This window comes from Vitis riparia, chromosome 2, assembly GCF_004353265.1.
Source record: "Vitis riparia cultivar Riparia Gloire de Montpellier isolate 1030 chromosome 2, EGFV_Vit.rip_1.0, whole genome shotgun sequence".
NCBI classification, from domain to species: domain Eukaryota; kingdom Viridiplantae; phylum Streptophyta; class Magnoliopsida; order Vitales; family Vitaceae; genus Vitis; species Vitis riparia.
This window is the reverse complement of record NC_048432.1, coordinates 13,308,967-13,452,549: the sequence shown is the minus strand read 5'-3', so window position 1 is coordinate 13,452,549 and position 143,583 is coordinate 13,308,967. Positions and strand designations below refer to the sequence as shown.

The window sequence follows — 143,583 nt, the reverse complement described above, 5'->3', positions numbered from 1 at the left end:
GATGTGACAAATCATACAAGGTGTGGTCTATGCTAAAGGTAAGACTGAATTGACAAAATGAATGACCGATCGATATAGGTGCGGTCCCAAAAACTGAACTAACATGGAAATGACCGATAAATATAGGTGCGGCTAAAAAAAACTCAAACTGAACACAAATTGAAAGGAAAATGACTGATTGATATAGGTGCGGTCCCAGAAAACTCAAAATCAAACTGACTTGATAGAAAGATGGCCGATCGATATAGGTGTGACCCTAAAACTCAAACTCAAACTGACAAGACAAATGAATGATCGATTGATATAGGTGCGACCCTAAAACTTAAACTGACATGAAAATGATCTAATCAAGTGGCCCAAAGCTAAATGATAACTAAGATAATGATGCAAGCAAACTCGGTCGGAGGGGATATGCCCCAGTATGACAACTCATAGGGATCGACAACTAGGTCAAAAGATGATGAAGTATGTGGAAAGTTCGATGATCCCAAGGAAGGAGGGTATGCCCCAGTGTGCAACTCGTAAGGGTCAACAATTAGGTTGAAAAATAATGAAGCCTGTAAAAGGTCTGATGATCCTAGGGAAGGAGGGTATGTCTTAGTATGCAAACCGCGGGAGTCAAAGACTATATCAAAGATGAATGAAAGTCTACTGAAAGGGCTGGTGCTCTCGGAGAAAGGGGGATGCCCTAATATGTAACGATGAACAAACTGAGATACAAAATGCCTCAAAACTACTGTGCTTTGAAATATGCTCATCCATCATGCAATGAAAATGTCCAACCTTAAATAGGTAATGCCAAAAAGGACCATGTATTGTGATACCATGCTGACAAAACAAAACTGACCGATGAATAAAACAATGATGACCAATGCTCAAAATGCAAAGAATAAGCAAATCAACACTCAACATGCCTACTATCAAAATGAAAATCATCGTCACTACTAAATCAACAATCTATCAGGCCCTGCCATCATGGAAGATGTTGAACCTAAAGTCCAAAAGATGTATGAAAGCACAACCAAAGTGATCGAGACTGATCTACATCTCATCCTAATCGAGAGAGATGTGTGATGTCATGTGTCATGGTGAGATGTGTGGGATAGAAGAAGGTAATTATCAAGCTCTAGTAAGATGGAAGGCATGAGAGTATCAAGAGTGAAATGTTTGAGTATGAAATTAAAGGTATGTAGGTATCTAAGATCATCCCAGTATGCCGAGAATGCTAAACCCAAGGTATCAATAGCTCCACAATCCATCAAAAGCAACAATCATAAACAGAAAGTCAAATCTCAATGTCAAAACATCCAAGTAGGTGGCTATGCCCCAGTATGCAATGAAGACAACATGAAACAATCCAATGATCTCCATATCACTCGTCAGATGCTCTAACGTAAAGAATCAATTTGATCTCCCTCCAAAAGATGGATATGCCTTAGTGTAAAGGATCCAATAGGGTGGCTATGCTCCAATGAAAAATGCTTTCCATCCTGACTATGCCCCAGTATAAAATAGTGTATCTGAGTCAACAACTGCTGGGGAGGACCATGCCTAGTATACGTCAACAAATCAATCAATCTCTACTCTTGGTACTAAAAATGGAAACATCTCAACATAATCCATATGAATCAGAATCCCCGAGCTCTTTGAGTACGAATGAATTGGCTATGCCCCGGTATAAACCATCTGAAGTGACTATGCTCCAAGATAAATCAAAGTCCATCATCGATGAAAGGGTTATGTCTCAAAATAAATCGTCATCTCAAAAATCAACCATCGGTGAGAGGAATGTGTCCTAATGTAGAATATCGAGTAGAGTGACTGTATCTCCAATAAAAGTGCTCTCTAAAATGGCTATGCCCTAGTGTAGGTCATCCCATAACTCCTAATCCATCATAATCCAAGTGAAGAAATGAACTAATTATGCCTCAAAGCAAGACATCATCCCGAAAGAAAATGTCATCGATGAGCAGGGTATGCCCCAGTGTAGATCACGTCACCTTTGAAAATCCATCACTGATAAGAGGGGTATGCCCCAATGTAAATCATATCATAGCTCCTCATCCATCATGCTCTAAGAAATAATCTCCAACCAATCTCGAGTATTGCCCATGTGTGAGCTGTCAAGTATAATGTGTGAAGTCATGACCTTAGGGTGGTCTTAAGACACGGGACGTAACGTAGGCTAAGGTATTAGGGTGAAAGAAATGAAAGGAAACTAGGCTCAAAGATCCCAATGATATAATCCCCATACCCCTCATGCATGAGATGCAATGCATAGAAAACGTCATGAGTCGCGGACCTAAGGATTCTCACATGAAAAGTGATGATAAAAGAGTGGACACATCGAATAAGCAATAATATAGTGTAGATGTTGAACCTAGGTCAAACATCAAGCAAAATGAGAAAAGAAAGACATTAGATGAGGTAGAGTAAAATAGAGGAATAAGATAACGATAGGAGAAGACAAAAAGATAGGAAAGTGAGTGATGGTCAACCTGCATCAAAACATGGAGAAAAGTCACATGAAAATGGATGTAATGGTGAATAGGACAAGGATCTAGAGATCCTAAAGAAAGGTCACTTGCCTCTCTCACAAAAATCGAATATTTGTAGACCCCTCTTGGACCAATGTTTTTTTTCTCAAACCCGGGAGGAGTTGGCGGCGTGTTGTTGGAATGAATGGAGGCTGACTTCTTCAAGTGCTGGGAGTTGCATGCTGGGACATGTGGTAAACATCACCATCTTATCAAGGTGGTGGTTGAAGATGGAATATTCTGAGCGGATGACAGAGGTTGAACTAAGAGTAGGAGAGCAGGTGAAGACTTATGGGAAAAGAAAAATCGAGAAAAAAGAAAAAGAAAATCTAGAGAGTGGGTTCTGGGAGCAGCTAAACTGAGGAGGTCGCAGCTGGAGAAGAAGAAAAACGGAGCAAAACAAAGGAAAAATGCTTTTGTTGAGTTTGGGAAAGCTACAGAATCAAGTGCTTGAAACCGAGCAATCCTTGTTCGAGTTGGAGTTATTCAGGTGCAGTCATTACATGCGTTGTTTTCCCATTTTTGCACCATTTTGCTTTATTTCTTACTGATACTTGGGTTTATTTATGATGATTGAATATGGACGTTAGGAAACATGCATATTTGAGAACATCTGCAAACATTTTTGGGTTTCTTTGTTTTTATATAATTTGAAATTATACTATGACCTTGCTCTGTTTTGGTTTCGTTGTAAGACGCCTTCAATCTTGTTTTTTATTTATTTATATTTAAAGTCTATTTTGGCCTCTCCCACCAGTTAGCAAACTCGCTGATGACCCATGAAAGTGAGTTTCATCTGATGTTTTCCTTGCTCATTTCTATGCTTCATCTTCATGGCCTCCTTTCCATTTTTGGTCTTTCTCTGTTATTGGCAAATTTCTTGGTAATAATTGGGTTTGCTCTGCCGGCGTGCCATAAGTTATGTTTAAGACTCGGAGTGGGGCTCGAAAGGCGTTGAAGCAGCTGTAGAAAAGGATTGGGAACCGAATGACAACGTGCCAACTTGCTTTGTTTGGTCCGGTGTCATCTTCGGCAGTGAGACAAACTACCATGTCTGTATTGGCAGCCCAATCGGTGTAGGAGCATACACAGAGGAAGATGTATGTGAGTAATGTGGAAACGGGGCTCAAGAGGTGGGAGTTTGGAGAGCTTGCATTTCAGACTGCACAACTTTATTTTGGGCAGTATATGCGGACGAGTGGGGCAGGTTTTTGATGGTGTGTTTTGGTTTTGAATGGAAGAGAAATGGTGGTTGATGAGTGTAAGTAGACATTCTAGGAAGGAGACTTTAAAAAATGGGTTTGTGGTGCCTTTTTTTTCCATTTGTTTATTCCTCATATTGTGCCTGTACACGTTATGATGCTAAGGTCATTTCTTTTATTATTATTATTATTATTATTATTATTATTATTATTATTATTATTATTTTCTTAGTTTTCTTCAACTTTTGATGCCCAAAAATTTCATTTTCAAAATTTTAATCTTAAGATAATATACCAAAAACTCCGGTTTTAATTTAAATTTTCAAAGCTCCAATTTTAATTTAATTTTTCGAAACTCCCATTTTTAAAATTTTAATTTTCAAAACCTTGACTTCCCATACTTTAATTATTTTCAAATATATTTTAAAAAAATTAATCTTTAATTAACTTTTCTGCATTCCGATTTCCAAATTTAATTCTCAATTTCCAAAATTTCAATTTTCACATTTATTTATTTAATCATTTTTATTTTCATTATTATTATAATTCTATTTATTTATTTATTTTTAAAATTCCATCCTTAAACATTTTTTTTTTAAATTCCGATTTCCAAATTTAATTTCCAATTTCCAAAATTCCAATTTTCACATTTATTTATTTAATCATTATTATTTTCGTTATTATTATAATTTTATTTATTTGTTTATTTTTAAAATTCCATCTTTAAATAATTCTTCAAAATTCCGATTTCCAAATTTAGTTCTCAATTTCTGAAATTCCAATTTTCCAATTTCCGAACTTAATTTTCAATTTTCAAAATTCCAATTTTCACATTTATTTATTTATTTATTATTATTATTATTATTATTATTATCATTTTATTTATTTATTTTTAAAAAATTCCATCTTCGAATAATTTTCAAGATTCCAATTATTATACTTTAATGTTCATAGTTTCTACTTCTCAAACAATTTTCAAAATCCTAATTTCTTTCAAATTTATTTTCTAAAATTCCAATTCTTAAATTTAATTCCCAAGACTCTGATTTTCAAGTAATCTTCGAGACTCCGATTTTCAAATAAATTTTAAAAATCTAGTTTTCTCTCAAACAGTTTAAATTCCACTTTGGTTTTCAAATAATCTTTTGTTTCTCTTGATTTTACATAAGCAAAAATGTTTTTTTTTTTTCTCATAATTCTAAAACAATGGAATTTATGATACCAATTCATGCAAAATCATTTGGGTTTTGGTGGGGGCCCTACATATGAGTTTTCTCTTCTGATCGTCGATGGTTATGCTTAATGAATATTGTCCGATATTTGTCTTGCTCTTTGATATGCATGTGATATATTTTGTATTCATTATTGCGCACTAACCTTGTTTCTTGATAGCGCTTTATTGTCTATTGTCAATGTACGATCTCACTCTCACTTTGCTTATTCTTATGCATGATCCGTTTTAGTATTTGATCATTTTCATTGGTATCCATTGATTTCCTTATCAATTGTCACACTTGCTTCACCTTATTTAGTAGAGACCTTATTATAGGGCTTAGAGGGGTGCTATGGCTCACTACTGTACCTTCCCAATAGGTAACCTGACCCCCAGACTCGACTTTGGTTTTTTATAGATATGTTTTTCCTTCATGAGTCATACTTAGGGTTTTATTTCTTATTTTATGTTTCCCTTTAAAAATAAAATAAAAATAAGTGGCGACTCCAAGTATTTTTCTAAAAATCAATGTTTTCACCGAAATAATAAAAAACAAGTTGCGCCATCAAGTGGGAATGCATCGAGCGAAAATGTGGCGTCCACAAAATGGTGACTTCGAGTCTTTTTCTAAAAATCAATGTTTTCACTGAAATAATAAAAAACTACTTGCATCATAGAGTGGGAACGCATCAAGCGAAAATACGGGGTTCGCACCTGGTAAAGCTGATAATATGATTATAACTCATTAATACTATTATTACCCATTTAACCTATTTTAAATATTAAATTTATAAATATATTATTTTAAAATATTTTTTAGTTTCTTTAACTTGTGTTATTTTTTAATCTTAATTAATCTTAATTATAATATTTTTATAATATAGAAAACAAATTAAAATTAAAATTTTATATTTATTTATTACTTTAGTTAATGCTTTAATTATAAAATATTTTTAATCTTTCTAATGAAATATATAAAATTTTAATTAGTTATTTATTTTTTATCATATATATTATTATGTTGATGATGCTTGTGATTTATGAAACAACTTTTTTTTTTAATGTTTTGCACATTTTCGACTTGTGTTTTGATTGTGATAATTGAGTAAAGGTTCTTTTGAATTATCTCATTGTTAGGATAGAACCCTTAAAAACATGATATGATGTAATAAGATTCTATTGTCCTATTTCTATCTATCTTGTCCCATGCATTATATCTATAAACATTCTAACTTGACATCTTTTGCATTGTACATAATTTGGGGTACATTAGGTGTTACACTAAACACCAAAGTCATGGGTTCCTTGAAAGCAAATGACTTGTTCATAACTAATTTATAGGCTTAAATAATTTATTTGAGGTTGTAGTGCATTATCTCCTAATTTGAGGAATGACTAATTTTAGTCATGGAGATGAGTTTTCCATGGTTAGTACACTAGTGTGTATGAAGTATTTATTGGATCATGACTTCACCAAGTTGTTATACCATATGGTCTTTCAATTTCGAGATAATACTGAGCTTGTGTCAAAGTTTGTAGTGGTTTTGATTTATGATTGAGACTCTAAAATGGTCATATATTTCTTATGGATTTTCATTTTTTTTTTTCAATATTTGCTTTTGTTTTTTGATAAAATGGAGGTTTAAAGAAGGATAATCAACTTACATTTGACCTTTGAAATTTTTTATCTTGATTGAGAAGAATTGAGAAAATAAAAGAAACTCAAAAAACAAGAACATAACATGAATCTTGGATTGTTAAATCAAAGAAGCGACAAATGTGATTGATAATTTGAATGAAGAAAAAAATCTCTTCTTGATAAACATGTTGTCTTAGAAAAAAGAAAAAAAAAAGTCCATGATTGTCAAGATTGTTCAAACTGTATTAGTTTTGTAGTTTCTACGGAGGCAGTAGAGTTTACGTCATAAGAATAAAATTTTTAGTGATAGGGATGAAGAAGAATTTGATGACTAACAAGATACTTATAATGTTTAATACGAGGAAAGCTTCAACATCAAAAGTGAGAATGTTGAACTTAGGAGAAATTTTTCAAAAGAGAAATCTTATATTGATTCTTTGAATGTTGAGAACCATGATTATCATATGGAATTTGAGACATTGTGTCATCTTGAGTGATTATAAGGAAGTGTGTTTAAGAAATCTATGGGTATGGTAATTCCTTTATGGGAACTTGACATATGCTTTTTATGTGTTAAGGTATATCGGTTGATTACACAATAGAAAGATTTGTAACTCAAAGATGGTAGAAGTAATTTTGAGAGGTTGATAATATTCACTTTGTTAAATTACAAACACCAGTACATGAGATAACTATATATAGTGGATAGTAGGTCATAAACCCAAACACTTATGTCTCATTGTAATATACGTAGGGTATTAAAGTGCAACTGATTCTTTATAATGGGATGTAAGTCAATTTTAAAATTGGATAATGAGGGAGTCGACATTTCTTTATAGGTCCCACTGGTCCTCACTCAAGCTTATATTATGTAATGATGCAGTTTATGATGGTTGTATTCTTAATTCACTTGTGTGCATAAGAGTGTTTCGATAAAATGCAAGGTTGGATAGGAGCTCGTGAATGATCTTTTTGGATTGAGCTAATTGATTAATTGAGTCTAATTAGGTTAATTAATCAATTAAAACCTTTTTTGGGTTAGATTAAGTAACCTAAGCCCAAAGTGAGCTCAAGTCACTTAAGCCTATGGGAAGCCTCTAAATATCCCCTTAGGGGTTAAGACTTTAGACTTCTTACTTTCTATCCACTTAAATAGAAAAAGAAAGAAAGAGAGAGAGAGAGAGATAGAGAGAGAGAGAGAAAGAGAGAGAGAGAGAGAGAGAGAGAACCCTAACCTTTACCCTTTATAAGATTTCCACTATTTGTGTGTTTGGATTTAAGGAGGAGACATCGAGTGAAAGACTATGTTTATGAGATCTTGTATGAATTTGCCATTTTTGACACTGACAAGAATCGATATGGAAACATCTAGATCTAGGTAAACATTTACAAAACATTAATCTCTAGATCATGTAAAGTTTTTATTGCTTGCATGCTTCTATTGCTAGCTAGGATCGAGAAAGCTTTAAGAAGATTACATACGCCTACTTGATCTAGGGTTAGGGAACAAAGTGATTGGGTATTCCCTACACACTAATATCATAACATTTATATAAAAATTAATGTTCAAGGTGGACACTTAAGTGGGTGTTTGGTAAACTAATTAAATAACTTAATTTAAATCATTAATTAAATTAAGTATGTATGGTAAAAGAACTTAATGGTATGACTTAAAGTAAAAAAAAAACTTTAAGTAATAAGTAAAAACAATTAACTTATTTTTAAGTCCATATTTTCATTATACATTTTTTTACTATCATTTGCTTTAGTTACCTTCACAATTTCTTTTGTTACTTCATAGCCTCCATTGTTACTTTTACCTCTTTTGCCATAATTATAATTTATGAGGATGAATATGTCAATTTGATGATTTAAAATAAATTTTAAGTTAAGTTAATAAGAATTAAGAAATAAGTTTTAAGTTAATAACTTAAGTATAATTTAACTTAAAGTCAACTTAAGTTATTAAGTAATAGGTATTAAGTTTTACCAAACACCTCTTAAGTTAGATAAGATCTTTTTGTAGAGCACTTTCACTTAACTTACATGAAAAAAAACTAATAAATACCCTAACTTAGATCTTCATTTTGAGTCTTCTTTCTAAAAATCATCTCCATTATAAATTGTGTTTTTCTTGCTTCTTTAGAGATGTGAGGATCACTCGAACTTTGGCATATAGAATGATGTGATTTTTTTAAGCTTATATACTTGGACAATAAAAATAATAGTGTCATTTTCTTTTGCTTTGTTTTCATCAAAATTTTTATTATCCAATCCTTAGGCTAACATCTGATTCCCTACATTTTTCAAGATCATCATTAAAAGTTGATTGCTTCAATTTGAGGGGTTACTTACAATAACCGTACCCGAATATGTTATGCAAACATCCATGATTAAGTTTTTAGCATTCAACTATGAGTTTTGATGCATGGTCTCTCTATCATGACCATTCCAAGACTTATTTTTCAACTTCTTGGATTTTGTCCCTATTAGGGCATTGCTCCACCCATGACCCTAATGTTCTTGCCTTGTCATTTTCGGAGTGCAAGGATATCATAAAAACACTTCATGGCGAGGTATGACCTCTAATCGTTTATATTTCTTTTATTGATGTGTCTAAGCCATCTTAACTTCTTAGTACATTTGGTACTAGTGTGTTCTACCTTATCTCTCATTGCACTCAAATTTGTCGATTGACAATCCATTTTATTCATTACATTTTGACTAGTAAAGACATCGATATGGGGTGATCCATTTTGAGCATCATGGATGTCTATACATCTTATTCCACTTTAAAGATCTTTTTTCTAATTATTATTTTGCTTATTATTTGGAGGTGGGATAGGAGTTTCAACATAAGCTTCATATTTTTCAATGGTTTGCTCTAATTGATAGGACCTCTAAATTCAAACATGCCAACCATGCCTCTACAAGTCCCAAGGCTAAGGAGGTAGAGGATTCTAAGATCTGTGACTTGGAATAAGGATCTAATAAAGATAAACCTTTTTGTAGCCAATTTAGAGGAGGATTTGGTTGCACTTCTTCATTCAAATCTTGTGTTCCTAGTGCTCTTATTGTTGCTCGTACTCTTGCTATTGATAATATGTTAGTTCAAGATGTATTTCAATAATTGAATCGTTTTGTTAGGGAGCTACCAAATGAGCTTGTAATTGGTACTTCTACTAAGATCACTATGTGCTACATTGAGGACGTGAAAGAAGAGTGTAAAGGTGTATTTGCTTTGGAAAAGGTAAAATTGTGTATGTTTGATTCATTTTTAATAAATTTTATCTGTGATAATTTGATTTATGGTTTTTACATCTGTAAAGCTTTTTCTCGATCTATGTTGGTTTTTTTCCTATGTATATCCTATGTCACTCATTGTGGATTAATTCACTTAATATTCTTAATTATTCTTGATTTGATTAATTGGATCTTAAATTAATTGGAATACAAAATAAGTTAAAATAGATTTTAAATCAAATATTAAAACAATTGTACTAGTCATTCACACCTTCTTGATAGTTTCATGACTCTGACTCACTCCATGATGACTTAGCTATATTTAATTTTAGAACCATAGTAATTTATAAAGGCAGATATAAGAGAACTCCGTCATTTTGTTTTGACAAATCTTTGAAAAGATTGAATTTGTTTTATTAATCATGTGTACGGAGAAGGTAATAAGTTTGCAAATGTCATTGCAATCATTAGCATTCAATGTGGGAAAGAGATTGTTATTCATAGGAATCTTTATATTGAATTTAGTGTGTTTTAAGGATACAATATAATAAGGTTTTTTGGGTTCATATCTCTAATAAGACAAGTTTAAGATAAATATAAATAAGTTTAGGATGGGTTTAAAATCTTTTTAAAAACGCAAGACAGGTTTGAATATAACTTTATCTCATCATCTCTTGTCCCAATTATATATAATATTAAATAATAGATTAACTTTAATTGATTTTTATTTTTATTTTATTTTTTAACATATATAAAATATTAGTTTCATAACATAAATTCTAAATATTTATTTATTTATAAATTCTATTTATTTTCAATAACTTAAAATTTTAAAACTACAAAAAAAAAAAAAAAAAGTGGGAATGGGGATAGGGATAGATATAAATATATGAGACAGGGTGGGGTGAAGGTTACCCATCCACGAACCCGCCCATGACCCACCCATATGCTTGCTTTGTTTAGGGATAGGGTCAGATTGCGCGCGTGTTTTTAATTGAAAGATCATTGGTGAAAGGAGGGGGACAATCCAAGCACAGAAAGAGAATACACGGAGGATTGGGCTGAACTGTGTAGAAAGGGGCACGCAAAGATGCTTTTGAGTGTTGCTTGGCCTTGCCCTTTGACCGACTTTCTACTTGCTTTATCCCTGGCCATAATATATCCAAATGGGTTATTACAAGGACTCCACCAAAACCCACTAAGACGGCAACTACTAGTCTCAGAATGTAAGGATCTGTTTGATACTCATTCTTAAAATGAGAAACATTTTTCTAATTTGGAAACATGTTTTATTATCAAAATAAGTTATTCTTCACAATGAGAGAGAGGGAGAGGGAGAGAGGGGTGGGGAGGAGGAGGGAGAGTGACACGATCCAATAGTACACACCCCAGTAGGAAAATTACATTCATTGCTTAAGATTGATTCTGAACTTCACTTTATTTCTCATAGGTAGTTAAATAGTGCTGCTGCCTTGATCATATCCTTCTTTAACAGCTTCAGCTGCTCTTCCCACCTCCGGGTCAACCCTCTCCAGCCTCTGGTTCTTGCAGTTGTGTAAGTAAACCACAAAAACCAGCCATTTCATTGTATTCCCCAAACAGACCAAGCCAACATATGCAGATGTGATTCTAATCCCATTTCCTCCTCCACTCCACCCCATATAGAGGCATGATCCTCTTAGCGCAAAGCTCCAAACAAAGAAAACGAGCATGAAGAGAGAACCAAATTGCCTGCTACCTCTGCTATGATACGACGACAACACTAGTGCTACATCCCCATGTTTCTCTTCCAACACTGAGATCACAATGCTCATGTTCCATATAGCACTCCATTCCACTGATTTTATTAATAAAGCTATAAAGAGTACCGCAAATAATATAAAAAAGAACACCTCGTTTGAGAAAATAAATACATGCGTTGCCAGAGAAATCAGACCAAGGAAAACGAAAGAAGCCAGTATAAAAGTGTAGATGGATGTGATCAGAGGCCCTTTAAACCTTATTTCTTTCATGGGTCTGCATAACATATCCATAAGATTCATGGGTGTCTCTCCCTTGTGGATGACTGATGCTGAATCCACAATTGCCACTGTGTTGAGGAAGTCTAAGAAATGGACGACTCCAAGATAAATGAAACCCAGGAGGACTTTGTGAGAAACCTCCTCGATTGCTCTTTCTATTAGCCCCAGCGGCGTCTCATCAAAGTCAAAGAACTCGTTGGGATGAAGAGTTTGTGTCAAGATTTTTGCTGTTTGAATGAGGGTCTGCTGAATGATGAAATCATTTATGAGCATGAAAGTGAACAAAGGGAGGGATGTGAGGAAGGAAAAGACAACGAGGTTGGGGTTTCTGAAGGGGATTTTCAGAGCTTCCTTGAGCATCCCAAAGAAAAACCGCATCTCTTTCATCATCATCTGGGTGTTCTCCAAGTCTTCCTTTGAATTTCAGTCTATAACCTCATCTGAGAGAACGCCCTTTTTTGTGTATTGTGGTGACGGTAGACTTTCTGTAACAGTTGACCGGTTTTGGTCCCCCTATCCTCAAGGCTATGAAGACCATAATGAGGAGAGAAATCTGTCCATTGGTTTGTTCGACCATAACCTTTGATAGTTCTACTCTTTACGTCTTGATTACATCATGGCATATCAAACGGTTCTGACCGACATCTCTCGATCTGTTCCCTTGGAGAAGACAACAGCATATATATATCAGCATGAAATATGTAGATGCTGGGGAGACTTGGTCGTAAAACCTTTCAAGGACCAGTGGAGTCCAAACTCCATGGTACTAGGCAAAGATCCATGGCCAAGAGAACCCATTTACCTAGCTCATCGGTTAGCTTCCTTATCCTCCCTGGTGAAAGCTTGGATCTTCTTCCTGGCTTAAGCTCCTTTATCTGCATGTAGACCCTGGATCTTCTCTTCACGGGAAGAGTCTGTCAAGCAACATAGATAAGCTACAAGGCAATGGTGGTAAAAGGGGTATAAAGGACAATAAGCCAGGATTAACATCTCTAAAATTACAAATTTTATTACCAAGCCAAGTGCATAGTTTAGAACAAAATTCCATATTACAGCACAAAATCTCATCTTACTTGGACATGAAGAAAAACAAAATGGAACTAAACAATAAATTCCAATACTGCTATATCAAAACTCAATATTCTTTTATCAGAGAACCATCTGTTCACCCTTTGTGGAGAGCACTAACAGATCTCATTCTTTTCCTCCTCAACCTCTCTGCTATGGCAAATGCCAACTCTAGTGATTGTGATGCATTGAGCCTCGGATCACAGTGTGTGTGATAGCGGGAGTTCAAGTCATCAAAAGTCACTGTCTTTGACCCTCCAATGCACTCTGTTACATTCTGCCCAGTCATTTCCAGATGAACTCCTCCTGGGTGGCTCCCTTCTTGATCATGAACATCAAAGAAAGCTCGCAATTCTGACTGTAAGAGAGAAAAGCACCTCAATGAATCCCCAAAGTGTAAAATAACCAATCTATGGATTGACGAGATCCTGGAAGTTTGAAAATCTTGGCTTCATTGGTAAAGTTCTTACCCTTATAGAATCAAAAGATCGTGTCTTCAGACCACATGGGGCCTTGATTGTGTTCCCATGCATAGGATCACTGACCCATGTGACAATAAGCCCAGCCTGCCGCACAGCTCTTATCAAATGAGGAAGCTTTATGCGCATGTTATCAGCTCCCATTCGGGTGATTATTGTCAATCTTCCAGGTTTGTTGCGAGGGTTTAGAATCTCACATAGTTTTACAAGCTCCTTTGGATCCATCTTGTCACTCACCTGCATGTTAAAGTTCAGAAATTGAAAAACTAAAGGACAAAATACAAGTTATCATCAACAGCCAAAACTACCATTTTGGTATTTTGGCCATGTGTGGACTCTGTGATTATGATTAACAATAAGTTAGAGCCTCCTATTAAACATGTTCTATTCTCTAGGTAGAAACACATTAAAGTGCAACCACACATGTTCATTATAGAAAAGGGTTTGAGGTTACAGGATTCATTCACATCAACTTATTAATAAAAAGTGACTTAGGCATGTTATTAGTTTTGTAAAAATTTGACGTTTAAATTATCCAATGTGTAAATTCTTATTTTGACCAAACAGTAAAAAATGAAATTATTATGCAAACCACCTGCTTCCTCTCTATGTAATTCAAATGCCAAAAAAATGATGCAAAAGACAACCATGAACCTTATGGAACGCTAGCATAATGGAATGCCCAATTTTCTTAGCAACCAAATGCAGCATCTGTGTCCATCAAATACTACTTTTTTGTGAGCTCAACAAAGTCCACCAGTAAGACAAGAAAAACATCACGCTACTTAAGGTGGTGCAGATAGACTTTTTCAAGATGGAAACGGACATTTACCTTTATACCAAGAGGATTAGATATGCCACGGAGAAATTCAACATGTGCTCCATCCAACTGCCGAGTTCTCTCACCTACCCAAAGCATATGAGCAGAGCAGTCATAGTAGAGGCCAGTTGTTGAATCCTGTCTAGTCAAAGCTTGCTCATATAGTAAATGAAGGCACTCGTGAGATGTCCAGAACTCAATTGTGTTCATGATAGGATGATCGGTTGTAAGCCCAGCAGCAGCCATGAAACCCAGAGCCTCATCTACCCTCTGTGCAAGTTCCGTGTATCTGTCTCAACCAGGCAAGATTACAACAGAATACCCACTGAGAGAATATACTAAGCTTGACTTTTAAATCATCTATTCACACAGAGTTCTTATATATCTTGTTTGCAGTTAGAAAATATTGGAAAGAGGTTACTAACAAGTTGCATGCACTTTGCATAGCAGGCCTTAAGGGAGAAGAGAAAAAAAGAGGTAATTTGATGAATTTGGACACACTGGCTCTGCCCTATTGATTTAGACAATTGAAGTTCATTTAATTGGGTTGAAAATGCAAGAGCAGCAAGTTTGCAAATTAGGTCTCATCAGTGAAAAAATTGTGATGATTTTCTTCCTAAGTCACTATATTAAATGTGGCTAAAAAGAGCATTGCCAGTTACTGTGCTTATAGAAATCCCATATTTTAGTAGTGTGTCTCAGATGCAGGACACATATCTGCCATTTCCGGTCAAGGTTGAATATCTGAAATCATACCAAATCCACAATCCAGGAGAACTGCATGAAATCATGACAAACTTCAGATGATATACCTGTCTCCTTGCTCACTATGCTGTACAAAGTCAAGATTCCACTGTGACACTCTCTGCATGGCAGCATATCCACCAGTAGCAAAAGCTCGTAGGAGATTTAATGTGCCAACAGATTGGAGGTAGGCTCTGATCAACCTTTGAGGATCTGGTGTTCTAGATTTCTCATCAAAAGCATCACTATTGATATTGTCTCCCCGATAACTTGGGAGCTTTACCCCATCTTTAACCTCAAAGGGATCCGATCTAGGTTTGGCAAATTGGCCTGCCATCCGTCCAACCTGTCATATAATTGTACAAACAAAGAAAATTTTGAGAAAGACTGATTATACACAAGACTCCAAATTCATGATAATTAAACACACATATGGGAAGATATGCTAAAAGCCTAGTCAGGCAGGGATGAACTAGAAATGTGGTACAATCTGAAGATGACAACCAACCTAAACCCTTGAAAAGCAAAATAGCTCAAGTATCGCTTCACGGTTACAGTAAACATTGTTTTATTTGCCTCAAAAGAGGGCCTCCATAAAATTTTCAAAAAGATTTCCCGTGCATTTCAAAGTGGAAAAGGCAGGAAACAGGCTTTGCTCCATGGAATGAGTGTTTGGATATATGTGAACATCTTAAGTATCCCTAGTCCAAAATTTTTGAATGGCAAGGAGCACAAGTTATCACAGAAGTGAATTCTAATTATTACTTTTCTAAGAAATGTATTTTAACAATTGGAAGATTAAGGAAATAAATTTGTGCATCCAGTCATCTATAATAGCAAGGTGAGACATGTCCTAGACACCAATACTTCACTACTGCTCTCTAAACATCCAAATCAAATTTTATTTATTTGGTATAATATATACAGGACGTGAGCGAATACAACAGCCAGTTTTTCTTTATTTCCCCTCCTATGAATACATCGATTGTCAAGATGCAGCAATCAAACAAGAAATACTAATACTCCCCCTATTTCTCTTTCCCCATTTTTGCAAGATTCAAACACACCCTTGATTAATTCACAGAATTCCAGAGTGTCAAACTTCCACATGGAAAAACACCAGTTACCAACATCACATACAATGAATGAAAAAGAAAGGTAATCTTTACATATATATAAGAGAGTGAGAGAGAAAGATCGAACCTTGATGACAGGCAATTGAGCACCGAAAGTGAGAACAATACCCATCTGCAACAAAACCCTAAAAGTGTCCCTAATATTAGTCCCACCGAACTCTTTGAAACTCTCCGCACAGTCCCCACCCTGAAGCAGAAAGGCCTTGCCCACGGCGGCGTCGGCCAGCCGCTCCTCCAGGTTCCGAGCCTCGCCGGCGAACACCATCGGGGGGAATGACTCGAGGGTCTTCAGCACCGATTCCAGCTCGACCGGGTCCGGGTACTCCGGGAGCTGTTGTGCTTTCTTTGATTTCCAGGAGCCGGGGGTCCAATTGGGAGACCGGATATCGATGGAGGAGAGGGAGGCCGAAATGGGCCTGGGTTTTAGGGTGTGAGTGGGAAGGTATCGGGGGTTGGGGAAGAGGCGGCACAGAGAGGGTGGCGTAGGGGCAGCGAGATTGGCAGTGCCTGTGACCGCCATAGCAGTGATGCGGGGAGTGGAGAGGTGTAGGGTGGAGATATTTTGCTCGGGGCAGACCACAGAGGAGACTTAGAGAGGGGTTTAACGACGTCGTTCCCGGAGTTTCCTATTTGGGAAGGGATTGATTGATGAATGATGTTGCGTGCATTTCTTCTGATATTTGGCGATTTATCGCTTACCATTTTTAAGTTTTAACGATCACCAGTCAAAGCCGACCTTTCAATTATCCTTAAAAAAAACAAACAGTCTCCGACCCGGTCTTTGTCCTTCAGAGTCCGCCACTCCATCCAGGGAAGCTCTGAACCAAAATAATGCATTAAAAAAAAATTCACAAAATATATTTCCCGACAAAATTATTTTCAAACTAGTATTTCTTCCGTCGTCATCCATTGGCATGAATTTTTTTTAAATGTAACAAAAAAAAAAAAGTAATAATGATTTTCAATTTTTTTTTAAATAAACAAAATCTTAATCATTAACTCCAATGAAATTGAGGCTTAAAACAATATGTAATTGTTAACTGTCATTAATATATTAGAATTATATATTTAGTTACTATATATTTATTTAATTATTATATTAATTTTTTTTAAAAGTAAAGATAAACTAGTTTTATTTTCTTTTATTAAAATTATTTAAATTTAATAAGAGATTTTTTTTTTCTTTTTTTGAATCTCTTTTGGATTTCAAAATAGTATCAAAATTTGGTTTAATGAGAAGTCATGAATTCGAGTAATTTCTCTGAACTTTTGATTTGGGATCTCATGGAAGAAAGTTTAGCCTTATATTATACTTTCACATTTGTTTGATTGTGATTTTTTTTTTTTTTTTGGTTGTGTTTGATCATGAGATATCATAATAAGTGATTGTCTCGTTCTTTTCTTGTTCAATTCTTTTGATTTCATATTCATTTTCTTCGGTTCATATTTACTTTATTTTGTTTGGTGGTTATTTGTTATTTATTTGTAATGAGTTGTGAACAAAATGATTGCATTCAATTTATTAGTATAAGATTGAATGAAAGAAAATTACTTGTATTGGAATTATGTGATAAAAAATTTTCTAAATGGCAAAAGGATGTGGATTAAATTAATAGCACTCTACACAAACTTACAAATAAAAATGATGAAAAATATACAAAATAAGATGCTTGGAAGTAAGTAATTCAAAAATTATAACTTGGATCAACAACTCCGTTAATAATTTGATGGACATACAGTTAATGAAGTATAAGGCTATCAAGGAATGAGAAATTAAGGAAAAACGATAAAAGAAGACATAAAACCATATAAGAAAGAGAGATAAACAAAATTTAGATTCATATCCAACAATAAAAAACAAACATGATTTTGGATTGATATCGAACAAACAAATAGGAGAAATGTAAAATTAGATTGTATGTATACATTCTTATCAAATGTTTTTAGATCCATTTGACAATTTGAAATTAACATAAAACCATAATTAGTGATTAAGGTTTTACGATTTTAAACTTAAACTTTAAAAAATAAGTAATTAATATAACAATTTTATATTGTCAAATTTTTTAACAATATTGAACCAATATATTATTAAATAAAGTTTAAAATATCAAAAAAAAAAAAAATCAAAAGAAAGAACTTATAAAAAAATTAACAAATTAAAAGATTAGAGTTAAAAAACATTATATAATATATTATACATGCAAAAAAGTTAATTTTTAACATAATAAAAATTTTAAAAACAATCTCATAAATTTAGTATCACTTATATATTAATAAATATAAAATATATAATCAATATAATAAATTTGAATTCTCAATTTATTTTAATAAAATAAATTAAGATATTTTAAAATAAAACATTAAAATTTTATTTTAAAAAATAACTTTTAGGTCAAAATTGTAGTTGATGATTAAGATTTTATCATATGAAAAGAAAAAAAATTCTCAGATCATGTTAAAAACAACAAGTTGAGAAGTTTTAATTAAGGAATTAGTTTATAGAGAAGTTTAATAGGGTAATACCTTCGACACTTCACCAATGCTTCAAGTTCTATAAAGAAGGGGTAAAGAAAGTAGAGGTTGATGCTAAGCTGTTTATGGAAGTCAAGTCTTACTTTATTGATGTAAAATTTTACATGGAAAATGATATGATAAGTTTTCCCTGCAATTATTCATTCCACTAAAAAACTAAATTTAAGAAAGAAGTTGAGCAGTTTGAGCCAACACTAATAGGGGAAATTTCCCAACCAGGAATGACTCTAATAGAAGATAAAGTGAAATCTAACATCAAATCTGATAGATACTATTCCTCTAGTTTTTAGGTATGTCTCGAGATCTTGACAAAATGAGGGTTAACCGCTTTTCATAGAAGATGAAAGCGAAGTACAAATTCAAAGGTTGGAAAATGGGGATCTTCAAGGCAGGGTATGATTTCACTTCATTGTCACAACTAGGAGAATTTAGTCCTAAGACCACAAATGAAAAGATACATGGTCTTAATGAAACTAAAAAAAAAAGTTAAAACAATAGGGGTACACAATCTTAGCAAGTTTAAGTTTTGTACCCACTAAGCTCATCAAGATTTTAGTTAAATCTAGAAGGACCAAGACAAATATACAACATATCACTTGGAAGACATCAAAGAGAGTAGTGAGTCAAACTCTACTCCTTGAACTTCAATGTTTGATCAAATTGACACTTTAACTACATGAGTTTCACTGCTCACTAGATTGGGTCATTTTGGCTAAGTGAAAAATAATTGAACATAAATTCCACGAAGATTAACACAATAAAGAATTGGGATTCTACCCCAAAAGTCATGGCAATGAAATTCTAAGAAGAAACAATATATCAGACAAAAGAAGGATGTAGAGACAAGGAGTTCGATCCCATCACAGATGAAATGTCACTCAACTTAGAAATTTTGTACTAATGGTTTGTTAGAATTAAAACGACATACCATTGTAGTCACCGGGTTGTCAAAAGAGGGATGCTCCAAAGATGTTGAAGAAGGAATGACACTCTAGCTACCATGTTATGATAAAAGTCGAGTCTAATTTGAAATCTTCAAAAAATGAACTAGAGAAAGCTTCTTAAGCATTTGAGGATAGGAGATAAGCGATTGTAGACGAGCTAAAAAAGCTCAACTTGGGTACAAATGATGATCCAAGGTCAGCCTTTATTAGTGTGCTTTAAAGTCTTTTTGAAGAGAAAAGTTATCTTAAGTTGTTGCTCAAATATAAGGATGTCTTTACTTGGACATATAAAGAAATGTTAGGTCTTAATCCAAAAGTCATAGTGCATCAACTCATGGTGAAACATGGAATTCAGTCGATTAAGCAAGCTTAGGCGATTTCGATTAGTACTTGTTTCACATATAGAAATAAAAATTGACAAACTGATTGAGGATGGTTTTTTAAAGAGGGAAAAATACTTGACATGGAATGTGAATATCGTCCTAATCAAGAAACAGAATGGACAAATCCACATTTTTAGATTTCAAAGGTCTAAACCATGCTTGTCCAAAAGATGACTTTTCTTTGCAAATCATTGAGCTCATGGTCAATGCAACTATTGGTCAAGAAGCCTTATCCTCTGTGGAGGAATCATCGAGGTACAATCAAATAGGGATGACACCAAGGGATAAAGAGCTTGCTATATTTTGTATTCCTAAGAGTATTTACCATTACAAAATGATGCCTTTTAAACTATAGAATATAGGTGCAACATACCAACATGCCATGCAGAGAATATTTGATGACATGCTCCATGAGAATGTGGAGTGCTATGTTGATGATCTAGTGGTATAGTCTAGGAAAGAAGAGACCACCTACAAGATCTTTGTATGGTGTTTGAAAAATTAAGAAAGTATCGGCTCAAGATGAACCCACTCAAATTTACCATTGGTGTCACTTTCGATAAGTTTTTAGGGTTCATTATTCAACATTGTAGCATTGAAGTGGACCAATCCAAGATTGCGACTATTCAAGACATGCCATAGTTAAGGAATTTACAAGGACTCAGAAGCCTCAAAGGATGTCTTGTTTTTATTTGACAATTTATTTCAAATATTACAAGACCATGTCAACCCTTTATTTTAGATCACCAATATGTCATATTGATTTGATTTTCTTTTTTATTTAAAAAAAACCATTGCATCATAGTTTAAAAATTTTTACCTTTCTAGTCTCTTACCACCCAATTCAAAACAAATTTAACTTTAGAATAAAATGTTTATATAACATTTTTAATTAATTTCAAAGGGAGTTGCAACTGTTAGCAGGTTAGGTCACATGTAACTAACCAAACCAAACCCGAATTAATTAATCCTTAACTGAATTGAATCCAATCTCTAACATGATATGCTTAATCCAACTTGATTTTTAAAAGCAAAGGTTCAATCTCAATTTGATTAAATTAATTGATCAAACTAATCAAGCTTATGTGTCAAATTTAGGATTGATTAAATTAAGTCAGGCTAACCCACCCAGAAAAGAACATTCAAGGCCTTCATAGTTCAAACTGTTGCATCTTCTAAAATAGCTAAGCTGCATGGTTTTAAAAATCGGATTGGACCAATCAGTCTGACCGGTCATGATTCTGATTTGGTTCGGCAAATTAAGCTGACCAAGGATTGAACCGAAATCAAACCGGTTGAGCTAGCGATCGGACCAGACGAACTGATGGTCAAACTAAATGAATCGACCAGTTCAACTTTTTTTTTTTTTTTTTAAGCCAAAAAAAACATTTTGATGCATTTTGCACCAAAATGACAATGTTTCATAAGGGAACTAGATCACTCTATGAGGAACCCTTTCGACCCATTTGTCATCAAGCCCAATAAGCTTTGTCTTACAAGTTAATAATTCTTGCATGCCTTTTATACCCCACAATCCCTATATATATATTATCCATTTTCGATGTGAGATTAGTTAGTGAGAAGAAATATTTTTTGCAAGCTTGGAACCTTCAAGTGTAAAAATTAAAGTTTAACTATTAAGCTAGTAAACTTCTTCATTATATTATATTTGCAAAAAAATTATATAACAAAATTAATATTTTTTTTTCCAATTTTTATTGTATAAAAGTATAAAACACTTTCACATTTATTTTTATAATAATTATATAATGTAATTAAAAAATAATATAAATTAATTAATATAATAATTTCAAAATAATAAAATACAAAAAACATACAAATAAAATTAAATATTATAATTTTTTTCATTTTAAATATACCTTTATATTTAAATATTGTAAATTTTATATTTAATAAAATTTTAAATATTAATATATTTATATTTCTCTTCGTTATTTAATTTGATATATCAAATATAAAAATAAAATATTATTAAAATTTTTAATTATATATAATTTTATTATTTATGATGTTACCAGTTTTACCGTGGTCTGACTAAATGATGAACAAACTTTTCCGGTTCATTGATTCTGAAAACATTGCTGAGACAGGGATAACAACATATAAAGCTTTACGTCCAGTCCAGTCATTCCAGAGTCGATTCAAACGCACACGGCTCTATCAGAGTGTGTTAAAATATACACAAATATAAATAAAAATAATCTACTAGGGGACAAAAGATTACACCACTCATTGGCCCCACAATGCGCCCCAAGCTCAATGTTAGCTTGGACTAAACAATGAAGTAACTAAATATTACCAAAAAAATTGGAAAGGGGTTAGTCCATGACTCCATGGTAACCCCAACAAGGTCCAGATAAAATCCTCGATACTAATACAACAATGCTTAAAATATGCTACAGCTCACTGTTTCTGTAGGACCTAAATTTAAATCTATTTGCGCTATATCACTACCTATAGCAAGGTTGGATACTTGGCATCCAGAAACTCCCTCAGGGTCCTTGCAGCTTTATGACCTCCCATTAATTCAGCTAGCTTCTCTACAGGAAGAAGGGCAAGTTCTGCCAAGCTTTTACACCCATCCATTATAGCCCTATAGTTAGAGTCTGTTACACCCGGCAGCCGTCTCAACAACTCCACCGCACTAGTGTTGTAATTTTCAGCTCTGTAAATGAACAAAGTAATCAACCACAAAATTCATATACCAAACTACAAACACATGAACCCATTAGACAACTTCCAACATAAATTGCTGAACTGAGTCGGTTTCCCCAGTAAAACTTGTTGCTTTTGAAAATGCCATTCACAAGACTCTTGTTGGAATCTTGCACCATCTAAAAACACAATCTGAAAACTTTAGGATGTGAAGAAGACCTGACAATTAAGTTTCATACCTCACATCATTTTCCACGATACCCTCTTCGGAGGGGACGCCCACCCTGATTGCCTTTGCTTCATCAGGCTCATCCTGATTGGCCTTGAGTGAAGCAAATATCTCTGCGGTTGCATGCAAACTGCGAGACCAGACAATGCGCAGACGGGGGAAATGTAGAGCAAGCAATGACAGCTTGGAAATAATACTATTTGGTGTGACGTCATCACCAATTTCACTTGCAGACTACCAACACAAACCAATGGATCAAAACTTGTAAAGCTTTAAGCCTGCCCTAAAGGACATCTTATTAAGAATTAATATCAAATTACCTGAAACGAAAAGCTTTTGTCTTGTGAAAACTCAATCAGAAGCACTGGTATTCTATAATACCGTACCATGGTTTCCACTTGATGGTATAGGCGGCCTGATGCAAAGCTTCCAAAAAGATCTTGGATACTCTTCCTCTCTACGCAAATTAGAGGAGAGAGGATATAATCCCCAACTTCCAAGGTAACTGGTATAATGCGCATGCCCTTCTGGTGAAGAACATTTGGAAGGCTGCTCATGAACTCCCTCATATCAACTATGACCTAAAAAATGTGATTTTGTTGAAGGAATTGTATCTTCAAAACAGTAAAAGAATTGTCATTCATAGAATGCAGAACATCACCTACCTGGATTTCTTTCTCCACTTCCTTTCTTCCACCAGCCTTTCTGGTTATTGAGTTTTGGGAAGTTATAGCTTGTGGTTCAATGGAAGAATTCAATCCCAGGCCACGCACATCCTGATTCAAGAGCAGGTGACAGCAACAAAAAACCAGAACTATATGAGTACTAACAAAGATCATATGGAAAAAGATGCAGATGAAGTTGGTCTCCGATTATTATATGCCATAGGAAGTACAATAAATGATGCTACATGTTCTGTGAAGACCTCAGGTAATATCTGAGTGGAATTGGATTCTTTGGCTTCACACAGGAAAGTAATTCACAAAGCTACCCTACAAACAAAAAATTCTAATTCAGAACTAACAAGAACATGAGTTTAGATTACTAGAATGGGCTAAATAATCTGCTAACAATATTGTTCTCTAATGTCCATGGTATGGGAAAGACAAATGAAAATGACTGAACACAATGAATTGGGATACACCAGATGTTTTATCATTTTTGTCTAAGATTATTCAAGGCAGCACCAAGTAGAATCCATCTGGTATTATGCACATCAACAGCATGTCCAAATCTAACTGATTGGTGATTCAAATAAGAAAAAAATAAAATAAAAAATTCAATAGTAAACTGCATGGAAACTCTGTAAAGAAACGGTGGAACAGATGAACAAACCTGATCAACAGGGATCATCATCAATGATTTCTGCCTAATCAAAGATTCAAATGCTCCATTTTCCCTGCGTATGCTTGCCTCAAACTTTTGCACCTCAGTGGAATCTTCATAAAACAGAAAATAAACTTTCAATTTTTTTGAGGGATTTTCAGTTTTATATATTTCAATTTCCCTGACAAAAGTCATGTCTGGATGGTAAACAATAACTATAGAAGGCTTCAAAACATCAAGTATATTGCTCTTTTCACTTTCTAGGGCATAAAAGTGCACCAATGGTAGTTGCTTAGCATTGCTGAATGATGGAGCATCAGTCTCTTGACAATGCTTCTGAAGAACTCCTTTATCCACAGATGCACCTTTATCTTTGTTTTCATTGAAATCACCAGAACCCACTGGATCAATTTCTTTTCCCTGGCTATCATTTTCTGAACCAAATACTTCAGATTTGTCATTTCTTCCTTGCTCACTATTACTATTGTTAACCTTGTGCCCAGAAACCTGAGCTTCTCCTGTGATTTTTATATTTCTTCCTTTACCCCTTCCTTTTCCCCGCCCCCCACTGCCAATATGAGGTTGTGAATTATCACTAACAGCGGTATCCTTTTTGGCTAAACTTATTACTGATGCTGCAGCCATCAGCGCATCATGTTCCAGCTTGCTTATACTGGTAGGTTCTGTATTCTGTCCAGATGTAGAAGGAACCTCTCCATTAAGTATCCCAAACCCTTTAGGTTCTTTTGCTTTATTTTTCTTACGTGTTTGTAACCCCCGCAACTCCACTTTGCTTAGCAAATACTTTTCCCACTCTTCACGCATGACCTTCAGAAGAAAAATACACAAATAACAATCAGTTGTTAGACAAGCTCATTTATCATCCATTGTTAAGTAAAAAATATGGTGCTGCAAAGAACATACCTGAGGCTGCTATATGCAGCTTGCTTCCATAACAAGAGAAAAACAATATAAAAATTCTTACTTTTTTTGTATGTCATATTCTATTTGGTTCTTATGGTCATAAGATTTGAATAAAAGATCATAATAACATCAGAATTAGACATTAGAAATTACAAAAGACCATTTCATAATTCACATTTGGAAAATTTTGTAAAGAATGTTAACTTACAATCAGAAATAGGTTCTTATCCATGAAAATAAGAAACCTCGAAAGGACCTATATTATTAAAAAATATCCTGGATAATTATGTTAAGCTAAGACTATGAGATGCCTACCTTCTAGTTCGGTGCTAAATGTTATCAAAGATCATGCAACATGTATTAGATTCAAAAACCAGGAAAAGCAGAGCACAGTTTAGTTCTAAAAGTTGCAAGGGATTTGGTTTGGGCATGGTAGACTCAAAGTGTGGTGATTAAGGAACCAACTGATAAGCTAGTATAGGAGTAGGTACACAAAATAAGAGTCAAAAGCACGTGGCATGGCAAGACAAAGTGAAAAGAATTATAGTAAATTGAGAAAACCTTCTGTGGACCACTCTTGATGAAATCTTCAAGTTGCATGCATGAGCGTTCATCTTTGCAAGCCACTAAAACAATGCCACTATCATCCTCGTCACCTTCGGCTGAAGCATCTTCTCTTGAAGAAGCTTGCTTTTCTCTTTCCTCTTCTATCTCTTCAAGAACCTCCTGTAGTAAAATTTAGGCAAAAGTTTCTAAATGAACTACCTCAAAAGATTATTTTTTATATCCATCAAATTTGAAATAACAGTAGCAACTGATAATAAGAATGAAAGGTAATGTAGTAATCTACCAAGGGAAATCCTTTTTTCATGAGATATAACATCAGGGACTAACATGTAGACAACTGTTGTGTAGGGTTAATTTTCAATGATATCTCACAACTATAAACAAAATATACTATAAAGATACCAAAGAAAAATGAAACTCACTCACTCACACGTAACACCTTCCACTTTGGTGATTCCTCTAGCACTTCCTCCAGAACTACTCCACCGTTTGTGCTTGCTGGCACCGAATCACCATTTGCTACATATGCATGTAAACGAAGAAAATTATTAAAATAACTCTTAAGAATAATCCTGATGGATTTTTCTTACTGTTCCTTTTGGAATTTATCCAATTTTAAGAATACACATAGAATATAAAATGCTCACCTTCATTCTTATTGTTGTTCAGGTTGTTCAACTTTCTCTTTTTGTTTGTCACACTCTTATTCTGCCCACCCAATTTCCCACCATCCAACCTCACAAAATGATAGACCCGTTTTTTTGCATACTCAAAAATCTTATAGCTCGACTCTGCAAATATCCAAACAGACCTAATATTCTCTGATGCTCTTAGTGAATCCAAATACTTCAAATAAGAAACTGCATCGTACCTATGCAAGCCGCAGACCAAATCCATTATCAAAATCACAATTAAACAAAAATTAGAAACAGTGATGGTTCACATTGCAAGATGATCCAACAAATTCCTCAAGGTTTTCAAATTCAAGCTATCATTAACATTGGCAACTGATCCAAAACATATAAAATCAAAAGTTCTTCAACTTTCATGTATAATCCAACAATGTCCTCAGGTTGTTTAGATGAATCCATGAACAAAATCATAATTAACTAATATAAATGAAAACACGATATATATATGCACACGCAGGCCTGAGAATTAAAATATTTCCACTAATTTTCAAATGGAATTTATGACATAGCATAACTAACCCAAAATAGAAATGACAAGGCTATTCGATAATTTTCTAAATCAATCATACAATATACCATTAAACTAAGCTAAAAACAAAAAAATTCTTCATCCAACATGGAAATTCAACAATTTCTTGAAATATTTATTTTCCAGAGCAAAACCAAATTTTAGCCCCAAAATAATAGAACCAAGAAATAAATACCTAACAAGATAATCCAACAATTTCCTCAGAGTTTTCAAATCCGAAACCAGTTGCTTGGTCTTCTTCCCAAGCGTATGCCAAATGGGATCCAATTGCCGCCTCACAATCTCATCAAACGACTTAAACAGCCCATTCTCCACCGTCAGATCATCCACATCCACCTTATTTGTCTTCCTCATCTCCTTCAGACACGCATCCATAACCTCAACAATTGCCTTCTGAATCCCCTGCATGTGCGCCGTCATCGGAACCCTAATGTCGACCACCACCGGCGGACACCTCTCCAACTCCTGCGACACATGCACCTGAAACCTCGGCCACAGATGCAACCTCCTCAAGAACAAACACTTCATTATCCTCTCCGCCTTCGCGAACCCCGACACCATCGCGTGCGGCTTATCCGAAAACGCCCGAACGTACGCTGCGGGATTGAGAGATCGGATAATTCGCACAATAAAGGCCTCTGTACATGTCTCGGATAGGGAGTGAGCATTGAGAATAATGAGGCCGGCAATGCCCGAAGTCGGAACCCTAGAAGTTAGAAGATCAACGATAAGAATCCGAGAAGTGATGAAAAAAACAGAGCCAGACGTGTAGAGAGAGTGGCGGTGGTGCGCCGGAAGATCGGAAGTAATCTCGGAGGGAAGATTAGGGTTAGGGTTAGGGTTAGGGTTAGCGTCGAGGTGGTAAAGGATGAGTTGCTTTTGGGAAGGGGAAGAGGAGAGGAGGAGAAGGGAGCCTTGGGAAGGATGGTGGAGGAGGAGGAGAGAGGAGATTAGCTTGGGGAGGCAGAGGCCTGAGGAGAGCACCACCAGTCCGCCATTGGAGTCTTCGAGAAGCTCTGTGATGATGTGTTCGTGGAACTGCACCATTCTTGTGGCGGGAAGGTGCCGTTGAAAATCTGACGGGGGGAACTGTGTTGGATGGGCTTTATAGCTGGCTGTGGGCGGTTCGGATCGTGCCACGTCATGATCAGTGTTCAAGGTGGCTGACTTATGTATTAATTAGTTGAATTATAATTTCTTCCTTTTAAAATACCTGATTTACCAAATTTTCAATTTTCAATTTTTTATTCATGTAAACTTTACATGTGTCATATTTTGATTGGTCAAAAAGTGGAGGTATGGTACCTCCAAGCACTTTTCGGTACCATAGAATGACGCTTAAATCATGTTCCTAGGAGAAACAGAGAAAAGAAGACAGTAGTAGAAGGGCATTCCATCTCAGGAAAAATTATTTGTTACTCTGAGAAAGGCAGAAGAAATTTAGTATACAAATCCCAGGTTACAGGAAAGGGCACACCAAAGAGCAGCCAAATTGCGCAGAACCAAAAATTGCAGTATAAATAAGAGCAGATGAGAACCATTTCTTCACTCTGATTCCACATTTGTAGCAACGTTAAGATCACCCTCACTCTTCTTCATTCTCCGGAGCCGTAAGGGTATTGGGTTTTCAAGAACTGACACGTTGATTTTGTTCCAAACATCCAATTTGGTGGGGAGCTGAGCAATTTTCTCTGCAATTTCCATGTCTTCGGGAAGAACAGAACCAAACACACTGTATACTTTCTTCCACTCTTGGTGGTTCGCCAGGCTTATGAAGAATTCAGGGCCCGAACCAACCCATGCAACCGAACCCCTTCCTATTGTTGGACAATCTTCTGTGGGGATCTTCTTGAATGTGGTTCCTAGGGCTTCCAGTGTTCCTTGAATCAAAGCAAATGGAGGGCCAAGAGGAGCCTGAAAAGTTCACCAAAGAAGCTTTGGTTAGTAAGCTGTGAGCACTCAGGAATACAAAATTAAGAATGACTGATCCACGCTTACATCTTTTATGTGGTTTCCTTGTGAATCCCAATACATTCCCCTGCTTTCTGCTCGATAAAATTGGCAACCCGCACAATGGCGCAATGCCAACAGCTCAAGAATATAAGCCACAGAGTGTGGAGCACAGTCAGGTAAGAGCTGCACCAAACCAGGTATAAAAAAGTTGTATATTATGCCATTTGCATAAACAAAAGCCAAAAAATATATAACCTATGTGAATGAAGAAAGAAAAATTCTGACGGTTACTCGTTAGACAGATGAGAGGAAAGCATAATTCAACTTTTTTGTCATCCTAGAACAGTAACCAATGTCAGCAGGGTCATCACATACAGGAAGGACTTGGCCAACCAGTCTGATTCAACATTGCACAAGAGTGATGTGTATTTGTCTCTAATGTTGATACTTCTCATGCTTTACTCTTATACCACCCATATTAAATTCAAGCTTTGTAGGGTAAGGCTTTATTAAGTTGTTGACAGTCTACTCAAGGATCATTTCCGTTTTACTGATTTATCATGTGACTAAGTTCATTGTGGAATGAAACGTAACGGCGTGTTTAAAAAAATGTATGGAGGAGAATGGGCCAACAGACTTTTTTGTGAAATTTTGTGGGTGATCATGGCACCAGCTTACAATATGCTTTGTTACAAGTCAACATCAATTCCTGAACACAGTAGATGCGTTTTTTTAGTTTCAACCATCCATTCCACATTGTCATAGAAATTGATCCTCTTCCTTGGAACTTCCCCGCACATTAATCAAAATAACAATGAAATCACTTTGACTGCCTCTTTAATGCTCCCTCCATTTCACATTTTCATAAAAATCCATCATCTCCCTTGAGAACTTTCCCGCACTCTCTCTAATGCTCCCTTACTCTTTCCACCAAGTTCTAAAAAATCCGGATAGCACCTAACCCCGCCTGGAAATCCACTCACAATTGTTTGTTGTTCGCTTTTAAGAAAATTAAATAATTAATTTGATTACACATACACATACTCCTAACTGGTTAACTATTAGACATATGCTGTTAGTATTACCATCATGAAATGTTAAAACAATTGGCCACACAATAAGCAGAGCACTTACTTTTATATGAAGAGTACCATACTCTGTTTCCAATCCAACAATGCCCTAGAAGTAATAAAAAAAGAAAAAAAGAAAAAAAACATAGAACAAATAAGCAATGTAAAAGATAAGTCGCTCGCATGATAACTTACTGAAAATCCAATAAAAAAGGACAGACAACCAAATACATCACAAACAGCCAAGAAATTTTGAATTACAACATTCATAAGAATTTGGTAAACTTTGCAAGAGAAAATAGTCACAGAAAATGCACTATCGGATCATCACAATTCAATGGCAATTATTTTCTAAGAAGTTTTATGGAGGTGTACCGAATGAACTTTCATGGAAAGTATGCAGCCTCACTCAGAGATCAAGTGATGCTACCCATTGGTTTTATGCTAACATGAGAGGACTACTAATCTTTTCCCATGATAGTGAAGTGGGAAACAGTGATTCCATGACTGATCAAGAATCCCTTGGTCAAGATTAGAATATCGTAAGATAGCTCTTCTAGGGTTTATACTTGTGTCATCTTTTTCCTCAGAAAATGTTGTTTTCCTCATCCTTAAAAATGGAAATTTGAGTCCAACTAAATGCTTTTTCCATAACAATGAGTAAGGCTTTGAATTACTTTTAGTAAGAAGTCTGGACAAGAGAGAAGAATTTGGATATCAGGAGGTAAAAGTGAAAAGAAAAATGTCAGAAGGCAAAATGCAACCTCATATAACTGGGGAATGAAATGAAATGCAATACCTCTCCTTTTCCAAAGATAATCCCAGAAGTCCAACTAACTTTGTGCCCTGATTCTTGCCGATCAGGAGCTAATATATCCTTCTGTTTCTTCAACCAACACTAAAGCCACAAAGTGAAGGAATGAAATTAGAAATCACCCAATCGTCAGTGTATCATATCATTCAGAAATGCCCCTACATGTAACTACTGATAATGAAAATTTTATCTCGAAAAATGTAGGTATCCCATTCCAGTTCCAAACTTGTGAAGAAACTTAATTTACAAGCACTTCCAAAGATAAAAATCCTCAATAACTAAGAACACCATTGGAGTTCTGGATTCAGTTTATAGAAAAACAAGCCTTCCATTCTTTTGTTACTTAGCTTCTCAAGTACAATACAAAACAAAGATGATTGATTGAATTCATTGGTGGAATAAGCATCTCACAGATCATGGCTCTGAAAGGAATTACAATCTGTGATCTATCAAAAGTTTGCAAGGATGAAATCACAACATAATCAAAATGGAAGTGACTATCCCAAACTCAAATTTTAGTAACTGCATGATCTGCAATATAGATTAAATACCGACAAATGAACTCACCTAAACCCAATTCATCAATTTTTAATTAAACCATTGGACCATTTCCACAACCATGGAACATCAAACCCCAGCTCTAAACAATAACCAAACTATAAACCAGAAAAGTCATACAAACCCAATAAATCAATTGCATCAAATTCTTCAAAGAGCCATAAAAATAGGTAATGAAATCAATCAAAAGATTAGCGCACACTTCAAACAACTATAAGAAAAACAATAAACCCAATTCATCCTAATTGCCAAACAAACTACTAATCCAATTCCACCAGAACCACAAAAGAAAATGAATAACAAGCATCAAATTCACACTCACCTCACCGAATTTTGGCCCGCAAGCCTCTCTATTCCCACAAAACACCCAAGTATCACACAAGCACGGCCCATCATTCCCACTACACATCCCTTTACAAGCCATGCAACACTCCTTAGAAGAATTGAACTTAAAGTCAGAACCCCACTTCACCGCAGGCCCCCAAAGTTCCAAATTCTCAATCCCTCTACAACACCCTTCGCTCCCAACCTCCGCCCTACTACTCCCATCCAATGCTGAAGCATCAAGCTCTGAAACTGGAGAGTCGGCCCAGGGTCTGAGCACCACAGAAAGGAACGCATAAACCAGAGTGCATGAGGCGACACCCATCAAAAGAAGGATCAGAGAAGCATATCGGCTGGGTTCGGAGTCGATTTGCCTCCGAGCCATTTGGGATTTAGGTAGTAGAGAAAAACACAGAAAGAGATTTGGATTCTATGAATTGGGTGTGGAGAATTGGGGAGCGTTGACCGGTGAAGCAGAGGAGTCTAGGCTGGAAAATGAAGGGTTTTTTTTTTTATTCTGGGTGTGTTATTGATGCTGCAGAGTCTCTCAGACGAAGTCATTGATGGAAAAATATTAAAGTGAGGAACAGGGTGTAAGGTTGAAATTGAATCATCATGCACGAAATGTACAATTCATTCAATTATTATTTTTTATTTTCTTTATTAAACTTTTGTTTTAACAAATATTGATTTCATATATATAGATAGATAGATAATATTTTATTTTGTTCCATATTAATAATATTTTTATATTTATAACTTTCACATTATTGGATCTTACTTTCATATATATATATATTTTTTATAGAATATTAAACCTAAATTAAAAATAAAAAAAAACAATATCCACATGTGTTTTTTGTTTTCTTCAAAATTAAAAAAAAAATATAAAAAAATAATATTATTTTTTTTTCTTCAAAATAGAAACAGAAAAATAATATAAAAGAAAATTTGAACTTACGTTTAATTTCATTCAACAAAAAATTAATAATAATCATTCTTTTAAGCATATTTAATTTTAAAAGTATTTGCATTAAATTTTTTATTATAGATTTACAATTCCCATCATAATACATTGATATTTAAAAAGAAAAAAAAACTAATGTTTTTTTTTTATCAAATATGTAAAAAAGTACATTTTGTTTAATTAAAAATTTAAATCATTAAAATTGTTTTATTTTTAATAAATAATGGTTTTAAAAAGTACATTATGTGTTTTTTTATATATTATTTAATAATCATTGCCAAAGTTATAGTAATGACAATAAAAAACTAAAGAGGCTAACACATCCTATTATCTATCGTGGTACATTTAGTTACTAGCATTGTTACTTTTAAGTAAAAACAATGTTACTATCAACAATAATATTTTTGATGTAGAGGTTGAAATGATGATGAATTTAAATAGGCTTGGACATCCTACTATCTATAGTGGTACTTTTAGTAACTAACATTGTTATTTTTAAATAAAAACAATGTTACTATCTCTAATGACATGTTTGGTACAAAAGTTGAAGTGGTGATGAATAATGTAACAATTACATATGTGAGCTCCAATCAAGTGTGTATGTTAGCTAGTCTTGTATAGGTGGCAGTCCACCTTCAGCTAGTTGGAGGGTAGTCTTAGAAGCATGCACAAATTACTACTCTAGTGCATGATTTGGGGATTATTTTCTTCAAAACATACTTTCCACAAAATCCACTTTTGTAGGTTCTTAATTCATCCATATTTTCACCTTGACATGATTCCTCTTTATTTTTATTCTTAAGATCAATTAGACTTTCATTGATTTTAAATGGGAAAGTAAAAGAAATCAGTTGCATTTGTTGGCTAATTGATAAGCCTCAATCGCATTATCAGTGTCCAATAGCATTAAGATAAAATGAATCTTTATTCAATTCAAATTAACGAATAACCATAGGGGAACTAAGTGGGTATGATTTAATAATATGAAAGCACTTTAAGACTTCTTATGTATGTAAATTGATAGACCAATACACTAGGTAAACTATACTCAATTTGCAAGGTAAGACAAACCATCACTTTAATCCATACAAGGGCATAATTTTAATTAAGTATATATTAATTTGTTATCATGTTTCAATCTAGAATGTGATACTAGATTTCAAACCATTTTTTTAGATATTTTAATCATTTAGGGACTTATTTTGCGAATCCTTCAAGGATTTAAACCTGTCTATGGATATAAATACATATATTACATCTATATCATAAGTAGATATCAAATCTTTTTTGGGGTTACTATTAGGATAGAGCTCTTAAAAGCATAACATGATGCAACAATATAAGATTTCATTAATATTTACATTATGATTTTTGTTTCACTTCTCTTTCTTTCTTTTGCATTATGGTTTGTTTGATCATTCCAACCTATGCCACTTTCATTGTATATGATTTAGGTACATTAGAAGTTGCACAAAAGATTTAAGTCATAGATTTTTTATAAGTTGATGACTTGTTCATAGTTTGTGCATAGACTTAAGTAATCCATATGAGGTGTAGTGTAGTATGCTATTTCCTAATTAAATGGATGACTTGTCTTGGTCATTAAGATAGGTTTCCCATAATGAATACAAAAGTCATATGTATGATTACACATTGGGCAAAACTTATGATGAATCATGACATTGTATGAGGAGTTATGATTTCACCAAATTACTATGTTGTATAAACTCTCAATCTTGAAAGAATGTTGATCTTGCTGGGAGCAATAAATGGATCATTTTGGTTCTCCTTTCATTATCTTATTTATGCATTATATATGTTGAGCATTCTGGTATAACATTTCTTGTATTATACATGATTTGGGTGCATTAGAAGTTACATAGAAGATCCAAGTCATGGTTTCCTTGTAAGTAGATAAGTTGTTTACAACTGATTCATGGATTTAGGCAATCCATGTGAGGTTGTAGTAAGAAAGATGATTGGTCTTAATGATTAGGATGAGATTTCCATGATAACTACATTAGTGTGTTTGGTTACAAATTGGACATGACCTATAATGAATCATGACATCAATGATCAGATAGTTATGATTCATTAAACTACTATATTGTATGAACTCTTAACCTTGAAATGATATTTAGTTTATGCTAAAATCATCAAGAGGCTTTGACCATGAATGAGACATATTCCCTACGAAATAGGTCACTATTGATGGAAGCTGATGACAACAGGTGTTAGAGGCGCACTATGATATCTCATGGGATTAAAATAGTGTGTCCTCTTATATGATCTTAAGGAAATTTGATCATGAAATTTATAACAACAATAATTCTTTAAGTGGAATTTGATATGTGTTCTTGTGAGTTAGAGTATATCAATTGATCACAAAATAAGATGATCTATAACTTAAAGATTATAAAAGGAATCTTGAGAGGTTGATAATATATACCTCTTTAAATTACGGACATCAGTTTATGAAGAGTTTACATGTATCAGATAGTAGGTCATAGGCCTAAGTTTTATCTCATTGTAATATACATATGACACTAAAGTACGGTTGACTCTCTATAGTGAGATGTTGAGTTAACTTCAAAATTGGATTATAAGAGAGTAAGTATTTTTCTATGGGTTCCAATGGTCCACGTTCAAGCTTCAGATTTATGGTGGTAGGATTTTAAAGGTATTTTTACGTTTCTAATTCGTATGTGTGCATAAGAGCGTTTTGATAAAAATGCAAGGTTGCATTGAATCGTATGAATGGTCTTTCTATATTATAATAATTAATTAATTGAAGTCCAATAAAACTAATTAATTAATTAGAGTCTAATAAGGTTAATTAATTAATCAAGACGTAAGTAGGCTAGATTCAGTAACTCAAACTTAAGTTGAGCTCAAGTCACTTAAACTCATAGGGAAACCTATATAAACCCTCTTAAGAGTTTAGGGCTTCAGTCTTTCATTCTCTTTTTAAAGATTTTAGAGAGAAAACTATAACCTCCCTCTTTAAATAGAATATGATTCTTCTCTTATGTCAAGATCCTTGGAAAGAGTGATCAAGCAGAAGATTATCAAGTATATAACATGCTTATAGAGTTTTTTCATCAGATTGAATTTGATTTAGGAACATCTAAATCATAGGTTTGATATCTAAATTCTCTAGATATATGTTTTAAATGGTTTTTATTGTCATATTTTTCCATTACATTAGATCTAAAGAACCCTATAATAGATTGCATGCACTCTAAAAGAGTGTTGAGGTCTTTAGTGGTTTTGATATATAGATGCGATCCTAAGGTGATCATATATTCCCTATAGATTAGGTCATTATTGATTAAGGTAGAAAATAATAAGTATTTTCGAGATATACACTATGATATCTCATAGGATTGTGATAATATGTATCATTGGATGATCATAAGGACTTGTGATCATGAAATTTGTGGTATCGTAGTAATTCCTTTAGTGGAATTTGACATATACTTTTAGTGAGTTAGAGTATGCCAATTAGTCACATAATAATAAGATTTGAGACTCAAACATGGTAGAGGTAATTTTTAGAGGATGATAACTTCAACCTCTTTAGATTATGAATACCAATTTATGGGAAGATTGTATGCAATGGTTAGAAAGTCACAAACCCAAGAAATAATTAAATTGGATTTAATTAATTAACTTCTTGATTTAATTTTATATAATATTAAAGTGCATTTGACTCTCTATGGTGGGATGTTGCATCAATTTTAGAATTGAATTTTAAGCAAGTCAATATTTTCTTATGGGTCTTAGTGGTCCCCTCTCGAAATGATCACATTCTTTGGTTACATTTTGAGAGGTATTTAGCATTTCATTCACATGTGTGCATAACAATATTTTGGTAAAAATATAGAACTACACAAGAGCTTATAAATTGTGTTTTTAGATTGGTCTATTAATTAATTATAGTCCATTAGAGCTAATCACTTAATTAGGATCCAACTGGTTAGATTAAGTGACCTAAGCTTAAGATAAGTTCAAGTCACTTAAACCCAAAAAGAGGTCTATCTATAAACCCTTTTAGGGTTTAGGGTTAGACATTCTAATTCACTATTGTCTTCTAGGGTGAAAAAACTCTAGTGTCGTCCTTGTAGAGAGAAGTTCACCCTTCTCCATTGTTAAGATCCAAGGAAGAGTTATCTGATGAAAGATCTCTAGGTGTTTGATATCACCCTTCATCAACTAGAAAAAGGATTAGAGAACATGTTAATCGAAGCTATGTGATCTCCTTGTTTCTCACCTTAGAATGTGTTTAAAAGACTTATTAGTTTCCATTGCACCTAGGAGATATAGATGTATATACCCTTTTAGAGATTCGAGGATTGGATTTATTTTTTGGGAGTCTATCATTATCAATTATATGATAAAGCTATTACATAGGTTGATATAAGATATCTATAGGAAACATGAGACAATAAATTTTGCTTTATCTGAATTACACTTTCATACAATAACAAATTAAAATCCATTAGGTTTTACATTTACAGATACTAAACTTTAAGTTCATTTATATCTAGTCAAACTTTTTTTTTTAAAAAACATTGGATTGTAGGTCCTAATACTTGTATAGATAAGTTTTGTTTTGTTTTGTTTTAATCACATTTTCCATTTTGGCTCATTATTTCTACGTTGGCATTCTTACATAATTTATGATTTGAAATCTTCATTATTCTTTATGAAATGAAGAGTTGTCTAGAAAGAAGATATTGTAGACATAAAAAAAAATTAGTGGATTAAATTATCACTAAATTGATAATCAAAATTGTTGTTTCTTAGCTCAACAACATTTGAGCCCAACAAGTGATGGTTTCTACACTTGAACATGTGATATGCAATTCAAAATATGACATACGACAAAATTTAAAAGATTACAAAAACGAGTCTTGCAAATAAAATCAAAGAAAACAATTAAAATCAAAAGAGAATTAGAAATAAATATTCTCTTATTAGCAAATTTCTAAAGAAAGTAAATATTCTAATTGAACTCAAAAGAGAATTAAAAATAAATACTCTTTTGTTGTCAAATTTCCTTAACAAATGAGAAAAGTTGCTAAAATCAAGGAGTCAAATTCTTTGAATTAAGCAATCAAATTTTTGGGACTCCAAATTTAATTCTCTAATTTCATATATAAGTAATGGTGACTTCCTTTAATAAAGAAGATTGAAAAAAAAAAAACTTTTTAAAGGCTTTGTAAAAAGAAAAGACTTCAAAAAATACAATTGTAAGTCTAAGAAATCGTAGAAGCACTATACACACGTTTTTCACTACTCAACGAAGTCATTTAGGAATAAAAGTCATTCTAGGCCCTCGATTGATCTTCAAATTCAAAAAAATCACTTTCATCTCCGTCCTTCATATTGTGATCAAAGTGAATGAATTAGAAGAAAAATTTTCTATTATAAAGAATATTATCACAAAGATTGCACCCCGTAATACTTTGATACAAAGTTTTATTCACATATTTGGTTTTTAGTTTTGCGTATTTTGCAAGACTTTATGAAATTTATGTGCAAAGGTATATTTCAATGACAATAATATTTAATATATCTTCCCCCTGATTATTTTCATATAACTAATAGAGATCATTTTACTTTCAAGAATATTTATTCCTCGTAAAGGGTTATTATTCAAATCATTCCTCTTTAGGGAGTATTTCTTCAATTTGTGCATTGTTAGGGACAACTTGTGCCTCTTCAATTGTTATTCAATCTAGACTAATAAGTCATTCTTACCATTTTCTATATAATAATTTCTTCGAGAATGTCAATCTTTATATGCATGTACACACATTTCTTTGCTCTCTTTTTACTTTCAGGAAATATGTCTTTTAAGATGACATGAATAAATGTTTTAGGTGTGTTTTTCTCCTTATAAACGGCCTTTGGGGCAAAATGATTCGATAATAACTATTGTCCCCTTTTGTCCATTGAATTGAAAATTTGATTGATTATTTTAGAAATTTATTTAGATCTAGTTTGTAATTAAAACAATAAATTGCTTGCTAAATCCAAAAAAAAAAGAGACTACAACAATTTAAATTCTAGATTAATAGCCAAATTAATTTTAATTCAGTAGTTTAAAAGTGAAAGTCATGCTTAATCTTGAAATCTAGTTATGTAGCAAACAAAAAGAGGCTTGAGTGCTTATTAACATTTGCTTGGTAGACCGTACCTGATGAGGCTGAAAAATTCTCCACTTAAAATCTCAAGTAGATCACATTTTAGTAGAATTTCATTGACATTTTTTTTTTTTATGATATAAGCATCTGAAATAGTGAAAGTTTATTCAATTTGAATATAACCCAGTTTATAATCTCGTAAAAATTGTCATATACCAATATGACAACATTATACCATCGATTTTACATATTTAAATCATTGTATTATTTTTTATTGGATGATATTAATGAAAAGCTCATTTGATAGTAATTCTAAAAAGCACTTTTAGTATAAAAACGTTTAAAAAAAAAATGTGTGTTTGACACCAAATTTTAGGAAACATCTTTAAAAAAATGAAGAATCACTTGTAGTGTTTTTTGAGAAAACAGTTGATAAGTCATTCTCCTAAAAACACTTCCAAATAAAGTATTCTAACTAAAAATATTTTAAGTAAAAATATTGTTAAATATATTCTAATATTGAAAATTTTTATCTTTCAAGTATTAAAAATATAAAAAATATTTTATAGAATTATTATCAAACGCATTCTTAAGAATCCGTTTGATAGTGATTCTAGGAAGCGCTTTTAATATTTATAATACTTGACAATTTTTATCATTCAAATGTCATAAATACTAAAAACGATTTTTAAATCACTCTCAAATACAGTTTATTTAACATTGATTTAAAAAAATGTTTTTAACCTTAATAACACTTGAAAATTTTGATCGTTCAAGTATTTAGAAATGCTATAAACACTTCTTAAAATGATTGTTTTCCCGGTATAAGAAATATTAAAAATACTTTATAGAATACTGGGAAATGCACTCTTATAAACACATTCTAAAAAGTGTTTTTTGAAAAAAAATAAGTAATTGTTTTACAAATTTACGAATCGTTTTTTAAAATTTGAAAAATCATTGGTGGTATTTAAAAATCAATAATAATATTTAAAAAAAAAAACATTTGATTGAGTATTCTCCATAAAACACTTCCATCGAACACACTTTCAAAGCAACTTGACCCAACTCGGTGATTTTCCCATCCTTAAGCATTTCTGAACCATACTGCTGATTTAATAAACTGAAAAAGCACACTTTTTTACTATAACGCTCACTAGTACACAATAAGCGGCTATTAAACACACTCAGATGCAGGGAAACCCATAAAGGAGATCAAGCTTGGATTTCCAGAGTCATTTATTATCTACTATCACTTCTCCATTACTATTTAGTATTTACTACCCCTTGATAAAAAGTCACCATCTCTCTTTCCTTCTCCAGAGGACGGCAGAAACTCCAGCAGGTTCATCTTTCAAGGAGTGGTGATGCCTGAAAAGAAATTAGCAATGGTCAATTAGTAGCTTAACGCATTTCTGTTTGAAGAAGCCATCCATGGAGTTACTTCATATTATAAAGCATTTTTGCATATAAATTTACATAAGAGGTGGAAATACGGTATATGTAATTGAAAGAAGGGAAAGGAGATGAGGACATACCCCCACACTTGAAGTGACGAGGGACCTTCCTTCCACAACCTTTAATGAGGCGCACAAGCCGGTCGACGTCTATAAGGGGAGCCAACTTAGGAGTAATCATAGGGCACACACACTCAACATGGGTGACCCTTACCCTCTCGCAACAAGCAGGTGTGGGATCATTCCCATACACCACTGGCGTGCATACTTTAATCCCTAGCCTCCTCTCCTCCTGACACTCTGCTGCACTCATTGCTGCACTGCCCGTCTTCACCTCCCACATACCCACCACCACCACCACCATGACCACCATCACACCCCATGACTTCCCCCCTTTCATCTTACCAGCTATCTATATCTATCTCCTGTCCTACAACCCACGATGAGCACTTCACCACCATTACCCTATCCCCATATATACATAGAGATACAAGGCTTGGAGGGCACTCCCAGTCCAATACTTCTAGTACATACCTTCCTGCCTTTTTGACGGTTGACTAGAGACTAGTGACTAGCGAGTCTTTTGACATCATGTAGCCTCCTGTCCTTTTTTAGCGAGTCTTTTGCATTCCAGTTCATAGGATTTGATTTTCTGTACCAGTATTCAGTACTAAGGATCCTTAATCTGGTACATACTTATCCAGAATGTCCATTAGTCATTGGACTGGAGCCCAATGTACGTATGACCCCTCACAAAAAGTGTAGGCTGCTTGGAAAGTATTTTTGAAAACAAAACCCCTTTTTTAGATCATAAAAAAATAAGTGAAAATAATTAAAAAAAATATTGTATGAAATTCCATGTCTTCTGTGTTTTCGTGTAATAGAAAACTGTTGTAAAATGCAATTATAAAACATGTCTTAACCATCCAACCAATCACAAATATGATCATGGCATTTTCCTTATATGGTGGGTAGGATCAGGATTAATGGTTGGTCTATATATAATTAGCCCACAGAGTTGATCCTATTTCCAAGCTTAGTTTAGAGCATGCTGCCCTAAATCCAAACAAAATTTAAAAATATTAGTTAAGAGCATGGTCTGGAATCTTCAATTTAATATACTACTACGATTAATTGATTGATTGATGGAAACCAGGCTGCATAAGAAAAGGGCAAGTGGGAGGGACTTTAGGAAAAGGGAAGACGCGTCTTGAAAGTGGTCGTGGCCTGGAAAATTTGGTTTGGTTTCTTTTTATGAGATTTCATACGGAAAATTTCATGGATTGGATGGTTACATTTGAACACAATGACTTTGAAGTAGAAGGTGGGTGGGCATGGAGTTTAGGTCTCCTTCCATGGATATTTCACTTTTAACTTGGAATCCTGATCGTTGGTTTTGAAGATCATAGGAGGTGTATTAATATAGATACAAAATTTGTATTTATTGGAAATTATATCAATATAATGTAAATAAAGAATCCAACACTTCAACTACATTATTAAGTCACAAAGCAACCCCTTTTCAGAATTTGATATAAATTGACAAGAATCAAATGACTAAGGGTTTGTTTGATAATTGTTTTCGAAAATGATTTTCTATTTTTTATAAGAAAAAAAAGGAAAATATGTTTGACAATAAAAAATTGTTTTCTATTTTATGTTCTTAAAAATAAAAAATATAGTATTTTCATGTAACATATTTTAATTATTTTATAATGTTTTCACTTATTTTTTTAGGAGTTGTTTTAAAAAATAATTATACAAACATGTAGAATGATTAAAAACAAAATACTAGAAATAAAAATTATTTTTAAAAATATTAAAACTAGGTTAAAATCATTTTAGGTTTTCAAACAGATTTTTGTTCTACAACACATTAAAGAATAATTTTTAAAAACTATTTTTCAAAACTATTTTCAAAAATAGTTACCAAACAAACCCTAGGTATCTTGCTTTCACTTTTTATTTTTATTTTTATTTTTAAACTACTTAGTACATGAGAGATGAACTAAACTTCAAGGTCCACTTATAAATTCCAAGGATAAATTATATAAATCATCTTGACTTGTGGAGTTTCAATTCAACACTTTTTTTTTAAATGTCAATCCTAAATTAAGTTAGAATATCGTATGATCTAGTTTATTAAAAGTTTTTTGGTATAAATAAACGATGAAATTCACATGATAAACACATCAACATTGCATGTGACATAGACATGAGTTTTACTTTATATTGATGAAGTTCATGAACCTAAATTTGTGAAAAAGAAAACTACCTATAAAGGAATTCTATTTAGAAGTAAAGCATAATTAAAGATTGGAATTAACAAAGAAAATTTAAGAGCTGAACTGTGAAGGTAGAAGAATGATGTTATAATTTATCCTAATTAAAGCGACATAACTTTTCTTCTTGGAACATTAGTGTCCTGTAAAGTGGACGTGTTCCATTAATTCTATTATGACTTTGGTGGGAAATCAAAATAAATAGTAGGAAAATCAAACTATGTTAGCAAATTGGAGAGCAATGATGGTATAGTCAGTTGGATCCAGGCCACACTTCTTTTTACAGCTCTCTTTTCCGAACCACTCATCAGCAAAGTGGAAAGCAATTACGGTAGTTTGTTGGACCCAACCCACACATCTTTATACAATCTCTTTAACCCTCATCTTCCTTTATACAATCTCTTTATCTCTCCATCGGAAGTGTGAACTGAGGCACACGAGAGTTGAACAACAACTATGAAGCACATGAGGTTCATAATTCTTTCAAGATAATAATAATTCAAGAATAGTTAAGTAACATGATGTGAGAAAAAACCTTTCTAAATGTTTGTCAAAAGATCTGAATTTAACCTTAATCAAAATTAAGTCCAAAAGCAAATAAACAGAAAACAAAGCTAAATAGAAATAGGGCACTTATCCAATTATTTGGCTGAGGTGTGACAGTGCATTGTCGTTAAAGTAGATCCACCCTCCTTAAAGATCAACCTCAGTGTGGAAGGAACTGATGCCCTACCTCCAAGATCCAACAACTAAAAACCTTACCTCAGATGCACTCGGTTGACAAGGCATATTACAACTCGAGAATTTGAAGTTGTCCAGAAAAGGAAATAAGGCAACAGACTCAAAATGAACAGATGTAGTAGAATGCAGCAAGCTTTGGATGAAGTAGATGTATGGCTATAGCAAATGCACTAGATGCATGTAGTAGGCTCAGGTTCAAATTGGTGTATGACTACAAAAGATGGATTAGACTCTTACTATTGGTGGGTGATTGACGGGATGGACTTAGTGTATGACAACAATAGATAGAATGATTTGGAAGGGTAACAGTGAGGAAGCAGAACATCTCAAAGTAAGAATGAGGTTCTGAGGGACGTAAGGCCTTTTATAGGTATAGTTGATTAATAAACAGTAACAGATAAATGATTTGGGGTGTTGTGCTTGATGATCACAATTTCCATATATGAGTCATGATTACAAGATTAATCATTTTTTGTTGCATAATAGGATTTAGAATGATCAGTAACCCTGAAAGGGCAGTGACTTACTTTGCTGGAACAATGCCTGGCCTTCGATTAGTAGACTTCATAATACACATAAGTCCAAATATCAAGTCAATCTCCTCGTTGTGGAAAATTCAAATAAGTTGATTCATTTTTGTGGATTAATGGTGATACCTGCATAATTGAAGAAAATTCTGTTAAAATAAATAAATAAATAAATAAACCATCCCTATGCCTTTCCCTAGCTGTAGAGAGTGTGTGGATCTGTGAGAGAAAGAGAGAGATCAAAAGAGAGCATACTCCCACACTTGTCGTGCCGAGGGAGCCTCCTTCCACAACCATCAACAAGCTTTATCATTCGGTTGACATCCACAAGGGCAGCCAACTTAGGTGTAATCACCGGGCACACGCACTCCAGATGTGTGACCCTCACACTCGGGCAACACGCCGGCGTCGGACTCTTGCCCTAAACAACTTCTTTGCATGCATTAATTGTAGGAACAGTGTATAGTAAAGAGAGCGTATTTAGTGTTTTTTTTTTTTGTCCCAAGTAGGAAAGAGGAACACTTTTAGTGGGTATATTAGCTAACCCACTTTCTTTATCCTAATGGGCTTGTGGAGAGGTGTAGGGGAGCCTTCCTAATGGGCTTGTGGAAAGGTTACGGGCTGTTCAGGCCAGGATCCCTTTATGTGCGTCACGTCCGCACATGCATCCTGCGCAAGGGGTCCCCCTCAGCACCTGCTTCAATCACCACTACAGCAACCGTGTTCTTCATTATGGTCGTTGCGATCCTACACCCATTTGGAGGTTTAGTTCAAAGTTCGAGTTGTACAATGCTCGTCTGTAGGGTGCATATAAGGTGAGATCTAAATCTTAAAGGTAGACCAATAGTTTCCTAATGTATTGAGCTCCTCTTCGAGAAGGGTGGATCTACTTTAAGGATCATCCATTGCCTCACGCCTCAGCCAACCATAAGTTTCTATTTCTTCTTTCTGTTCTTTGATTGCGTTTTTGGGCTAGGTAATTCCACTATTTTCCTTATACCCTTAAAACAACATTAATCCCAAGTCTCCTCTCCTCCTTACACTGTGCAGCACTCACTGTTGCACTTGCCATCCTCCCCTCCCACACACCCAACACTACCACCATCAATATCCCCAGGCCCCATGCTTTTCCCTTCATCACACCTGCCATCTCTCCTCTCCCACCAATCAAGCACCTACCCATATACATATATGCAGAGATGAGCCTCGGAGGCTACTCCTTTTTCGAATCCTCTCAAGTGCTGGTAGCAGATTTCTTTGACTCAGTCAATTCTCATCATTTTTCTTCCACCATTGCCCTCTTTGTTGACCTTTAGTTTCAAGGGATGAAAGCTTTTCTCACTCGTAGTTTTGCTCAATCAGTACGCAAACATTTACTGTTCTAAATGTTCCATTCATTAGCAATCACATGAAAGAAACGTCAACTGATCAAAATTACTTACAATTAATAGACTTTCAAATCTTCTCCTTCCTTTTTCTCATCTTCTCTCACATTTTCAGTGATTAATCTAACCAGGACCTTAGCTACAAATCTTACACAAGTCAACAAAATTGCCTATCTCATTAAAAGTCTCATATAATTTAGAAAGTTCACCGCATCAAAGCAAGCCTACAAAGAAAATTTTATTTCCAGCATGCGTAGTCTAGAGTCTATACCTGCTCAATTAATTGACAAAGACGAATTTCATACATAATAGACGTTGATTTTTCACTTAATTTAGCTGCATAAGAGGAGTAAGACAAATGTCTCGAGTGAGGTAGGAGGCAGGAACTTTCGGCCTGTCCTATTCTTTGTGGACATCCTTGTTAAAAAAGGATTTGGTAGTATGCGTTGACTCTGACTTGCACATATGGCACGCTAGGTAAGCCTGGACTTTTGGGGCCCTCAATTCATTTTGTTTCGAAGCCAACAGATTTTTCTTGCTTAATTAGACTCCTAAAGATGGGAGCTCCCAGCACTTATGTCTTAATATGATGTATGCATATGATGTATACCAGATGAAATACATGCTTAATTTGATCCTAGAAAAAATGGAATCACATGTGTGTATATATATATATATATATATGACGATCATATTCATTTTCACTCATATCTTCTTAACTAGCATTAATCGGATCTCTTTTGGTCATATGCATGCTTTGGTTAAATTTAGTTTATTTGATTATAAGCTTCTATGGTAACTATTTTTTAAAATAATTCTAAAAAAATAGTTTTTTAGAATTGTTTTTTAAAATTGTTTTCTGATTTTTATAGAATAAAAGTCTATTTGAAAACCTAAAATGGTTTTAACCTATTTTGAATATTTTAAATATGTTTTAAAAAAATTTTATATGTAGCGTTTAATTTTTAATTATTTTATATGTTTATATAATTATTTCTTAAAACAATTCTTAAAAAACAATAAAAAACAACTAAAATATGTTATCTGAAAATATTAATTTTTTTATTAAAAATTCTAAAATATATGTAAAAAAATATATAAAAAACAATTATTGCTCTCTTTCAAATATACGAAAATTATGTTTTAAAAATATCATTATTAATATTAATTTTTAATGAAAGTTTTATTAATTACTTTTAACAACTTTACTGAAATGTTGTATTATTAATAATAAAATAAAATAGGAAAATAAAACTAAAAATAAATTTAAATTATAAAAAATATTTGTTTTTACTTAAAATTTAACTTATTCAATTATAAAATATAAAAATTAAATTAAATTAGAAAATTTTAAAAGATATAACTAAAAATTTATTAATATGTCTATTGTGTTGTCCTTTTTTAAATTTTTTAATAAAAGAAGAAATAAAAAAAAAATCAAAATATTTTAGAAAAGAAATTAAAAATGAGAAATAAATATGACACTTGGAGATTTAAAGGGGAGAGTAAAAGATTTAGAGTAAAGAAAAGAGAAAAAAATATATAAAAATCAAATAATCAAAATGATGAGACCTATAACCACATTCATTTTTTTTTAATATGCTTCAACGATGGTTTTGTCTTTTATATTTCATGCCCTTAACATCAATTATACTAAATATTTGGACATTAGATTCATTATCTGTCTTAATTAGCTCTAAATCATTATTGTTAATATTATAAAATTTTTATTGAAGTTTATAGTGCCCAATAAATCAAAAAATGTACTTGGAGGAAGTTATCTTATCCTTGCTTTTATGTTAAGCTCTTTTAAAAACCATTAGTATTATAATCTAAACTTCTCAAACACTATTAAAAGGTTGCCTTAAAAAAAAAAGTTTTTTACTCTCAAAAGTTATTCCAAATAAGTATAAATAAAATTTCATTTATAGACATTTAGGAAATTATTTTTATATATTTTAGAAATATTCAAACAAATCTTGTGCAATGATACGAATTGTTCAAGGAGTCTCCCTTTATTGGTTTCTTTTTCTTCTTCTTTTTTTTTTTTTTATATATATAATCTGTTATATGTATTATTATTCACATTAAAGGAGGAAAAACTTAAGTTCTATTTATTTAGACTTTTTTTTTATATAAAGAAAATAGAAATTAGGTTTAAAAATATATTTAGAGGGCATTGTTTCCATTTTCATTTTCTCATAGCCAATAAAGAAAAGAAAAGTAAAAACACCAATTTGATATTTTAGTTTTTTTTTAAATGAAAGTTATATTTTCTAAAAAGTAGAAATCAGGCAACAAAATATTATCCAAAAATATAAAAGAAACATAAATATTCTACAAATAAAAGAAATATGAATATAATATATCTCGACTCAAACATTATCTTATAAATCTTATATATACAAAACATTATCTTGCATATATCAAAACTCAAGCATTATCCTAAAAATCTTATATAAATATTTTTTTCTAATGAATTAAATTGAGGAATGTGTAGGTAAATGCATTCAAGTCCTTGGGAAGGTAATAGGAATTATATTTTCTATCTTTATAATACCCTAGCTAAATAATTGGATTCGTTTTTCTAGGAATCCAACATCATCAATTATAGAATTGAGCAATTACAAGGATTGATACAAGGTATCATCTACAGGAAACTTGAGATTATGTTGTTTGTTTTATCTCGGTTATACTTTCATATAATAACAAATTTAAATCCGATAAATTTTGCATCTTCAAGTGTCAAATTTCAAGTGATTTATATAAATTAGTTGGGATAGTAATAGGGCGGGTTTGGGACGGATCGGCTTCATCCCAATCCCCTCATCTCACCAATTTATTCAAAATAAATTTCATTCTCGTTCTATTAAGAAAATTAAACAAGGTCTAACGGGGTGGGATAAGTATGCGAATTTCTCATATCGTCTCATCTCGCGTCATTTAACCTTTTTTTTTTTAATTTTAAAAAAATTATATATTTATAAATAATTAAAATATTATAATTTTTATAACTTATTTATTGAAATTTATTATTATTATTATATAACAAAAATAAAAATTAATTTAATTTAATTTTAAAGATTAATTTTATATATAATTGAGGTAGGGTGAGGGTGGAACAAAGCAATACCCAAACCCCCTGAACTCATCCTGAGTTTTTTTTTTTTTAAAAAAAAAAGTCTCTAACCCGTTCTTAACCAATTTATTTAAATTTCAAAATTGTCCCATTAAAGACGAGGTGAAGCAGATACCCAAAAAAAACTTGTTGTATTCTCATCCCTATCCCTATTTGTATCTAATCAAACTTGAGGTCTTAATACTTCTATGGACAAGTTAGTTTTATCTCAATAACTTTGTTCCACTTTGACTAATTATTTCTATATAATCATTCTTACATAATTCATAATTTGAAATATTATATCAATGTCTCAAAAAAAAAAAAAAGTACATTGCTAACAATAATATTAATTGATAGCATCTTCCCTTTAATTCTTTTCATGCAAGTAACAGAAATCTCTTTAATTTTAGGTATATCTATATCTCTTTTAAGGGTTATTGTTCAAGTATTTATGTTGGGCGAAAAATTTACTCTGCTCAAATATGACTGATCATATAGTATGATAAGATGCCTTATTTTTATTATATGGATGACACGATGTGATCCATTTAAATAGGTTAAATTAAATTATGATTTTCGAAACACATTGTTTGTGTCAAAATTGCTACTCGTGACCGTGATAAAATTAAAAGCCCGATGGACCACTTGTTTATTTCTCGCCATCCTGCTGCATTTCTGAACCATACTGCTGATTTGATAAATTGGTAGTGGGTCTGACATCCCTAAATTTGTTGAATGAACAGCCAATAAAAAAAAGTTAAAAAGCGGACACTTTTTATTATAGAACTCCATATCACACGATAAAGGGCTATAAAACACACTCAGATGCAGGGAAACCCATAAAGGAGATCAAACTTGGATTTTCAGAGTCATTTATTATCTTCTATTACTTCTCCAATACTGTTTACTACGCCAGAGAAAAAGTCACCATCTCTCTTTCCTTCTGCAGAGCAAGGCAGAAACCCCAGCAGGTTCATCTTTCAAGGAGTGGTGATGCCTGCAAAGAAATTAGCAATGGTCAATTAGCAGCTTAACGCATTTCTGTTTCAAGAAGCCATCCATGGAGTTGCTTCGTATTATAAAGCATTTTTGTATTTAAATTTACATTAGAGGTGGGGATATATGCAATAAATATAATTGAGAGATGGGGAAAGAAATGTGGACATACTCCCGCACTTGTAGTGACGAGGGACCTTCCTTCCACAACCTTCAATGAGACGTATAGCCCTGTTGACGTCTATAAGGGCAGCCAACTTAGGAGTAATCACAGGGCACACACACTCAACATGGGTGACCCTTGCCCTCTCGCAACAAGCGGGTGAGGGATCCTTCCCATACACCACTGGCTTGCATGCATTAATCGCAAGCCTCCTCTCCTCCTTACACTCTGCTGCACTCGGTGCTGCACTGCCCGTCTTCACCTCCCACATACCCAGCACCACCACCACCATGACCACCATCACACCCCATGACTTCCCCCCTTTCATCTTACCAGCTATCTATGATCTCTCTCCTTTCCTACAACCCCACAATGAGCACTTCACCACCAGCATCCTATCCCCACATATATAGAGACATAATGCTTGGAGGGCACTCCTAGTCCAATTCTTCCCGTACATGCTTTCCTGCCTTTTTTGACTAGTGACTGGTGAGCATTTTGGCATCACGTAGCCTCCCGTCCTTTTTTATTTGGAGTGTGATTTGGGTTTGCATTCCAGTTCATAGTATTTGACTTTCTGTATCAGTCCTTGGGGTCCTTAATCTACGTAGTACATACATATCTAGAATGGCCATTAGCCATTGAACTGGACCCCAATATATGAGCCCAAAATCACAAGAAGTGTAACCATCCAACCAATCCCAAATACGAAAATAGCTACACATCGTTTTCCTTAGATGATGGGTAGGATCAAAGATTAGTAACTGGTTTATAGGCAAACAAAACTTAAAATCTTAGTTTAGAGCATGCATGGTCAGGAATTCCGGTCTAATATTACTATGCTTAATTGAGTGATTGATGGAAACCATACTGCATAAAAAAAGGGCAAGTGGGAGAGACGCGTCTTGGAAGTGGTAGGAGGCGGAAATTTTGGTCTAGTGTCTTGTTTGTGAGATTCCATATATAAAATTTCATGGGTTGGATCATTACATTTGAATACAATGACTTTCGAGTAGGAGGTAGGTGGGTAAGGACTCTAGGGGATTTTGTCGGCCGTCTCCTTCCATGGATTTTTCCCTTCAACTTGGAATCCGGCCTGGTGCTTGATTTTGAAGATCATAGGAGGTGAAAAAGTATATCAATCATAGAATTATTAAAAATATTTTTATTTTTTATTTTTGAAAAATAAGAAATAAAATTCAGACATTTTTTTTAATCATGTTTATCTAAATTGAAAGAATAATTGTTAAAAAAATATATAGGTATTTTTTGCTTTAAAAATAACAAAAATAAAAATGCATGACATTTAAATTAATAACAAGGATAAATTATATAAATTAATCACTCTTGATCTTAAACATTTTTTTTAAAGAATGTAAATCTTTAATTAAGCTAAAACAGGACAGAATTAGAAATGTAATATAAGAGAGATTAATTTCAGGGAAAACAAATGTGAGCCAAAAATTAATATTTAACTCAATGATTGATTTATTTCTCTTTGAAATTGATATCATGAGAATTTTTTAGAGGGCATGTGCCCATTCGAGCACTAACTAAATCCATCGATGAACTAAAATATCAAACAATCTAATTTACTAAATATATATATATATTAAAAATAAATGATAAAATTCATGTGACAAGTACATGTCAACATGACATGTGATATAGACATGATTTTTTATTTTATATGATAAAATTCATGAAGGAAGAAGAATGATGTTATAATTTACCCTAATTAAACTAACATAACTTTTCTTCTTGGAATATTAGGGTCCTGTAAACTTGGGTGGTGTTTGTTTTTTTGGTTTTTTGCTGAAAACCATTTAGTTTTAGAATTTAGGTTGTTTGTTTTTTTACTTTTTCATGACTTATTATAAACTTTTTACTAAATAGAAAAAGGCAAAATATGTGGCTTTTTCTAAATAGAAAAAATGACACAATGGTTTTTTTTACTTTTTAATACTTAATAGAAATAAAATACTACAAAAACAAACAATCTAATATTTAATACTATTAAGTATTAAGGTTCTATTTAGAATTAAGTAAAAAAACAAACACCATGGTGTTTTCCAATTCCGTTATGACTTTGGTGGGACAAGATCAAAAAATCAAAATAAATAGTAGAAAAATCTAACCATGGTAGCAAAGTGGGGAGCAATGATGGTAGTTAGCCTGGTGGACACAACCCACATTTCTTTGTACAATCTCTGTGGAGTGTTTTTCCGAACCACTCATCAGCAAAGTGGAAAGCAATAATGGTGGTTTAATTAGTTTGTGGGAAGCTGAAACAGCCAACACCAAATGAAAAATCATCTACAAAATTAAATTGGGGAAATTATGTAAAAATGTACATAGATGAATTCATAACCCAAAAAAATCACTTTCATGTGGAGGACGTTATAAAAAAAAATAATTCTTATTTTATACGCTAAAATAGTTAATTTTGTGCATCTTTTCGAGGCGTCTCTCTGATCAGTTGAAGGTGGGTTGTCACCTATAGAAGGCAAATTGATATGTACACTTAATTAGACCCACGTAAACAACTATCATATCACATATCATCACTTCTACAACAAATATGTCAATTGAAATATTAATATGGTTTTTACCTAAAAGCAATAATGTTAGTAACTAAAAGTATCATTATAAATAAAATAATCTACTAACCTATTTATCATTCATCACCACTTCAACCACTATATTCAACATGTGACCTAATAACAATGTTAGTAACTAAAAGTACTACTATAAATAGCAAAATGTACTAGCATATTTAGTTTTTTTATTGTTATTACTATAACTTTGATAGCAATTATTAAATAACATGCCAAAAAATATACATAATGTGTTTTTTAAAAACATTATTCATTAAAAATAAAAATAAATTTAATGGATTAAATTTTTAATTAAACAAAAATTTACTCTCTTTTTTTACATATTTAATAAAAAAGCATTAATTTTTTTTTTCTTTTTTTTAAAAACATCAATGTATTATGATGGGAATTGTGTACTTATATTAAAAATTTTAACTTAAATATTTTAAATTTTAAATTTTACTTATCTTCAAATATTGCTTTTAAAGTTAACAATGATCATTACCAATTTTTTGTTAAATGAAATAAAAGATAAGTTAATATTTTTTTTATGTTATTTTTCTATTTTTATTTTGAATAAAACAAAAAAAAATAGTTTCAATAAATGTGGATAGTGTTTTTTTATTTTTAGTTTTTAAAAAATTTCTGTTTAATGTTCCATAAAAAAATTAAATAAAAATATAAAAAACGGGATCTATAATATAGAAATTATAAATATTATGAATAGGAAACAAAACAAAATATTATCTATATATATATGAAATCAATATTATTTAAAATATTAGTATTTATTTATTTATTAAATTATTAATTATTATAGGTGGCTATATTTTTATATTAAAAAATAATTTATTTTAATGCATTAATTACACATGATTTTAAAATAAAATTTTAATAAAGAAAATGAAAAAAAAATAATGAATAAATGAATTTTAATTTTAAAAAATAAAGTTTGCTTTTTAATTAAGTAGATTTTTAAAAATGGGAAAAAATAATATTAAAAAAAACAAAACAAAACATAACTTAATTCATTTAATTGTAATAATAATTAAAAAAAAAAAAACTTAATTTAATTTGGTGAGAACATGGGAACGGGGCGGCTGGGAGTGGGGAGCTAAAAAAGGATAAAGAAAAAAGGAAAAGGTGGAGCAAAAGGCTCAGAAATTAGGTCGTTCAAGTGAGGAAAAAAAAAACTAAGCCGAAAAGAAAGAAAAAAAAAAGAGGGAGCCTGTAATCAACTTTGATATTTACCTTACAATTCATTAACCAAGCATGGGATTTCTAGCTTGCCACTTTTTAAGAATTTCCTTTTATTAAGCATCCGATTTTTAAGACAACACTTGTTGTGTGAGTATGATAAGATTAATTGTCCCATTTGCCCATCCTGCTGCATTTCTGAACCATATTGCTGATCTAATAAATTGGTAGCGAGTCTGACATCCCTCAATTGATTGAATGAACAGCCAATAAAAAAAGTGAAAAAGCAGACACTTTGATTATGACGCTTGCTGCTTCACAATAAAGGGCTATTAAACACACTCAGATTACCATGCATGCCCTTGGAAACCCATAAAGGATACCAGTTATTTAATTTCTAACATTACTTTTCTCCATTAGTACCGAGCAATGCAGAAACCCAGTAGGCTCATCTTTCAAGGAGTGGTGATGCCTGCAATTAAGAAATTAGCAATGGTCAATTAGCAGCTTAACGCATTTCTGTTTCAAGAAGCCATCCATGGAGTCGCATTTTTGTATTTAAATTTACATAAGAGGTGGGAATATATGCAATAAATATAATTGAGAGATGGGGAAAGAAATGTGGACATACTCCCGCACTTGTAGTGACGAGGGACCTTCCTTCCACAACCTTCGATGATGCGTACAGCCTTGTTGACGTCTATAAGGGCAGCCAACTTAGGAGTAATCAGAGGGCACACACACTCAACATGGGTGACCCTTGCCCTCTCGCAACAAGCGGGTGAGGGATCCTTCCCATACACCACTGGCTTGCATGCACTAATCGCAAGTCTCGTCTCCTCCTTACACTCTGCTGCACTCGGTGCTGCACTGCTCGTCTTCACCTCCCACATACCCACCACCAACACCACCACCAACACTACCATCACACCACATGACTTCCCCCCCTTCATCTCACCAGCTATCTATAATCTCTCCCCTTTCCTACAACCCACAATGAGCACTTCACCACCATCATCGTATCCCCATATATATAATGCTTGGACGGCACTCCTAGTCCAATGGTTCTAGTACATGCTTTCCGCCCTTTTTTTTCACTAGTGACTAGTGAGCATTTTGGCATTTTGACCCTTTTTCAAGCCCTAAAGCCACACAAGATTTAAATATCTTAGTTTAGAGGATGGTCTGGAATCTTTAATCTAATAGTAATATGCTTAATTGATTGATTGATGGGGACCGGGCTGCATAAGAAAAGGGCAAGTGGGAGAGACTTTGGGGAAGAGGGAATTTTGGTTGGGTGTCTTGTTTGTGAGATTCCACAAAGAAAATTTCATGGATTGGATGCTTGAATTTGAACACAATGACTTTGAAGTGGGAGGTAAGTGGACATGCATTTTAGGGGATTTTGTCCCCTGCCTCCTTCCATAGATTTCTCATTTGACTTGGAATCCTGGTGCTTGGTTTTGAAGATCATAGGAGGTGTACTAAAGATACAAAATTTATATTTGTTGGTTACAAAAATACATGTGACAACACGTCAACATTACATATGATATAGAGATGAGTTTTATTTCATATGATAAAGTTCATATACCTATAAAAAAAATGAAGAGCTAAATTGTGAAGATAGAAAAAGGATGTTATAATTTCTCTCAAGTAAAATCATATAACTTTTCTTTTTGGTACATTAGGGTCAAAGTCGGTGTGTTCCAATTCTGCTAATGACTTTGGTGGGACAAAAATCAAAATAAATGGTGGAAAAATTAAACCATTGTAGATAGGTGGAGAGCAATGGTGGTGGATATTTTGTTGGACGATTGGACGCAGCCCACACTTCTTTCTTTCTACAATCTCTTTGGACTCTCTCTCCGAATCACTCATTAGCAAAGTGGAAAGAAATGATGGAAGTTTAATTAGTTTGTTGAACCAATGGTGGTGGATAGTTTGTTGGACGGTTTGACCCAACCCACACTTCTTTCTACAATCTCTTTGGACTCTCTCTCTGAATCACTCATCAGTAAAGTGGAAAGAAATTATGGAAGTTTAATTAATAGTTTGTTGAACCAATGGTGGTGGATAGTTTGTTGGACGGTTCGACCCTACCCACACTTCTTTCTACAATCTCTTTGGACTCTCTCTTCGAATCACTCATCAGCAAAGTGGAAAGAAATGATGAAAGTTTAGTTAGTTTGTTGAACCCAACCCACACTTTTTTGTACAAATCTCTTTAAGACGGTATCTGAAATGTGATCTGCTGGGCCACGAACGTCGAACTACTATCAATAGCGAATATTTCACCGTTCAAAATTCTTCGATAATATCTTTTTTTTATATATATAGGAGAATGTATTAAAAGTGCAACTCACGCATTATGGTACAAAAGACATACACAATGACTGTTAAGAGGTAAAAAAAAAAAAAACACTCTTTCTTTCTCTCTCTCTCTCTCTCTTTTTTTCTCTCTCTCTCTCTCTCTCTCTCTCTATATATATATATATATATATATATATATATATATATATATACACACACACACATGAATCCACATAGATAAATTGTTAAGGAAAGAAATTTTTAATCTTTAATATGATGTCTCTACATTTTTAAACACTTTTCTCTTTTCTTTTTTCTTTTTTTTTCTAATAGTCCAAAAAATACATAAGGGAACGAACGAACAAACTTTTTAAATCTTCTTTCACCTTCTACCTACAAAAGAACCATATCATCCTAAGAGAGTGTCCCTTATTGAGACAAAAATAATCTTAGGAATACCAAATAAAGAGAACATTAATAGTCATAAGATTTTAACCTTAACACAATGAAGAAGAATGTAATCAATGGATTTCGTCTCCTTTTTGTATAGGGCACACATGTTGACTAACAACCAATCTCATCTTTAGAGTCGATTTAAAGTCAACACCTTACTCCAACAAACCTCGCAAGTTAAAAAGCTCTCTTTATAAAGAATCTAGAAGTTTCAAATAATTTATTAAGTAAAAGAGAAGACACAATCTAATTCCAAAAGAAAGTAAAGGGCTTTTACAAAGAACTTTCTTTTACTATTGTCTTTCTAAAATCCTTCATCCTCCTCCTTCTCATTCACTGACTATCTTAGGAATTTAAATAAGAAATTCTCTAATACAATATCCAATTCCTAGTCATTCATTCTTTTACTCCCATAAATTTACTACTCCCGCTTCTTTCAATTCCATCAAGGCAAACAAGGGTAAAAATATCATACTTAAAGATCATCACCACACTATCTATCTTTCCAAAATTTCTCTACTCCCATCACCCATTGCGTGAGAAACTCTTGTATTAAAGAAATCCTACTCTTACTAATAGCTTTCCATATTCCAAATCCAAAAAAGTTTTTTACCTCACATGATTGCCACCCCATTTTGTCCTCCTTATATTTCCTCCTTATAACCTTTTCCTAAAGTGTTTCCCCTTCACTCGAATAACATCAATACCATTTGCAAAAAAGAGTTTTATTTAGTAAAGAGAGAGAATGAACACCTAATCCTCTTTTCACCCTTACCTTATAGATAGTTGACCACTTCATGAAACAAGATTCAGTAAGGCTCTTCTTCCCTAAAAAAATTCTTTTGAATCTTCTCTAACCTCAATCTCACAATTCTCGATATGGTGAACAAGGATATGAAATAAATTGACAAATTGGATAAAGTATTATAAATTAACATAAGTCTTCCCTCTTTTGAGATATATTGCCTCTTTCATAATGAATGTCTTTCATGAAACCACTCTTCAATCATATCCCAAACCACTTTTGATTTGTAAGAGACCCCTACAGGAAGACTTAACTAAGAAGTCGATAGTTATCCTATCTTACAACCAACTCTTCCATATTATCTACCAAACCTACTAAAATCATCTTAATCTACTCAAAATTTCTCTTTAGCCCCAAAATAGTTTTGAACCACATGTTTAAAATTATTTTATATTTTTTTCTAAATCCCCCCTATTTGGGCTTAAGAGACTCTTATGGGCTGAAAAAACCTAGCCCGAACATAAACCATGGTAATATTACTTATTTAGAGATTTGATTCTGGCCTTGTCTATATATAAAAAAAAACTGAAGCTTCATTACTTCAAACAAAATTGAACTAAATGTTCCTGTTGTGGATGAGTGTGAGCTTAATTCTTTACTATAATCAGGCTCACTAAATCTTACAAGAATCTCAGCAATATTAAAGACTTAGTTTGGAATTTTTACTTCAAATCAATTTTCTAAGCCAGAAAACACGTTTAACAAATTTTTGATAGAATATTATTATTATTTAGAATTTGTTCTAAAGAGAGATTGTTTTTTAGTATAATTTTAAGATGTTTTCAATTTTGTTAATAATGTTTTTTTAAGTAACAAATGAAAATATTTGATAATTTTTACATTCTTCGAATATATTTATTCTGTAAACAGAATTTTGTTTTTAAAAATAAGTGACAATAGTTTTCAAGAATTATTTAAATTTTTTTTTTTGAAAACTTTACCACCCTAAGGCTTTGTTTGTTTAATAGGAATTACAATGGAAAACCATAAAAAGTATATTTGCACCCAAAATTATATTTCATCTCATACTCCCCAATATTATATATCTTTTAGATGGAGAAAATCTAAATATTTAAAGTTTTAAGTACTTTCATTATATTTTTTTTCTCATGCTTTACCTGAAAATAGTAAGAGAATTTGAGATTTTTTTTTTTTTACTTGTTTTATCCATGGTTGGAAAAATCCGAAAATGTCGTCAATATTTCGTATGGTTATCGATGGTGGCCGGGCCACTGATTATCAATTGAGCAAAAATCGCCACAAAAAAAATTGGCGAAATAGGTGAAATATCGTGATATTTCAGTAAAATGTCAATATTTCGACAAAAATATCGTGCGTGAGAACGCAAGGGCATGGCCAAAAAATTGACGATTTTTTTGGAAAGCTCATTTTTTAAATAATATTTATCCGTATTTTTTATTATTATTTTTTTTTATCATTTGTCTTTTATTTTAAATTTATATCACTCTTTTATTTTATATATTATAACTTGATTTTTAATTATTTTTTATATTTATCTCATTAATCATATTTTTAAAACTTATTATCATTTCACTTTAATTTTTTTTTATATTTATCCTTTTAACTTTATTCAATTTTAAATGTTTTTATTTTGAAACATTAAAAAATAAATTTATTCAAAAATCGCTAAAATATAAATAAAAATAATAATGAAATTCTAATATTTTATAAATTAAAATTAATTTGATAAGATAAATTATTAATATAATTTTAAATAATTGTAATTATTTAAATAAATTAATATTAATAACAAAAAATTGTCATCACAAATTTATAATAAAATTTTTTAAATTAAATTTCAAATAAAATATTTTATGTAAATCAATTTAATTTTTTATTTAAAATGTAATAAAACATGTTTCAATAAAAGTAATTTTTAATTTTTAAAATAAAAGAATATAAATATATTTAAATAATTTAAGTTAATTTTTCTTTAAAAAAAATTATAAACACTATCTTTTATCATTTTTATATCAATTACACCTACAAAATAATTTTAATACATGTATTCTTACTTATTTTATCATTTTTTTTATGGTTCTTTAAATATTTTCATGAGTTTTTAATAATTTTCGTCTTATAAATATTTTTTTCAAAATATCTATTGATTACCAGTATTTCTAATATATTCCTAAAATTCAAATAAACATATATCTATGCTTATTGATATTTTCATCTATGATTTTATCTTTAATTTTCTAACAGCTTGTGATTCAAAATCAAAGCTCAAATTACCATAGCAACAAGAAAAATGATCCCTAGTTCATTCGTAGAAGTAGAACCTAGTGTCCTTTTTTCTTTTTTTTTCTTGGCATGCTTGATTTGAATTCAGACCTATAGATATTTGAGAAATACAGCCAAGAATTCTCTTCAGAACCCTTCTATGGTTAAGAAAATAATCGATGTGTTTTCTTCCTCTCTTTTTTTGTCCCCTCTGGTGCGACCCATTGGCATGTGATATAATTTTATGTAAAACCAAAATGTACCTGTTTGATGAAATTCTGAAGATTGAAAGCAACAATTACGCAAAACAAAACCATTTTCATTACTTTCCTTTGATAATTAATAAACAGTAACAGACAAATGATTTGGGTTGTTGTGCTTCATGTTCAGAATTTCCATATATAAGTCTCATTATTACAAGATTAATCAAATTTATTGCAAAATAGGATTCAGAATGATGAATGACTCTGAAAGGGCAGTGGCTCACTCTACTGGAACAATGCGTTTAGTAGACTCCATAACACACAGTAGTCCAAACAGCAACTCAATCTCCTCGTTCTGAAATTGATTCATTTTTATGGAAAGGTGATACCTGCAAATAATTGAAGGAAATTGTGTTAATATATACATATTTATATCCATCTCTATGCTTTACCCTAACTGTAGAGTGTGTGTGGATCTGTGAGAGTAAGAGAAAGAGAAAGAGAAAGAGAAAGAGAGAGAGCATACTCCCACACTTGTAGTGCCGAGGGAGCTTCCTTCCACAACCTTTAACAAGCTCTATCATTCGGTTGACATCCACAAGGGCAGCCAACTTAGGTGTAATCACAGAGCACACGCACCCCAGGTGTGTGACCCTCATCCTATGGCAACACGCTGGCGTCGGACTCTTGCCGTAGACAACTGCTTTGCATGCATTAATCCCAAGCCTCCTCTCCTCCTTACACTTGGCAGCACTCACTGCTGCACTTGCCATCCTCACCTCCCACACACCCAACACCACCACCATCATCAATACCCCCAGGCCCCATGCTTTTCCCTTCATCACACCTGCCATCTCTCCTCTCCCACAAATTGAGCACCTACCCATATGCATATATATACAGAGATGAGGCTTGGAGGCTACTCCTTTTTCGATTCCTTTCACATGCTGGTTAGTGGATTTCTTTGACTTCTCAATTCTCACCATTTTTCTTCGTGATTTCCTCCTTGTTGATCTTATTTTTTAAGTAATGAAAGCTGTTGTCACATGTAGTTTTGAGCTTTCAATACGCAAAAATTTATTGTTCCATTCATTAGCCATCACATGAAAGAAATTAACTTCAACCGATGAAAATTATTTAAGATTGATGTACTTAATCCTATATATTTGCCTTCCTTTTCCTCCTCCTCTCCTTCACACAAGTCAATAAAGTTGTCGAGCTCATTAAAAATATATATCAAATAATTAAGAAAGTTCACAGCATCACAGCAAGCCTACAAAATTGAAGATTTTAATTTCCAGCGTATTCTAAAATCTGTCTGGTTAATGTATTGACAAAGACGAATTTCACACATACAATAGATGTTGATTTTTACTTACGTTAGCTGTAGAAGGAAGGAGGTAGTGAGACTGAGAATCATCCAAGGAAGTAAAACAAAGACATGTCTCAAGTGAGGCAGGAGGCAGGAACTTTCAGTCTGTCCTATTTTTTTGTGGAAATCCTTTGTTAAAAAATTTCAACCATTGGGTGGTGCGCGTTGACTTAGAATTGTGCACTGGCATGTTAGGAGAGCTTGGACTTTTGGGGCCCTCAATTCATTTTCTTTTGAAGGCAAAAGATTTTTCTTGCTTATTTTGATTCTTAAATTTTGGGACTCCCACCATTGGTGCTCCCACCGTATGTTTTAAATATTCCTCATGACAAAATGGAATCGTGATTGACCATCATATTCATCTTCTTCTTAACTAGAGATGATGGTTAGGAGGGTTCTTCAAGTCACCAGGGTCACCTGCTCCTAATAAGACAGTTATGAGAACATAGTAATGAAGGATGGAAGGGATTTGGGTTTCTTTTTTTTTCAAAACCTAAAATATGTTCGAGGAAGGGTCAATTTTTGTAATAACATGTATCACCCCACTTGCCTTAGATGTAAAATTACGAATCACCCTTTATGTACTACAAAATACCAAAAAACCTTCTCATATAAATATTTATCTCATCTTTCATTTTTAGGGTTCTTCTTGTTCAATAAATGTTTTCTCTTCTCAAACATCCATTTTTTCTCAATCCTAATTTCCTGATTCAGAAATTTTCTACCTTAGAGATAGAGAGCCATTAGGGGAGAAAGGAGCTAGATCTCAAATTTTCTTTTTTACTTTCATTTTATACTTTCTCAAAAAACAAAGAAAATAAAGTCAAAGCTCACCTTAAATACTAAAGATCAAAAACTAAGGTCTTTATTTTTGTTTAGATTTATTTTTTCTAAGTAAGAAAATCCTAAATTTCGAATTCTTGTTTTCCTAAATTCAAAATGCTTGTTTCTTGCTAGAAATCTGCATGTAATTTCTTACTACCAAAGTCAAACCCATTTAATTGTGTGGCTTCAAATGTACGAAAGGAGTGAATGATTTCATCTCTTATTTATCAACGAATCAATCATAAATTTTTTTTTTCTTTGCCCTAATCCTAGTTTCAAATCCATATTTATTTTTTGATAATTTATTTTTTCATATTTATTTTCAAAGTTTCCATTTCTCATAAAATTCATTTTAGTATTATCTAAAATTTAACGACTCCATATTTATGTGTATTATATCATTGTATTGTATCTATTTTTACTTTTTTCTTTTTGTTTTATTTGGTTTTGACAACGTGGGGCATGAGTGGAGCTAAAATATGTTCTCCAATGACACATAAAAATACCATGATATCATCATTTCATTAAAATTCAAAAATACATTCATTTGTATAATTCCTAATTTAGTAAATATAACAAAACATTTATACAAATGATATTTAATTTCAAATATATATAAAATTATAACCATATATCATGCCATTTTGTTTAAGTCGTACATTAATCTCTTAAAGTGTTTTAAGTGATTTTATTTTCTTAGTTATTTTGAACCTTTTAAAAATTATTTTTAAAGCTTTTCAAAAAAAGTCTAAATACCCTATTGTGGACCCCGCATTTCGGCTCATGCGTTTCCCACTCGATGGCGAGCTCGATTTTTGTTTTGAAAAATGATTTTATTGTTGATTAAAAAAATGGCTTGGAGTCGCCACTTATTTTTGTTTTATTTTTAAAAGGGTAAACAAAATAAGAAAGAAAAACCCTAGGTGCAACTCCTGGTTTTGGAAAATGCGATCTGTGAAAAACCGGATCGGGTTCGGGGGTCAGGTTACTTATCGGGAAGGTACGGTACAAACCGCAGCACCCCTCTAAGTCCCTAAAGTCGGGTCTCTACTAATAAAATGAAGCAATCGTGGCAATTGATGAGGAAATCGATGAATATCCTGGATGATCATGCACATATGGGAATCAAAACATGCAATAGAGATTGACTAGAATGGGAGTGGATGCGTACCTCAGCCATGAGCCATAATGCGCTATCAAGAAACAGAATTAGTGCACAATTGATGAATACAAAATATAGCTCATGCATATCGGAGTGCAAAACGAAGCTCAAGCAAAATACACTAAGCACAACAGTTGACAAATCGAAAGAGATCAAACATAGGGCCCCCACCAAAGCCCAATTTATTACTCATGAACTAGTCTCACAAATTCCGTGTTTTAGGATTAAGAAGAATTCACTATTGTCTATGTAAAATCAAGAGGAACAGAAGATTATTTAGGAATCGAAATGGAATTAAAACTATTCGAGTGAAAAATTGGATTTTTGGAGCTTATTGGAAGATTAGAGTATTTGGAATTAAATTTAAAATATTAGGGCCTCGGTAATTAAAATGAAATTTGCCAAAGAAAATGAGTAACGAACTTTAGAGAATTAAACGGGAAAGATGTAGATTTTGATAGTTGAATTTGCAATTATAATAATAATAAGGAATAAACTTTAGGAAATTGAACTGCGAGAATATAGATTTTTAATAATAAGAAGAAGAAATGAACTTTAAGAAATTAAACGGCTAAAGTATAGATTTTTAATAATAATAATAATAATAATAATAATAATAACAATAAATGATAATAATAATATGGATAAACGAAAAGGGATTAAAAAGAGCTTTGGAATTATAAGGGCCTAAGGTGATAACAATAACGATAATAATAATAAGGATAATTACAATAACAATAAGGTTTTGAAATAATAATAATAATAATAATGATAACAAAATTTTGAAAGTCGAATTAAGGATAGCAATAATAATAATGAGATTTTAAAAGTTAAATTAATAATAATAACAATAAGGTTTTGAGGGTTTGAATTAATAATAACGATAATAATAATAATAATAATAATAATATTTTGAAAGTGGAATTAATAATAATAACAATAATAATAAGATATTAATGATAAGATTTTAAAAGATTGGATTAATAATAAAAAATAAGAATAATGTTTTGAAAGTGGAATTAATAATGGTAATAATAAGATTAATGATGAGATTTTAAAAGGTTGGATTAATAATAAAAATAGAATAAGATTTCGAAAGTGGAATTAATAATAATAAATAATAATAAGATTAATGATAAGATTTTAAAAGGTTGGATTAATAATAAAAATAAGAATAAGATTTCGAAAGTGGAATTAATAATAATAAATAATAATAAGATTAATGATAAGATTTTAAAAGGTTGGATTAATAATAAAAATAAGAATAAGATTTCGGAAGTGGAATTAATAATAATAATAATAATAAGATTAGTGATAAGATTTTAAAAGGTTGGATTAATAATAAAAATAAGAATAATGTTTTGAAAGTGGAATTAATAATGGTAATAATAAGATTAATGATGAGATTTTAAAAGGTTGGATTAATAATAAAAATAGAATAAGATTTCGAAAATGGAATTAATAATGATAATAATAAGATTAATGATAAGATTTTAAAAGGTTGGATTAATAATAAAAATAGAATAAGATTTTGAAAGTGTGAATTAATGATAATGATGATGATAATAAAATATTGAGATATTGAGAGTTTGAATTAATAATAATAATAATAGGATATTGAGAGTTTGAATTAATAATAATAATAACAATAATAATAATAATAATAATAATAATAATAATAGAATTTTGAAAGTTTGGATTAATAACAATAATGATGATAAGGTTTTGAAAGTTTGAATTAATAAAATGATAATAATAATAATAAGATTTTGAAAGATTGAATTAATAATAATAATAATAACAATAAGATTTTGAAAATTTGAATTAATGATAATAATAATAATAAGAATTTGGGAGTTTGAAATAATAATAATAAGAGATGAACTTTAGGAGGTTAAACTACGAGAATATAGATTTTAATGATAATAATAATAATAATGATAATAATAATGACAATCACGATAATAATAATAACAATAATGACAATAGTAATAATGATAATAATAGTAATAATAGAAATAATAATAATGATAATAATAATAATAATAACAATAATAAGGTTCGAAAAATTGAATTAATAATAATAATAACCATGGTAATAACAATAATAATGGAATTTGAAAAAGTTGAATTAACAATAATAATAATAATAACAATAATAATAAGAATATTTTAATTGAATTAATGATAATAATAATAATCATAATATTTTAGAAGTTGGATTAATAATAATAATAATAATAATATTTTAACAGTTGAATTAATAATAATAATAACAATAATGAAAATAATAACAATGAAAAAAAAAATAATAATGATAATAGGAATATGGATAGGGCTTTGGTCATTAGTAATATTATTATTAAAAGGGCTTATGGGCTTTGGACAATATTAATATCGTTAAAAGGGCTTATGGGCTTTGGACATTGTTAATATCATTAAAAGGGCTTATGGGCTTGGGACACTATTAATATTATTAAAAGGGCTTATGGGCTTTGGACATTATTAATATTAATATTAAATTTTATCCTTCCGTGTGGACCTGGGCTTCATCATGAGCCCAAGTCCACTAGCAAAAATCACAAGCTTTTCCCTTGCAGGTGCCGCCATCCGCCGTCCCTCTCGTCGCCGCCGGTGCTAACGAAAGCTGAGCGCGACTGCATGGGCTGGTCCCTCCGAAGATGAGCAGCAGCCCCAGAAATCGTCGGCGAAGATTGAGAAGGCAGCCTGCGACAGGAACGGTGAGGAAGAGAACGACGTCAGGGGCGACAGGGGCAACTCCGAGCTGGACGTAGGCAAGATTCTGGGCACTGTTTGTAGAGGATTTCCAACCGGGCATTTTCAACATGATTAACCAGTAAACAAACAACAAAGCAATATACGGGACCCATTTCATACTGGGACAAATAGGCTTCATGATCGGTGCCGCGACGTGAATCGTATCCGGGATTATCATTGGAATGAAAGCGTGGGAATGACAACAAAGGCAACAAAGCAAGAAAACCCAAGCAACAAATAACAGCTAGAAAGCAACCAAAAGCATGCATGAAAGGTGATATAAGAGGGAAGGTGGATGGGAAATCCAGGGGGCTCATACCTTGAGACTTTTTTTTTTTTTTTTTTTCTGGTTTTGGATCCCTTCCTTCTCCTCACCTCCTCCTTGCCGAAGCCTCTGCTCCCTCTTTTCTTTCTTTTCTTTTTCCGTTTTCAGCTTCCTCTGCAAGCCATCCTCGGCTCTGTTCCGCGTCCCATCTGGCCGCCCCCTCAGCCTAAATCCCGGGGTGGTCAGAAGATTATAATAATGGAAAAAAAAAAAAAAAATGCCAGCCATCCTCTGGGGGGGTCTACACCTATGTATTCAAATTTAATTGAACACTCTTTACAATGAATTAAATTGATGCATGAATGTGTACATAACTAAATGCATCAACGCCCTTGAGAATATAAATATTTCAAATTTCTATTATCCTACCCTATACATAATCGTTACATTTTGTCTACTCAAATGTTCTCAAAAAAGTGTATCATTTGAAATTACAACATTTTGAAAAGTTTGCATTGCGCTCAATTTACTAGGAATTTCTTTCAATGAATTGAAGAATTATTTGAAAAGTGTATCTTTTTTCTTTTCTTAGTATTCCCCTTCTGTTGGTGTCACACATAAACAAGAGAAGATTAAGGCTCCGGAAAGCTACTAAGAAAAGAAAAAAGGAAAAAAAAAAAAAAAAAAAAAAAAAAGAAGGTATCAAAGAAAATTATTTGCTCACCATGGAAAATATAATATAATTAAAATTAATTGAAAATTTATATATTTTTTTATTATTTTATATTTATATCGAAGAATTAAAATAAGTAAAATAAATTTTAAAATAACGTATAAAAATAACTTATTAACTTGAAAGTTATATTTAGTTTTTAGAAAATTTAAAGGAAATAAAATAGAAATGAAAAATATGAAGAAAGAAAAAAATGAAGGAAAATAAAAAATGGATTTAAAGTTAATAAATTATTTTATATGCTTTTTCAAATTCATTTTACTTACTTTCCTTCATTATATAAAGATTAAATAATTTAAAATATATAAATTTCTAACTAATTTTGATTATATTTTATTTTATTTCATATTTTTCACAAAAAAAACAAACGTCAAAAACCATTTTTCTTAACATTTATTTTCTACTTTTGATATTTTTCAAGAACCAAACACAACTTAAATATAATCTATTTTTTATTTTTCTTCACATTTTTTTTTCTTATAATGTTCATTTATATTTTCTTTCTTTATATTTCTCCTTCAATTTTTTCAAGAACCAAACATAACATAAAAAAAAGCCAAAAGATAAACTAATTCAAGCGTATTTCCACGCTTAAATGAACGCATAGGAGGCCATAATATTAGCATATAAGCAATATTAGCATTACAAATTTGGAATATGAAAATATGAAGAGATTACATATAAAATTGAGGGCCTGGAAATACCTAGAGCAAATCATTTTCGTTATTTTGCTGTGAGTCCAAGTATAAAAAACAGCTATTATTACAAAAAAAAGATAGATGAACGAAAAAAAAAAAATCTATAATGTCAATTATGAGACTAATCACTCAGACCAACATCCAACTGAAAAGTCCTGATGAGTACATGATAAGCAGCTCAAGAACTTAAGTTCCTGGAATCTTGATAATTACGTGACAAAAGTGATTAACCAAACACATTGGAGAGAAATTAAAATTTAACTGATGTTACCTGAGATGTCAAAGGAATAACGTAAAATTGATATAAAAGTTAGAAATTTAGATGAAAATTTTTGCTCTATGCCGATCCAATTCCATCTTTAAATAGGTTTATACAATTATTTTTAATACTTGATACTAAATTTGGGCCGAATTCTATTAGAATTGGGTTTAGATCAGGTGTCAAATAATCTAAGCCAATCTTAATCTAAACTTGAACTAACATTTTTATGATATTTATAATTTATATTATAATATTTTTTTATTTTTTATTTTTAGAAAGAATATCAATTTGCAATTACATTATGTGTTATTTTATTTTACTAGAAAAATAGATAAATTGATTTTTACGTTGTTATTAATAATTTTATTATCCTATTTTTTATTTAAATTTTAGTAAAAATTTATGAAAATTATGGATGTGAATTCCTTTCGAATAAACATTACCTGTTATTTTAATACATTCACCAATTAATGAATATATGATGCAACCTTATTTACCCAAACATAATATTATCATATTTGAGCTTAAAATAAGTAAGATTAAATTAAACTTGAGTTGAATATCTTCGAGTGAAATTCGGTTAAGTTTGAGCTGAAAGAAGGATTGATACATGCACCAGCTTGAGAAGTTATTACACGTGTTTAATTGCATCTAATTACACCTAATTTATATGGAAATATCTAAAAATTCGACCATACCAAAAAAGTCAAAAGGAAAAATATTTGATCAACACAAACAATATTTTATTATAACGTTTAGCACACACCTCGTGGACGTATCCAGACCTTCCATTATTCCATACACCATATTACTATAATTAATTAATGACATCTGGGACACCTACGACTGTTGTATGGCGTCTGATGCAGCACACCTCTATCAAACCTATAACACAACCTTTTGCACTCTATCCTATATATATATATATATATATAGATATCTCTCTCCATATGCAGCAAACCAAACACGCTCAAAGATCTTAATTTCATGGAGTAGTAATACCTGCAAAGAAGGAAATCCAGTTAGCAAATGTATTTCAATGCGAGAGAGATATGAGAGAGAGAGAGAGAGAGAGAGAGAGTTAAAGGACATACTCCCACATTTGTAGTGCCTAGGGACGTTCCTTCCACAACCTTGAATGAGCCTCACCAGTCGGTTGATGTCGGGTATAAGGGCAGCCACCTTCGGAGTAATCACAGGGCACACACACTCAAGATGGGTGACCCTTGCCCTCTCGCAACAAGCGGATGAGGGATCCTTCCCATACAGTACTGGCTGGCATGCATTAATCCCAAGCCTCCTCTCCTCCTTACACTCTGCTGCACTCGGTGCTGCACTGACCATCCTCACTTCCCAAATACCCAACATTACCACCACCATCACACCCCATGACTTACCCTTATTCATGCCTGCCATCTCTCCTCGACTCGACTCCTACACACCCTCCACAATGACCACTTCAACACCAACACCTACCCACATATATACACACACAAAGGGAGAGAGACGCGAGGCTTGGGAAGTTGGGTACGCGTTTTCACACATTTTCATTGACCTGTGAATAGTGTAGTCCTTGTATAGGTATATATCTATATGGCCTGCTTGTCATTCTGTGACGTTCTTATCGTGATAAGGTGGTGAATCACAGGAGTGTTTATATATATATATATATATATATATATATATATATATATATATATATATATATATATATATATATATATATATATATATACAATAACATTATTTATGAAAAAACAACGAAATTCATGAAATTAATTTAATTTTATGTCATATAAGTTTTTAATAAAATTGAAAGTATTCTTGTATACAAATTATCCAAAAAAAGAAATTGACATTATTTATGAAAAAAATATTATAGTTTATAAAATTAAAGGATATTTATACATTGAATTTTATTGAAACTTTTTGTTCATGATACTAGCAGTTTCTCCATATTTTACGACCTACTTAAGTCATACTTTTTTTATTCTTGCATGTGTCAGCTATTGTTTAATCATCGCATTGGCATATCTTATAATTAGCTGCACGCAAGACTACAAAATAAAAAATCTCAATTTAAAACATAATATAAGACCTAATCCTTACTTAATGAATTGAAGGATTCAAACAAGATATAATTAATGGTTATTCTTAGTAGCATAGGTGGATACAAAGAGACCACGACGTAGAAAATTGTAGGGAAGTAAGCATGTTAGGTGCAAGGAAGTTTCAATCTATCATTATATGCTCAGAAAATTAAAAGTGGGCAAAATTGTAGGATTTGAAGATTACATATGATATTTTTTTACTTTGGATTCACGTTAGGTGGGGCATGCATGGATTTTAATTTTAGAGATTTTCTCCATTTTGATTGTCTTTTTCCGGGGGGTAAATCAAAGACAGCATGAGAAGACATTAGCTTTAACTCAAAGATACACAAATTTGCATGGTTCATATAGGATTGATCTTGGAGACTCAAGTTGATGTTTAATTTATGCTAAATACTTATGAAGAAAATTGTTGTTATGGAATTAACACAAACAATGCATTTGTGTTAACAAAGGATGAAAAAAAAAAAAAAAAAAAAACTAAAACATTAAATTTAAAAAAAAATGGAATTTCAAAATTTTGAATAAATTAATGGTTTGATCTTTTACATATAAACTTCAAATGGATTTTGTAATTATTTTATATCTATTTAATATTCTTAAATTATAAAAAATTAAATACAATATAATGTAATTTTTGAAAAGATTTGATAAAAAGATGGTCAAAGTCATAATTTTTTAAATTATAATATTAGTATTGTAAAGTTTTATTCAATACGAAAGGATTTTTTTATATGAATTTGTATAGATCAACTTTTATAAAAAATAATATTTTCTTCACTTTTATATTAAGTTCATTGTTTTGAAAATTGGATTGGATCGACTAAACGATTAGTAGATTAATAATCTTTTCAATCTAGTCTCTTCTCCTTAACCATTTAGTTTATTAAACCAGACGATTCTTCGAGAACTGAATAGTACAATGTCCCCACCTCTTTTTTTTCTCATTGATCAAACCTTAACTCCCTTCCTCGTAGTCACCCAAGCCTCTAATAGCCTCTACCTCCAGTTCAACGATTCCAACCTTTCAAGTGCTGGGGTCGACGTCGATGACCTACACCAACACTGACACCGACAAACCTCCACCACCTCCTATAGGGTAGGTGATATAGAGCCGATAGAAAAAGAAGGGTCAAAGTCGAAAGAGAAAAGAAACCTTTTATGAGGAAGTGAAAACCAAAAAATATAAAAATAAATGTAGCAATAATTCACACACGAAAATCAAAGACATGACATAGAGTAATAATTGGGGGTCTGTTAAGATAATGCAAATTTGCAAATCAAATTGTATAAAAATATTAATATTTTTTTTGCAAATTTTATCATGTAATATCTTTACATCACATTTATTTTCATTTAGTTTTATAATAATTAAATAATGATAATTATAAAAATAATAAAAAATAATTAATATAATAATATTAAAATAATAAAATATAAAGACATAAAACAAAATTAAATATTATAATTTTATTTTTATTTTGAAGATATATTCATACTTAAATATTATATATATTTCATTTAATAAAATTTAAAATATTAATATATTAATATATTTAAATTTATCTTTATTATTTAATTTGAAATATCAAATATAAAAATAATTATTATTAAAAAAAATTAATTATATATTTTTAATTTTTATAATTATTTTAAATTTTATATAATATATAAATTATATATGTATGACATCATCAGTTCATAATTTTTTCGATTTAATGATTGGTCAAATTCTCAAAACATCGATTATGTCTTTTTCTAAAACTATAAAGCATTTAGATAAAATTAGTCAAATATACAAAAATAGTAAAAAAAAAAATGGTTTTCACTTTTCAAAAATAAGTCTAAATAGGCATAAAAATAAAATCAATAAGACTTTTCATCCTTTCAAGGCAAATGAATTTGAAGAAAATTTCAATTGCTATCATTTGTTTGGAATGAAAAGAGAACTCAAAAACTTAATAGAGAAAAGTTTTATTTGTTGTATTTAATTTTCTTATTTGTTCTATTTCCATTTTCTTTTCTTTTACTCCATTTTTTCCTTAAATGGAATTAAATAGATACAAATACTCCACAATCTCATTTACTTTATAAACCCCTTGGTTCCAAGTATATATAAAAATTTGCTAATTCCATTTAGATACATTTTCTTCCATGGCATGCCATCTAAACACCAAACAAGCAATCTTGCACTAAAATGTCCCATTGACTAATATGGAACTCTAAAAATTAGGGTTGTAACTTGGATACATTGATTAACTTGAGTCTAATCCAAATTAAAATACAATCAATTCAAGTATAACCTAACTTAATTTTAACCCGAAATACTCAACCTAACTTCATTTTTCTAAGTTGGATTGAATTTGTGTTAATCGAATTATACTCAGGTTGGTCCGCTTGATTAAGTTGTATGATTCAAAATATATATATATATATATATATATATATATATCAAAATTTAAGTAATAAATGGAACAAAATTTAAAATAGTAAAAAAAATGTAAAAATAAATTTATATGCCTTCCTAAAAATAAAAAGTATATGATATAATTATAGTTTAATATTTTTTTAAAAAAATATTAATATTAATATATTATAAATATTATAAAAATATTAAACTCAGTTCATGTTTTACTCGAGTTGTCCAAACCTTGCCTCAATCCTAATTCAAATTGAAAAAACTTAATTCAAATTCAACTCAAGGATTAAGAATGATTATCCAAACTCGTCCAAATATCGAATTAAGCTCTAATTTGATCGAATCAACCCATCCAAATTGCATCACTATCAAAAATATATATTACTTGCAACAATATATTTATTTACGCTAAAAGTGAACACCTATGAATCTCCATATACCATGATCCCTTCTTATTTTCAAATACAAGTTTGCAGATATCAATACGACTACAACTTGCCAAGCAGGAAGTTGTGTCATCTTCATGGGAAATTTAGACCTGCAAGTTATCAAATTCAATTGATGATGAGTAAATGGGTATTTAGTAATCACCAAAATTTTTGCTTTCCACTCTAAATACGATTGAAAACTTACTATGACTAGCTTTGGGCTTTGAGTTGTTAAGTCTCAAAATATTTCTACCATAAAAAAAATTATGGAGGGACCGAGGTGGGCTAGGTTATAGCAATCAACATGATTTGATTATGGAGGGAGAACGCACGCTTGTCTGGTGAAGAGAGAGAGAGAGAGAGAGAGAGAGAGGTTTTGGAGAGAGAGAGAGCTTACTGCCACACTTGAAGTGACGAGGGACCCTCCTCCCACAGTCTTGTAGGAGCTTGATGGCTTTGTTAACGTCGAAGAGTGCCACCAACTTGGGGGTGAAAGCTGGGCATAAGCACTCAAAATGGAACACCTTCACCTGCTCACAACACACCGGCGATGCGGCCTGCCCAAACACAAACCCTTGGCATGAATTTATCACCACGTCTCTCTCCTTCTTACACTGGCTGGGCAACAACTCTAAACCATCTGCCGCCGCCACCACCACCATCATCCCCAACAACACCATACACCGTCCCCAGCTCCGTCTCCCCGTCCTTTCCGTCTGCATTATTATTTCTCCTTCGACAAACCCTCCACAACCCACTTTCATTCATTTATGGCTCAGGTCAACAAGGAAATTTGTGGTCTAGTCACCCCTTAATTTATGAACCAATTTCGTGTCTGACCCGCCAATGTTGCTTTTGTAGTAGGAACCAACCAATTAGATCATCCAATAAAAACTTTTTTATTATTTGAGTAATTTGGTTAAAAAAACTTATAATTTAAAAAATAAAAAAAATTGTGCAACAAATTATTTCTTTTGTAAATTTAATAAATTTTTTATGATATTGTTATTGCCCTTAAAATTTTATAATTTTGGATTGATTTGAGCTTTCAACTAAAACCAAAAATAAAAATTAACTACTCCAAGTCAGCTCTAAAGCGGTTAGTATTTAGAATATCATTCGGTTGATGGAAGTTTTTCTCAAAATTCATCCTTATTTGACTTGAAGTTAATTGTCTCGTTGGAATGGGACCTAGCTTGTGGGAAAAGAATAAACAGGGCGGACTGAGCAAGGCACGTTGAAGTATGGCAGGGGGCTACAGGCTACTAACTTCAGTCCACGTCTTGCTTGTGGATTGAAACAAAGTTACAGTTTTCTTGAACAAATAAATTGTTTCATTTAAGGAATGAATGTCGAAAATCAACTGTAGCATCAAATAGAAACTTAGTATTTTATTTATACAAAATGAATATTAAAAATTAATTTAAATAAATGAGTTTAATATACAACTCTTATATGTCTTTCTCTATAAATATTTTTAAAGTTCTTAAGCCCACGGTACCAAATAAAACAAAATCGTTGTTAACTAAAATCACACTACATGCATAAGCAAAAAATTAAGAAAAAACACGACATTTTAACATAGTTCTATAATTAATGTAATCATTATGTCCATAAAGTGTATCAATACTTAATAATTTACTAATAAAAAAAGTACTACAACAACGAAACTATTAAAAAAAAGCTCCTAGTTACAAGCACACTCTCTTAAAATATATATTTTTAAAATCTTAAAATATAAAATAGTTAAATATATAATAAGGACAAATTCATCGTTCAATATATTTTAAAAAAAAAAATCTTCAAAGATCATTGATCCCTAATTCAGCCCTTGACATCTCAAGCAACAAAACTAATTCAAACATCCTAATCCAACAAGCATATGGTTGAATTTATCAAAATATATAGTTATGACTACATGATTCAACATATTTATATATTATCTATACATTCATTCTTATAAATCATATAAGAAAATACAATTTTGACGTAATGTTACGGTGTTTGTACGTAAGATGCATCACTCTTAGAGAAATTAAATTCCCGTTTGACCCATAATGCGGAGTTGGGTCATCGTTTTTCACTTTCTTTTGTTGACGAAAAAGAACCCCATTGGCTCTGAAGTTCTTAGCTCCCACTACAAATTATGCAATTAAATATGGTTCAAAGTAGCTTTTGCTTTTGAAAAAGGACTTTTTGAAAAAAAAAAAAAATTGGTTTCAATGAGTTGCTAGCTTTTACTCACAACATAAGTGAGAATTTAATTCAACTACTATGTTTATATCTAATAGCAGGGAAATTAAAAAAAAAAACCATTTAAGCTATGTTTAGTTACCAAAAATTATTAAGAAAAGTAATTTTTTTCATATTCCGTTTTACAAATATATGAAAGAAAATTAAGTATAATTAAAATTAATAAAAAAATTATATATATTTATATTATTTAATTTTTATATAAAATAATTAAATAAGTAAAATAAATTTAAAGTAATACATAAAAAATAATATATTAACTTTATAGCTATTTTTTATTTTTCTTTCATTTTTTTTTATATTTTCTTTCTTTTACATTTTTCTTAAAATTTTCAAGAATGTGTCAAGATTTGAGATTACTTTGGAGGGCAAAAAGAAGCCAAAACTCCTTCATGGAGCCTTAATTTATGGAGGCACCTACCCCTCAAGGGCATGAAAATGGTTCAAATTTTATTTTTATGTATAAATTTCTTACAATGTGAGGGGAGGCACCTACCACTCAAGGGCAAAAAGTGGCTCCATACCTAAAATATAATAAAGTAAAAATTCTCATTGTTCCTTTTGAGTGACGAATGATGAGTGATGACTAGCCGTATCAAACTCTGATACTTGATAATTCCTCACTTTAGCTAGTATAATAATATCAAAATATAAAATAAATAAATAATAAACATTCATTATAATTAGGCTGATTATTCAGAGCTACAGATCTGAGATAATTGATTGGTAAAGAAACAAGGGTGGTCAGCTAGATGGATTGGTGACTAGACCAGGACAAAGACAGAGACAGAGACAAGAAATAAATTACAAATATATTAATTAATGAATAAATTATTCCTTGATTATCAACGTTGAATATTGTGATTATATATAAAAATCTGAAGTGAAAAGTTCAGCCATTCATATAGAGTATGCTACAAATTGGAATGACCCATTCACCATTGAGATCTTATAATATATATGTATATAAATATCAAATGTTACACAATAACAAGTGACTGACAGAGACACCATCGTATTATAACATCTAGTACAAACCTCATACACTTGCATACACCTTACAAGTAGAATTTTGATTATGGCATTTCGGACTTGATGACCTAGTACAGAGTCCTAATAGTTTCCCATAACACAGCCATTTATTTTGACAGCCAAGACACCTAGCACGGAACTGCAATAGCCTCCATATTGGACACAAATTAACCACCCATTATTTATTTATTCTCTCTCACCATTTGCAGCGAGCCGAACTAGTTCATCTTTTACGGAGTAGTTATACCTGCAAAATTAAGAAGAAAACCCGGTTAGCATATGCATTTGATCAGTAGTGTGCGTCATGTCTTTGCGTGTTTGAGACAGACATACAAAGAGATACGGGAGAGAGAGAGAGAGAGAGAGAGAGAGAGAGAGAGAGAGAGAGAGAGAGAGAGAGAGAGAGAGAGAGCATACTGCCACACTTGTAGTGACGAGGAACATTCCTTCCACAACCTTCAATGAGCCTCACCATTCGGTTGACATCCACAAGGGCAGCCAACTTAGGAGTAATCACAGGGCACACACACTCAATATGAGTGACCCTTATCCGCTCACAACAAGCTGGAGTGGGATCTTTGCCATACAAAATTGGTTTGCATGCATTAATTGTTAGAATTTTTATGTGTGGACTTACATAACTAATTTGATAATATCATAAATCAGTGTTAATTTATTTTTTGCATTGTGATCCATAATGGGACTGGACACATACTGTTGCTTGATTTTTTATGGGCTCACCCTAATTCACTTGACTAGCCCATTAAGTCAAGTCGTCCAACTAAAGTGTGTAATGTGCAATATATATATATATATATATAGAAGTCTGTGCCTTTTTGGAGCAGCTACTCTCTTTCTTCTTTTTGAAGAGCACTCCCGGCAACACACGCACACACTCCACTTTGGACTGAATTTTGGGAGACAAGGGAAGAGCTCATTGATCGTTCATCCTCGGAGCATCACGCACCCGGAAAGCAGATCATTGGACATCAAAGGGAGCAGAAATGGCTTCCCAAAGCACGAACCAAGGTAACGGACTGAATTTTGCTATTAAATGCATGCTTAATTGTCAACATGTGATCCTATGCAATTTAAATTCTCATCAATTGGTATCAGAGCGTGCATGATTGACATTTGAGCTGCAATTTTGGATTAATTTTTGTTTTCCCGTTTTCTGGTTGCGGAAGACAATTTTTTGGGGGTTTTTTCATTTGGTGTTAATTCTTGGTTTTCAAGCCCGATTGAGGTTGGAAACTTGTAGAGAATATTGTTTGGAGCAAAACCCATCAATTTTTGTGATTTTTGGAGCTCATTTGATGATATTACGAAAATTAGGGCTTGTTTGGTTCTTGCTTTTATGAGGTTTTTTGTGCATTTTTTGGGTTTGGATTGAAGAATTGATGTTTGAGGAAGGATATCTAAGTTTTTTTGTCGAAAAATGCGTGAAATTTTGGGTGAAAAATTTTTCTTTTTCTTCTTCTCCAGAACCAGGTCGTGCTCAGCGGGGAAGAAGATGAATAGTAGCATGCTGACGTCATCATGACGTCATAAAAAGAAAAACAAAAAAAAACAAATTTTTTTTTTTTTTTTTTTGTTTGCCTTGGTATTCTTGGATTGATTATGCATATGTTAGAATTATTATGCAATTGTTAAAATTGACTTTATTGGGACAATTATTATAATTATTGGTTTTATGGTATATTTTTTTTATTTTGTACCAATAATGTTGTCTAAGGTCAATTTTGTTAACTATTTGAATTTATTGTGGCAATTTATAACACTTGTGTGATTGCCTATCGCAATTCCAAGTGTGTCAAGTTGCACAAATTGAATATTTTAGTTTATCATGACAATAGTGAACATATATATGGTTGCCTATCGTGACCCTATATGTGTCAAATTGTCTTTGTTGAGATTCTTTAACTCCCACATTTAATCGCTTTATTATTGTGATTACTAAGATTCATACGGGTATTGTAATTGTCCTATCGATGATAACAATGCTTGGTAGGATGCTTAGATTGGTGAAGGAAATTAATTGTATATTATGAACCGTACTAATTTTCTTTGCCATTTCGGTAATAAAATTAGTACATCTTGGTTGTAATATTTAATTAGTTGTCCTTACCGCCGTGGAATTTTCAAAATTCCAAGCTATTGCTAAATTGAGAAATTATGGAAACTAGCAAATGCATGATATTGTAATAACATGCATACTGTTGAATTTTGCTATTTTCCAGCTACCAGGAATCCTGATATTTCTCTGCAATTGTCTGCCATCAAACCTCTTACTGGAAATAATTTTGAAGAATGGTTTGAGTCCTTTAACGTGCATATGATTCTGCAAAATCTGGACTTGGCTTTGAGGGTTGATGAGCCAAGTAAGCCCACTGATGTGAGCTCTGCAGATGAAAAATTATTTTATGAAAGATGGGAGCACTCCAACAGGAGTTGTTTGATGGTGATGAAATACACTATGGAAAAATCTATCAAAGAATGCGGGCCAAAGACGGAAAGGGCCAAAGACTTCTTGGAATATGTGAAGGTCAATTATACCAAAGTTGATAAGGCAGAAATGGCAACTCATTTGAAGCTTCTCACAACTACTGTATATGTCGGAGTCAGTGGGGTTAGAGATCATATCATCAAGCTAAGGCACTACTTCAACAAGGCAAATGAGATGAAAGTGGAGTTGGGTGAAAAATTTTTGAAATGGTTGATACTTGAGTCTCTTCCTGTTTCCTTTGATGCAGTGAAGTTGACTTACAATGCCTTGAAGGAAGAATGGACTCTGGAGGAGTTGATGTCCATTGTAGTGCAACATGAAGTCTCACTGAAGAAAAATGAGACTCGCCCCCTTGCTCTTGTAACTGATCAAGCCAGTAATATGAAGAAAAAACCTCCACACAAGAATTTTGGAGGCTCTAAGCAGTTCAAGAGAAAAGGGAATTCAAATCAAGGAACCTCAAATGCATCAGCTTCTTCTAATACTGCAAAGAGTGAGAAATTCAAGGGGAAGTGCAACTTTTGCCATAAGATTGGCCACAAGCAAGCTGATTGCTTCAAATTTAAAAATTGGCTAGAGAAGAAAAAGAAAGAAGATGACAAACAGAAGGAAGCCGTCAAATCATGAAGAATGTGTGTATATGGGTGACGGAAGCAAAGTGAAAGTGGAATTTTTTGGCATGATAAAGCTGAAGTTGATCACAGAAAGTTTTTTGTTGTTACACAATGTGGCTTTCATACCCTCACTTAGGAGGAATCTGATTTCTGTATCTTCTTGGATAGACATGGTTATTCTTTTCACTTTGGAGGTGGAAAAGTGGATATTTTTTTGCAACTCAGTCTTAATTGGCAATGGTGTTTTGTTTGGAAATCTTTATAGTCTCAGTTTGCATCATGGTTTATTATGTGATTCATCTTCTGTTAATTCTGTTGTTGGTTGCAAGCGTGCTAGAATGAATTTGAGTTCTTCCATGTTGTGGCACAAGTGCCTAGGTCATATTTCTAGGCAAAGATTAGAGAGATTGGTGAAAGATGGTGTGCTTTCTAATCTTGATTTCTCAGACTTCGAAACTTGTGTTGTTTGCTTAAAGGGGAAGATGACAGCAAAGACCAGAAAGGAGAAGATTGATAGGTGTGGAAGTACTTTAGATTTGATCCACACAGATATATGTGGTCCTTTGTCACCAACTGCTTTAGGGGGTTATAAATATTTCATCACTTTTATTGATGATTTCTCTAGATTTGGTTATGTTGAACTAATCCATGAGAAATCTGACTCCCTGAATGTGTTCAAAGCCTTTAAGGCTAAGGTGGAGTTGCAGTTAGGAAAGCCCATTAAAGCTGTGAAGTCTGATAGAGGTGGTGAGTATTATGGGAAATATGATGAGACTGGACGGAATCCTGGACCTTTTGCTAAGTTTCTGTTGGAATGTGGCATTGATGCGAGATATACATTGCCAGGCACTCCTCAACAGAATAGGGTTGCAGAAAGGAGGAATCGCACTTTGTTAGATATGGTGAGGTGCATGTTGTCCAATTCCTCTTTACCAGAATTTCTGTGGGGTGAAGCCTTAAGGACTGCGGCATATATTTTGAATCAAGTGCCCAGTAAGTCTGTGCCTAAGACACCTTATGAGCTATGGTCAGGAAAGAAACCTAGCCTTCACCATTTCCATGTTTGGGGATGTAAGGCTGAGGTTAGGCCCTATAACCCACAGTCAAAGAAACTTGATCCTAAAACCATTAGTGGTTACTTTGTTGGCTATTGCATTGGATCAAGGGGTTCCAGATTCTATTGTCCATCTCATACCACCAGGATCATTGAATCAGACAGGGCTGTATATTTTGAGGATGAAGTTAATGCTGATTTAAATTTTGTGCCTCGTGAGATACCTTTTGGAGAAGAGCATGTTGTGATTCCTTTTCCTATATCTCATGTTCCAAATATGGATGTTCCTATTGTCCAACAGCAAGCTACTAATCAAGGAGAGCATGGTGATCAAGTGGAATCCGGCCTTCCTGTAGATGATACTGTTGTTAATGAGATTCCTTTGAGAAGATCACAAAGGGTTCGTAGGCCGGCTATTTCAGATGATTATATGGTTTATTTGCAGGAGCATGAGTATGATGGTTATGATGCTTTTGATCCAGTCACTTACCAAGAAGCAATTCAATGTCCTCAATTCATATCTTGGAAAGAAGCCATGGATGATGAAATGAATTCTATGTATATGAATGGTGTTTGGGACTTGGTTGAATTGCCACATGGTTGTAAACCAGTTGGGTGTAAGTGGGTCTTTAAGACCAAACGTGATTCTAGCGGGAAAATAGAGAGATATAAAGCTAGACTTGTGGTTAAAGGTTATAGTCAAAGAGAAGGAATTGATTTCAAAGAAACCTTCTCACCTGTATCGACCAAAGACTCTTTTAGAGTGATTATGGCCATAGTAGCTTATTTTGATTTGGAGCTACATCAGATGGATGTCAAGACAGCTTTCTTGAATGGTGATTTGGATGAGGAGGTGTATATGGAGCAACCTACTGGTTTTGTAGAAGTTGGAAAGGAAGATTTAGTTTGCAAGCTCAATAAGTCCATTTATGGTCTTAAACAGGCTTCGAGGCAGTGGTATCTGAAGTTTGATAAGATTATCACCCAAAATGGCTTTAATGAGAATACAGTTGACAAATGCATATATTTGAGGGTCAGTGGGAGTAGTTACATATTTCTTGTTTTATATGTTGATGATATACTACTCGCATCAAATGATCCTGACTTGTTGATTGAGACAAAGCACATGTTGTCAACCCATTTTGACATGAAGGATCTTGGTGAGGCTTCTTATGTCTTAGGCATAAAGATTATTCGTGATAGGGCTAATGGAGTGTTTAAATTGTCTCAAAGAGCCTATATTGAAAAGATATTGAAGAGGTTCAATATGCACAACTGTAAATCTACTAAAGCGCCAATTGTGAAGGGTGATAAATTTTCAAAGGCTCAGTGTCCTCAAAATGATGATGAGAGAGAGGAAATGAAGACCATTCCTTATTCATCTGTGGTGGGCAACCTTATGTATGCTCAAGTATGTACACGCCCTGATATTGCTTTTGTTGTGGGCATGTTGGGAAAGTACTTGAGCAATCCTGGGAGTCAACATTGGAAAGCAGCTAAGAAGGTCCTTAGGTATTTGCAAGGAACTAAGGACTTAATGTTGACATATCAGCGTACCAGCTTACTTGATGTAGTTGGGTTTTGTGATGCTGATTTTGTTGGCTGCATAGATGATAAGAAATCCACTACGGGCTATATTTTTATGATGGCAAGAGGAGTTGTATCTTGGAAAAGTGTCAAGCAGACACTTACATCATCCTCAACTATGGAGGCAGAGTATGTGGCATGTTATGAGGCTTGTTGTCATGCTATGTGGATGCAGAATTTTATTTCAGCTTTGGGAGTTGTTGACTCCATTTCTAGACCGCTGAAATTATTTTGTGATAATTCCGCAGCAGTTGCTTTCTCCAAGAACACTAGGAGTATTTCTCGCTCCAAACATATTGATGTAAAGTTCTATTTTGTTAAGGAGAAAGTGGCAGAGTCTCTTGTTGATATTGAACACATGTCTACAAAAAGTATGTTGGCGGATCCATTAACAAAAGGCTTACCCATAATTGCGTTTCAGGAACATATATCTCAAATGGGGTTGTTGGAATCCTAGGTTGTATTAAGTTAGTGGGAGCCATTTTTTAGTATTGTAATACTATGTTATTGTTGAAAGGATTGCTATTGTTGTACATTTCCCTATGAATCAAGCAATGAAGCATATATGATTGCTTTTGATTATTTATTTCTGATGAGATTCTATGGGACATTGATTTATGATTATGTATATGTTGTGATGTTTAATTATGTAGTCCAAGTGGGAGAATTGTTGGAATTTTTATGTGTGGACTTACATAATTAATTTGATAATATCATAAATCAGTGTTAATTTATTTTTTGCATTATGGTCCATAATGGGACTGGACACATACTGTTGCTTGATTTTTTATGGGCTCACCCTAATTCACTTGACTGGCCCATTAAGTCAAGTCGTCCAACTAAAGTGTGTAATGTGCAATATATATATATAATATATATAATATACGTATTTATTTGTATATATATATATATAGAAAAGTGTGTGCCTTTTTGGAGCAGCTACTCTCTTTCTTCTTTTTGAAGAGCACTCCCGGCAACACACGCACACACTCCACTTTGGACTGAATTTTGGGAGACAAGGGAAGAGCTCATTGATCGTTCATCCTCGGAGCATCACGCACCCGGAAAGCAGATCATTGGACATCAAAGGGAGCAGAAATGGTTTCCCAAAGCACGAACCAAGGTAACGGACTGAATTTTGCTATTAAATGTATGCTTAATTGTCAACATGTGATCCTATGCAATTTAAATTCTCATCATTAATCGCTACTCTCCTCTCCTCCTTACAATCTGCCCCACTCACTGCTCCACACATCTTCACCTCCCACATACCCACCACTGCCACCACCATCACACCCCATGTCTTTCCTTTCATCTTACCTGCACCTACTTACTACTTAAATCTCTCCTCTCCTATACTCCTATACAGCTAGCACACTGAGCATAGCAACCACACCAAAGACCCCCCCGTATATATAGAGAGGGGTGTGGGGCTTGGAAGTTGGACAATACCAATTTTAAATTTAACGTGTTTTTGGGGTACCATTGACCTTCAATGATATTGGAGAAGCCTTCTAGGCCGATGGCTAGGGTTCTCCTGTCCATATGTGACATGTTGAATATCACTTGGGGGAGTCCTCATCCTCTATTTTCCAACGCGTAGAGTTGCAGCTTGATTAAAGAATTAATCAAGGAAGTTGCATTGAATTGTAAGATAATAATAAATTTGTTCTTATTATCGTCCTTGGTCATAGTCTAAAAGCTATAATTATAATATACTGTCAATAAATAATAATTTTTGACCTTGAAGAAAAGTAAAGCATAATTTATAGGAATCACAATAGTTATTTAAGAAAAATATTTTCTGAAAATATAAAAGAAACATGTGAAACGGAATACGTAATTTTTAAATGATGGACTTAACTACCATTAAGAGTAACCATAGTTGGGATTAGGGGGGCGGCCAGAGATGGGTCAGGGAAGGCATATACCCCTCGTACCTTCGGTTATTCAGGAATTTTTTGAAAAGTTGTAATAATAAAAAAGTAAAAAAATAAGAATATTAAATGGATTTTAAACGAGATTTATTTATTTTATTTGTTATTTAATTTATTTATTAAAAACTAAATGAGTAAGATCTACGTTTCTGAAGCGAATGGAAGAAAGACCCAAGACTTGGAGCAAGTGATGGGAGTTTTAGAGGAAGTGAAGCTGATTAGTGATAAGGGACAAAGTTCTTATTGGAGTTGAACTAAGATCTCGAACCTTTGGACGCTATGTTTGGTTCCGGAAAATGATAAGGAATGGAAAAAAAAATAACATGGAAAATTATTTTCTTTTGGTGACATGGAAAATACGAAGGAAAAAAATATATAAAAAAAATATCATAATATTTTTTTTACTATTTTCCAAAAAAAGAAGGTAAAAATTGGTGGAGGTTGAGAGGAACTGAAGCCGATTAGTGATAAGGGACAAAATAATGAGGAAAATAAGAGAAAAAAAGAAGGGAAAAATTGGGGGAAATTTTATCGGGCTGGTGGTATCCGCTTGCCAGAAGTGAAGGCTTTGCGAACGAAGGGACCGAGATCTTCATTGTTGCAGATGGCGGAGGAGAGGTGAAGTTGATCAAACTTCTCAGATGAGTCGCCGTCGGCTGCCGCCGGGACCACTTTGCGACGCATTTTCGACGACTGCATCGTTGTTTAACAGTTGGAGGCGGCGAAGGAGCAGTGGCTGCGGTCACGGACAGAGGCGATTTAGGGACCGAAGATTTGGCCTGGACAGAGAGGCGTTTTCACTTTCACTAAAATGCCACTGCAAATGTGGAGAATGACCCAGACTAGTAGGGCCTGGGACGGGTATAATGGTAAATTAATGGGCAAGATGTGATTATTTGACTTTGATGATTCCTCGACGGCGGCGTCACCGGATGTGTGTCCAAGTTTGGGACTCAGAAACACAAACTCTTGACGCGTCAAAATACAATTGGAACAACTGGCAAATTTGTCCTGTTCCGCCAATAATTCTGTAGTTTGGATTAAAGAATTATCAGGATCAATTACACCACAAAACCATTACAGATTTTGTTTCTAACTTTTTAAAAATAAAACAAGTGTACAACTAGAAATTATTGTTTTTCTATATTATAATTAAAATTAAATAATTAAATTAATTATGATTATAAATCAATTATCTTTTGAGGGTGAGTGGTGTGGATTTTTCTCACCTACTTTACCCTTGGATTAATGTAGTTTGTGATTAGATTAAGGCACCTTGTGGATTAATGCAACACTGAGGCCATAATAGATGTATATTTCTTTAGCAATGTATATAGAGGTCCTAAAGAAAGTGTATAAATACAATATTAATTTTCAGTATAAGAGCATAAATACAGTGTTAATTTGCTAAAATTTTGGTTGTTTGCGTGTGATTTCTAAGATTATTGAATTTGGTTTATCTAGACATTGTTTTTCACATAAATTCCTATGAGTAAGGAGTAATGTTTTGAGTTAGGATGTGGGTTGGTTATATGTTTTTACAATAGTTTTTCAAAATTGACTTTTAGAAAATAAGAGCATAAAATTTATTTTATTATTTAATAAATTGATAATCATCTAAGACAAATTATTTATTTTGTTTTCCTTCCATTTTTCCTTAACTTTTTTTCGTGGTTAATCAAACAAAAGAAAATAAATTCTTTTTTTTTTCCCTGAATTTTCCATAGACAAGCAAATAAGTGAAAAAAATTATATTCATTTCCTTAACTTTTTATTTCCTCACAATTTTCTTTCTATCACAATTTCAGAGAACTAAACATAGCCTATAAAGGTTTAGACCTATTTTAAAAAAATAACTAAAAAAGGTTTTTAAAAAAATAATACTTTTGTAAATTTAAAATTTTAAAAAGGTTAAATTAAAATTTTATTAACAAGTTATTAGGATGAATTCATATAAAATAAATTCAACTTGTCGGTGCATGACCAACAATGTGTTTTTGGACTAGTTTTCTCTTAGCAAACGGCAAACGTAACTACAACAAGGAGTGTGATAAGTGAACTATGAATATGTGAAAGCATACGAACGATGGAAGGAGACAAAAGTATGCAAAACAAAGATTGGGTTGGGCCATTACATTTATTATTCAATATTAATGAAAATAAATTTGTTAATAAATAGTTTTTAAAAAAATAGAATAAAAAGCTTAAGTTGATCTAACAACTTTAAGCCTAGGCCCAAAACCTGAAAAAGAACCCTATGGACCAGGCCCAAAACTGATTTGGAGGCTTAATGTTGGCCGACTTAAGCCCTATTTTTTGGGTTTGGATTAGGGTGGACCTATACACATCGGAGGGAGAAACTTATTTTGTGACTCACTATAAAGCTGTCACTCGAGCAAGTTGGTTGGGGTCCAGCAAGGGCTCAACTTGAATTAATAAATGCCTAGTATCAACCTCAACCAACCCAACCTCTAACCAACATATTTAACTTAAATCATTCTCATTTTTCCAGGAGTTTGACGGGTTCTTGAAATTGAACATTTTGATACCTAACATTATATAAAACATTTAAAATAATAGGAAAAATTAAAATATTTTAAAATAATTTTAAAAAAAATCCTAAAATCTATTTCAAAAGTAATAAAAAAATATCAATCACAACCATAAATTGGATTTATTATTCATTTCTCAGAAGGAATTTTTAACTTGTACATCTTGTAAACATTTCTTCTAACAATAATAGAAGAAAACCAATAAGCATATGAAACGTGTACATCTTGTAACCATATGAAGCTTATCTCTTAGCACAGTAGAAGCAAGACACATGTTCATGGGAAATATAGGCCTGCAAGATTTACAAAATTCAATGTTAATTAGTATGTACAGATATGGTAGAATGTCATAGCAACTAAATTAATATGAAAATCAAAAGTTGTGAAGTTGGGTTTCGGTTTCAGATCTTACTGCCACACTTGAAGTGATGAGGGACCTTCCTTCCACAGGTTTGGAGGATCTTGATGGCCTTGTTGATGTCTATGAGTGCGGCCAACTTGGGGTTGAAGGCCGGACATACGCACTCCCAGTGGCTCACCCTTATGCGCTGGCAACACGCAGGCGATGCAGGCTGCCCAAACACCACTGCCTTGCATGAATTGATGCCTAGCTGTCTTTCCTGCTTACACTGGCTGGGACTCAGGTCTGCACCTTCCACCACCCTCGCCATTAACATCATTCCCAGCAAGATCAGCACCCAGAAGGCCCATGAAGAACTACTGCATTTCCTCCTTATTCCTTCCATGTCTCACACTACCACAGTTGGATCCACAATCATTCATATAGGCACACTAGTGGGTGTGGAGCTTAATCATATTTCAATTCTGGCGGCTAAGACTTGCACCTTCAAGGAAGTTGAAAGTCTCTTATTGAAAAGAAAATGAAAGGTATGCAAGACTTGCACCTTCAAGGAAGCTGAAAGTCTCTTGTTGAAAAGAAAATTTTACCCTTTTTCAATTCTCCACTAATGATTTTGTCCCCCACTAGCCTTGGCTTATGAAAGAACCCCACTTTAGTCTCTTGGTTCCTTTTTGACTTACTGTGAGGACACCAGTGTTGTCTCCATCAAACCCTTGATGAGAAATATTTGATATATTCTTTAAATTGTTTCCTCGATTTGCTTTAATTCCATGATATGCCATGCTATTCCCTTTCAAAATCGAACTCACTTCTAAATAATATCCATTTAAAGGGGCAACTCAGATGTCTAGTATTACTGATTTGTCTTATGGTGAAACTTCATCGTGGGCGGCTCATACTTTTTCAAGGCAACCATTTTGTGTATGGGAGGATAGAATTAAAGGATATAAAACAATATATTCTTTTAACTTTTTGTGCGTAGTGGAGGAATGAAAAGTTGTCATTGATTGTATTTTTCTCACATTAATATCAGAGCTTAAAGTTAACTAATAAATTGAAAGGTACAATACTCTCCTTCCCCTTTAACTGTCTTTAAAATTTTAAATGGCTTCAACGAGTGAATCAATTATTTAGGGGAAAAAAAATTGTCATGTCTACTTGACTGAGAGTAGAACTTCACTTTGGTAGCTATAGCTAGCTTTATGTTTCTTCACCTATTTTGCTAAGTTTTTTTTTTTTTTTTTTTTTTAAAATAAAATAAAGCAAAGTAAAATAATGTTGAAAATATAATTCAATCAAAGAATGATTATCTTGTACTTTTTTTATTTGAAATATCGTATGGAATTTTTATCTTAGCTTGGTTCCCTAGAATGCCTTAAGGGTAACTAAAAAAACCTCTTCTTTATACATTAAGATAATTATTTCAAAAAATTTAGAAATTTCTTTTCAATTTAAAAAAAATGAAAAATGTTTGGAGTGACCACTTATTTTTGTTTTATTTTTAAAGAAAAAAATAAAATAAAAAATAAAAACCCTATATGTGACTCTTGAAGAAAAAATAGGTATATAAAAAATCAAGTTTTTGGATGATTTATAATAATATTAAAAATCTCTAAAAATATTTTAATTTAATCACTTGATAATAAATGTTTCTTATTGAAGATGAAAATAATAAAAAAAAAAATTTTAAAAAAATTGTTTAAATTAAATATTTTGAATTTTTAAAAAAATATTTTCAATTATTAAAAAAATAAAACCATGATTCATCTTTAAAAAAATAAATATAATTTTTCTTATAAAATATATTCATTAATTTTAATTTTTATATAAATATTCATTTCCTATTTATTTGATATAAGTTTAATATTCATTATTCATTTTTTATCATTATAATTTTCATCAAATTATTTAAAACTCAAATCCCCACCAAATACTCATTATCTACTTAAAAAACAAATACATATTATTTAAAACTCAAATCCTCGTCTCTGTTTGATACCCATAACCCTCATCCACCAATCAAACACCTATCTCTCTCTCATTTCTCCTCTAAACCCACTAGTCTCAAGCAACTCCTTGGTAGACCCACTTTCTCTCTTCGCCCACTTCTATCAACCACCTCACTGTCATTTTTCGTCGATAACAGCGGTGTCGGAGTCCGACGACTTTGCCTCCTCCTCATGTCACTCAGTTCCATCTCCGACGGGAACTTGGGTGATCAGAACAAGCAAGCGTGCTTCTTCAACCTTGTCGGTTGGCCACAACTCCTTATTTCTTTGCAATATACCACAACTCCCTATTTCTCTGCACAATACCCATTTTTGAAGAGTTTTTAGACCAAAGACAAAATATCTTTATGAAGATACAGAAGGATGAAGATGCAAGGTTCTAACTCTTTATATTTTTCATTTTCGTGGGTTTTGATCATCTCATCTTCTCCACCATTTGTACTCCAATATTACCTTTTTTTCCATTACTAATTACCCAAATAGCTTAGTCTCAACATGATCTTGGAGTTGTCTCAAAGTTTTCATGGGATTCACTTCGAGACTGTTCATTTATCTTCAATTCAACCGAGTTTGTTCACAAGCTAACAAAATATCCAACTCGGGTATCAGTCCAGTACCAACCATGGTCGAGGCGGATACGACTCGATCGAGTCGTACAGGTCTCGGCCGAGATTTTGAACCCTAATCTCAATAGCATGTGTTCTAACCGCCTGATCCTTCTGAATGAGACAAAAGGTCCTCATTTTCTGCAATTTCATTGTGTTGGATATCCCTCAAAGAGGATCCCATCAGAGAATCCACCCCATTGTCCATGGGGATGTTTCCAGCATTTAATTCTAATGATAAGCCAACTTTGGAAGAAAACACCATGTCCCTTCCTTCCAACCCAATAGTTTCAACCAAAGGAACTGATGAAAGATCCATTGAAATAGCTGTCAGACCAACAATCTCATTACAAACTGCTCCCTTCAAAATGCATTTTGGTTCCAAAATCTTACTTGAACACTAACTTAGTCTTCGGTATATTTTCAAGCACTAATTGTCCAAGATTCTTCAAGGTACCCGTCATATTCTGGTCAATAGCACCCGACAACTTTCTTAAGTGAGGAGTTTATGGTCATCGGAGCTCTATGAAACAAGTTTCGAAATATGTTCGGAGTTAATCTCAAATGAAAAGCTGGGTAGGAACATTGCTTTGAACTTCATCTTTCCATCATAAAGGCCTTGATTTGAGCCAGGCTTCCTAGTAAGCATAGCAGCTTGCTTTCCATATCGGTCGCTACCTCCCTCTTAATCACCACAAACTCTTATCACATTGTCTTCATCAATTTAGTCATGGCATTCCACATCTCAACGTCATCAACAAGCTTCTGGCAAGCTAGGGCTGCTAACCACACAAAAAAACTACCAAGTCGCAACATACAGTTTAGCTTCCGAGAGAATTTTACCACTCTCTGTGCTCATAACAGCAGATGTACCCAAGATTCCTCCCTCTAAACTTGACTGGTAGTAGTGCTGTAAAGCTAAAGAACCAGAGGAATAAAACTCCTAGCATGTCAAAACTAGGTCCACTTGTTGAGTGATGGCAAACTGAGAAGGGTGCACACCATCGAAATGTTCCTTATTGATCAGAGAAAAGATGTCACACCCCAAATTCTAGGCAACACATAAATCAACTTGTGACCCGGGTCAAAGATTCTGACCCAAACGGTTACTCCTATCCATGTTGACAATCAATCAAAACAGCCTGATTTTTTTTTTCTCTTTCAATAAAGCATCTACTCCCAAATAAATTTATTAAATTAAGATTTATTGCAATATATTATTTTATTTTTCCAAAACCAACCATTACACTATATCATGTTCCCAAGTATAATCTATCCATCTGTCCTTTTTTCCACCCCAAGTGATAACTCAAATAGTTACAATAATCTCTAAGTTAAAAAGAATATTTCTAAAAATGTTTTACAAACTAACAAAATATAATTTAAATTACAAAAGTTCATATAACTCAAATTAGTACATTTCAAAAATGTAATATAATGAAAAACAATCAATATTATGATTCTTTTACTTTCTGGTGCTTTCTGGTGCTTTCTGGAACACTTCCTATTCTTCCTGTAGTTCCTCGGAAACTATATCTACATCTAAGAATATTAGAAAATAAAAAGGTGAGCATTTCCACGTTACTCAATAGAGTGTTTTACACCCAAATGGGTTAAAAATTCTAGATCAATAAAATACAACCATATGTCAAAATATAATTTTATATTTACATTATACACACTAAAAAAAAAAATACAACCATACAAATTTAAACCAATCAAAATTATCATTTGTCTTATTCAATCGTATATCTAGCATATCAACAATTTTAAATTTACAAAATAAATAAGTCATTTTAGTCTTGAATAATATATTCAAATATATACTTGATAAATAATACAAATCTTTCTTCCAAATGCAAGCATGATACAAATGCTTACACTCAATCATGCAATGCACTGTTGTTTTCAGGCTTTTACCAAAGAATACGCGTCCGTACTCAAATACACCCCCATTTGGAGTCTTCTTAGGGTAAACTTTGGAGTCTTTCACCCTAAGGATCTCACTCTCTTCTTAATTCGCCATCTCTGAGTTCATTCCATTTCTCATTTTTCTTTTCTTTTCATTTTTGCCCTCTTTAAGGTCTTTTCATTCTCATTTCTATTTCGCATAACCATTTCTTCAATTTTTCTTTTTCTTCACACAGCCATGATTCATATGAAGTGCAATCAAATCATATTTTAACATTTATAATTTTCCAAGACATAATTCTATTTACTCCTATTATGTTTCATAATTTCCAACAATCCACACAACGATTTTTCTTCACTTTAATCACCACAAAATCAAAGAAAATTCGCAATTAATTTATATAGCATCAAAACATAGTTTTAAACCTTAACCATATAAATTCTATTTATTCCCGACATGCTTAATAATTTCCAATAACCAATATAACAATTTTTTTCTTTTTTTTTTTGTCAATTACATAACCACACATATCCAATAAAATTTCCACTAATACAAATATCAACAAAAACACAATTTATATCATAATTTATTTTATCTCCAATAATCTCAATAATTTTAACACCTAATACAACAAATTTCCACAATTAAGCCACCACGACATTTGGAGAAAAATTTCCAATAATTCAAATATTAACAAAAACCCAATTTATATCATCATTTTATTTATTTCTAATAATATCAATAATTTTAATAACCAATACAACAATTTCCCACAATTAAATTACCAAAAACATCCTAATAAATTCTCAATAATCCTAATATCAATCAAACATAATTTCTACCATAATTTTATTTATTCTTAATAATCCCAATAAATTATTTATAACCAAACACAATCATTTTCCACAATTAAATTACCAAAAACATCCCAATAAATTCTCAATAATCCCAATATCAATCAAATATAATTTCTACCTGTGGACCCCGCATTTCGGCTCATGCGTTTTCCACTCGATGGCGAGCTTGATTTTTATTTCAAAAATGATTTTTATTTATTAGAAAATGACTTGGAGTCGCCACTTATTTTTGTTTTATTTTAAAAAGGTAAACAAAATAAGAAAGAAAACTCTAAGTGCGACTCCTTATTTTGGAAAAGGTGATCTACGAAAAAATCGGATCGAGTTCGGGGGTCAGGTTACTTATTGGGAAGGTACGGTAACGACCGTAGCACCACTCTAAGTCCCTAAAGTCAGGTCTCTACTAATAAAATGAAGCTGACATGGCAATCAATGAAAAAATCAATGAATACTCGAAGCGATCATGCACATATGGGAATCAAAACATGTATAAAGAATGAACAAAATATGAGTGGATACGTACCTGGTCCTCCAATCACGAATGCGCTATCACGAAACAGGATTAGTGAATCACGAATAGATAAAATTATGCGCATGTCAAGGAACAGAATAAATCAAACAAGCATGGTAAATCAATCAATCAATCAATCAATCAATCATAAAATCACATATGCGGGGTCCCCACCAAAGCCCGATTGATCTTGTCTGAATTAATCTCGCGAAACCCATTATTTCGGAATTATGAAGATTCATCATTCTTGCTTGTGTAAAAAATAAAAAGAAATAGAACATTATTTAAAAATCGAAGTGGAATTAAAGCTATTCGAGAGAAAACTGGATTTTTGAGATTTATTTGAAAATTAGAGTCTCGAAAATTATTTGAAGATTGGAGTCTTGAAAAATTAAATTTAAGAATTGGAATTTTAGATATTAAATTTGAAAGAAATTAGAATTTTGGAAATCGGAAATTAAGTTCAGAAATTGGAATTTTGAATAATTGTTTAAAATGGAATTTCAAAATAAATAACTAAAATAATAATAATTAAATAGATTAATGTGAATTTTGGAACTTTGGAATTAGGAATTAAATCGAGGGTCGAAAATTTTAATGAATTGTTTAAAATGAAATTTTAGAATAAATAAATAAAATAATAATAATTAAATAGATTAATATGAATGTTGGAATTTTGGAATTAGCGGAAGTGGAAACTTTAACGAATTGTTTAAAAATGGAATTTTAGAATAAATAAATAAAATAATAATAATTAAATAAATTAATGTGAATATTAGAATTTTCAGAAATAGAAATTTAATTCGGAAATCGAAAGTTTTAAGCAAACTATTTAAAATGGAATTTTAGAATAAATAAATAAAATAAAATAATTAAATAGATTAATGTGAATATTGGAATTTTCGGAATTAGAAATTAAAATCGGAAGTGGAAATTTTAATGAATTGTTTAAAATGGAATTTTAGAATAAATAAATAAAATAATAATAATTAAATAAATTAATGTGAATATTGGAATTTTTGGAATTAGAAATTAAATTTGAAAGTCGGAAATTTTAATGAATTGTTTTAGATGAAATTTTAGAATAAATAAATAAAATAATAATACTAATGAAAATAATAAGGATTAAATAAATAAATGTGGAAATTGGAATTCCGAAAATTAGAAATCGAATTTAGAAATCGGGATTTTGAAGAATTACTTGATGATAGAATTTTAAATAAATAAATAAATAATAATAATAATAATAACAAGAATAATGATTGAATAAATAAATATGGAAATTAGAATTCCGGAAATTAGGAAATTGAGTTTGGAAATCGGGGTTTTGAGGAATTGCTTGATGATAGAATTTTAAATAAATAAATAAAATAATGATGAATTGAATAAATTGATGTGAGGATTTAAAATTTCAGAAATTGGAATTTAAATTTAGAAATTAGAATTTTGAAAGATTATTTTAAAGATTGAATTCTTAAAAATGAGCAAATGAATAAATAATGATGATTAAATAAATTAATGTGAGAATTAAAATTTTGGAATTTGGAATTCTAAATTTAGAAATCGGAATTTTGAAAGATTATTTTAAGATTGAATTTTAAAAATGAACAAATGAATAAATAACGATGATTAAATAAATTGGTGTGAGAATTAAAGTTTCAGAAATTGGAGTTTTGAGATTATTTGAAGATTGTATATATTGTGAGTAGGATTGGGAAGTTGGAATTTAGAAAATTTATTGAGGAATTAGTGCTTTTTAGAAATGTAAATTATATATATAAAAGGCAAATGGGTTAACTTAAAGTGGGTGGGCTTGAAATAAGCATGGGCCAAGGTAAAGTGGGTGGATAGAAGCTTGGACTTGGGCTTCAGCTCTAGCCCATGTCCACTAGCGTGAAACCCAAGCTTTTAATCTTTAACAAAATTTGCCTTCACGCCTGGGTGCCACCTTCCATCCAGGAATCTCCATCATGGACGCCGCAGTCGCCGGAGTTGGGACTGTCCCCGACGCCGGCGACATGGAAGCCTTCGTCATGAGTGCGGGTGACGACACGGAAGACGCTGCACTCGTCGTCCGCGAGGAGGGCGCCATCAGCGCCGGCGTCACGGGAGCCACGCGTGGCTGTCATTGGCGCATTCTGCTGGGAGCTCCGTCATTTGCGTAGCCTTCACGACCAGCATTTATCCCCAGCTCAACTATCTTGGCTTCCACGTCCAGTTTTGCATGCATGGTGATTGGTAGGCATGAAATGGGTGGAGAGTTTGGAGGGAAAATGGGTAAGGATGATGCAAACAAGAAAAACACTACTACAAGTGTCAAAAGAAAACAGAGCCCAGCAGATCTCAATAATAAAAAAACCAAACAAAAGAGAACGAACATGTTAGGACCCTTTCAAAGCAACCTAAAGAAAAGGAAAACATTCAGAATAGTCGTACGACCCTCCTACCCATTCACAGTCAACCTAATGCCCGAAAATGATCAATAGAAAACTGAAGAAAATAACGAATAGAGGAAAACGAGATGGTTGCCGCGTTCATACCTGGATTTCTCCCGTAAGCCAAAAAAAGTGGTTTCCCCCTTCCTTTCTTCTCTAGCTCCGGCAGCTTGCCTCTTTCGCCCAAGCTCTCCCCCACTCTCTCGTAGATATTTTTTCTCTTTTCCCGCCTTTCCCCCACAGCTATCACCTACTCTCTGCCCCTCTCATGTCTCATCTGGCCGCCCCATCACCCCAATTCCCGGGGTGGTCAGAAGATATATATATAAAAGCAACATCACCCAAAGAACTTTACTGTTCGGGGGGTCTACACTACCGTAATTTTATTTATTCTCAATAATTTTAAATATCCAAACATGATCATTTTCCACAATTTAAATCACCAAAAACATACCAATAAATTCTCAATAATCCCAATATCAATCAAACATAATTTCTACCATAATTTTATTTATTCTCAATAATCCCAATAATTTTTAATAACCAAACACAATTATTTTTCATAATTTAAATCACCTCACTATCACAAAAATTCCAAAGAAAATTCCTAAATCACCCAATAAATTTCTTGTATCACAAATATTACTTATTTAACTTTCAACAACGAGATTTATTCTTTTAAAAAATTAAATACATTAAATAAAAGTTTTAGGGTTAAGTCTCCCTACCTTAGATCTGAAAATCTAACCGTTTAAATGAAAATAAGACTTTGTAGGAGTGTTCAGAATATCCTTCCAAAATTTTATGTAAAACGAACGTCATTTGGTAGGTCCACCGGCTCGCTAAAGCTAACACCTCATTTTTCCCACTCTCTACCAACTAGTCCCTGCATTTCTTCCTCTACTTCCTTTCTTTCTTTTCTTTTATTTTTTCTTCGTCAATTTCACTTTATATATTATATATTATTATTAAAACAAATCATAAAATATCGCGTACATCCCTTTCTCAATAAATTAAAATCATCATTCTTAAATTCACCTTCCCAATTATAAATTATACCCAACTTATAATTTTCCATCTCATGAAAAATACTATCATATTTATAATTAAATTTACTACAAGTTTGTTTTTAAAAAAAATATATAATTTGACTTTAATTACCTGAAATATTTTTATTATGAAATTCATTTAAAACATAATATAATTAACTATTAATAAATTAGAAATATAAAATAATTTTTTTTTGGCAACCAAGAAGTTGGAATTTGTAATAACTAATAACCCTTAACCCATTAATTTTACCAATATTTATTTACTAACAAAAATTTAAACAATATATTGAAACTTAATTCCGTAAATTCACATTTAATTAATTTATCCCTTTGTATATTTTTTTCTAAATTCGCATATCATAATTTAATCTTAATTTAATTTCAATTCAATTTTGTTTGATGTTTTGTAATTTTATGAAGTTTAATTTCAATTATAAAAATTAAATTCAAACTCTTTTTAATTATCCATTGTAACAATTCGAAATAATATAAATTTTTACCAAATTTCTCTTCCTATGGTTCTCTGATAATTACCCGATAATAATTAAATTAATTCTCGTAACATACTTAATATTCAAATTTTCAAAACCTAATCTCAATTATTTGATGGTTAAACTTTTTTCTCCAAATCTAAATTTAATTTATGAAATTCTCACTCCTTATATCTGACATGACAAAATTTTTAAACTATTGACTTTTAACCAACTTTTTCAAAATCTTTCCCAATTAAATATTAACACGTAAATCTTCGCCACTCTTTTTGACTATTTGACCCACAATTTTATGAAAGACTTCATGCTCCGAGAATCTGACGTGTCCTTAAAAGCCCGAGTATTACAGAAGACACCAGCAATTTCCATAATCATGCATAACTTTCCTTCAACATTAGCAACAATAAGCTTTCTAAGTTTTGTGCATAAAGGATTAGATGTTTGGGATCCTTGACCTATTTACATTTTCCAGGTGCTTTGAAAGCATCTTTCTTAGATGTTCTAAACCCATTCTGTGAACAATGTGCTTATCCTCATTTATCTCTATAGCTCCATCAAATTCATTCACTTTGGGAACCATCCCTCCATTAATTTCTTCCCATGATGGAGTATGTCATGCATGCCATGCAAACATAGAGATGGAAAAGGCAAAAGAGAGATCGGGTAGAGGTACAACTGCACGTTGCTATTGCTCAGGACATAAGTAAGTTCTGTACAAAACAGATATGAACTAAGAGCAGCAACAGGGATCTTTAGCTTTCGTGTGAGAGGCCTCCAGGGTTTGCTCGTTTGTCATCATTCATTCAACTAGATGCATCAGGTGGGAAATGGTGGCCAAAAATTCAAAGTTCTTGGGGTTTCTTAATCTGCAAACGATGTCTAAGAAATGAAATTGCCAATGTTGCGTGTCTTCCATTCCTTTGTGTTCTTGAGCCATTTCTTGTTGGATTGGTTGCTTATAACTCCACTTGAGTCCCATCAAGCTCTCTTAAATATGTACTTGGAGCTTGCATAAATCATCTTGCTTCTGACCATTGATGTATCGAGAAACCACAACATTACAAGGCCACATGAGATATATAACCACAAATAGACCCTCAACAATGAGTTCACTTTGCAAATTGAATTCCTTCTTGGTGTGTAGAACAGCCACAGTAATGATAGCATTGAATTTGATTGCATTAGGCTCAAATGACTTGAAGTTTTTAAATAGGAATTCAAACTCACAGACATCACTAATGTAGAGCTAGGTTGTCACCCGCCAAATTCTTAGCAACCCAACTCGTGATCCAAGTCAAAGGTTTGATCCTAAGGATTACACCTATCCAAACAGACAATCAATCCTAAACAAGATAATAACGTTACAAAATTCATATTTTAATCATAATTCAACATGATAAGTGAACTATGGATGTGTGAAAGCATATGAATAATGGAAGGAGACAAAAGTATGCAAAACAATTATTGGGTTGTGCCTATACATTTATTATTGAATATTAATGAACATAAACTTGTTAATTAATAGTTAAATAAATAAATAAAGCTTAAGTTGACCTAACAACTTTAAGCCTAACCATGGACCAGGCCTAAAACTTTCTCGGAGGCTTAACGTTGGGCCAACTTTAGCCCTATTTTTTGGGTTAGGATTAGGGTAGGCCTACACACATGGGAGAGAGAAACTTATTTTGAGACTCAGTATAAAGCTGTCACTCGAGCAACTTGGGTTGGGTCCATCAAGGGCTCAACTTGAATTGATAAATGCATAGCATCAACCACAGCCAACCCAACCTCTAACCAACATATTTAACTTAAATCATTCTCATTTTTCCAGGGGTTTGATGGGTTCTTGAAATTGAACATTTTAATACCTAACATTATATAAAATATTTAAAATAATAGGAAAAAATTAAAATTATACAAAAAAATTAAAAAAAAATCATAATGTCCATTTCAAAAGTAATAGAAAAATATCAATCACAAGCATAAATTTCAAAATAAAATGGATTTATTATGCATTTATCAGAAGGAATATCTAACTTGTTCAGGTAATCTTACTTATCATAAAGTAAACACTTTAATCAAATTCTTGATTTTAATTCTCTAATCTTTCGTTCCTTTAAATTGCTTATTCATTTTCCCGGAAAAAAGAAAAAAAAAAAGTAAACATTCCATTGGCTCTTAGGTGTACACCCCTCTCCTTAATAGTTTTGGTCCTTGTTAGTTTTGGATATTGAGTTAGTTGTTGGCTAGCAACAACACTCTTTGTTAACCTAGGATATTGGCTTGGATGTTATTTACGGAAATTCAACCCATGACATCAAGTTTGAAAAGAAGCAAATGTGCCACCAAGTCAATTTTGTTATTTATAATATAAAATATATATATATATATATATATATATATATATATATATATATATATATAATTCATAAATATAAATATTCTATACTTATACATTTATATTATAAATATTATCTATATATAAATACATATTATAAATTATACATGCATTGACTAATATATATTATAATTTAATTAATTGTGATTGTTGTGTATTTTGTATAATAATTAAATATTAAAGAAATATAAATTTATAAATAAAATTATCAACATTTTAAAATAAAAATACTTATATATATGTATTATCATTTTTTTATGTTATTGAATACATTTAAATTAGATAAATTTCTATAAAATATATTTTAAAATTTTAAATATTATTATTCAATGTTACAAATTATATCTTATATATGCCAATTTCTTTAACAAAACAACTTCAAAAATTCTATTATTACTTTTTATATCATTTATTTAGATTTTTTTCTCAATATTTTCATAAGTTTCGATCAATTTTTATTTTATTGATAATTTATGTCAAAATATTCACCAATATTTTTTTATATATCCGTAAAAACTATATATTTATATATTTCTAAAAAGTAGTTAAAAATATTAAAATATTAAAACTATTATGATTAGAAAAATATGTAAATATTGTATGAAATTAAAAAAATAATCATAAAATTATTTTGTTACTGGTAAGATTATATTTATCATACAACTATGACGAAAAAATTTTCATATTATCCATTATAATAACTACGCTTCAGTGAGTAGTAATTTTCATTAAACTGAGGGGTAGGGACTTGACCCCAGCTTGACGAGAGAGAGAGAGTGAGAAATGTATTCCGCAATCAGAGAGAGAGAGAGAGAGAGAGTTTTCCGCAATCAAAGAGAGAGAGAGAGAGAGTTTTCCGCAATCAAAGAGAGAGAGAGAGGAAATACATTTTTTCCACAATCAGGGAGACAGAGAAAGCGTAGGATCCGTGGAACCCAAGATTTATTCTTTTCAAAACATACAAGTGATTGATCCATCTTTACCACAGATATTACATCCCAGAGTCAATATAGGCCATTTAAAACCTGTAAACAACTATTGCAACTAGCAGTGGAAGCAAGACACATGTTCACGGGAAATATAGGCCTGCAAGATTTACAAAATTCAATGTTAATTAGTATGTACAGATATGGTAGAATGTCATAGCAACTAAATTAACATGAAAATCAAAAGTTGTGAAGTTGGGTTTCGGTTTCAGATCTTACTGCCACACTTGAAGTGATGAGGGACCTTCCTTCCACAGGTTTGGAGGATCTTGATGGCCTTGTTGATGTCTATGAGTGCGGCCAACTTGGGGTTGAAGGCCGGACATACGCACTCCAAGTGGGTCACCCTTACGCGCTGGCAACATGCAGGCGATGCAGGCTGCCCAAACACCACTGCCTTGCATAATTTGATGCCTAGCTGTCTTTCCTGCTTACACTGGCTAGGACTCAACTCTGCACCTTCCACCACCCTCGCTATTAACATCATTCCCAGCAAGATCAGCACCCAGCAGGCCCATGAAGAACTACTGCATTTCCTCATTATTCCTTCCATGTCTCACACCACCACAGTTGGATCCGTTATCATTCATATAGGCACACCAGTGGGTGTGGGGCTTGATCAGATTTCAATTATGTCGGCTAAGACTTGCACCTTCAAACAAATTAAAAGTCTGTTATTGGAAAGAAAATGAAAGGTATGCCAGTCGGGTAATTGATTTGGACACGAAGTCCATCAAAGGATAGGGATCACAAAGTCCTGATCATCATCCCCTGTAAAGGGATTGATAAAGTGATGAAAGTTCCCTTGTGTTTCTCCGCTAATAATTCTGTCCGCCGCCAGCCTTGACTTATGAAAGAACCCCACTTTAGTCTCTAGGTTCCTTTTTTGACTTACTGTGAGGACACCAGTGTTGTCCCCATCAAACCCTTGAAGAGAACTATTTGATATGTTCTTTGAATTGTTTCCTCGACTTGCTTCAATTCCATGATATACCATGCTATTCCCTTTCAATATCGAACACATTTAGAGAGGCAACTCAGATATCTAGGATCACTGATTTATCTATTGTGAAACTTTATCGTCGGCGTCTCATACTTTTTCGAGGCAACCATTTTGTGTCTAGGAGGGTGGAATTAAAGTATAGAAAACAATATATTCTTTCAACTTTTTGTGTGCATTGTGGAGGAATGAAAAGTTAGTATTGATTGTATTTTTAAATGGCTTCAATGAGTGAATCAATTATTTAGGGGAAAAAAATTTGTCATGTCTGCCTGACTCTGAGTAGAACTTCACTTTTCTAGGTAGCTTTGTGTATCTTTACCTATTTTGCTAAGTTTGTTTATTTGAAATACCGTATGGAACTTTTATCTTAGCTTGGTTCCCTAGAATGCCTTCAAGGGTAACTAAAAAAAACCTATTCTTAAGACCTGGATCAATGACGAAGTGGAAGCCGCCCCCCACCCCCCAAGTTGTGCCTCTTTGCTCCACTTTCCACAATGTGAAGACACCAATATTCTCCCTAATAAGTCAAAACTGTTGAAGAGAATCTAAGACCTTTCTCATATTCCCCCTTTTTTAAGGCATCTTGCTACCGTGTTGAATTTGAATAATTTATGTTACATTTCTTTGTACTTTCCCCCCTCCCTCAGTTGAGTTTGAGCTTTAACTAACTGCCTGTACCATTTTCCCATATGGAATTTTATAGAATGTTCAACAAAAACAAAAAACCCTCATCTCAAGTTCTTAACCCATTCAGAACTGCAATCACATTGCTGCAGTGACCACCAAAGTTATGGCTTCTCTCATACTTCAAATACATCATATACAATATTATTTGTAAAATAATAAAGTCTAGAGTCTAGACCATTAATACATGCTAAAACTTGTTCAGACTATCTTGATCGATGTAATTCCTTGGCTCATGCAGGCTCACACAGGGGCCATGAAGTCCCCGCTGACATCAATTTCAGATTCCAAATCGGCCTCCAAGTCATCAGAGCCTAATGCTCCATCTAGACTGTGCCCATCAACTTTGGATCCCTCCCCTGGTGTCTTTGCTTCTTGAATGATTCGCATTATTTCTTCAACACTTTGAACCAGTTGGTCATGGTGCAATTCCCCGTAGTTAGTTTTCTCCCCTTCAATGAGCTCCTTGGGAAAATTTTTAAGAAACCAAGGATGTTGTTTTATCTCTGGGATGGTGATCCTCTTTAAGAAGGATTGACATAAACAGGATTAGTCTGTCATCATGAGTCAATTGTGTTTCAGATACTTCATGGAAATGAAATGAATCCATCCATTTTAATTTTGTTAGCATTTGAAAGGATTTTATAAAAACTCTATGTCAAATGTTATAAGAAACAAAATAAGCTCATTTCAGATACTTTGAAAAACAAAATGGAATCTTGTCATTTCCATTGAAGTGCTTTAATGATTCCATGAGAATGATGAAAGATGCAATTCAATATTTGCTTTAGAGGATGTTACCTTTGCAGGATTCGCAACAAAAATACGGGAAAGGAGCTGCCTGCATTCTGCAGATACATGTACATAGTCGGGTATGGAGTACTGGACACTCATTATTCTCTGCCCAAAATAACAACTGATTTAGATTTGCTAGTACAAACAATATTGCTAGTTGGAAGGTAATCAGTAACCCTTTTATCTAGTTTAAAGTCTGCATTCTGAAGATAACTCACCCCAATGGTCTTCCGGAAATTTCTAGGATCTTCAGGATCCTCAAAAGGGTAGGCTCCCACCAACATCACATATAAAGTCACACCACAAGACCAAACATCTGCAATCTACAACTGAAAACAATCAAATAACCAATAAAATTGTATAAAGAGAGAAAGCTTGTAGGAATTATCTGTCTCTTAAGGGACTCATGGATCAAATTTAGATCTGTGATTTCTGAAAAATTGGACTGGTGGATTGCTCATCCATTAATACAGCATACAGATAAGCTAGATTAAAACCTCTGCATATGGGAAACACATAGATATCCAATTCTCCTTGGTCCATAAACACAATGTGTGCAATTCAGATGTGAAAAATACTAGCACCGTAATGCCAGACTTTAGACATGTTATATATTGTATTAGGACGATGAAAAACTCTGACAATAAGAGCACACAGAAGAGATAAAACCCTGTCAACCCATGGTTTTCAGATTCCAGACCACAACAGAAGTCCTTAGCTTTGGAAAATTAGCGTAGTAGTGTTCAGTACCAGTAGAATGCAAACCAATTATCTACATATGAAACCACAGGTTATATGGGCTACATGAGTAACTATATGACTACGAGTGAATGCTAAATGCGGTCACATTTGATTATGATATAAAACAATGCGTGCAGTACCTTTCCATCATACTCCTTTCGCGACAGGACCTCAGGGGCAATGTATGCTGGAGTTCCAACTGCTGATTTGGGTTGTGAGTGCAACAAAGCAGACTGTAATTGGAAGGGAAACAAAAAAAAAATTAGAACAAAAAAAAATTTGAACAAAGGATTCCAAAGCATAATAAAACTATAAACTATAAATAAAACCGCAAAATTTTGTAGCAGGAAATAATGCCATAATTTTTCTGATGAAAACCTTATCCCAACTAGAACATTCTTAACCTTGGAATAACCAAAGTCGCATATTTTAAGCCGTGGCATTGGACTTCCATCCAGGAGTGTGTTCTCCAGTTTCAGATCTCTATGACAAATTTCCTGCAGCAAAAGCAATAGACAATATTATAAGAGGAACATACTGTAATATAAAACATGAAAGGGGTGGCCCAGATATTATACCATAGAATGACAGTAGCTCACTCCGGATATTAGCTGCTGGAAGAAAAATCTCGCCTGTTATAGAAGGGGTAACCAAAAAGTGATGGTGATTAACAGAACGCTGATATAAAAAACTTTAATATCCACCAAAATAAAGGAAAAATCATCCAATATATCAAACAAAACAAAAAAAAAAAAACATCCAAGGTATGGGTTTACAACCTCATCTTCACTAAACCGACCAGCGTTGCATATCCTCTCAAAGAGTTCACCACCAGCTGCATATTCCATGACAATGGCCAAATGCGTTGGAGTTAACAAGACCTGCATGTATAAGTGTTCCCTTAAAGCATGCTCTTGTTTAAATACAACTCAACAAGGTATATCTGTTAACGAGTCAGATTTGTCTAAACTAAATGTTTGAGCTTCTTCTTATAAACCGAATAAAGAAAATTCATGTCATCAACTGAACCCCCAGGTAGTTGTGATTAAGGAAGTTCTTTATATGGTGCAACAGCATCCTCTCAGGAAGACAGATGTCAATTTTACAGTCACAACCCTAAATTCAGCCCCAACAGCCCCGGAAAAAGGTCAGAAGCCACTTGAAAAAGTTCATGCCAACCATCTACACAATTTTATAACACCAAAACATTCTAAGGCCTCATACGGAATAGCTTCCTGTTTTTAGTTCTGGCTAGAAGGAGAAGCTAAAACCGAAATCACACTTTATAAAAAACAATATTAATATTATAAAAATTTTATAGAACATGAAAGAACTTATTTTCATAATCCAAAATAGAGTTTCTATAAAAAAAACAATATTTTTCTAACTTTCATAGCAGCTCTTTTTTAAGCTATAAGCTCTTTGAACAGAATTAATCAAATAGGCATAGAAGCTCTTATTAAGATAAAAAATAAAAAAAATAAAAAGAATTTTTGGTTTCTCAGAAGTTGAACCAAATAGGGCCTAAATCCTTTTTGGAAGTAATATATATTCATTTATTCTCTTCATAAGCGGTACTCAAATTAACCTTGATTAAGCATTTAATCCTGAGATTGACAGTACAAACTCATGCCACAAAGAGTTAATTTATATTCTTCAGTAATTGGGTCAAGTCACCCAGGAGATATTTCAGAGTCGAGTGAAACCAGCTATCCTGAAGGAGCAGCACAGCATCATTCCTTGCATGAAAATCCTAATTCAGCAACATAATTTTAACAGTTCCCACCCCACTAAGTCCATGATTAGCAACACTAACAGCATCATTGGCTCAACTTCCACACCTGACTAGTCAAGCTCACCGATGATTGCCATAGGGGCAACATCAGACTGGAAGTGTATTTCACCTACACTTTACTTTTATGGATTCCTTGAAGCCAAACCATCAGAGAAGTCTATAATGACAGAACTGAGATATAGCAAGGCACAACTATAAACAAACTAAAGTAAATTTTGTAGTTCTGGCAATTAAAACAAGCAGAAATCAATGACAGAGTTGTTTCAGGCACCAATAAAGAGTGGAACTTCATGGGTGTCCTTTGCCCTCCTTGACACCAAAATAGTGGGCCTAGCTATAACACAGCTTATTGATCAGAATCCAACATTAGGTACCCTAGAAAGTTACAACTATTAAATTGGTAAGATTGTAGAGTCAAACATCAAACCGAGAATTTATTACACTGAGATTCAGAAATCTTTAATTCATTCTTTCGGCTATAGCTACAGTGCAATCCATCTATAACTCATAAATAATGCCTTAAAATTCACTAATTAATCAAAGCATTTTCCATCCTAAACAGAATTAGTTTCTTACCTCCTTGAACCTGACAATATTTGGATGTCTCAAGGATCTGTGATTGATGATTTCCCTCTGCACATTTTCATCAATCTGAAGCCAGAAACAGAATTCATTTTCAGAACAAAAACCACAAGAACAATATAGAGAAATTTCATAGAAAGCATGGAAAGAAATTGTTGACCAAAATTTCAACAATAACAGGCCGCCCGGAGAACAGAACAACATTTCATACTGGGTAAAATTTCCAGCCAATTCTGGAACCCAATTAAAAACTCAAAACCATAGACCATTCAGAAAGGGGAAAGTTAACAAAGAAGGAACATGCAACCACAAAGAAAGTCTACTCCCACAAAAAGAAAATCAATTAATCTGACTATAAAATTTACCTTTTTCCCTCTCTCAATGTACTTGACTGCAACAAGCTCCTTCGTCTTCTTGTCCCTCACCAGCCTTGCCACCCCAAAATTCCCAGACCCAAGCTCCTTCAATGCATCGTACCTCTCCTCCATCTAACCCACAATCAAAAACCTCAAACCCCAACAAGAAAATTAAAAAACAAACAAGACCCAGATGAAGAAACTACAAAAACAAGATAAATAAACCAGATGGAGACTATTTGAGAACAAAAAGACCAAGCAAAGTCCAGGTCGTTGTTGAAAAAATCAAAAGATTCTAAATTATTAGTCGATGATGATTGATGCTTGCCGCTAGACAATTTCTAATAGCAAATGAAGGACACGTATAGATTGGCTTCAACTCAAAGTGACGTCCTTCAAGACTCTGACACTGACAACAACCATACACCGAGTATCTGACACTTGGCGCGCAGGTTTAAGGGTCGCAGGGGGGAGAGGGGGAGGCGTGGGGTGTAGGATAAGTCCCTTTCAGAGCCTGGACATGGAAAGCTCCTAACGTGCACCTCTGAGGACCCACGTTCTGTGACTGTTTGGCTGTACTCCTAACAAACTATCGCCACGCTTCCATCATCTCGTCTCTGAATTCTGAATTATCTTAAAAAATAAAATAAATAATTTGAACAAGCTAAATCAAGGGCTCAATATAACATCGAAGAGGTGGTTGAGTTGAGTCATTCATGGATTTTTTTTCTTTTCTTTCTTATGAGATTAAGGAGGTGATTCAGTTTCTGTCTGAAGCCGATTTTGCTTTAGCGTTGTTGTGGACCGTCTGAATAGACTTTGAATAAGACAATCTGCAAAGTAGGTGAAAAAAGTGCCTTGAAAGCTTTCTTCAGTTCTATTTGAGCCCAATTTGAAACTTCTCCACTTTAGAACTGAATTTATGTCTCATACGCCACATGTAACTTTTTCCATGCCTACTTACTCATATCGGAAGTTTTCTCAATTATGAAATTATTAATTGTTATATATTTATTTGCATAAGGAATATCATATGAAATATTTCTTATATAAATATATTATTACAATTTTTTTTTTAAGAACAAGAAAAAAATTTTAAGAATATTTATATAAATGTTTTAAGTAATGAGATAGAGATAGGAGCGAAACACTCTATTTAGCGTACACTTAGGATTTTAAAAAAATGAAAAATACTAAATATTTCAAAATTTTAATAATAATATTTATATATAACGAATAATTCGTTATTATCGAAAATGTAGGTATGATTGATCAAATTATGTTCAAATCTTATACTTACAACTAACACTATAATTTGCAAATTTGATTTCCAACAAATTCACTCACAATTTTATTTAATTTTTATACATGATTACAGATATCATTCAATAGGGACAAGGCATCAAGGTTAATATTAAGGAATTATAGTTTTTTAATATTTAATAATCTCCAACTTGCATGACATTAAGTGGGTGTTTTGTAAACAATTGAGTGATTTAATAACTTAATTTAAGTTATTAAGTAAATTAAATATATTTGGTAAAATAATTTAATTATATGACTTTAAGTAAAAAAATAAATTTAAGTGATAAATAAAAATAATTAACTTATTCTTAGGTCCGTATCTTCTTTTTCTTTAATTATTCTAATGATCTCTTTTTTTATTTTATGACCTCCATTGTTACTTGACTCGTATTGTACTAATTATAATTTATGAAAATAAATATATCAATTTGATGATTTAAAATAAATTTTAAATTAATTTTATCAAACAACTTTAATATTTAAAGTAAGAATTAAGTAATGAGTTTTCAGACAACAACTTAAATATAATTTAACTTAAACTTAATTTAAATCATTAAGTAATAAGTATTAAGTTTTATCAAACACTTATGCTAATAAGTATAAGAATAATAAGTATAAGAATAAGGACATGATAAGTTTTGTCTTGTAAATCCTTGTATTTGTAACTTAAAATTAAAAATTAGAAACAAGATATTGGGAAGAGTTAAAATTGAAGCACAAAGAGTGCTAAACAATTAATCTACAAACTTCACATGCCTCATTCTCTCATTCCCTTCTTTTGACCCCTTTAAGATTGGAACAAGATAAGGATAAGGTATCCGGCCGCGGCACTTTTTGAATTCTGGGTTTCCTTTGTCGTCAATTATCTTTGATTACCCTTTACTCTTTGGTTTACATCATTCAAAATTTGACTAACAAGAGACGCGTATATCATATCAATAAGTAGTGTTGGTTGGCAGCATGCCATTAACCAGGCTAAGTAAGAGTCTATGTCACACCAACCACCATCAAGACCAAACAAAACCCTAACCTCATCATTAATCTTCCCTCTAATCCACTCCCCTAGATCCTTCTAATGATAAAAAAAACAAGGGAATGACCCACCTCTTTCATCTCATTTGAATTTAGGGTGGGTTGAAATGAAAAATTAAAGAAGAGGTGTCTTGATAAAGGAACAAAATATGAGAGAGTGTGAAATGGCAAATAAACAATTTGTTTGTGGTTCTACCAAGGATGGAAAGGGTTGCCACCTAAGTTGGATATATTTGTAGGAATATACATGTATTATTTTTAATATATGGTTTTAAATAAAAATAGTTGTTTGATAGAATCTAAAGAGTTCAAAAAAAGGGAAAAAATTATATTTATAAATTATCTTTATTTATATATATTATAAAATATTAATGCAATGTTAATATTCATACTATAAAAAAAATTAATTAAACACTTTTGATATGTTTGGTGTTAGGGAAGTAAAAAGAAAGAAAAAATGGTAATTTTATGAATAAAAAATAAATATAATTAAAATTAGTTAAAAACTTATATATTTTTAAATTATTTAATATTTATATAAAAATATTAAAAAATTAAAATTAATTAAAATCTTGAATAATTTCAAATTATTTAATTTTTATATAAAAAAAATTTAAAATAAGTGGAACGGGTTTGATAAGTTATATAAAAAAATAGTTTATTAATTTTAAATCAATTTTTTGTTTCCATCTTCATCATTTTTTTTTCTCCTTTTACTTTTACTCTCTTTTTCCTTTTCTTCCTTGGCATTTTTCCTCAAATTTTCACAAACTAAACAGAGCGAAAATGGTCAGAGAAAGAGCCAGGAGCGTTGGGCTCTAGAGTGGGATGGACTTTGCCAATGTTCAGCTTGCCCTTATGGGGTTGGTAGTGCGCTAGATTAGGGCAATGGATCACGACATTGGGTTGGTCGATGGATCACGACATGGGCCTAGGCGAGCAGTATGGCTGTTTGCGCACACGGGCCCAACTGTTTCCTTTCACAAGCAATAACATGAAATGAGCTAACCATTTAAAAGTAATTAGTTTTAGTTATTATCTTGCTTTTTCTACTCTGCATGACAATTGATTAAAAAATTGAGGTTGTTAAATAATATATCTAATACCACATCAGTATATAATTTCATCAAAAATTAGTTGATTATTTAAATAAATAAAATAATAAACTATTTCATCGAAAACAAATTTTCAAAATTCATTTCCCCGATAATTTAGAAATTTTCTTAGGGAGAATTGTGTTTTGAGTCCAGTTGGGCCCAAAAATTAACATTTGGTCCATATATCATGCATATTTAAGCGCAAGACCCAAACAAAGTATGAAAATTAAGATGAAGGATATTATCTTTCATTAATCCCCAAAATATCCTTAACCCTTACATAGGCACAAATGAGTGTGAATTTTAATTTAATTTTATTTTTTTTCCCTTTTCTATTCCCTATTAAGTATTACTCATTTCTAACTTTTTTTTTTATTTTTCTTCCAATCTATATTTCTATTTTATGTCAAATAAAAAGCAATAATATTTTTTTGTTTTTCATTTTTAAAGATATTGAATCTTTTTGCTTTTATTATAAACAATGATAAAAATTTTGGGATTTTTCATCCAAATATTTTTTATCTTTTTGTATTTATCTTTTAGTTTAATTTTTAATTTTTATTTTAAATTTATATTACACTTTCATTTATATTTTTCTCTTATTTTTAATTATTTTTTATATTTTCTACATTAACCATATTTTAAAAAATTTAAAAATTAACTATCACCTCACTTTATTTTATATATATATCCTTTTAGCTTTTCAATTTTTATTGTTTTTATTTTAAAATTTTTAAAAAGATAAATTTATTGAAAAAAATAACTAAGATATGAAATTCTAATATTATATTAATAATTTTTCTTATTTGGATAGACTAATGCAAAGTATTTTGACTCACAACAAGAAAATTGTCAATACAATTTTTTAGTTAAACTTTAGAAATTAAATTTCAAATAAAATATATTATATAAAATTTTATATAAAAATTATTGAAAGTGGTATTTATTTTTTTTATTGACTTTCAAACTTATCTAATTTTTTACTTGAAAGGTAATAGAACATGTTTATAAAAAAAAACTAGTGTTTCATTTTTTAAATAAATGAGTATAAATATATTAAAAGAATTAAAGATAATCTTAGTAAAAAAATTGATAAATATGATTATAATTTTAAATATAGATTCATTTGGATAAAATTTCACCAAAAAATAAAATAAAATAGTGGAAAGAAAAAACATTGCTAAAACTACAAAAACAAAATATGCAATTACAAAATTTTGATGATGAAATTTTAAAATAAAATTCGAAACAATTCTTGAGTGAGAGAATTTGAGTGGGGAAAAAAATCTTTGAGTGGAAAAAATTGGGAAAGTTTTTTAAAATCACATGAAATCCTTAACAAAAAGTAGTTTTGTGCACCCTTATACAATTAGTATATTTGTCTTATACAGTTATAGTAATACCACTGTAAAATAACTCAAATTTCATACATCATTTCATGAATATATGACAATAGGTCGTTTAACCATATTTGCATTGGTTTGGATTTAAAAAAGAAAAAAAATTGTTATATAATTTTGTTTTACAATCATCATAAGTAAGGTACCTATTCAGATGACCATATACAAGTTAGATAAAGTGCATGAGATGAATGTATGTTTAACTAATGTATGTAAGGAATGTCATTTATTCTCGGTTATGGGAAATAAACAAACAAATTTTTCAGAATCACTTAAAATCTTTCACAAATAATAGTCTTGTACACCTTTGTACAGTGACTCAAATTCCATATACCCCCTACTCAATATGTAATCATAGGTAGGTTAACCATGTTTTCATTGGTTAGTGGAAGATGGAAATATATATATATATATATATATATATATATATATATATATATATATATATATATATATATATATATATATATATATATATATATATTTATTAAAATAACTAATAGAAAAAAATAAAAATGGATAATCAATAAATGAAATTTAATTCTTTTTATTATTTTCATATAAAAATAGTACTAAACAATTAATACGAAAACCCAGACCACCTTCTTCTTTCCGAAGGCATAATTTATCCCAACTGAGCCAATTAATACGCCTTCCTCCATCGGACTTCGGGCCCCACCAGAAAGAGTTCATCATTTTTTGTAGCTCTTCACTTAGAGAAATAGGCAATAAAAAAGTGCTCATACAATATGAAGGAATAGCCTGACCAACTGCCTTGATCAAGATTTCCTTACCTGCCTGAGAGAGCAACTTACTCTGCCATCCTTGTAAACGCCGCCACAATCTATCACGGAGAAAACCAAACACAGCTCTTTTACTTTTGCCAATCAAAGAGGGAAGCCCAAGATATCTTCCAGTGTTAAGAGGAGTGGAAACACCAAGAATATTAGAGATAAAATCTCTATCCAAAGATGAGACATTTCTACTAAAAAGATACCTGATTTTTGAAAATTAATAGCTTGCCCCGAATCAGATTCATACTTAGCAAAAATAGTGTGCATGGTTGAACTCTCTACTGCATCAGCTCTAAAGAAAAAGAAACTATCATCGGCAAATAAAAGATGTGAGATCCTAGGAGCACCTCTACAAATCCTACAACCATGAATAGCACCCCGCCTCTCTGCCTGCTTAATGAGGGAAGACAAACCTTCTGCACAAATGATAAATAAATATGGCGACAGAGGGTCTCCTTGTCTTAGCCCGCGCCCAGGAGAAAATGGCCCAACCAGCTCACCATTCACAGAGACAGAATAGGAAACAGTAGAGACACACAACATTATCCACTCCACCCACTTGGAATCAAAGCCCATTCTCAACATGATAGCTTTGAGATAGTCCCAACGTATTCTATCATAAGCCTTGCTGATGTCAATTTTGAGAGCCACATCCCCAACCTTGCCATGAGTTTTTCTTTTCATGTAATGAATAAGCTCAAAGGCAACTACCACATTGTCTGTGATAGCCCTACCAGGAACAAAAGCTGATTGAGATTCATCAATTAAAACAGGAAGGAAAACTTTCAACCGATTGGCCAGTACCTTTGCTATAATTTTGTAAAGGACATTACAGAGAGCAATAGGCCGAAGATCCCTCATTGAGACAGGATTATCATTTTTTGGAATCAAAACAATGATAGTCTCATTTAACGAAGCTGGAAACTCATTGTTGTTTAACCAAGAAGAGCAAGCATGAAAAATATCCTTGCCAATAAGAGGCCAAAAATGCTGAAAGAAAGCAGGATTGAAACCATCCGGTCCTGGTGACTTGTCAGGATGCATTTGTTGAACTGCAATTGAGAATTCTTCAAAAGAAAAAGAAGATAGCAAGTTTGCATTATGAGCCGCAGTTACCCTACTGTCCACATAGCTTAAATCCGGTAGAGAAACATTTCTTTCCATAGCAAAAAGAGTTTTAAAATATGATAAGGCCACCCGGCACAGATTAGGTTGATCCTCCCACCAGGTCCCCATGTCATCCTGCAATTTATTAATTTTATTGGCTCTCTTCCTTGCACTAGCCACTGCATGAAAATAACGTGTATTCATGTCTCCCCCCTGCAACCAATGACTTTTTGCCCTCTGTTTCCAGAAAAACTCTTCTTGCATAAGAACATTAGATAAAGCAGTTTTATAAGCTTTTAAAACTTGACTGTTCGTAGGCCCATCCTTGTCCCTATATTGCTCAATACACCTTTTGTAATGGGATATTTTATTCTTAAACTTGAAAGCATGTTCCCGGCCCCACTCTTTTAAAGCAAAAGAGCAAGTATGAATTTTGTCTATCAGGCTCTCAGCATGAGGAGATCTCCATGCATTTGACACTACAAAATCCAGTCCATCCTCCTTGAGCCATCCATTCTCAAACCGAAACCTGTATTTATAAACACAAGAAAACTTGTCCACCGTATTCAACTCAATTGGGGAGTGATCAGAGACAGGAGCTACTAAATTATTTAGCTTTGCATTAGAAAAAAGATTAAGCCAAGATACATTTACTAAAGCCCGATCAAGACGCTCCTCAACCCAGTGACTTGACCCACGACCTCTTTCCCAAGTGAAAGGATACCCCTTGAGAGGAAGATCTTGAAGTTGACAGTCTGAAAGAGCTTCACAAAAACCTCTAATTAACCATGGAGGATGTGGGACACTGCCTTTTTTTCTTCATTACAGACAATATCATTGAAGTCACCCAAACAACACCATGGAAGAGAGGAAGCAGAATAGAGAGACCGAAGAAGATTCCAAGACAAATGTCGTTGGCTTCTATCCGGGAAACCATAGAAACCAGTAACTCTCCACCGAAGACCATCCTCCTCTGAGACTTCCATATCTATATGTGATTGAGAGTAACTCAACAAAGAAAACATCCCTGCCTTCCTCCAAAGAAAAGCTAAACCTCCTCCACGCCCCACACGATCAACACAGAAAGCACCTTCAAAACCCAGCTTAGACTTCAACTTCTCAACTTGTGCTGAATGTACAAGAGTTTCAATAAGAAAAATAAAATCAGGCTTGCGAGATTTGTTGATCTCACATAGAGCTAGAACTGTTCGAGGGTTGCCCAGCCCTCGACAGTTCCAACTAATGCCTATCATGGCTGTTGGCAGGCCTGGTTACCAGGTCCCGCCAATGAAATGTAATTCTTTTTGGTAGTGGAGCTTGTTTCCAGCACCCTGTTAGCAGCCACTGCAACTTGACTCGCAGTGGCCTGTTCTCCAGAATCAATAGCCATGCTATCTGAATGGCTTAAAAAAAATAGCTCGGCCCTTCTGCGTTTTTTATCCTCCACAATCTCCAGCCCATTTTCCTTAAAGCCCATATTATCACCTCCTGAAGTAATCACGTGACCCTCTGCATGAGAGGAACTAGATGGCTTGGTAGTGCACGTGGGAAAAGTTTGTAATCCATGCAATATTTGCGGCAATCTGTTAGCAGTTTGAAAATCCTTGATCCCACCAGACTCGGAGCTGATTACTTCTTGAATGGAAAAATCAGATCCATATCCTGATCCCCTAGGAATATTACCATACCCGGAATCGTCTGCATGCGTAGAATTCTCCATTGTTTCCCGCAACCATCGCTCTCCACCATATTCAGAACCTCTTCTCGTTGGAACACGAAGATCCGGACTCCATTCTCTTTTGATATCACCATCAGTTATAGAGAAAAGTTTATCACAAAATTTTTCTGAATGCCCTAACATGCCACATAGATAACAGAAAGTGCTCAGCCGTTCATATTTGAAGTGAACCAAGGACCACTCCCCCTGAGGTTTTCGAATTTTCTTCCACCTTTTTAATGGCTGCCTCACATCCAGAAGAACTCTAATACGCATGAAATTTCTCCACAGGCCAGCATTGTTATTTATATCGTAGTCAACAAATTTTCCAATAAAGTTGCCAAGTTGCTTACCAACATTAAGAGACATAGACCCCACTGGAATATCATATACTTGAATCCAAAACATAACATGAAATAAAGGTATAGCAGTTGGAATTGCACCTTGTTTTAGATGGTGGAGAATGAGTAGGTGGTTGTCAAAAGTCCATGGACCTCCCTCAAGAACTCTCTTCAAATCAACAATATGGAAGAATTGGAAAAGGAAAAGTTGTTTGTTGATTTCTTTGATACAGATACCTTTTCCGGGTCTCCAAACGCTGGCAAGGCGATGTTTCATAGCATTAAAATTGATCATCCGATCAGTGAGAAACCTTCCAATGAGGCATAGATCAAAAGACTGAGTAGTGCTCCCATCCTCACCCGTATCAAGAACAAGTTCCTCCTCCTCATCAACTGAGAGTGAGAGATTTTCCAGCCGATAATCCATAATAGAAGTAAGCACACCCTTCACAGAATGAAACAAATGATAGGAGAAAAAAAAGCAGAAACTCTCACAAGGGGAGAGACAAAATGAAAACTCTCACAAAAGGAGAGACAAATTGAAAACTCTCACAAAAGGAGAGACACATTTTTATAAAGAACTAAAGTTGAACATGTTTGGTGTTAGGGAAGTAAAAAGAAAGAAAAAATGGTAATTTTATGAATAAAAAATAAATATAATTAAAATTAGTTAAAAACTTATATATTTTTAAATTATTTAATATTTATATAAAAATATTAAAAAATTAAAATTAATTAAAATCTTGAATAATTTCAAATTATTTAATTTTTATATAAAAAAATTTAAAATAAGTGGAACGGGTTTGATAAGTTATATAAAAAAATAGTTTATTAATTTTAAATCAATTTTTTGTTTCCATCTTCATCATTTTTTTTTCTCCTTTTACTTTTACTCTCTTTTTCCTTTTCTTCCTTGGCATTTTTCCTCAAATTTTCACAAACTAAACAGAGCGAAAATGGTCAGAGAAAGAGCCAGGAGCGTTGGGCTCTAGAGTGGGATGGACTTTGCCAATGTTCAGCTTGCCCTTATGGGGTTGGTAGTGCGCTAGATTAGGGCAATGGATCACGACATTGGGTTGGTCGATGGATCACGACATGGGCCTAGGCGAGCAGTATGGCTGTTTGCGCACACGGGCCCAACTGTTTCCTTTCACAAGCAATAACATGAAATGAGCTAACCATTTAAAAGTAATTAGTTTTAGTTATTATCTTGCTTTTTCTACTCTGCATGACAATTGATTAAAAAATTGAGGTTGTTAAATAATATATCTAATACCACATCAGTATATAATTTCATCAAAAATTAGTTGATTATTTAAATAAATAAAATAATAAACTATTTCATCGAAAACAAATTTTCAAAATTCATTTCCCCGATAATTTAGAAATTTTCTTAGGGAGAATTGTGTTTTGAGTCCAGTTGGGCCCAAAAATTAACATTTGGTCCATATATCATGCATATTTAAGCGCAAGACCCAAACAAAGTATGAAAATTAAGATGAAGGATATTATCTTTCATTAATCCCCAAAATATCCTTAACCCTTACATAGGCACAAATGAGTGTGAATTTTAATTTAATTTTATTTTTTTTCCCTTTTCTATTCCCTATTAAGTATTACTCATTTCTAACTTTTTTTTCTTTTTTCTTTTTCTTCCAATCTATATTTCTATTTTATGTCAAATAAAAAGCAATAATATTTTTTTGTTTTTCATTTTTAAAGATATTGAATCTTTTTGCTTTTATTATAAACAATGATAAAAATTTTGGGATTTTTCATCCAAATATTTTTTATCTTTTTGTATTTATCTTTTAGTTTAATTTTTAATTTTTATTTTAAATTTATATTACACTTTCATTTATATTTTTCTCTTATTTTTAATTATTTTTTATATTTTCTACATTAACCATATTTTAAAAAATTTAAAAATTAACTATCACCTCACTTTATTTTATATATATATCCTTTTAGCTTTTCAATTTTTATTGTTTTTATTTTAAAATTTTTAAAAAGATAAATTTATTGAAAAAAATAACTAAGATATGAAATTCTAATATTATATTAATAATTTTTCTTATTTGGATAGACTAATGCAAAGTATTTTGACTCACAACAAGAAAATTGTCAATACAATTTTTTAGTTAAACTTTAGAAATTAAATTTCAAATAAAATATATTATATAAAATTTTATATAAAAATTATTGAAAGTGGTATTTATTTTTTTTTATTGACTTTCAAACTTATCTAATTTTTTACTTGAAAGGTAATAGAACATGTTTATAAAAAAAAACTAGTGTTTCATTTTTTAAATAAATGAGTATAAATATATTAAAAGAATTAAAGATAATCTTAGTAAAAAAAATTGATAAATATGATTATAATTTTAAATATAGATTCATTTGGATAAAATTTCACCAAAAAATAAAATAAAATAGTGGAAAGAAAAAACATTGCTAAAACTACAAAAACAAAATATGCAATTACAAAATTTTGATGATGAAATTTTAAAATAAAATTCGAAACAATTCTTGAGTGAGAGAATTTGAGTGGGGAAAAAAATCTTTGAGTGGAAAAAATTGGGAAAGTTTTTTAAAATCACATGAAATCCTTAACAAAAAGTAGTTTTGTGCACCCTTATACAATTAGTATATTTGTCTTATACAGTTATAGTAATACCACTGTAAAATAACTCAAATTTAGAGACACATACATCATTTCATGAATATATGACAATAGGTCGTTTAACCATATTTGCATTGGTTTGGATTTAAAAAAGAAAAAAAATTGTTATATAATTTTGTTTTACAATCATCATAAGTAAGGTACCTATTCAGATGACCATATACAAGTTAGATAAAGTGCATGAGATGAATGTATGTTTAACTAATGTATGTAAGGAATGTCATTTATTCTCGGTTATGGGAAATAAACAAACAAATTTTTCAGAATCACTTAAAATCTTTCACAAATAATAGTCTTGTACACCTTTGTACAGTGACTCAAATTCCATATACCCCCTACTCAATATGTAATCATAGGTAGGTTAACCATGTTTTCATTGGTTAGTGGAAGATGGAAATATATATATATATATATATATATATATATATATATATATATATTTATTAAAATAACTAATAGAAAAAAATAAAAATGGATAATCAATAAATGAAATTTAATTCTTTTTATTATTTTCATATAAAAATAGTACTAAACAAGGTTTTCAATTTTTATTTTTAAAAATAGTTTTCATTTTTTAATTAAATGTTTTTTCAAAAAGAAAATATAAAAAATATAAATCATATTACCATTTTTTTATAAAGTATTTTTAAAAATAATTTTTGAACATAATTTTTCTTTATTTATAATTTAAAATAAAAAATAATGTTGATTTTCAATTATTTATAAAAAATTTTTAAAAACAATGAAAAATTCAAATTGTTAAAATATAATTATTGAGGTTGCATGAATGGTGGTTCAATAAAGACAAAAAAAAACTTATGTAAAAGGTTATGAGGTATTTTAGTCCAACAATATTTTATATCCTTAAAAGATAATATATAGAAATTTGAAGAATATATTGATCTTTTAACATCTTATATCATTTTCATCAATTTGAAAATTATATGGACCAAATATTAATTTTTGGGCCCAGCTGGGCTCAAAACACAATTTTCCCATTTTCTTAATTATTTTCATATCTAAAAAAAATTATTATTATTAAATTTACTTTTAAACTATGAGATAATAAAACTTGAATTGATAATTCAACCATGACATACAATACTATTTTCCATAGTTGGGATCAGTGGCGAGCTAATAATTTAGTTTAGGGGGCAATTCTTGAAACAAATATGGGCTTTAAACCAATACTCCATAATTATCATTGTTAGGAAAAGCAATAACCAGCTCGGATTTGAGTCATACTATTGCAAGATATGTAGGTTTTTTGTTTTAATATTTTCCCAGGGGCATGTACCCATGGGCACTACCTGGCTCACCGGTGGTTGAGACTAATTTCATTGTCCCATGTAATAAGGTGAAACTTCTCATCTTTTGTCTATAGATTTGCCAAAATTTTGGGAGGGTGCTGACTTTTCTAGGCATTAAGCAGCTCTCCACAAGTACTTAAAAATTCAACCATATAACTTATTTTACCTTCCATAGGAAAAAGTCCATTGTAAGTGTTTCTTATGCGATTAAAATTAAATTATATTTAAATCTCATGATACATGTCTTAAATTTATTTTTATTATAAAGTTGAATTTGGTGTACGTGTGTGTGCCCCCAAATATCATACCCAATTAGTGGAAGTGTCAATTAATTGTAAATAGACCATTTTCATATATCAATAATAGCAAATTGCCTTTTCCGAGCCAGCATAGGCGCGTGATCCCAACCACCTAATCTTCTCAACGGCTTAACGCTATAGCATGTGAATAAGGCTTTAAATACTTGGGAAGATTTAAATCTTAACCTAGCTGGATCCAAACCCCACTCTCCTTCTCAAGGATCGTCCGTTCATATTTTCAGTCATATCAACACCTAGAAAGGAAAATTAATATTTAATTGCAGATAATTCCCCTAAATTTCCGTGATCCGAATTTTTAAGGAATCATTATCTTAAAACAAATTATTATGTCGCTATTATTGTTTTTGTTGCATGAGTGATGTGTAATGCTAAATTATATTTTTCTTTAATATAAGTTATAAACAAGACATATAAACTTTATATTATACTCACGTAGTCAAATTATAATAGTCAGTCTATCTATCTACAATATTTATTAAATTTTTAATTTATTTTTTACTTTCTAAATATAAGCTTAATAATTTATACAATAAAAAATGTTTGAAAATGGACATCTTCCCAATAGGAGTCAAAGTAAGTACAGATGTAAAATATTTCTACATGATTCTAAGTGTCTAAAACTCTATTAAATTAAGAAGCACGAAACATGATTACGTATGATTAAATACATGCCAGGAGACTAATCAGCTGGTTTCGAAATGAGTCGTGTCAACTTTCGATAGGACCAGCCAAGTTGGGGCGAACCGAAAGCGACACGTAACCATTCAAAGAGCGGACTTGAATTACTTGCACAAGACTTGGAAGAAGATTTCAACTACCATCCAATATTCTAAACTCATATTGTCAATAAAGAACACCTGTCGGTTGTATCTGACCAAAAAGTGCCATGTGAACAAATAGTCGTGGCACAAATCAAATGCTACACACCCAAGTTGATGGATATTCTAATCAAAATTGAATACAATGATGGCTACGAATGTGTTTCAAAGATTTTGAGATAATATAATTTAGTTGAATTATTGGCATTTGAACGATGTGGGAAGTACCGGAAACTTCCTTTTTCCCTTTTTTTAGGAAAAATGTTGGGTTTGGAATCAAATGAACATCTTAAAATTCAACGCGGTAGTTGATCAAGAAAATTTATATCTTAGAGGAAAAGTTACATTTTAGAAAATTCAAAGTTTTCTCATTAATTCTTCAATATGTTTGGCTTCCGGAAACATTAGGGAAGGAAAAAAAATACTAAAAAAAAAAATTATTTTTTGTATTTGGTTTTATGATGAAAAATAAAATAGAAAATCAAATATAATTAAAATTATTAAGAAATTTGTATATATTTTTTAAAATTATCTAATATTTATATGAAATAGTTAAATAAGTGAAAAAAGTTTGAAATAATATATAAAAATAATTTATAAATTTTAAATATATTTTTGTTTTTTTTTTTACTTTTTTTTTCAACTTGTTTTATAAAATTTGAAGGAAAATGTGAGGGAAATAAAATATGAAGAAAAAGTAGAAAGGAAAAAAAGTTAAATAAAATAAAAATATGATGAATTATTTTTATTTGCTATTTAAAATTTATTTTATTTATTTTAATTTATGAATATAAATATTAAATAATTTAAAAATACGTAAGTTTCTAAATAATTTTAATTATATTTAATTATCTTTGAAATTTTCCATATGAAAACCAAACATAAGAAAATCAATTTCCTTAATATTTTTTTTCTTTCCTACTTTTGGGAATTGAACATAATTTTTCTCTATTTTCTTTCTTTGGCTTTTTCTTTTAAACTTTTTAGGAACCAAACATAGCCTAAGGTTGAGTTTGGTTCATAGAAAAATAGAAGGAAAATGCCAGAGAAATAAAATAAAAACAAAATTTTGAAGGAAAATAAAAATTAGATTTAGAATTAATAAATTATTTTTATATGTTCTTTCAAAACTGTGTCATTCATTTTCCCTCGTTATACAAATGTTAAATAATTTTAAAATATGTAACTATTTAACTAATTTTAATTGTATTTAATTTTTTTTTGGTATTAATATTTTCCGGGAATCAAAGCCTAAATCCATGATAAAATATGAATTATGTCATATAAAAATATAGTTTGTATAGAGGTGGAGACAATTTCTGATTATAGTGGTGGACATTTTTGTGTCTGAGGATTCCTATTCCATCCTATGAATAATCTAAAACACTATTTTAAGAGTTTGTCGCATATAATTTAAATTCTGCTGCAAAAGGTGTAACATTACATGTGCGGTTGAGGCACAACCAAACAATTGCATGTGATGGGAAGGCTTTTTTTTTTTTTTTTTAATTATTATTATTAGTGGAGGAAGTAAAAAAAATTTCCGAAAATTAAATTTTTATTTATGTGTTTATAAGAATATTGGAAAATAGAGTTGGAATGAAACTGATCATCTTAATATCATATATGGAGGGATAATATTTTTTTTTATTTTTTAATTTTAATACTATTATTAACATAAACCAAAATAATTTTAGCAATAATTCCTTTAGCAATGCTTCATCATATCAAATAATTCAGAAGTATTTGCCCAAAAATCGACATTATTTTAATTGTGTCTAAAATTAATTTAGGGAAATGAATCTCAACTCGTATTTGAATTGACTAATGAGAAGTTATAAATTTCATTTTTAAGTAAATCAATTTAATAAATTAATTTAAGTTATTAGATAAATTAAATATGTTTGGTAAAATAGTTTAATGGTGTGACTTAAAAGTTAAAAACAATTTTAAATAATAAATAAAAATAATTAATTTATTTTTAAGTTAATATATTCATTTTATTTTTTTATCTTTATTTTTCATAATTATCTAAACAATTTCTTTTACTACTTTACAATCTCAATTGTTACTTAACTTCTTTATATTAGTTATAATTTATGATCATAAATATATCAATTTGATGATTTATAATAATTTATAATATAATTTTATCAAACAACCTTAATACTTAAAATAAAAATTAAGTAATAAGTTTTAAGTTGTTTTAACTTAAAATTAACTTAAGTTTTTAAGTAAATTATCATACATGATGCTTAAATGTCTATATCTTTATTTATTTTTTCAATTATTTCATATCAAAGGAGGATTTTAATTAGATATTTGTAATTTGCACACCAATAATAAATATTTCAAATGTTCCAACAAATGCATTTTTCATTGGAACATATATTCATGGAAAAAATAAGAAGAATCAAATAACTTTATTTGAGAAATTATTGTAAAATTACAATAAAGTAGCACACTTGAGCAATAATTTTTCCTATATAATTTCAAATTGCTAATCTAATTTTTACTTCTTAAGACACATATTGAGTTTTAGAAAAGAAAAGAAAAAAACTTAATTTTATATGCACATAATTTGGGATTTTTTTTAATTTATTTTTATAATATAATTTCCAAAAAAAAAAAAGAAAAAAAAGAAAAAAAAGACAAATAACTTATTTTCATTATTATTTTTGTTTATAAATAGATGTATTTATAAATCTATTTAATGATTTACATTATATAAATTTATATTAATTATTGCTTAATTTGCATAAACCATAACGAGAATAAAATTTAATGAAAATTATAAAAATGAACATTTTATAGTTATTAAAATTTGAAACCGTATACCGAATCAGATTTCTATTTCTATATTTAGATGCAAAATATTATTTTTTGTAAAAGTTCTTAATATAGAAGAAAATTTAATATTGTAAATGCCATATTTATAACGAATTTGATTTTTATTTCTAATATCATAAATGAGGGTGATTTTTTGGTTAATAATTTATTGATACCAATCAAAGTATTAATAATAAATTTATCTTAATTATGTTGATTAATATTTAGTTTTTCTATTTCACAAAAAATCAACACTCACCTTAATATATCTATTTTATTTATTTTTTAAATTTAAAATAGATCTAAGATATTAAAACTATGCTTTGCGTTTCCAAGAGGAAACACGGGGCGGGTGGGGGAAAGAGAGGTAGTGGTTTCACGTGCTGGCAAAGTGGACTGATCACTGAAGGAGGGAGGATCACGTGCCATAAAAGCTTGAGACGAATATTCCATTCTAGCGCGTTAAATTCCGATATTTCTTTCTCCAGGCGCTCAACACAGCGCGTGGAGTCACTCACCGTAACCCTTTACTTTTGTTCTCAGCTTTTATCGGGGTTTCCAACTTTACTTGTTCAGACTTCAGACATAAGAATGCAATTTTCTCGGGAAAATTCGTGATTGAAAACTCCTAGCCGTCCCGACCGTTCCTCAACCACTTCTTAAACGCCTCTTATCTTTCACTCCGCAAGAGTCTTCGCTTCTTTCCCTTCCTCTTTCGCCGGCCGAGCTCGGTCGGTAAGTGATTTTCTCTCTCTCATTCTTGGATCTCTTTGTTTGTTCGGTTGCATGGAGGGGTTTGTGGTGGGATGGTTTGGCTGCTGATAAAATGAAAGAAAAAGAAGGAAGAAAAGGATATTTTGGATCTTTTTCTTTTTCTTTTCCTTTTTTCCTCTTCAATGTTGTTTTGGTTTCCGAGAGACGGAGTGAAGGCGCGGTAGCGTCTCTCTCTGGTTGATGGGAAATGGAAGAAAAGGGAAAGAAAAATGAAAATTTTAGTTTTTTTTTTTCTATTTTTTGATTTTATGTTGGTTTAGTTTTGAGAGAACGAGTCTTACCGCGGCTGGGCCAAATTATATTTCTTTGTTTGGATTCTGAGATACGGAGAAAAGGAAAAATTTGAATCGTGTTTCTAATGTTGTTTTAGTTTCTAGGGGATCTAGACCCGAATTTGGACCTAATAAAGAGTTAGAAAGTAATTATTGCATTTCACTGGGTGGATTCTAGATTGAATCCTCGTTAATTTGTTATAATTTATTTTGGGATTATGATGATTAAGTCTCGAAAATTTTTCATCTTGTCGGAACTTGTTCATGGGATTTTCTAAGCTTCCCTTATTTGCATTTTTAGATTAGAAAAATGTCCTTTCAATGTAAGGATTCATATGTGTTATTTGAGATTGGCCTTTTTTTTTTTTTTTTACTAATTATTTCTGTGTGGTGGTTTTTGAAATTTGGATCGTACTGTAAGGTCAGGATGGTTTTGATGATGTACTGTAGTGAAGCCTAGGCGGTAGTCTAGTTGTGCGCTTCTCCTTCTTCTGTAAATGGGCTGCTTTCAGTCAACAGCAAGAAAGCAGTTTCCTGGACATGAGGACCCAGTAATTCTTGCTTCCCAAACAGCTTGTAAGTTGTTTACTATTTCATTAGAAGGTTAATGTTGATACAGCTTTTTCTTTGTCTCTGGTCTCTGCTTTGTAATGATGCATGCTGTGTGATTGTGAATTTAGCTTCTATCCTTCCAATCGGTTAATGTTAGTTTACTATTTGGTTTGGAGCTTGTTATGATCGTGCCAGAATTTTAGGCCCACGGCTTGGTTACAAATGTTTAATAATCTTGGGTTTTGTGGAACACAATAATGGCAAGTAGATGGGGGAAAAATTGTAGATATGGCCATAATGAATTTACATCTTGCTTGGTCTGATCTTTCTTAGAACCATACACTTGAATCCCTGGAAAATACTTCTGTATGGAACACTGAGTTGAAACCCATAATTTAATTGTTCTAATGTACCTATTTTTAGCTTTTATCCTTCCAATCAGTTATTGTTAGTTTTCTCTTTGGTTTGGAGCTTGTTATGCTTGTGCCAGAATTTTAAGCCCATGAGCTGGTTACAAATGTTTAATAATCTTGGGTTTCGTGGAACCCAATAATGGCATGGGTAGTTGCTTGTTGTGGAAAAATTGTAGATATGGCCATGATGATTTTAAACCTAGCTCAGTCTGATCTTTCTTAGGACCATACACTTAAATCCCTTGAAAAATACTTCTGTATGAAACACCAAGTTAAAACCCATAAATTTAATTGTTCTAATGTACCTGTTTTTTGTGGCATGGGGAATACACTTTCATTCTTTATTGGTATAATTAAATTTGGATAATCTATTTGCTAGTTACACTTGGATAAAAAAACATGTATGCTTGTATATGCATTTGAACAAACACTCGTAAGATAATTCATGCATTCTATTGTTTTATGGTTAATCTTTGAGGCTTGTAAGTAGACCTAAACTGTTCTCCTTTTTTACAATATGGAATGAACTGAAGGTCATGCTATTTTTTCTATGGTGCATTCTAACAGCATTATATCTTTTTGTTTATTTTGATGTCGATTGATAGTGAGCCAACTGTCTTGCCATTTCTTGATTCTTCAGTTAGTGTGAGTGAAGTTGAAGCACTATTTGAGCTATTCAAGAGCATTAGCAGTTCTGTAATTGATGATGGGTTAATAAACAAGGTAATCTGTAATGGTATTAATTTTAGCTTTTTCTTTGTCCTCATTTCTTTTCTGTTTTGTTTCCTTTGTTTTTTTCTCTACTATGAAATTATATTTTTGGTTGATCTTTAGAAGGCCCTAATTTTTTTTCTTTAAATTTATCAATAAATATAGGAGTCCATTGGAATGGGATTGCTATTTTCAACTTGGTATCATCTGTGATTTCAAAGGGTTGTGCTTGTATATAACTTAATACAGGGATCCATTGAAAATGGTTTCAAATTTTGACAAGATATTATTTATAATTTTAAAGGCTTGCACTTGTATATCTCTTTCTCTCTCTCTCACAAACACATACATGACACAAATAGGGAGAGAGAGAGAGGAGACAGAGATTGGTCATTGCTTGCGTAGCATGATGGTATGGTGCAGCCTTCATGATATTATTTTCTAATTACAACACTGCTGTTTCCTAACTTTACCACCTGCTGAATCATAGCAACACTTCAATATCTTCATTTCCAAGATTGACAAAATTTGTGTTTATTTGTAGGTGCATTTCTATTTGCTTATGTTCTATTCTGTAGTTGTTTCTATAGTATTTATGAAAAAGAAAGATGTCCTTTTGTAGATCTTTGCTCAAACGGAGCATTCAATGTTCCTCTTGTATATGCAGGAAGAGTTTCAATTGGCTCTATTCAAGAACAGAAAGAAGGAGAATCTCTTTGCAAATAGGGTAATACGTATTGTTCTTTATTTATTCATTTAAATATTTTCTAGAGCAAGGTCTAAATTATGCTTACAATACGATATTGGTTCAAAACCAGTGATGTGGGTTATCTTTGGAGCTTACACTTGTTTAAGATGTGGAATAGATTTTGTAGAATGCCTAAGCTTAAAGTAAGGAGAGAGTTTTTTTTTTTTTTTGTCCTTCTCACCTACTCTGGGCGTTTATTATGTACCTCATGATATTGTGTGCGCTTTTTATATATTTTCTCATTTTCCTATCAAAGGAAGAAAAGGATGTGGGATAATGTTTGAATGATATTTGATGGTGTTTTTTTTCCTGTATTTAAACTTCTGGTCAATGTTTTTTATTGTATTGCATTAAAAACCAGCCTATCAACCGGTTTTGGCAGATGTTTTTTATTTTACTTGTGGCTAGAATATGCACATCAAAGATTTTTTATGCACCTTTCCACAGCATTTTACTTTCATGAGGTCAATCGCAATGTCTAGTTACCAAGTCAAAAAGAGTGAGATTTCCTTAATGGATTCCTTTTTGATCGACATGGATATTCTAATCCCTCAGATATGTGATGAAGATGTCTTGGTTTAGGTTTTTGATGAATGCCCATGACTTGCACAGTCCTAAGTCTATCTCTATGTCGGATATAAGGCTGTGATTGATTAAGAGTAGGACTTGGGCAGTTGTTTAACTAGGCTTCCGAGCTGAAGATTTGCTTGACAAAGAGGAACTTCGATGAAAACTTGCCAAATTGGTTTCCAAATTTCTGCAATGGAGGGCTTAAAAGATCGAATTCGATAGATCTGTTGAGAAAGGTTGATTGTGTCAAAAGATCAAAAATACCAAAAATCACCAAAAGAAGGGATTCAAAAAATGTAATATGAAAATACCTAGTGCTGGACTGTTTTGTTCTTTCATTTTAAATAAAGAAATTATTTGTATCTGGATGGATCTCTTTAATCCATTAGGGGTGGTGAAGTGAGCTGTGGATTTTATTGCTGGAATCAATCCCTCACTTGGTCAGTACTGGAAGAATTCCAGCCATATGGGCCCATTAGGTGGGAAGGGGGGAGTTGATTTAAAAGAATTTTTTAATGTGATTAGTTAAACCTCATTGTAAGAAACTTGAACTATATGCACTGCAAGCATTATTCTTTTCACCATCTAAATACTTCTATTTGTTTTGAAATTGGAATAATTTTTTAATCAGAAATTGGGATCATTGAACTTGCAGATCTTTGATCTTTTTGATGTTAAGCGGAAGGGAGTCATTGATTTTGGTGACTTTGTCAGGTCACTAAATGTTTTCCATCCAAATGCCCCACAAGAAGACAAAATTGATTGTAAGTTTACTTGACATTTTAGGATTGCTTTGAATTGCATGAACTGGAGTACTGTTTTGTGCAATTGTTCTCAGTATATTTTAATGCATCTTGTATTTGACATAATATTGCAGTTTCATTCAAGCTCTATGATTTGGATAGCACAGGATTCATTGAGCGGCAAGAGGTACCTTGCTGCTTTATTTGTCATGTCTATGGGTTATATTTTTTTTTTCAATTGGTCAAGAGAGAACATGATAGACACTTATGTTTTTTGGTTTTTGCCTCTTTTATTGCCAATTATTTATACATCATACATACTTCTGCTTCAAAGGTCCCAAAGACAACTATTTTCCTTATTAGAAATAGTAAAATGCTTACATGTATTCTGTTTCTAATCTATCTTTGTCCTGTTTATTACGTGTTCATTTACCTGAGCCCAGCTCATGGACGTGATTATCTGAAGAGAAAATTACAGGACTTTTCTCTTGATTGTTGTGTTGATTCAATTATGTTTTATTGAAACCTCCATGTAGGCATCTTCATTCTATTTGATTTTGGCAGGTCAAACAAATGTTAATTGCACTTCTGTGTGAATCTGAAATGAAGTTGGCTGATGAAACCATCGAGATAATACTTGATAAGGTGACTTGTTGAACTGAGCTATAAGCAACCACATAATTCTCTTAGAGAATTCATTGAACATGCTACATTACTACATCACATGTTTTGTCCAGTCAACATAAACCATTTATAACCTAGATATATCTGCCTATTTGAGCATTCAAGATTGACGTCTGCCCAACTGGGTCATCACAAAAAGGTCAAATCCATGAGGATGATGATTGGAAATTTAGGGGCTGTGTGAGAAGCTGGATTCCAGTTGAACTGTATATTCTATTATCCCATTGAAGGGGAATAAAGCATATGAATGAATCCTGTTGGTTGTCTCCTTTTTCAGGAAAGGAAAATTTAACCTACTGTCACTTTCCATGCTAACAGGACATGAAAAGTGGCAGTTGATCTAGGCAGTTGGCCTGAATTTTTGGTTTCCTGAACAGTTTCTTTGGCCTTTATATAAAACAGGAAATATTCCTGGCGTCGCCATTGGTTGGAGTGGGCAAATTAACTTATATTTGTAGTACACACTCTAGGGCCTCAATAGTGATTTTCATGAATTGCATTCCGAAATATCTCTCTCCTCATAACTTTCATGTCTTTCCTGTTGGTACTGGGTTTCTTTTTGCCTTTCTTTTCTTTTCTGCTATTTGGTTGCTGAGATTTTAGAATTTGTCAACAGACGTTCTTGGAAGCTGACGTAAATCAGGATGGGAGGATTGATAAATCTGAGTGGCAGAATTTTGTTTCTCGGAACCCATCATTGTTGAAGATAATGACACTTCCTTATCTAAGGTGGGTAATCACAATGTTCTGGTCTCAAGCATCAACAATCATCACAAAGAAGCTTTTTTTGACAGTTGAGTAATTAATTTGTTTGGGTGCAAAAATGCAGGGACATAACGACTACCTTTCCGAGCTTTGTGTTTAATTCAGAGGTGGATGAGATTGCTACATAAAGTAAAAAAGAGTGGCTGCTAGGTTTGGAACACATTTGCAGTTTGATCCTTTGAAACCCAACTGTTTTACATGAAAGAAAGAGTAGATGAGTTTTGATTTTGTTTGTTTAAGAGAAATGCCATCTACATGTATTTGCAAAAGGTTGTGGGTGGCTATAATTAGCTTTTAGCAGTTCTCACTTGTGGGTAAGTTGTAAAGCATGTCACTACAATAGCTATCAAAGCCTCCCCATACGAACAAATTTACACATATGTGATCATTCTTAATTCAAGTACACCGGGCTGCCATGTGTGAAAGCCGCTTTTACCTCTGCACAATTCTTTGTTCCAGTGAAGGGGCGGTATAAAAGCATTTTTTACCCAAGAGAAATTTCTTGTGACGTTGCTCTACATTAAAAATAGAACTACAGGACATGGCAATGAAATGGGATGTTTCCAACGATGCATTGGCCCTTATTAATGGTTATGGCTATTGCATTCCTTACAGCTTCGGTCTAATTTTTCAAGTTTTTATATTAATTTTTTTTGATGATCCACGATATGAGATTTTTAGACCATGAAACCGTTGAATCACGACCTCTGCTTTATTTTAAGCTTTGGGCTGTCGCTTGACGTTAAGAAATAACCGGATGTAAACGCAGTCCTTTTAGATCAGAGAAGGCACAAAAGGAGAAAGTGAAACTGTGAAACTCAAACGGCCGAAACCACGAGACCCACGACCTCGTTTTTGGTAGCGGAGACTGTAGAGGATAAATGCGTCTTTCTGATAGGAAAAGAAGGCAAACGTCAAACATGACGTCGTTTTAGGTAGGAGCAAACGGAGAGCGGAGAGACAGGGTAAAAGTGGACCTGAGTTTGGTGGCTTTGTGAAACGGAGAAATTTGAGCGGGGAAAGTCCCGACGGTGTCGTTTTACGCCGCAGCTGAGGAAGAGGAAATGGACTTTTGAGCTCATCCGGTCAGGTGCTAGGCTCTGATCTACTACCAACCTCGAAAAATAAATCGATCTCGCCATCAGCTCGACTAAGAGCTCCGAATCGAAAAAGTAAACTGAACTTGACTTAAGATGAAGGAACCGAGTGCCCAAAAAAAAACTGGTTTTTTAAGGCTTCAAATCAAACTACTAGTCATTCCGACTATGAAAGAAAAGTAAGGAAGTCATTTTCTTGACAAACTTTCTTCCATATCTAATGTGGGCACCCAATTATGTAGATATTGTCCGCTTTAGGCCCAAGGGGACCTTCTCAACTTTAAAACGCGTCTACTTGATTAAGAGGAGTCTCTATATATATATAACATTAAAAACTTTTTCCTTTATCCGATGTGGGACATCACAAATACCCCCCACATGGGATTGTGGGGTCAAACAAACAAACACCCCTTACGGAGCCAAACAAATCCTCACACTGGGGTTGGGGATCGGCTCTGATACCATTTGTAATGACCCGTTATATATATAACGCTAAAAACTTTTTCCCTTATCCGATGTGGAACATTACAAATACCCCTCACATGGGATTGTGGGGTCAAACAAACAAACACCCCTTACGGAGCCAAAGAAACCCCCACACTGGGGTTGGGGATCGGCTCTGATACCATTTGTAATGGCTCGTTCCCAATCGTGTAGATATTGTCCACTTTGAGTCCAATGAGGCCCTCACGACTTTAAAACGCGTCTACTTGGTTAAGAGGAGTCTTTACATATATAATGTTAGAAACTTTCTCCTCTATCCAATGTGAGATATTACATTTGTTGTCCTCTTACTCTTTTAGCCTGCCTTGTGGAGGTCTCTCGGGTGTTTACGGCAGATCCGATCAGTCTCGTGATGAAGATCATGTTCCATGGTGTTCTTAATTTTTTATTTAGTTTTGGGATAATTAGAATGTTCCTGAGGTGTAGGTCGCATTTTGTCCATATATAAATATGGATTATACTGTTATACCGGAACAATTAAGGAGAAAAATGTATCTTGGAAGGAGTTCCATCATGATGATATGTTTTGATAAAGCTATGACAGCTCCCTGATAGTTGTATGTGACAATATGGCATGCATCAATTAACTCCTGAACCAGTGAAGAAATGGAGGAAATCATGTGCTACTGATAGTATAGATTTGTCTAAGAAGATGGAGTCTGAGTTAAAGGAATGGGAGGGGTGTGGAGATCATATCATCCAGGGTGATTCTCATGCAGATGAGAGCAGATGCATGGAATGGTACTCAACTATAACTCATAAATTTATAGGAAGACCATCTCCTGTACCCCACCCAACAGCTCAAGAGTCACCATATTCTATGCTGTACCCAACAACACAACAAAAGTCATCTTCTCTACCCAAGCTTACAATTCAACAAACACCATCTCCACTACCCAATCCAGTGACTCAACAAATTTCATCTCCCTTAGGCCCCACCACACCTCAACAGAAGTCGTCTTCTGTATCCAGCTCAACAACTCAACAAATGCCACTTCCTCTAGCCAGGTCCACAATGGGGCCGTCTCATTTATTGAGCTCTACTACTCAACAAAAACCATCTTCTCCTCCCAGCTCAACAACCAAAGAAAAGTCTCCATCCCCTCTAGCTACCCTCACAACTTAATCATGGCTATCTCCTCTACCTGGCTCAACCACTCAACAAAGGTCATCTCCTCCACCTATGACAACAACTCAACATAGCTTCAATCCCAATCACTCGGGGACATTGAAAACATCATCCCTTCTCTTAACTGAAAATGCTAGAATGGTAAATTTACCATTCATTCATAAATATGTTTTTGGCATATGTATAATTTAGTTTAATTAATCAGACTGATACTATGCAGTCTGCTGCATTGTGGGAGATAGCTCACATTGTAAATGACTTCTCTACTGAAGTCTTCGATTCCCAGCAATTAAAATTACTTTTGAGATCAAAGAATTATTCTATATGTGTATTAATAATGAGGCCAAACTAGGTGTGGAAGTTAAGAGACGATGAAGTAGAAGAGGTTATCGAAACTGAGGATTGGGAGCAGACTCTGCTATCACACTTGCATTATCTGGCTACTGCTTGTGTGGAATCTTCACAAAACCCCAAACCCACCTTAGATGAGGACCCCTCTGTGAATATTGCAGCTTCAATTGAAAGTTCTCCTCAACCTCTTGTTCAGATTCCTCTTGTATGGCCTCTCAATGGCATTTTAACCCAAAATTGGATCTAAGATGTCATGTCTGCCTTGAGTGGTCATCATGGTATCTCTCTCGCTCAGAATTCCCCTCCATCTTGCCCACATGTGTGTTTGATAGTCTCCTTGTATCAGCGTCAAGGATTCTGCTGAAGGAGCCAAATTGTGAGAGAATTGATTGTTTTGAGGGGGACTTGGGTGTGGTTGTAATTGTTGATATCCATGGGCAACTGCACAATCTCAATTTTCTTTTCTAGGATGCTGGTTTTCCTTCGCAAAAACTCATCTTTGTTTTCAATGGAGACTACATTGGTGTAGGATGGGGTCTCGAGACACTTTTACTTCTGTTGGTGTGGAAGGCAAAATTAGAATAGTGATATTCATTTTGAGGAGTGAACTTTGGTTTAAAGTGGAACTCCATGTGATTTCCCAAAAGGAATTTGTTCAAGTGCTTAACAGTATGATCTTGATGTTAATTTGAAATGAATATTAAGAACTTGGTACTTTTTAAAAATTATTATTGCTAGTAAAGAAAATAATACATGAATAGTCTTTGTAGGTAATATTTAGCTTTTCCTTCATTTATTTTACAAAATTTGTGTAGGTAATATATTTTGAGTTTTGATGCCAGGTTCTTATGCCACATAGGGTATATCTGCTTAGCAGAAATCATGAAACCAAGCTGTGTGTCTGCATGTGCGCTTGAAGAAGAGGTGATGACAAAATATGGAGATCAAGGGACACGCATCTACTGTAGATGCTCAGAATATTTCTCAAAACTTCTTTAGCCTCAATTATAGCTGGGAGTGTTTATACCATACATGGAGGGCTTTTCCGTAGAATGCCTATTGCTCCAATAAGTCCTCCAAAATAAATAATTTGGAGAAGTCCAACATTATGTGGAGACTCTGTCTATTGGTTCTTTGGAAGAATTATCCAAAGCAAGGAGATCAGTTCCAGATCCTCAAAGTTTGGGAATGAACTTAATTTCTGATGCATTGTCATCAGATCCTTCAATGGAGAATGGCCTTAGACCAAACTTGGAGAGAGGAGTCTACTCTAGGGTCCTGATTGCAATGAGAACTTCTTAAAGAAGTCAAATTTAAAGGTTACTTCATAGACTTAATTCTTGTTTCTGAACTCCTCATATTCCAAATTAGCATTTGTTTCTCCTTTCTGTATGAGTTCTAGAAATAACCAGTTCAAAAAGTTGCAATACTAATGTCAGGATGATGTCTTTTATGGTTCCCACATTAGATCACATAAAGGCCCTGAAGCTAGGGAAAATGACAAGTTCTTGGTAGGATAGATGAAGGATACTCCATAGATCATGAAATAGAATCAGGGTAACTAATCACATTCTTTCCAGTGCTCCAGGTTGTCCATTGTTTCAGGTTTGTTATTTCACCCCACATTTTTCTTAGTTATATTATTCATACTGTTGTTAGTCTTGTTCTCATATGGAGTGTCTTCACAACTCACAACATTTTGAATCTCTTGTTTTACAGCTTTCCTTCGCACGCTAATTTTCTTGTGCAAAAGTAGAATGTTTTATCATCAGAGATGCATAGGAACAGAAATTTTTAAACATGCATTGGAACATAAATTTTTGAGAGATTAATCCAGATGCTTCTCTCCATCGAAGGATCAATACTTTATACCCTGTGTGGATATGCATGAAATGGGAACTTGTTATATATACAGAGGATTAACAATTGCCTCTTTACCTTCCTAGCTTACACTTCTATGCTTACTTCAGCCAATAATCATATGGAGTGATTTCAAAATTTTTGTATTTGAAATTCTACGCTTTAAATTTATTGATTTGATGCCTACAACACAGTGCGGGGGGAAGATTTAATGATAAGGAGGCATACATTGTACTGAATCCTCCTACTTTTGATGATCTAGTTTTCCACACTTTTGAAGCTGCTACCCCAGGAGCAAAGGTATAGAATCTGGCAACATATTTATATATTACCTCTCTTGATAAAACAAGGAAAAGGAGAAGTCTATGAGTATTTTTTACATACAAATACACGGACATTAGATAAAACTCATACAATTTGTCTTCCAGTTGCATATAAAACATCATGCCCATCTTAGGCAGGGTGTTTGCTCAATTAAAGCTATGAACTCACAGATTTGTTGCCAACAGGATGTAGCAGGTGAGGAGAAGAGCATCTACTCAGAAATTTGTCACCAGCAGAATGGAAGAAACAAAGAAAGTCTGGCAGATGAGAAGAAGGAACAGAGAAACAGAAGAAGAAAAGAAAGTCAAGGTGATGAGAGGACAAGCCTAAGAAATTCCAAACAGCACCAAAAGAGAAAAGACCTTATGGGAGAGATTATTAAACAACTACACTTTGGCAGCTGAGAGGAGAAGACTAGAGAGTGCCATCATCACCCAGTCTTGTCAGTTTTGCAGCTTGATGGTGGAGCTGATTGACATGGTGTTTTTCCAAGTACGAGAAATCGCTGGCTGCTGTCAGTTTGATGATACTGTTATTCTTGCAGAGCAGAAGGTGTCCAAGAAGTTATTAGAAATTTAAGCTGAAGCTGCTCCCCTTGTGCACTGCTTGACAGACCTTATAAACTATGAATGCTAAACTCAGTGGAGGTGCTGCAGGATACTCGGTTTGGAGATGGGCTAAGAATCTCAGAATCTTCTTGAGTTTGCATCCCAAAACAACTGAAGCTTGTGTGTGCTGTGATTAGCTGTTAAACAATAGTGTTACCGACAGGTTATTTATCTAATTCCTCAGCATTCTACTTTCATCATGTCAGTGGGCAGATCCTTGTAGTAGAACAGTTGCAAGGCTTTCCCTTTTTCCTTTTTTTTTTTTTAATTATTATATATTTGTAGAAACATAAAAATATTATCAGTTTAATTGTAATATTATGAATAAAACAAATTAAATGCATATTTTAAAATTAATTAAATTAATAGATTAATTATTATTTTTTGTTATAAATATGTGGGCATGTATGTGTGTCAACAAAAAAGGAAAAAATATATAAGAAAATGATATGTATGTGAAAAAATAAAAAGACAAAAAGGGAAAATATGTGTTTGTGTAAAAAATAAAAAATAAAAAATAAAGTGTGAATAAGAAAAAGGAAATCGACCTAGTTACAGGACAATAGTTCAAAAATTGGGCCGGCCCATGCTCAGCCCATTATTACCCAGCCCCAACTTCTGTTTGGACCAAAGCACCCAATCATCCCTTCCCCAAAACTCTCCCTTTCAGTGTGCAAGAAAGCTCATTCAATCGTTCTTTCTCCAAAGCGCTGCGTCTCGGTTGATCACTGAGTTCAAGGTACCGTTGCAATCCCTTTTTCCAATTCAATCAATCCACTTCCAGGTTAGATACAATCGTTTGGATGTTGAGAAAATAACGAGAAAAAATTTTGAATGTTAAAATTTTTACCTTCATGGGTTCGAGAATGTAGAATTGCACTTTACCTAAAACTTATAAGACATTTTGGCATGGTTGATTTGAATTTTTTGATTCTTAATTTTTTTTACTATTATTTTTTTGTTTTGGATTTTTGGCAGCAAAGAAAATCAGAGAGATAACATAGTAATCAAATTCTGGTTTTCTTCTATTTTTTCTCATTTCCATGGTAATAAACTGAGGGTTAGATTTCACTTAGAGTGTTTCATAAGTTGGATATGCAATTGGGTTGTCTTTGAACACCGGAGCAACTATTGCCGGTTTGGATAAGAGCCTAGACTGAACTTTTTGTTAGATTAACGGTCTTTACTATTTGGCAATTTTTTAATTGTATAAAAATAGATTTAGTTTAGGAACAGAGACAATATGAAAAAATTAATTAAATTTTCACCAATGATGATTTGAATTGTAAAATTTTCAGGACCAGTGAGTTGGGAATACAGAAACATGGCACTTTACTTAAAATTCACATGGAGACCTTTTCCTTTTCCCTTTTTTGGAAGCAAAAGATGAGGAATGGGTTGTTTTGTTTTACTGCTTTATTTTCTTGGAAACAAAATAGAGGGTTAGGGTTTCTCTTTGAATGCTTTTAACCTCTCAGTGTGCTATTGTTGAAAATTTTGAATTCTAGGACTTCATTTTGGACTACAGCTCAAGCTAGAATTTTTATAAAATTAATTATCTAGGAACATTATAAAATTAATTTTAAAAACTTTTATCTTAAAAAATGATACGGAATGCTCTAAAAGTGAAGAAAAAAGTCTACAAACTATTGGAACTTTTATATATAATACCGATATGTTTTAAAAGGTGAAAAACCTAACAAAAAAAACCATGGTATGTATGCTATATGTAGAAACAGAAACATAAAAAATTAAAAGGGAAAGGGCTATTTGACATTGTTTTCATAAACAGTTATTAAAAAACATTTTTTGATAATAGTTTGTAGAAATAGTTTTCAATTGCTTTGAGGAACAAAAATCTATTTGAGAATTCACATATAGAAAGGAGAGGATAATGTTCGGTTATGTACAATACAAAAGCTTTTAAATAATTTTTTTTTATATTTTCATTGGGCATGCAAAGTTCCCTTTTTCTTTCATTGGGCATAATCAGTAGCCTCAAGCAGCTATTGTCTGCAACACCTTCATCTTCCACACTCCCTCTCTCAGATTCATCAGCAATTTGCCGATTAATCGCCAATAAATCTCAACAAGTTTCCTAAACTCACTGAGTTCAGGGGAGATTCGTGTGAATTTTGCTTCACCCACATCATATGTTGCTGAAATTTTTGTTTTTGTGTGTGTGCGTGTGCGTGTTTTGTTTTTGGTTTTCTCAAACACCAAGCAAAACCAATTAGTAGTTTGTGGGACTTTGTTCTTTTATATGGAACTTTTAGATTGTCAAGTTCACTGCTTACTGGCTCTTAAACAAAAGCTAAGGATCTCATACTTCATCATACTGATTATTTTTTTCATGAAACTGAAACCAGCTGAGATTGTTATGAGATTGACACAATGTTCAGGTGCAACTTTTTTTTTTTTTCACAATAAACATGGTTGTTTATTTATTATTATTACTATTTTACTTCTCGAATTTGTGGGCAAGTCTTTTTTTTGGATGACTTGATTCACAATTTTCCAAGTTTTATCCAATGTTGGAACCCAAGCGTATTTTTATTTTTATTTTATCATTTTCTCTAGCCTCACAAAATTTTTGAAATATTTGTGTAAATGGTTGCCAAATTCGTAACAATATCCATGCTCAAACTTGTTACCTGATTTAAATCTTTTTTCCCCTCAAATTTTAGCTGCCTATTGTAAATTGATCCAAGATGGCTAAACAATTTCAATTTTGATTGATTATTCAGTCATTAGTGGTGGCCAAATTTTGATAAACTAGCTTCATATATTAAAGGCAATGTCATATCTAATCGACAATAGTTGAGCAAAAAATGTAAACTTTGCTCTAAACAATTCCAATTTTGCTTGATTATTCAGTCATTAGTGGTGGCCAAATTTTGATAAACTAACTTCATATTAAAGGCAATGTCATATCTAATTGACAATAGTTGAGCAAAAATGTAAACTTTGCTCTACTACCAACAACATTGAACTTTTTTTTTTGGTGATATATAAATGTCATACGCTTTCACTACATTTGTATTGGTATTTGCAGAAACTTTGTACGGGGATAGAGGGAAGAATAGAGAACACACACAAAAAAAAAAAAAAAAAGGAAAAAATTTCTTAGCAGGAGCTTTATGAACTAACATTTATAATTATAATAACAAGAATAGAAAGGGTATGCCTTTGGTGGTTGGTAAATAAAATATTACAACTCATATTTCTCTTGTTTCTTCTTGGGTATGGCTATGATATTGCTGAGCTCATTGGTTTTAGATATTTTCTGCCCTCTCGTTTTCTAGTTTGGTATAACTGTGGTATAATTCACCTATTGGTTTTATGATTTATTCTTTTTGATACTAAAGATACCTTGTGCTTTATCCAGGTTAGTTCTTGAAACAGATTGGTAGTCAAATCTTTGTTGAAACAAGATGTGGCAGGATGGAGTTTCTAGATGGGTCATCACTTATTAGATATATTTTGAATTATGAGGACTACCACTCATGGGTTAAGGCAGCTACCAATGTAGGTCTGGTATGTAGAACATAAGACCTTTTTAGTGGTGCTTACAAACTATTGTGATTCTAATGGTCTATGAATGGCACTATCATTGAGAAAAGTGATCAGTGTCACGAAGAGTTGTTTATTTGTAAGATGCTTGACTTCAACTGGTCGGAAGACTGTCTTAAGGTCAATTGATCACAAAAGCTTACTGGATAGAAACTATTTTCAAAGGGTTATAGGATCAGATGTGCACCATAAAATGTGTCAGAACGTTTCCCTCCAGCATTTCTCTATCAGTAGTCAACCAGAGTTGATATGTTGGGAAGGTTCCTGTCATGCAGTTTTATTGAGAAAGCTTGAAATTGCTTTGAAGGATCATCAAGTAGATGAAGCATGGGAAACTTTCAAGGATATTAAAAGGTTGTATGGATTTCCTAGCCATTCTCTGGTGATTAGGTTGATCACAGAATTGTCTTACTCTTCCAATCCACACTGGCTTCAAAAAGCATGTGATTTAGTTTATTTAATTCTGAAAGAGAAATCAGATTTACTTCATTCTGATTCTCTGACTAAGCTCTCCTTGTCCTTATCAAGAGCTCAAATGCCTATCCCTGCCTCTATGATCCTCAGATTGATGCTTGAGAAAGGGAGCGTGCCCCAAAAGAATGTGCTGTGGTTGATCATTCTGCATATGGTAAAGACAGAGATAGGGACGTATCTTGCATCCAATTACTTGGTTCAGATTTGTGACCATTTCCTGCTTTTAAGTGCAAGCAAATCCAATCATGCAAAACTTATAAAGCCTGACACAATGATTTTTAACCTTGTTCTTGATGCTTGTGTGAGATTCGGATCATCCTTCAAAGGCCAGCAGATCATAGAGTTGATGCCACAAGTAGGGGTTGGCGCTGATGCACACTCTATCATTATTATTGCCCAGATCCATGAGATGAATGGGCAGAGGGATGACTTGAAGAAATTTAAATGCCATATTGATCAAGTTTCAATTCAGTTGGCTTGTCATTATCGGCAATTCTATGATAGTTTGCTGAGCTTGCATTTCAAGTTTAACGATATTGATGGTGCTTCTGGGCTTGTGTTAGATATGTGTAGATGTTGGGATTCTCTTTCTATTCAGAAAGATAGGAATGATCCTCATAAGACTTGCTTTGTTCCTATTGGATCTTACTATCTCAAAGAAGGCTTGAAATTACAGATTGTGCCTGAGCTGCTTCAGAAGGATTCTGTCTTCAAAATGGATAGTAAACAGGAACTTCTGTTGTTTAGAAATGGGAAATATGTTCTTAGTAATAAGGCCCTTGCCAAGCTTATCATTGCATACAAGAGAGATGGTAGGATTGGTGAGCTTTCAAGGTTTATGGTAAGCCTTCAAAAAGAGTTGGGTACCTTGGAAGGAGGATTGATTTCTGATGTGATTGATGCTTGTATTCAGTTGGGGTGGCTGGAGACTGCTCATGACATCTTGGATGACATGGAACTGGCTGGAGCCCCAGCCAGTTCTATTACATACATGTCACTCTTGACAGCGTATTACAAGGGAAAGATGATTAGGGAAGCGAAGGCACTGCTTAAACAAATGAGGAAGGCTGGTTTGATTGTGGATTTGTCTGATGAAATTGTCATGACTACGTGCTTATCCGGAGTTGTGGATAAAAATAGAATGCACACAAGAACATCAACTTCAATTTGGAAATCAGGTTTGGCTGAGTCTTTGGTCCGAGAAATGAAAAAGCAGGAGAAAGCAATTCTTCCTGTGGTTTACAAGTTCAATTCTTCTATTTATTTCTTCTGCAAGGCAAAAATGATTGATGATGCATTGAGGATATATGGAAGAATGCAGGAGACAAAAATTGAACCCAACGTGCAAACTTTTATTAACCTGGTATATGGTTATTCTTGCTTGAATATGTATCGGGAAATCACAATCTTGTGGGGGGACATCAAGAGGAGTAGGAAGAGTGGAAGTTTAGTGGTATGCAGGGATTTGTACGAGTTCTTGGTACTGAATTTTCTTCGAGGTGGTTACTTTGAGAGAGTGATGGAGGTGATTGGTTGTATGAAAGAGCAAAATATGTACTGTGATAAGTGGATGTATAAAAGTGAGTTCCTAAAGTTTCACAAGGATCTCTACAGGAACTTGAAAGCATCAAATACTAGAACTGAGGCTCAAAGCAAGAGGCTTGAGTATGTTGAGGCATTTAGGACATGGGCTGGAATCGATTGAATTTCAAGCATGGGGTGTTTGAAAACAGTTTTGGTCGCTTGGGCTTGCTAATGTCTATCTTGAACTTGTGTGGAGACGACTGAAGCTGAAATGGTTAAAGTAAAGAAGCAAAGCAAGCAAAATGCAAGGTCAGGGTGGTACCAATTTCTTAACACTTCCCAAATTACAAGGAAAGATGTTGAAAACTGGATATCATTAACTGGCCCAATCCCAAGATAGCCTAACTGCTGTGGAACTTCATTCTGGATGATCCCGCAATGTGAAACACTATCAATTGTAGGTTTGTAAACTTATCTAATCTAATCAGGAGATGGTTTTTGGAGGGAGCACAAAATTGTGGTCTGTGAGGAGTTAACAGAGAAAATGGTGTTTGGTGCTCCATGTTATTTGCCCGCAAAAAGCTATTGTGATTACTGAGTTCTTGCGGGTGGAATTAAGGATGAAGAATCCCTGGAATTAGAAGGTGTAGTGGTACCTCACCATTTTTCTCATTCCTTTTTCATGTGATCGTAGTTGCACATTCCCGCAGCTAATATTATTTGAATTTCCATGAATATAATTTATGTCATTCTGAATATAAAAGGCTTTGGGTTTTTCCAAGTATGTAGTGAGAATACCTGGTTATTATTCCTGTATTTAGTATATTTACATATATGAATTAGGGAGATTAAGGTCAGCATTTCTCCTACCAACTATAGAAATCTTAACTGTTAATCACGCTTTGAGAATTAATGATAACCACTGGTTTATTGAGAATTAAATAGAAATTTATTCAGAGTTCAGACACAGTTGTATTGTGAGTCAGTTTTGAGGACTCCTAAACCTTAGTTTAATTGAGTCTTATTACCTGGGACAAAGTCATTAATATTAATTGATTCCTTGTACCTGTTAGAAAGTCATCAATACACTATTTTTAAAATCAATGGGAAAAGAGTTTCTCCCCTTAGAAGAGAGACATGGTCAACCAAATTTTTTTATTTTTTAAATCTGAAAGTTCAAAATTTCATCTCTTCAAGGATGGTGGTCATGTTTCATACCTTTCAAACTCACCAAAGCAGGGTTAATGGTGCTGAACTTGAAATTTTGTCATGCCTTCTTCCAATAAAACTGACTCAATCCAAGCTTTTTTCTAGTTCTAAAAAGATGGATGATCCACACCAGCAAAAAGAGTAGGCCTAATTAAAGAACTTGTTAATTAACTCAAAGTTTAGGAGATTAATATCACTAATGGTTTCTCTTTCTCCTCACAGAAACAAAAACAGCAGCTTCACCATCTCTCTCTCTCTCTCAGAAACAAAAACAACAACTTCACCATATCTCTCTCCTCACAGAAACAAAAACAGCAACTTCACCATATCACTCTCTCTCAGAAACAAAAACTCTCTTTCTCTCTATATCACACTAAAAGTCTTGGATTCATACGTATGGATCATGCATGCATGTCATGGCAGGCCACGTCTTCACGTCCTTCTCAAATATATATATAAGGATTAAATAGATTAGGTAAATGCTGAATATTATTAAAAAGATATTAAAAGAGTCAATTAGACCCCATGATAAGCAATCGGAGTCGAATTAAATGGCGATTCAAATTAATTATAAAATATAACAAGTTGGGTGGTACATGCCTGATGAGAAAACAACTACACCAATCAATTGATTATCGATTTCCAGCTAATAAATATTGAGTTTTTTTACATACCAACCAAGATCCTCACCTTCATTCCTTCAACCCTACAACCAAAATCGAAGAAGAATGTACAGATTTGATTTAAGATTTTGTGTTCCAGTTGTCATAAACATCCTGAAATCCCAAGTTGAATGGGATCCATTCGACACAATCGGTCATCCCACTTGGACGAAAATCGGTTGCTTTCTTCTTATTATCGTCGCATTCTCTTTCACCTCCATTGAAGTGCCCCTCACCTGTTCCGTCATGGGAGGGTACATGCATCTCCGTGTGGTGGGAGAGTTCTCCGTGGCTATCACTGTATCAATGGTGGCCTCTTTCACTTTCCCTCAGGCATTGTTTTGGTACACTTATCCTATTATCATACTGGTGTCTGTTAAGTATGCTTGGGTTCTCAATGTGGTCAAGTGCTTTCTGGGGTGGCTACAGGCAATGGCCATTAGTGCTCCGGTTTGTAATATTATCATCAGTGCAACTCATCAACAAGAAGAAGAAGACGGGCTGATGAACAGCTCAAAAGATGGAGCTCTCGAAGCTATTATAGTGGAGCAATAGGGCAACCATTGATGAGTTTGAAGTTGTTGCTTTCAAGTGCCTATGGTTTCAGCTAGTCATTTTTTTAGAGCTTTACTGGAGAATGCTTCTCGATAAGGTTGTCTGGTTTTATAAATGCACTTGGTATAAAAATTATATTTTGTATTAATTTTAAAACATGATTTAAAATTAAAAAATTTAACCCAAACACTACTAAAAAATCTCGAACAAAAACTAGTGGAGAATAACTTTATTATTTCTCCTTTGCATATAACTATATTTTTATGAATTTTCTAATTAGACAATGAACATGAAATTAAGTGAAACTTAACATATTAAATTTATTGATGAGTTTATTAATTTTTTAAAAATAATTTGGAACTCAAAAATAGATTCACTTAGTACCATAAAATCAAATAATTATATATTCTTTAATAGATCAAAACTGTTATACTTTTCATAAGCAAATGGGATCTAAGTTGAAGACAAAATCAAATGAGACTTAATTTTTTAGATTCTTAAATGAATTTATTAATTTTTAAGAATAATTTTTAAATTTAATAAATTGACCTAATATATATCATATTAAAAAATTAATTTAATTTTAAATTTATTTTAAATAAAATACTATTGACCATTATTATTTTCACATTATTAATATTCATTTAAAAAAATCAATTGCATTAATATTGATATTTTATAATATATATATTAAAATAGTATGAAGGCTTTATGGAGTGACACCTTACACCCAAGAGTGAGTACTATTGAGTAAGGTAAGGTCGAATTTGATGCTTAAAATGGTTCATGTTTGAGTTTGTTGGTGGTAGGACGTGCAACACATTTTTTCAACAAGTGGGTTAGTACGAATGGGTAGCATGTGGCATAATTTGATTCAAACCAAAATTCAATTGGTGTTTGGGATGTTGGCATTTTTCCCTTGAAAAGGAAACTTGGGTGAGGTTTCAAATGAAATTTGATTTTTGAGTTTTTTATAATTTATGAAAAATCATTGTGGTTCATCAATCAGCTATGATGTCTTCTATAGGCACTTCGAAAACGAGTTTGATCACACTAAGGTGACATCATGAGGGGCCTAAGATAAAGCACATGGATGAACCTTTCTAGCACACACATATAAGGGTATAATGTCAATGGGTTATGGTGGAACCCTAGGCGCAATGACATGGACACGATTATGGTACACATAGAGCATGTTGTCTCGGTTTGGACTTATTAGTGGGTTAACACATACATGAGCCAATATAACAATACGTGGTCTTGGGCTAGGAGAGGGCTTAGCACCGAGGGGTATTTCAAGCATGAAGTAAAAAGAGGGCTTGACTTGAACATGTAAGC

General features: G+C 32.6%; 16 protein-coding genes across 20 annotated transcripts; 2 read left to right on the top strand and 14 right to left on the bottom strand.

Moving 5' to 3' along the window:
- Window positions 1–11,288: 11,288 nt before the first annotated feature.
- Window positions 11,289–12,233, bottom strand: LOC117930519. The gene has a single exon (XM_034851165.1). The coding sequence runs from the start codon at window positions 12,231–12,233 to the stop codon at window positions 11,289–11,291; it is 945 nt and encodes a 314-aa protein (XP_034707056.1).
- Window positions 12,234–12,838: 605 nt separating this feature from the next.
- Window positions 12,839–16,872, bottom strand: LOC117933733 (phospho-2-dehydro-3-deoxyheptonate aldolase 2, chloroplastic-like). The gene is made up of 5 exons (XM_034855254.1): window positions 16,170–16,872; window positions 15,035–15,312; window positions 14,235–14,511; window positions 13,394–13,639; window positions 12,839–13,281 (listed from the first exon to the last, which is right to left on the bottom strand). The coding sequence occupies exons 1-5, from the start codon at window positions 16,620–16,622 to the stop codon at window positions 13,021–13,023; spliced, it is 1,515 nt and encodes a 504-aa protein (XP_034711145.1). The 5' UTR covers window positions 16,623–16,872; the 3' UTR covers window positions 12,839–13,020.
- Window positions 16,873–22,078: 5,206 nt separating this feature from the next.
- LOC117931830 (DNA repair endonuclease UVH1) lies at window positions 22,079–28,055 on the bottom strand. 2 transcript variants are annotated; one of them, XM_034852903.1, is made up of 9 exons: window positions 27,083–27,994; window positions 26,334–26,557; window positions 26,117–26,205; window positions 25,681–25,845; window positions 24,205–25,023; window positions 23,535–23,645; window positions 23,190–23,450; window positions 22,880–23,103; window positions 22,079–22,650 (listed from the first exon to the last, which is right to left on the bottom strand). In XM_034852903.1, the coding sequence occupies exons 1-9, from the start codon at window positions 27,952–27,954 to the stop codon at window positions 22,440–22,442; spliced, it is 2,976 nt and encodes a 991-aa protein (XP_034708794.1). In that variant the 5' UTR covers window positions 27,955–27,994; the 3' UTR covers window positions 22,079–22,439. The 2 variants fall into 2 exon arrangements, 1 of the variants encoding a protein (XP_034708794.1); XR_004654104.1 differs by lacking the exons at window positions 22,079–22,650; window positions 22,880–23,103; window positions 23,190–23,450 and adding an exon at window positions 23,795–24,107 and having other exon boundaries at window positions 23,556–23,645; window positions 27,083–28,055.
- Window positions 28,056–28,284: 229 nt separating this feature from the next.
- On the bottom strand, window positions 28,285–32,177 carry LOC117931843. Its single transcript, XM_034852916.1, has 5 exons — window positions 31,625–32,177; window positions 30,730–30,828; window positions 29,995–30,039; window positions 28,906–29,043; window positions 28,285–28,821 (listed from the first exon to the last, which is right to left on the bottom strand). The coding sequence occupies exons 1-5, from the start codon at window positions 32,009–32,011 to the stop codon at window positions 28,453–28,455; spliced, it is 1,038 nt and encodes a 345-aa protein (XP_034708807.1). The 5' UTR covers window positions 32,012–32,177; the 3' UTR covers window positions 28,285–28,452.
- Window positions 32,178–39,887: 7,710 nt separating this feature from the next.
- Window positions 39,888–40,618, bottom strand: LOC117907848. The gene is made up of 2 exons (XM_034821513.1): window positions 40,284–40,618; window positions 39,888–40,116 (listed from the first exon to the last, which is right to left on the bottom strand). Exons 1-2 carry the CDS (start codon window positions 40,600–40,602, stop codon window positions 40,100–40,102), a joined length of 336 nt encoding a protein of 111 aa, XP_034677404.1. The 5' UTR covers window positions 40,603–40,618; the 3' UTR covers window positions 39,888–40,099.
- An 8,387-nt stretch (window positions 40,619–49,005) lies between these two features.
- LOC117934509 lies at window positions 49,006–49,804 on the bottom strand. Its single transcript, XM_034856228.1, has 2 exons — window positions 49,427–49,804; window positions 49,006–49,255 (listed from the first exon to the last, which is right to left on the bottom strand). Exons 1-2 carry the CDS (start codon window positions 49,743–49,745, stop codon window positions 49,239–49,241), a joined length of 336 nt encoding a protein of 111 aa, XP_034712119.1. The 5' UTR covers window positions 49,746–49,804; the 3' UTR covers window positions 49,006–49,238.
- Window positions 49,805–53,479: 3,675 nt separating this feature from the next.
- On the bottom strand, window positions 53,480–54,190 carry LOC117905608. Its single transcript, XM_034818494.1, has 2 exons — window positions 53,843–54,190; window positions 53,480–53,683 (listed from the first exon to the last, which is right to left on the bottom strand). Exons 1-2 carry the CDS (start codon window positions 54,162–54,164, stop codon window positions 53,667–53,669), a joined length of 339 nt encoding a protein of 112 aa, XP_034674385.1. The 5' UTR covers window positions 54,165–54,190; the 3' UTR covers window positions 53,480–53,666.
- A 5,134-nt stretch (window positions 54,191–59,324) lies between these two features.
- Window positions 59,325–60,083, bottom strand: LOC117906783. Its single transcript, XM_034819983.1, has 2 exons — window positions 59,756–60,083; window positions 59,325–59,618 (listed from the first exon to the last, which is right to left on the bottom strand). Exons 1-2 carry the CDS (start codon window positions 60,081–60,083, stop codon window positions 59,602–59,604), a joined length of 345 nt encoding a protein of 114 aa, XP_034675874.1. The 3' UTR covers window positions 59,325–59,601.
- A 7,962-nt stretch (window positions 60,084–68,045) lies between these two features.
- Window positions 68,046–68,711, bottom strand: LOC117907279. The gene is made up of 2 exons (XM_034820776.1): window positions 68,419–68,711; window positions 68,046–68,326 (listed from the first exon to the last, which is right to left on the bottom strand). The coding sequence occupies exons 1-2, from the start codon at window positions 68,702–68,704 to the stop codon at window positions 68,310–68,312; spliced, it is 303 nt and encodes a 100-aa protein (XP_034676667.1). The 5' UTR covers window positions 68,705–68,711; the 3' UTR covers window positions 68,046–68,309.
- A 3,512-nt stretch (window positions 68,712–72,223) lies between these two features.
- On the bottom strand, window positions 72,224–73,004 carry LOC117930511. The gene is made up of 2 exons (XM_034851158.1): window positions 72,680–73,004; window positions 72,224–72,392 (listed from the first exon to the last, which is right to left on the bottom strand). Exons 1-2 carry the CDS (start codon window positions 73,002–73,004, stop codon window positions 72,376–72,378), a joined length of 342 nt encoding a protein of 113 aa, XP_034707049.1. The 3' UTR covers window positions 72,224–72,375.
- A 2,480-nt stretch (window positions 73,005–75,484) lies between these two features.
- Window positions 75,485–82,866, bottom strand: LOC117929128. Of its 2 annotated transcripts, none has more exons than XM_034849355.1 (3): window positions 82,526–82,866; window positions 75,985–76,170; window positions 75,485–75,814 (listed from the first exon to the last, which is right to left on the bottom strand). In XM_034849355.1, exons 1-3 carry the CDS (start codon window positions 82,641–82,643, stop codon window positions 75,798–75,800), a joined length of 321 nt encoding a protein of 106 aa, XP_034705246.1. In that variant the 5' UTR covers window positions 82,644–82,866; the 3' UTR covers window positions 75,485–75,797. The 2 variants fall into 2 exon arrangements, with proteins under 2 accessions (XP_034705246.1, XP_034705239.1); XM_034849348.1 differs by having other exon boundaries at window positions 75,985–76,177; window positions 82,533–82,860.
- A 3,050-nt stretch (window positions 82,867–85,916) lies between these two features.
- Window positions 85,917–86,700, bottom strand: LOC117904038. The gene is made up of 2 exons (XM_034816569.1): window positions 86,230–86,700; window positions 85,917–86,110 (listed from the first exon to the last, which is right to left on the bottom strand). The coding sequence occupies exons 1-2, from the start codon at window positions 86,561–86,563 to the stop codon at window positions 86,094–86,096; spliced, it is 351 nt and encodes a 116-aa protein (XP_034672460.1). The 5' UTR covers window positions 86,564–86,700; the 3' UTR covers window positions 85,917–86,093.
- Window positions 86,701–99,319: 12,619 nt separating this feature from the next.
- Window positions 99,320–100,187, bottom strand: LOC117903960. Its single transcript, XM_034816477.1, has 2 exons — window positions 99,654–100,187; window positions 99,320–99,534 (listed from the first exon to the last, which is right to left on the bottom strand). The coding sequence occupies exons 1-2, from the start codon at window positions 99,985–99,987 to the stop codon at window positions 99,518–99,520; spliced, it is 351 nt and encodes a 116-aa protein (XP_034672368.1). The 5' UTR covers window positions 99,988–100,187; the 3' UTR covers window positions 99,320–99,517.
- A 909-nt stretch (window positions 100,188–101,096) lies between these two features.
- On the bottom strand, window positions 101,097–105,839 carry LOC117903950 (serine/threonine-protein kinase SAPK3-like). The gene is made up of 9 exons (XM_034816466.1): window positions 105,400–105,839; window positions 105,029–105,103; window positions 103,437–103,538; window positions 103,236–103,289; window positions 103,062–103,154; window positions 102,798–102,890; window positions 102,135–102,239; window positions 101,923–102,021; window positions 101,097–101,643 (listed from the first exon to the last, which is right to left on the bottom strand). The coding sequence occupies exons 1-9, from the start codon at window positions 105,520–105,522 to the stop codon at window positions 101,365–101,367; spliced, it is 1,023 nt and encodes a 340-aa protein (XP_034672357.1). The 5' UTR covers window positions 105,523–105,839; the 3' UTR covers window positions 101,097–101,364.
- Window positions 105,840–122,707: 16,868 nt separating this feature from the next.
- Window positions 122,708–128,821, top strand: LOC117934113 (calcineurin B-like protein 1). 3 transcript variants are annotated; one of them, XM_034855741.1, is made up of 9 exons: window positions 122,710–122,878; window positions 123,616–123,765; window positions 124,795–124,877; window positions 125,533–125,592; window positions 126,839–126,947; window positions 127,061–127,113; window positions 127,491–127,571; window positions 128,227–128,339; window positions 128,440–128,821. In XM_034855741.1, the coding sequence occupies exons 2-9, from the start codon at window positions 123,687–123,689 to the stop codon at window positions 128,501–128,503; spliced, it is 642 nt and encodes a 213-aa protein (XP_034711632.1). In that variant the 5' UTR covers window positions 122,710–122,878; window positions 123,616–123,686; the 3' UTR covers window positions 128,504–128,821. The 3 variants fall into 3 exon arrangements, with proteins under 3 accessions (XP_034711641.1, XP_034711632.1, XP_034711625.1); XM_034855734.1 differs by having other exon boundaries at window positions 123,611–123,765; XM_034855750.1 differs by lacking the exon at window positions 127,491–127,571 and having other exon boundaries at window positions 122,708–122,878; window positions 123,611–123,765.
- Window positions 128,822–134,896: 6,075 nt separating this feature from the next.
- LOC117927176 (pentatricopeptide repeat-containing protein At4g17616-like) lies at window positions 134,897–140,585 on the top strand. Its single transcript, XM_034846612.1, has 2 exons — window positions 134,897–134,987; window positions 137,637–140,585. The coding sequence occupies exon 2, from the start codon at window positions 137,850–137,852 to the stop codon at window positions 139,998–140,000; it is 2,151 nt and encodes a 716-aa protein (XP_034702503.1). The 5' UTR covers window positions 134,897–134,987; window positions 137,637–137,849; the 3' UTR covers window positions 140,001–140,585.
- Window positions 140,586–143,583: the final 2,998 nt, after the last annotated feature.

Coding starts and splice junctions, on each gene's coding strand:
- LOC117930519 (XM_034851165.1), bottom strand. CDS start 12,233: ATGCGGTTTTTCTTTGGGATGCTCAAGGAAGCTCTGAAAATCCCCTTC.
- LOC117933733 (XM_034855254.1), bottom strand. CDS start 16,622: ATGGCGGTCACAGGCACTGCCAATCTCGCTGCCCCTACGCCACCCTCT. Junction 15,313..16,169: donor CTCAATTGCCTGTCATCAAG/GTTCGATCTTTC, acceptor ATTATATGACAG/GTTGGACGGATGGCAGGCCA. Junction 14,512..15,034: donor CATAGTGAGCAAGGAGACAG/GTATATCATCTG, acceptor TGGTTGAGACAG/ATACACGGAACTTGCACAGA.
- LOC117931830 (XM_034852903.1), bottom strand. CDS start 27,954: ATGGTGCAGTTCCACGAACACATCATCACAGAGCTTCTCGAAGACTCC. Junction 26,558..27,082: donor TTGTTGGATTATCTTGTTAG/GTATTTATTTCT, acceptor CGGCTTGCATAG/GTACGATGCAGTTTCTTATT. Junction 26,206..26,333: donor GAACAACAATAAGAATGAAG/GTGAGCATTTTA, acceptor ATGCATATGTAG/CAAATGGTGATTCGGTGCCA.
- LOC117931843 (XM_034852916.1), bottom strand. CDS start 32,011: ATGGCTCGGAGGCAAATCGACTCCGAACCCAGCCGATATGCTTCTCTG. Junction 30,829..31,624: donor GCGGGCCAAAATTCGGTGAG/GTGAGTGTGAAT, acceptor TTGTGGCTTTAG/TGTTGGTTGAAGAAACAGAA. Junction 29,044..29,994: donor ATGGTACTCTTCATATAAAA/GTAAGTGCTCTG, acceptor GGTTTGGTGCAG/CTCTTACCTGACTGTGCTCC.
- LOC117907848 (XM_034821513.1), bottom strand. CDS start 40,602: ATGAAAGGGGGGAAGTCATGGGGTGTGATGGTGGTCATGGTGGTGGTG.
- LOC117934509 (XM_034856228.1), bottom strand. CDS start 49,745: ATGAAAGGGGGGAAGTCATGGGGTGTGATGGTGGTCATGGTGGTGGTG.
- LOC117905608 (XM_034818494.1), bottom strand. CDS start 54,164: ATGAAGGGGGGGAAGTCATGTGGTGTGATGGTAGTGTTGGTGGTGGTG.
- LOC117906783 (XM_034819983.1), bottom strand. CDS start 60,083: ATGGCAGGTGTGATGAAGGGAAAAGCATGGGGCCTGGGGGTATTGATG.
- LOC117907279 (XM_034820776.1), bottom strand. CDS start 68,704: ATGGTGGTGGTAATGTTGGGTATTTGGGAAGTGAGGATGGTCAGTGCA.
- LOC117930511 (XM_034851158.1), bottom strand. CDS start 73,004: ATGCAGACGGAAAGGACGGGGAGACGGAGCTGGGGACGGTGTATGGTG.
- LOC117929128 (XM_034849355.1), bottom strand. CDS start 82,643: ATGAAAGGAAAGACATGGGGTGTGATGGTGGTGGCAGTGGTGGGTATG. Junction 76,171..82,525: donor GAGGAGAGTAGCGATTAATG/ATGAGAATTTAA, acceptor TAACAATTAATG/CATGCAAACCAATTTTGTAT.
- LOC117904038 (XM_034816569.1), bottom strand. CDS start 86,563: ATGGAAGGAATAAGGAGGAAATGCAGTAGTTCTTCATGGGCCTTCTGG.
- LOC117903960 (XM_034816477.1), bottom strand. CDS start 99,987: ATGGAAGGAATAATGAGGAAATGCAGTAGTTCTTCATGGGCCTGCTGG.
- LOC117903950 (XM_034816466.1), bottom strand. CDS start 105,522: ATGGAGGAGAGGTACGATGCATTGAAGGAGCTTGGGTCTGGGAATTTT. Junction 103,539..105,028: donor ATATTGTCAGGTTCAAGGAG/GTAAGAAACTAA, acceptor TTATACATGCAG/GTCTTGTTAACTCCAACGCA. Junction 103,290..103,436: donor GTCGGTTTAGTGAAGATGAG/GTTGTAAACCCA, acceptor CTTCTATAACAG/GCGAGATTTTTCTTCCAGCA.
- LOC117934113 (XM_034855741.1), top strand. CDS start 123,687: ATGGGCTGCTTTCAGTCAACAGCAAGAAAGCAGTTTCCTGGACATGAG. Junction 123,766..124,794: donor TCTTGCTTCCCAAACAGCTT/GTAAGTTGTTTA, acceptor TTGATTCTTCAG/TTAGTGTGAGTGAAGTTGAA. Junction 127,114..127,490: donor GATTCATTGAGCGGCAAGAG/GTACCTTGCTGC, acceptor TGATTTTGGCAG/GTCAAACAAATGTTAATTGC.
- LOC117927176 (XM_034846612.1), top strand. CDS start 137,850: ATGGCACTATCATTGAGAAAAGTGATCAGTGTCACGAAGAGTTGTTTA.